Source organism: Macrotis lagotis, chromosome 2 (assembly GCF_037893015.1).
Source record: "Macrotis lagotis isolate mMagLag1 chromosome 2, bilby.v1.9.chrom.fasta, whole genome shotgun sequence".
Lineage (NCBI taxonomy): Eukaryota > Metazoa > Chordata > Mammalia > Peramelemorphia > Peramelidae > Macrotis > Macrotis lagotis.
In genome coordinates, this window is record NC_133659.1 from 274,346,606 (window position 1) to 274,490,784 (window position 144,179).

Genomic DNA, 144,179 nt, shown 5'->3' on the forward strand with positions numbered 1-144,179 from the left:
CTTTTCAATAGTTTCAGATAAATACTGCTTATTATTCTAAGGAAAAATCCATTTATTCCTACACTTTCTAGTGGTGTTTTTTTTTTCATTTTTTTTCAAGGCAAATGGGGTTAAGTGGCTTGCCCAAAGCCACACAGCTAGGTAATTACTAAGTGCCTAAGGTTGGATTTGAACTCAGGTAATCCTGACTCCATGGCCGGTGCTCTATCCACTGTGCCACCTACTAGTGTTTTTAGTAGGAATGAGTGCTGTATTTTGTCAAAAGCTTTTTTCAGCATCCATTATATAATCACATCATTTCTGATAGGTTTGTTATTGATAAAATTATACTAATCATTTTCCTAATATTGAACCAACCCTGCAGTCCTGGGATAAATCCCACTTGATCACAATGTATTATCCTAGTGGTACCTTGTAATCGTTTTGCTAAGATTTTATTTAAGATGAGGTATCCCCTGGTTATAATTATTATCTCATCTGGTTCTCACAGTAACCTGGGAAGTCCAGTTTCCTCAATTTTTACAGAGGCACAGAAAGTTTACAATGACTTGCTCATGGATCTAGTACAGTTAATAACTCGGGTCTTCCTGACTCTAGGCCCCATGACACTGGCACTTGGGGAAAAGAAAACTTGTGAACCGGCACTTTCCCACTCTTTTACCTCTATCCTGCATCACTAATACTCTCTGGGGATTTCATCTGCCCTTTCCTCTGATTTTTAAATTCTCAGACACATATACACACACTACCCAGCTGGTCTCTACCCCTTTGGAGGGTCTAAATAAAGGGTCTATGTTCAGGTTCATTATCAGTCCTTGAATAGGAACTCATCTTTATGCTTTAATTTCCCTCCCCACCCCCAACAAGGAAGAGACAGCCTAGCAGAGGTATGTGATGGCTCTTCAGGAAGCAGAGGACTTGGGGGACTAATCACAGTTTTCTCCATTTGACTGGTAAATTGAAGGTTCTGTCAGTTACTGGCAGTTAAAGATACGGGGGAGGGATCTATCTTAAGAGATGATAGACGAATCAATGAGAAGGTGACACAAGTGAGAAAGAGGTATTCTGGGACAATATAGATAAAATGTCTATCAATTTAGATATGCGTTTACAAAGGGAGAGATGGAGAATGAGTTAGTCTCAACTGCTTTGGAATGAGCACACCTAGGAGTTTTCCACAAATCCCCTCAGTAATTCAGTCATGGGAAATACCATGCTATGTGAAGGGAAAGAGGTTCCTGGAAGTCTGAAAACCTAGCCTAGAAGCTCCAGCTCTGTCAAGTACTAACCCTATGTACCAGCCAAAGTCATTTCACCACTGGGTCAGAGTTTATGGCTCTGCAAAAGAACATTAATATATGTAACTTCCTATTTTTAAGGTTGTTGTGAAGAAAATGCTTTGTAAACTGAAAAGGCGTAGATAAATGTAGTCTTTTATAATGATAAATATTCTTTTTTCCTCACGGAGAGAGACAAAGTAGCAGGCCTCCCCAAACACAAAAGCTAAAAGTAGCGTGTGGAGTAGAAGCCAAACCACCTCAAGCTCATTCTTGAAGGCAGGCAGCTATATTTTTCTGTGAGAGATGATGCCACACATCAATAGGTTAAATTGAAAACTGCATTCCTCTGATAGAAGGGGAGCCCTTAGATCAGACACTGAGGAAGGAAACTTTTCATAAATTACATCTTCAGAAAAAAACCCAAAAGAGTCAAAGGACCTGGCACCTAATTAAGAACAAGATGGCAGAATATTTAATTAGCCTTACAAGGATCATAAGGGACAAAAATATTTACCCATCTCCTTCAGTCAGACACCTAGGGGTAGGCAGACAGGTAATCCCACCTCTCAACAACAGACACCCTTTGCCTACTTCTTTCTCCAAAATGTGGGGGAACTCTACCCACACAAGGTTCTTGGGGTTTGCAGAGTTTTTTTCCTCCCCCTCCCCAGATAAGTGGTTTCTTTTCTGTCATTTTCCATGTGTGTACAATTGGGATGTATGAAAGAAAAGCTTCCAGATCCTTTTCTTCAGCAAAAATAGCAGTCACTTGTTAAAGGGCAAACTGGAGTTTATCTTTCTTTGCCACAATACTATGAATGTAAATTCTTACCCTCATTTGACAGATATGGAAACTGAGATTCTGAGGGCTGACCCTTGGTTCCAAAGATGATAATCTAGCATCAAAACCTCTCAGATCTGATTGTTTCTTATTACTTGGGTTGCCTCTCCTGTTAGGGAACATGGAATCATCTAAGCTATGTTAAACTTCAGATCTTTGATATTGAAGGAGCCTTCAGGGGACTTTGGGATTGGGGGCAGATTGGAATGTCTGAATAGAGTTGGTGCCCATGCCTCAAACCTCCTTCATACAGACTACTAAGATCAGTCATGCTATAGAATCAGGTTCAGTTTAACTCTTCTTTCAAGGTTTGTGTACAGGTTGGAACAGAAGTTAGTAGACCATCATGCTGGTTCTCAGATTGAACTCTTGAACTCTCCATATGCTGGTTCTCAAATTGAACTCTCCATAGGGGTTTTAATGTTAGTGCTCATCCTAATGGACCAAGAATTGGATTCTGGATTTAGAAGACAAAGTCATTCCAGCCCTGGCTCTGGGGACAGTCATATCCATATCTTTAAATGTTCCCAGTTACATTTTAGCAAAATATGAATTACATTTTCCATCCCATCAAATAGGAAAGAGACAATCTTGCCTTTCCCCAACCTCCTGAGTAAGGAGGAAGAAGGAGATGAATGAGATCTTCAAGATAGGCAAGGTACTTTAAGCTCTTGGAAGAAAACACAGAAAGTACAGAATTAAATCAGCTTATCTAATAGAGTGATGAAGTGAGAAAAAAGTTCACATCTGTTATCTGACCATCATCAGATACAATCCTGTGACCTTTAATCTTTTATCAACAGAATTCCCTGTCTTCTAGCCCACAACCATCCACCCATCTTCACACAAAGCTAAAGACATAAGGAATTCCTAATCTCCCTTACAGTTGGTTATCAATCACAATGGAAATAGGGCCCATAAAGAAAAGAAATTGAGGCAATGAAGGAGAGAAAATCAGTTTACATTCCAGACAGTATTACTTGAGAGTTCATACTCTAGAAAAAGGTAGGGTTTATTCCCATTGGCACCAGTTTCTAACTCTAGCTTGCATTCATGTGTTAAGAACAGAGGTTATATTCCTCCCTTGCTTCAAAACAAAAAGAACATAGAGACACACAAGCAGGAAAGTGTCAGTCTATACCTGAAGCTTTTCTTTACTGCAACCACCTTGCTTTTCTTTACTGCACCCAGCTTGGAAATTCTATAAAACAACTTCCCTCATACTCTCAGCAAGATGCCATCCCTGAGTTCCAATACCTTCCGGATCACTCAAGAAGGACATGTGTAGAGAGGAGAGTAGAATAGGGAAGGAAAAATATTGTGAGAAAACTCTGTGTCCCAGTCTGACCAAGAGTCCATAGTGGACTTGTCCCCTAGTACTTAGGTAGCTAGTGGAAATCAAGGCTCAGAAAGATTTGCAGGCCAGATATTGAATTGTAGAAGCTTCTTTTTAGGCATTCTGGGCAGCAGAGTGCTATCACTCTCTCAACTCACACAGAGAATGATGGTCTGAGAGTGTATACAGCTGCCTCACTGGTTAGGCCTCTAATTCAATTAGGTAACTACCAAAAGAGTAATAATTTTCAGCCCTAGACTCAAAGGAAGTCGCAAACAAGCATTATTATCTGGGAAGAGAGGGAGGAGGATCCATTTTTCACCTGGCAAGGCTGCCATTAATCAGCTTCAACAATAGCATTGTGGGAGAAGTAGCCTCTCAGCTCCCATTTCTGCCACCACTCCACCTGTTTGGAAAAATACCTCATCTTGGGGCAAATAGGTGGCATAGTGGGTAGAGTATCAGCCCTGGAATCAGGAGGACCTGAGTTCAAATAGAGACTTAGACACTTGATAATCACCTAGCTGTGTGACCTTGGGCAAGTCACTTAACCCCATTGCCTTGCAAAAACAAACAAAAAAGAAAATATCTCACCCTCTTCCATCTAAACAAGAACAGACTGAAAACACCTGAAACACAGCATTTTTCACATCTATGCTCACATACTACATCCTATGAAGAAAGTAAGATACTCTTATCCTCTTTACAAAGAAGATACTAAAAGCCTTAAAGTTCAAAGATCTTGACAAGTTTACTTGCATAAGAATAAACATAAGGAGTCAGGACTCTCGACAATCCCCCATCTCCTGCCACCAATTCTGCCACCACTCTAATGTTGTTCTTACTGTGCAGGTTTCCTACCCTCAGTCTGATAAAATCTCAGTCTAGGAATATGCAGATACCTCCTCCTTTTAGTAAAGATGTCCAATAATTATTAAACAAATTCAATTTAAAAACAAGACAGTGATTCAAGGGCTTTGAATCTGAAATTACTGTCCTCAAGGACCTTACAATCTTTCTTAAGATATTAAAGCTTTTCTGCTACTACTAGGCAAAGAAGGCAAGACATGTTTTTTCTTATAACCCCCCCACAGGCATGCAAAAATACCTAGCTTCATCTAAAATTAGAAGGCCATTTAGTGAAAACTTCATTTTCCAAAGGAAAGTGAGTCTTCCTCAGGTTAAGTGATTTACCCAGGGTCATACAGGTAGAAAGAGAAGGACGGTCAGAATACATCTCTTCCCATTCCAGGGCCTGGGCTCTCTCCAGGATAGCACTATGCTTCCTCAACATTTCCAGTGTTAGGTCTATTACCATATACCAGAAATAAGGGACCACTGTATTTCATAGAACTTGGAGCTAGACAGGACATCAGAGGTCATCTAGCCCATCCCTCTCAATTTACAAATGAGGACACTGGAGACAAGAGCAGGGAGTGATCTGTCCAAACTTATACAACTAATAAAAACTAACAAAAAGATAGGATTGAAACTTGGTTCTTGGCAGTCCAGCTCCAGTGTTATTAATATTAAAACCCTCTGCTATTTGAAGCAATCAAAATATTCAACAGTTCACAATCCTGGCCTAGACCAATTGAGTCCCTCCATTGTTTTAGGGGCTAAACCTTTTTCTTCATCTAAAGGACTCTCCCAGACTAGAGAAGGACAAAGGTAACTTCACAATTTGGTGCATAGGCCTGTTTTCCTCCCTCAGACCCCTTTTCCTATTTCTCTCCCTAATGTTTCCAAGTCCACTTTTGAAATCAGCAAAAGGTCCATTGATGACCACTATCTCCACCCACCACATATATCTGTTGTGGCTTGCTTCCTTGGGACCCACAGTGGTGACCTCCCTCCCAGAGGGGAGCTGAGAATAAGGAGTCAAGCCACTACTGCCTTATGCTTGCCAGCTCAATTTTATTACTGCTTAGCTATTACATATATACTCTTAGGTCTTCCAAGGTAGAACAAAGAATACTGAGGGAATGGAGGTGCAAGCGTTGTATACAAGCAGTGTCTTGCATTACAGTATAGGGGGGGTATGTTAGGTAAGAGATGAAAAGGCACAGCTGTGTCTAGTGCCCTTGGTCAGTGGGGCAGAATGTCCAGATCCCAAGGACTCTGGCTCCCAAAGACTCTGGCTCACCTTATCTCTCAGGGCTGCTTGTCAGCTCCTGAGATTGTTCAGGTGGTGGTTTTACTTGGAGATGATTTGTGTCATGGCTGTTAGAATAGCCTGTGTACCCACATATCCCCCTTGTTTTTCATTTAGGCCCAGGGGCCCTGGATAGTTGAGAAATAGTGATAAACATAATAAACAATGAAACATACAGGGGCTTTTTTACACGGGGTCCAGGGGATCTTTGGGGACCAGAAGTGGGGGTAGTGTCCAGTGTCAGGGAGAAAAGGGCAGGGGGGGTGTGGAGTTTGATCCTCATAGCAGAGGAGTCAAAGGCGAAAAGGTCCCCTTGGAATGAACAGGTTAGTGGGACCCAGTATGGATATGCAAAGGACCAACATAATTGGAAACTTTAAGAGTCCTGGGATATGGTGTGGCTGCTTGTTCTTCCGGTGAGAGTGTGGAGAGATCCACAGTTCAATTAGTGGCAAAGAGAGCAAGGAAAAGAGATGCACCATAAATGAATCTGGGGGTGGGGATAAGTACACACTGAGGGGTGACCCATGCTTTGGGGTAACAGTAACAAGTGAAGAGACAAGTGTCCTCTAGGTTTAAAGTCCATCACTCTTTTTGCCAAGGTAAAGAGCTCATCCTGAGTGCTGCAGGGAGGTTGGGGGGATCGTCTTTTCCCCCTCAGTCCTCTGAGTCTCAGGTTTCATCTACTGTTGTTTAGAGACATTCTTTGCATTCCTTTGGTCAGGGCTGCTACAGAGCTAGGTGATCTGGGGGCTGCTGCTGCTGCTTGTCAGATCAGATGGTCCGGAATCTACAGCAGGGCAGTGCAATCTGTGGGAAAAACACAAGCAAACCCTCTCCCTTGCGTTAGGATGGGGGAGGAAGGGAAGTGGGCAAGGACCAAGGCTAGGGCTTGCAATTCTGCCCATTGCACAGACTGGGTGTGAGGGTTACTGGGAGTGAATAAATCCATTACTTGTAGATTACATAGCACAGGTGCTTTCTGTGTCTGTAAAAGCTACATAAACCTGTGGAATGGGTCAGGGGGAGGGAAATGAGAGGAGGAGCAGAAGGGGAAGTGCTGAAAACCCCTTGAGGAGAGGGGAAGATGGGTAATGATTACCAATAGACCCAGAAAAAAATCTCTCATCTGACAGGCATCCGTGAAGTCGTTAGCTGCTGCTGAGGGGGCAGGGGGAGCATCTTGATGTTACGGGGGAGGCTGGATCCAGCCGTCTTCCCGAAGCAACTCAGGGTGAAAATGAGGAGGCTTTAGGGGGGTGGTTTGTATGGCAGAGGATCCTGGGAGGGCTTAGGAGGAGGAGCCGGGTGGATTTCACATCAGTTTGAGTGCCCTCATCGCAGACCTCAGTGAGCTGGCATGGGCTCTCTGCTCTGGCGTTTTCTGCATCTTGAGGCTTTTCCTCTCGCCCTGAAAGGTAGGCATGTATTGCAGTGACAACAGGATAGAAGGGCAGCGGGGGAGAAAAGTTGCCATGGACCTCAACTCTGCTGGCAAGTGTCAAAACACGCCCCCAAACATGAGGATCCAGGATTTGGCCAGCTTCAATCCAGGGGGCCAAAACAAAAACCGCCTGGAGTGTTGTCTTACTTTCTTTTTCAGAGAATTTCAGATGACGGAAACTTAGGAGTTGTATAAGAACCTGTACTTGCATATTTTGGGAAGAAGGGGGAAGATTCCCCATTAGATTAAGGGGCTACACGGGGCTCTAATAGCTGTGGGGCCGCAGGGGCTGGGGATCATCAAGAGACTGGTCTGAATGGGGCACTTACCTTGGCCAGCAAGGAGGAGTGCGAGTCTGAAGCGTCCTTCAGAGGGGGATCCCGAATTTGGACACTATTTGTTGAGGCTTGCTTCCTTGAGGCCCACAGTGGCAACCTCCCTCCTAGAGGGGAACTGAGAATAAGGAGTCAAGACACTACTGCCTTATGCCTCCAGCTGAATTTTATTACTGCTTAGCTATTACATATATACTGTTAGGTCTTCCTGGGTAGAAAAAAGAATAATGAGGGAATGGGGGTGTAAGCATTGTATAGTGAGTGCATTGTCTTACATTACAGGATAGGGGGGTATGTTAGGGAGGAGATGATAAGGCACAGCCGTATCTAGTGCCCTTGGTCAGTGGGGAGGAATGTCCAGCTCCCAAGGACTTTGGCTCCCAAGGACTCCAGCTCACCTTATCTCTCAGGGCGGCTTGCCAGCTCCTGAGATTTTCCAGGAGGTGGTTTTACTTGGAGATGATTTGTGTCATGGCTGTTAGAATAGCCTGTGTACCCACATATATCCACCTCACTTTCCCTACCAGAAGGTTATTAAATCTGATTAAGATCAGAGGTGGAAATGTGAATGGATAGTTAGGGCTCCAGGCTGATATAGTGCTGCAGATAAACCTTCCTGGAATAAAAAACATTTATTTACCACCTCTGGCCTCCCAGCAGTAGACACTTTGGGGGTGGGAGGGGAGTTGGTACCAGAGAGAGCAGTGAAACCACAGTCTTTCCTACCCGTTGTCCCCCTTCATTCAACCTGGAACCCCTGTAGGAGCAAGTTGGATATATCCCTGAAAAGCTCCAGGTCATCAGATAACCTGATGATCTGTCTAGATACCAGTTATCATTGCCATATTGAGCACCAAGAAGGAAGGAAGAAAAGGCAGGGAAGGTAATAAGCCCAAGCCAGAGAGATGTATGTTTTCTTTTGGGCTGCCCCATCCCCATTTCTTTGTCTTATTTGTGCCCTTTGTAGAGCTCTGCCCTCGAACAGATATGACCCCTCATGCTTATCTCCAGACACTTTTACCAATTAGTTTGGGCAGGAAAAAGAAAGACCAAAGAAAAACTTGTGGAGATGTTGAAGGACATACTTAGTCCCCTAGAATATTCTAATGACCAGGGTCTTCTTGCTCTTTCTGCAATTCCAGAAAATGTAGGGCTTTTTCCTACATCAGAGGGAACCTCCCTTCACAATCTATGTAAGTTGTTTAGGAATGATTGGCTTGGATATATAAACTTTATTCATTCTCAAATGAGCCACCCACCACTGATCTCATCCTAGAAGATTCCATGGAAAAGGAGAACAAGATCTCTTTCTCTTGACATTTAACACGGTAGCTTGGGAAATTGCAACTTAGATTGTCTCTATCAAGTTGTATCCCTACTGGTATTTCCTAAGCTGTTACTCGGAGATTCTAGAGGTTCATTCTTCTTGACATTTTTATACTTGTAAAAAGACCACCTTCCTGAGGATAGGAAGTTTATATCCTCACTTTCTGGTCTTGTCTCATTACTTCCAACTTAAATTGCCGCCTAACTCTGAAATGACTTCTTCTGTTCTTATGTCTGCTCTGCTTTGGTACTGGAAAAGTAGAGTTCAAAATCTGCTCCTTACTACAGCAGCAGTGACATCACTTCCTTTAATCCTTTGCCTACCTGTGTGGGATCCTAGGAAGATAATATCTGATAACTTCATCTCTGCGATTGGTTTTCCTATAATTTAAAAAATTGTCCCTGAAGGGTAGAATGGGGGAAGAAGAATGAAAAAGGTAGGGATAAGCTCTTCCTTCTCTAAAAGATGATGAATGATTGTACAAAGCAGTCCATGTCCTTCCTAGGCTACTTTCAAATCTTGGAGGTACATAGGAAAGCCTTGGGACCAAAAGCAAGAACTCAGCCATAAGGAGTTATTATTGTGGATAATTGGCTTTTCCCAGATCCAATAGGGATAGTTCCCTTCTCCCCCCATTTTGCAGAATAAATGCCAAATCTTAGATGTTGCCGAACCCATGGATCCAATGACCATCTCTGACGATTCGCAAATCTACCAACCAGTCTAACCTCTCAGTTACCTTTAGTTTCACATCTCCACTTAGCTATTGGACATCTCAAAATGGATCTCACATAGATATCTTAAGCTATGTCCAAAATTGAACTCAAAAGCTTTCTCCCTAAATTTTCCTATTATTGTTGAGGGTACCACCATCATACCAGTCAGCCAGTCTCCTCAACTCCTCATTCACTTTGATCCTCCTCCTATTCCACTCTTTTGCAAGGCCTGCTGATAGGATCTTCATAGGATGTCTGCTGTCTCTCTTTTTCCACTGATACTGCCAGCACCCTGGTGAAAATTGAAATTATCTCAAGACTGGACTTATTAAAAAAAACCTGACATTTGCTCTCTAAAGTCTCTGCAGTCCATTCAACATTCAAAATGATCTTGAAAGGACAAATCTGACCAAGTCACCCATTACTTCTCTCTCAACAAGGAAAGGAAAAGGTCTTTCATTCTTTGGATAAAGGGGAATATCTATTGTCTACTGGTGAGACTTTCTCTGCTATACAAGCAACCCAAAAGGTTGTTTCTGCTTGAGACCTGACAGGTACCTAGAGGGCACAAGACCCCATTCATGCTTCCATATTATGTAATCTCAAACCATTAAGTCTTCATATGGTATGTTCAGGTTGGATTTATTTTAGTGTTACTGAAAGAATTCCTGACTTGCGAACAGAGAACATTTGTTTGAATTCTGACTCTGCCACTTACCAGAAATGTGACCTCATGCAAGTCACTTAGCTTTCTTGCTTTGCCCAGGTATTTTGAAATCTGTTTCTCCAATCCAGTTAAAGCTTAGTGTCACCAGCAAGCATATCAAGATCTTGCAGGTGTAGTCACTCTGGATGGCGATGCCATGGACAAAGAGGATCTGGGTATTTGGGTGCAATGACATCTTGGCCAGGGACTGTCTTGTAGTGAGTGTCCCCTATGTAGACCTGCAGCACTGTTGTGAGGTTCAAGGTCAGTGTGCCTTTCTTTTCTAAGCAAATGGCGGATTCATTTCCATTTCCCCTACTTCCACAGGCATCCAGATGATGCATGACATTATTATCCTTCATCATTTTCTGCCTGAAAAAAAGAATAGAGAGGTTTGGCAGTAACTTCTCCAAAACAGCACACTTCCAATTCAAAATCTATGCTTTCTTCTCCTATTCACTAATCACTTTCTCTGAATAACAAAAAATCCAAGATGAATTTTGTGGGTTCGGTACAATATCAAAATTTATGGAGGATATTGAAATGATGACCAAATGGGAAAGAGGTCCCTCTCTATTATGGATGCTGATTTTTTTAAAACTTTTTTGTTTTTACAAGGCAATGGCGTTAAGTGACTCACCCAAGGCCACACAGTTGGTAATAATTAAGTGTCTGAGGCTGGATTTGAACTGTTACTCCTGACTCCAAGGATGGTGCTCCTTCCACTGCATAACCTAGCCGAACCATATGGATGTTATATTTCAACAAATGTTCTGAGGCAAAGTGAGGTGTCCCTGTTCTCTCTCCTGAGGGAACATGGCCAGCTCCCAACCTGCTCCATGGTGCTATAACCTTCCATTCACCCTCAGTGTTCTACAGGAAGGAAAGATGATGACCCTTCTTCAACTTGACAGAATGGGAAAATGAGATGGTGACAGCCAAAAAGTTATTTACTATACTCCTCACTCCACCATCAGAGTCATCACTTCCTTTAACGCATTTCACTCTTAACCAGGAATACACTTAGGTGTGCTCTCATAAAGGTATTGTGTGGAAGAGTTCAGAAAAATTATGTCAAAATACTTGGGTTCCCTCTACCACAGGACCTGTTAAGCTAGACATATGGAGATATTTCAGTTGATCCATAACTTTAGATTAGGGGAAAATGACACCTTTATTTCACTATATGCACTTGCTTTCCTTTGGAATAATCTGCATTTTATAATTTAAAAATTTTATTATGGCAAGAGATTCAAAGTCTTCATTAGACTGCCAAAGAGGTCAATGACACTAAAAAGGACAGGATTCCCTGGTTTAGTTTGTTTTTAAAACCCTTTTGTCAGACTAATCTTACTTAGTTTTTTCTGTACCCTGATTGGGTGGAGGGTGTGGTTTTGGTTGGAGAAGGGTACAGTAGAAGGACTCTTATCTATTGAGCTGATGAAGTTGGGAAAGGCCTAGTGAAGTTGAGTGACATGAATGTGGCCCCACACCACTTTGGCATTGAAAGAATAAGGAGAAAGTTGTCAACTGCACAAAGGGCTAGGATAAAACTGCATGGGAGTTTTGTTAGAGGGAGGACCTTATGAAATGGACTATGGGATGGCCTACTTTTTGAGGGGAATCTCTGAGGCCCCCTTGCTGTATGTTCAAAAAGTCCCATTTGGATTCTTGAAAACTGTGCTCATTGATTTTCATGTTGAACTGAAGGTGTAGACTTTGCAGAATTTTTCCTCAGGCAACTTTTAGCTTATTGTCTGGTAGTCACATTTCAGATCTTTGAACAAGCTAAGTCGGTCTTTTTGGCCACCTACCCAGGAATCCCTACTTCTTATTCTGGAGGCTTAAAAAGAAATAGTATAAAGGCTAAATGAAAAGTCCTAAATAAGGCAAGAGGGGACAAAAGGAAGACAAATGCACCTAGAATTACTCTGACTTTCCTTACAGCCCAGCTGGCTAGTCCTTTCCTGAATGTATGACTTTTTGTTTGTTTCAAGGACAGTGAAAGATTTGGAGAAAGAAGAATAATGGCCTGTTCCCCTAGACATATTTTCCAGCCTGTTCTGGAGAAGGGCTTTCATTCTTTGGATAAAGGCAAATATATCTTGTCTGCTAGTGAGACTTTCTTGGCCCCAAAAGGTTAATTATGTTTGAGACTTGTTACATATGTCTAGGGCACAATACTCTTACTTATACTTCCATATTAACTAATTTCACATTATAAGTCTTAATATGGTATGTTGATTGTCAATTTTTGTAGTGCTGCTGAACGAATTCTTGACTTGTGAACAGAGAACCTGTGTTTGAATTTGGACTCTGCCACTTTCTACTAATGTGACAACAGGTAAGCCACTTAAGCATTCCTTCTTTGCCCAGGGATTTCAAAATTCCCTTTGCCTATACAGTTAAATCTTAGCATCAAGGGAGACCACCGGATGTGTAGCCACTGTGGATTGTAATGCCACTGTCAAGGAGGATCATGTTATTGAATGCAATGTCATCTGGGCTAGTGACTTTCTTGTAGTGATTGTCCTCTATTTAGATCTGCAGCACAGATGTGCAGTTCAAGGTCAGTATGCCTTTCTAGTCTGAGCACATGGCCTTCACATTCTCCATAGTTTCCCAGATAGCCAGGTGACGTATGAGATTATTATCCTTCATCATTTTCTGATTGTAGAAAAGAATAGAGAGAATTGGCAGGAACTTCTCCAAATCAGAGTATTTCCAATTTAAACAATATCCTCTCCTCTTCCATATATCTCTTTCTCTGAATTAAAAATAATTAAAAAGCCAAGATGAATTTTGTGTCTTTGCTACAAAATCAAAATCTTTGGAGCATATTGAAATGATGAGAATTGTATTTCAACAAATGTTCTGAGGCAAAGTGAGGAGGCCATGTTCTCTCTTCTGAATGGTTTCTACCTTTCAAACCCTTGTGTCTATCAAATCTTACTTTCTTTTTCCTGTACCCTAATGGGGTAGAGGGTATGGTTTTGAGTGGAGAAGGGAAGAGTAGGACAACTCTCTCCATTAATTAAGCAGATGACTTTAGGTAGGGCCTAGTGAGATTCAGTGACTTGAATGCTGTTGCAAAACACTTTTGGCTTGGAGACAATGTGGGGAAATTCTTCAGCTGCCCAAAGGGCTAGGATAAAAATGCATGGAAGATTTACTTGAAGAAGGGCCTTGTGAAATCATTTCAGTTGTTTCAACTCTAAAGGACTTCATCTGGGGTCTTCTTGGCAAAGGTACTGGAGAAGTTTGTCATTTCCTTCTCCAACTCATTTTAGAGATGGGAAAAAACCGTGGCAAACAGGCTCAAATGACTTGCCCAGGGTTACAGTTAGTGTCCAAGGACAGATTTGAACTCACACAAATGAGTCTTAAGGACAAATGGTCTGGCATTCTATCTACTGCTCCTAGCAGACCATCTACCAAGAAGTAAGGAAGTTTATGGTATGTCCTGGGGGCAGGATTATCCCCATAAACAAACTCATGTATCCCTCAAGTAAGGTATGTACAAATATTCATCTATTGTGTATTCAAACATATTCTTCATCTTTTCTTGTTCTTCAGGAGTCCCCTTTTGCCTTCTTCCAGAGTGTCTAAGACTTATTTGTTCCCCAGACTCCCAGCTGCAATACTGATGGCGTTTTCATGTCGCCTGGGAAGAAACTACTTTTTAATTAAGAATCACTGTGGGAGAGAGGGAGCTCCGGCCCTGCGCTCAAAGACCGCCGCCGGGCCGCCGGGCCCCGGGGGGCCGCCCTGCCGCGGCTGCTGCTGGCCGCCGCGCTGCTCTGCGCTCCGGCCGCCTCCGTGACAGGAAGCAACATTTGGACAACCATAGATGTTTCCGACCATAAAACACTCCTGACCTATAAACTGAATCAAAATTCAACACAAATTCAGGGTCATCGTTGGCTGAAGGGTGACAAGGTGTTGCAAGAGGATTCGTCGAGTAGTCCAGAAACACGGTATGAGGTTATGTCACATGACAAAACCGGGGAATATCAGTGCGTCTTTCTTCCAGAAGTTGTTGGAAAGGCTGACGTCCAAGTCAAAGGCCCCCCAAAGACTGTGGCGAGCAAGAAGTCCGAACATGGGAATGAGGGAGATACGATAGTTCTGACGTGTAAGAGTACCTCATATCCTCCTGTCGATCACTGGATTTGGTCCAAACTATCTGAACCTGGAAGTTATAGGAAAATTTTAAATGGTAGTGAAGGGAGGATCATCATAATTGAGACCCCTGAAAAAACAGAGCTGCACGTTCAAGCTGCGGATTTGAAGAAGGATCGTGGAAAGTACATGTGCAATGGCACTAATTCTGAGGGCTCTGATTCTGCTGTAATCACCCTGAAAGTCCGTAGCCACCTGGCTGCGCTCTGGCCCTTCCTAGGCATCGTGGCAGAGGTGCTGATCCTTTTCACTGTCATTTTCATCTGTGAGAAGAAGAGAAATCCTGGAGAAATCCCAGAAGCTGAACTCCCAGGGGATGAGGAATGGTGGGTCTACCCCACTGAAAAGCAGCTTCTCTCAAAATGAAAAAGATAGACAAAATGTTCATCAGAGAAATGCCAAGTGTGCAAAGAAGGTGACTTCTGATGAAGCTCTCACCTGGATGGATATGTGTGTGTGTGTGTGTGTGTGTGTGTGTGTGTGTGTGTGTGTCTGTGTGTCTGTCTCTGTATTTCTTTACAATGTAGCATGGAGTAAATTCCTAATATACCTTGCAAAATCCAAATTGTCTCCACTCAATTATAGCAAACTAAATTGTAAATTCAAGTACTTTTTAAAATTGTTGGAGGGTGGTTTTTTAATGTTTTTTTTGATTTTTTTTGATTGCTTTTGTTTTCTTTATATGTAATTTTTTGTCCCTTGGCCACCAGTCAGTCTGATCTCTGGCCTCAGTCCCTGGGGATGTGGGGTAATAGATTTCATGATCTGTGTGCCTGTCCTTGTCTGTATTTCTGTACCCTTGTTCTGGGCAGTGTGTCACAAAATTGGGGAGAGTGTTTTCTTGGCAGGATAAGAGCTTTCTTTTTTTAGAGGCCAGTTACCCATAATGGAGAAGATTCCATAGCAGCTGGCCCTATATTCTAAAAGGGGAGAGTGTGTACTATTATGTTGTCTGGGAGAGAGTCCAGTGGGTCAAAGATAATCTTCTGCCCAATTAATCCAATGAAGTGGCTTTAAAAAATCAGTCCTGTCCACTGCCTGTCCGAAGTGAAAGTCACAAGTATTCCTTGCTCCTTGTCTTTCTTAGCTGTTCCAAATGACCTTTTCCTGTGTGACATGATCAATCCTCTGTGGTTAAGAACAAGAGGCAGGCAAGCAGCTACAAAGACCCCTCTCATGTTCCCTGAATGTTCTCACTGGCAGTGTGCCCACACCCTGCGGGGTCACCCACACCCCCGGCTTAACAGATAGGGGCGTCTTCACGTTCATCGCATGTTCCAAGGCTTCACGGCCTTTCCTTCCAAAATACCACCTTCCAGCTAGACCAGGGAAGAAACAGAATCTGAAATCCAACAAAGGTGATTGTGGTGATGACCAGCTACACAGACTTATTAGTATCATTGTCATCTCATTAGCTCAGTGGAGCCAAGCAGTAGGTAGGTGACAGGACTGTTCTGTTTGTGTAGACTAGATGTGCGTATAATGTGCACAGAAGTGGCAGCAGAGAAAACCTATTCCATTTGAAATGATGGCTCCTCATCCCTCTGTGCCCCAGGAACTGGGGGACATCAGTACATGGGAGGTCTGTGCTGGTTGCCGGTGGTCCCTTGTATTTTGAGAAAACCTGTCTGTTAGCATTTGATCAATAAAGACATTTTCCATTTTCAAAAAAAAACTGTCCCAAAACTCTACAAATATTATCTCATTTGAATTTTGCAATAATTCTGAGAAGGAGGTGCTATTACTATGCTCATTCATAGTAGGGGAAACTGAGACCACAGAGGTTAAATAAGTTCTCAGGGGCATACAAAGTTTCTGAGGTGGAATTGACCTTCCAGTTTCAGTACCCTATTCACAGTTTAAAAAAGGTTTTCACAAGACAACACTGACTTAAATTAATAATTAAACAATATATATGAATATTTTTGCATCTCTTGATATTTAAAGAAAAAATTTTAAGTAGAAAAGGGAGAAAAGTGAAACCTTTTATTATGGAAACTATGAAGGGAACTTTAAAAAAATTGAGATGTTAATTCAAGTTACACTAATTTTCTCTTTTTTAATCCAGGTTTATTAAGGTAGGAGTTTTCAGTCAAAAAAAGGACAGAGAGCGTCAGGGTGGATAGAGAGAGAGTCTTGGGAAGGAGTTGACAGAAAGAGGAGAAAAGGTTTTGAAAGATCGTTGATAGACATTTGTGAAACTGCTTAAGCAGAAAACCGAGTGAATAGTGAAAGAAATCAGAAAGGAAGGAAACAAAGTAACATAAAAGATTCATATTAAGGGAAAAAAGGGGGAAAGAGAAAGATTCAGCCATTCAGCCAGTTGAGTGGCACCATGGTGGGGAAGGAAATTTGGTTGCTGTGAATTTTAGGAAAGGATATAAATGTAAGAGTAAAGGGGAGAGGGGAGAAGAATCTGTGACAGCTTTCAATATGCGCTAATATGCAGCTGGTATTTGTGAAACCAGTGTTCATGACTCTGGTAATGTCTCCCTTATGGAAAAAGTACAGTTGATTTTGAAACTAGTGATTGAAAATCTAGCTGACACACTACTGAAATTTCATTGGCAAGGATTCTCTTCTTTAAATGAACACATTTAAAAGTATCTAAATCTTGGAAAGGGATTAGCATTGGTGGTAGGATTTTTATTTTCTTTAGTTTCATTTAACATTTGTATTTTAAACCATTTGTTGCTTACACCCATTTCCATTAATCTTGACTATATTTAAGTGACTTTTTTAATAATCACATAAATAAGACATGATTGATAAGACTCCATTAAAATCTTGACATTTGCCAGGTCCTATATTCTCATGGAAATTAGAATCAGGTTTTAAAAACCATATACATGTGATGGGAAAAGGTTATTAATCTGAAAATCAGAGAATATCTATTACAAGTAAATCACTGAGGATAGTCAGCCAAGCATGAAACAGCTCTGGCTTCAGCCATTTCAGTGAGCCTCAACTGCAATAACCTATGGGGCTGATTTCATTTAAGTAATCAACTTTGACTCTATAAACAAAAGTCCAGTATAATGATGTGGACCTATGTCCAAAAGCAACATGCCTGTGCTTATACTTCTTGGCATTTAGGACAACAAAAAATATTAAGAAAAACTCAGAATACAGCCTATTACTTTTGATTTTGAAAACTAGTGAATGAAAGCTATTGTAAATGATATGAATGTGGGGCCAGTTTACAACAGGACAGTTTCATTGTTTGTAATGATACAAAAATTATTTGTTTATTTTCACTAATTAAGAAACTATACAAAATTCAGTTTGCAGAAGTGAAAAATGCATTTTGAACCATCAAATTTCCAATCAGGATTCCATATATTTTCAATATTTACATAAATTAGCTTCTCCTTTAAAAAGTACATTGGGAATTCAGCTTCCACTGGTAAGATTTCTGAGACTCATGTTTGCAGTTCCTATTGTATATATTGTTTCATAAACTAAATAGAGGCTGCATAATATGACAGATAAAAAATATCCCAGGAAGCTTGCAAGACTACAGATTTCAAGTCATATCTCTGAGACAGACTAGTTGCGTGATCCTAGGCAAGTCACTGAACCTCTCATTGATCTAAGCAATTTTCTAGATTCTAAGGTGCAGAAAAGATACTGACCTGCAGTGGTAGAGGGAGTTCCCTATAACAATGAAAGCACATATCCAATCCATATTCCATGAGAAGCTTTAACAGCCACATATAACTGGATGGCTATATTAGGTATGCTGAAAAATTAATAAAGCTGATTCCATAAAATACTCATGAAAAAACCGGTCTCTCTACATAACAGGCATAATTCATACCTGTTGTTACACTGTCCTTACAACTTATGGAAATTGTGTTCTAAATCTTTATTTTAAATTGAAAATACTGATGAGTAACCTGTTTTCAAGAATTTAGGATTTTTGAGGGGTAGGGGAGTTCTTATTACATTCATTTATAGAAAAATCAATAGAATAGATGTGACCTTTTTAATATGTCATTTGAGAGGGTTGTAAAAAACTTAGAGCAAACTGTAGGAGGGGATGCAGTCTTCTTTCATCTTATGCTAGATGCAATAGATTGGTCTATTGTTTCCAATAGTTTGGTTTGAGAGAGGAAGTATTGTTCCAAAAATGAAACATTCCTACCCATTGACTGTAGGTATTTTCACTAGATGTCTCCCTATGCATGGAATTCTTTCCTCTCTCCTCTTCATTTCATGCTCTATCTGGCTTAAGTATAAAATAAAATCCTGCCTTCCACAATAAGGTTTTCCCAATCCCCTTTAATGTAGATGTCTCCCTCTGATGATTGTCTCAAGTTAATTCAGTAGGTAGAATCTTGTCTGTGCTTAGCTGTTTCCTGTTATTCCCCCTTTGTATTCCCAGCTCTTAGCCTGGTGGTAGTTACATAGTAGATCCTTAATAAATATCTGTTTCCCACACACAAAACTCCATCTCATGACAGTCTTCACTGGCTGCCCCAATGACTAGAGTGCCATCCCTCCTCACTTCCATTTCCAGGCTTCTTTCTGGTCTCTGCTAAAATCTCATTTATCACAAGAAGCCTTTCTCGGTTTCCCTTCAAACTAGTGCTTTCCCCATGAAATTATTCCCAATCTATCTTTTTTTATTAAAGATATTATTTGACTTTTACAATTTCCCCCCCAATCTTACTTACCTCCCCCACCCCCAGTTCCCAATCTATCTTGCATGTAACTATATATATATATATAATTTTATATAAATATGGTTTTAAGTAATGTTAACTACAATATTTGTCTCCTCTCATATATATCATACTTTAACATATATGTTAATACTCTAAAACGCTCATTTCAGTTCCTCAAGCTCCTTACTTCATGAGATCTGTTTATAAGTTAAAGATGGTTAGATATGAAATCCTGACTGGAAATTTGATGGTTCAAAGTGCATGTTTTACTTGTACAAACTAAATTTTGCATATTATCTTAATTGGCGAAAATAGACAACATAATAAATGAAAGATAATGGAAATGAAATGAATAGGTGGTAAATATACAATGGGACAGTTTATTGTTTCTAATAACACAAATAATTATTTGCATATTTTCAGAACTAAGAGTTTACACAATAATATGACCAGAAAGGGCAATACTGGAAGGGATGTGGGAAATCTGGGACACTACTACATTATTGATGAAGCTGTGAACTCATCTAACCTTTCTGAAGAGCAATTTCAGATTATGCCCAAAGGGCAACAAAAAAGTGCATATGACCCAGCGATACCCAACAATACCACTACTGGTCTGTACTCTGAAGAGATGATCAAAAATGGTAAAAACATCACTTGTAAAAAATATTTATAGCAGCCCTGTTTGTGGTCGCAAAAAAAACTGGAAATTAAGTGAAAGTCCTTCAATTGGGGAATGGCTTAACAAAATGTGGCGCATGTATGTCACGGAACATTACTGTTCTATTAGAAACCAGGAGGGATGGGAATTCAGGGAAGCCTGGAAAGATCTGCATGAACTGATGCTGAGTGAGATGAGCAGAACCAGAAAAACACTGTATACCCTAACAGCAACATGGGGGTGATGATCAACCCTGAAGGACTTGTTCATTGCTTCAGTGCAACAATCAGGGACAATTCGGAGCTATTTGCAATGGAGGATAACATCTGTAACCAGAGAAAGAATTATGGACTTTGGAGAAAGACAAAAGACTATTGCAGTCAAACTAGAAAAAAAGTTATATTATTATGTAATTTTACTATCTCATACTTTGTTTTTCTTCCTTAAAAGATATTATTTCTCTGTCATCACATTCAACTGAGACCAAAGTATAACACTGAACAAATGTAACCACTGTATAAACATTAACAGAATGCCTTCTGTGGGGAGAGGGAAGCAAGAATGAGGGGAAAATTGTAAAAATCAAAATAAATAAAATCTTTAATAAAAGAAAAGAAAAAGAAAGTTTAACTGCAAGCTTGCAGGACCACAGAGTTCAAGTTATGCCTCTGAGACATACGAGTTGTGTGACCGTAGGCATGTCATTGAACCTCTCACTGATCTAAGCAATTTTCTAGATTCTAAGTTGCAGAGAAGATACTGACCTGCAGGATTAAGGGAGTTCCCTATGTAAATAAATCCACATATCCAATCCATATTCGATGCGAAGCTCTAATATCCACATATACCTGGATGGTTATATTAGGCATGCTGAAAAATTAATAAGGCTGATCCTATAAACTACACAGTCTCATTCCATTATAGGCTTATGCCTGTTTTTATATTGTTTTTATAGCTTATGGCAATTGCATTCTAAATCTTTATTTTTAAATTGAAAATACTGATGAGTTACCTGTTTTCAAGAATTTAGGATTTTTGAGGGGCAAGGGAATTCTTATAAGAATTATTTAAAGAAAATTCAAAAGAATAGATGAGACCTTAAACTGTAGGACATGCATGTTCTAGAAATATCTGAGTATTTTGCCCTGTACCAGATACAACAGATTGGCCTAATGTTTCCAACAGTTTGGTTTGAGAGCAAGTGCTGTTCCAAAATGGAAACATTCATATCTTCTGACTGTAGGCATTTTCACCAGATATCCCGCTGCTCCCCAATCCCACCCCCATCCCCATGCATGGTATTCTTTCCTCTCTCTTCTTCATTTCTTGCCCTATCTGGCTTACTCAAGTCCAAGATAAACCCTGCCTTCTACAAAGAGATTTTCCCAATCCCCTTTAATGTGGATGTCTCCCTCAGCTGATTATTTCCAGTTTATCTAGCATGTACTATCTTGTTTGTGCTTAGCCATTTCCTGTCATTTCCCCTTTTACAATGTGATATCCTTGAGAAGGAGGACTATCTTGACATTCTTTGTATCCCCAGAGTTACGTAAGTAGATCCTTAATAAATATCTATTTCTTACACATAAATTCCATGTCCTGACATTCTACACTGGCTGCCTCCATGCCTAGAATGCTGTTCCTCCTCAGTTCTACCTCCTGGCTTCCGTGTAGTCTCTGCTAAAGTCTCACCTATCTCATCTATATTTCCCTTCAAACTATTGTCTGTCCTCTGAGATTATTCCCAATTTATTTTGCACGATCTTGTTTATACATAGTTTGTAACCAATGTTATCCTATGATCTTTCTCTCCTCTCATATGTATCATACTTCAACATATATGTCAACACTGTCACTTCACAGTTCCTTAGCTTCCTCTTCATAAGATCTACTTACAAAGATGGTTACACCTTTAATTACCTACAAATGCACTGAGTATATTTACTAATTCTAAATTTCTCTTATTTGATCCAAATTGATCTTCTTCCTCAGCTTTGAAAACCCACTGTTTTTATCCGCACCATGACCTCTAATCAGAGACGATCTCTACTGTGCTAGCTACGCTTTCTGCCTGTCCCCATTTTGATTCTTGGTAAACTAAGTGACATGTTCATTCAACTCTACATCATATTGCCGCCCCCCCCCATCACATTGCCAATGGTCTCCTGTCAGGTCTTAGCCTTGAACCACTCCTATCATCTGCTGCCTTGGCTTGTATACACATGCTGCTAAATAAAGGTGGAAAAAATCAGACAACTGTGCTTATAAGGTACACCAGACATCTATATTACATCACCTCAACTAAGCTCTTCCTGAGGCAATTCAGTGCTTTTATATTTAATTTCCCTAAACAATTCATTATCCCAATTTCCATGACAGCTCTTTTGAACCTTTTCATTACTCCTCAACCTTTCATGGTTCACTATACAGTTTTTCAGTTAAAAAGCTTGCCACCAAATGAGGCTATTACCTGAGACCACCTTCTACCCCATCCTTGTTCTCAAAGATCATCCAATGCCTTCTGCCACCATCTCCTTCAACCATCTCAAAAAGGTGGCCTTTCTTCCAGTCAATGAAAATGCTCTTATGTGTCCAAGTAATACTCTTATTTCTTATATCCTCCACCAAATTGCTCCATCTATCCTTTCTGTTTTCACTTTCCTTCAGTCTTTCCTGCCTAGTGGGTGCTTCCTTCCTAGTCTACAAACATGCCCATATTTTGTCTCCATTCTCAAAAAAACTTTACTGGATCCACCTGTCTGCATTATCATCGCACATCTCTCCTTTATCTTGGACCTAAATACCAGAGAGGACCCTTGACAACAGATATCTCCCGTCATTTCCTTTGACACTCTACAGTCCATATTCTCCAAAGACACTAATGGTTTCTTCACTGCCAGATCTCACGGTCTTTTCTCAGTTCTCATCTTCCTTGACTTCCTTGACTGTGAAACTGCGGGGAGAAACAGTTCCGTCCAGGAGAGTGCGGCAGCCCGAGCCCGGCCAGGGAGGAGGGACGAACTGCGCATGCGTCGGTCTGGCCCGCCGGGCATGCGCTCAGGGCCTCTCACTGACCCTTGTGACCCCGTAAAGCGCGCCCCCGCCCCCACCGCCACTCCTGTCTCCGGGCACGCTCCGGGCTCCTGCGGCCCCGAGGGCTCTGCGCGCAGGCGCGGACACCCCAGAGGGAGGCCCCGGGCCGTGGGGGAGGGCGTGGGGTGCGGGCCAGGGCTCCGGAAGCCCCGGGCCCAGCGCGGCCTCATGCCTCCATATTACCTTGTTTCAGACTATGAGGCTTCACACGGGATGTTCATGTTCAGCTTGTTGCGGGGCCGCGGGAACAGTTCCTGACTTGTGCGGAGAGAACCTGCCTTTGAACTCTGACTCGGCCACTTTGTAGCAGTGTGAGCACCAGCAGCTCACTTGGGCTTTTCTGCTTTGGCCAGGGATTTCGACATTCCCTTTGTCTGGACAGGTAAACCCTAGCTTCGGTGGGGGAGCATTGGAGGTGCAGCCACAGTGGCTGGTGATGCCATTGACAAGGAGTTTATTGGGTGCAAAGACATCGGGGCTAATGACTGTCTTCTAGTGAGTGCCCCGTACGGAGACCTGCAGCCCTGTCCGGAGGTTCGAGGTCAGTGTGGCTTTCTTGTCTGAGCAGTTGGCCTTTGCCTTCCCCATAGTTTCCCAGCACCCCTAGACATATTTTCCAGCCAATTCTGGAGAAGGGCTTTCATTCTCTGGATAAAGGGGAATATCTCTTGTCTGCTAGTGAGACTTTCTCTGCCTCCAAAGGCTGTTTCTGTTTGAGACTTCTTATATATATCTATCTAGGGCACAATAACCCATCCATGCTTCCATATTACCTAATTTCAAACTATTAGTCTTCATATGGTATGTTCATGTTCAATTTGTTGTAGTGTTACTGAAAGAATTCCTGACTTGGTAACAGAGAAACTGTTTGAATTCTGGCTCTGCCACTTTCTAGAAATGTGACCTCAGTCAAGTCACTTAAGCTTTCATACTTTTCCCAGGAAGACGAAATTCCCTACACCTATAGGGTCAAAACCTAGATTCAGGGGAGAGCATTGCAGATGTAGCCACTGTGGATGGTGATGCCACTGTCAAGGAGGATCATGTTTTTCGTTGCAATGACATCTGGGCTAGTGACTTTCTTGTAGGGATTGTCCCTTATTTAGATCTGAAGCAGTGTCATTCAGTTCAAGGTCAGTGTGCCTTTCTAGTCTGAGCACATGGCTTTCCCATTCTCCATAGTTTCCCAGATAGCCAGGTGACACATTGACGCATGAGATTATTATCCTTCATCATTTTCTGATTGTAGAAAAGAATAGAGAGAATTGGCAGGAACTTCTCCAAATCAGAGTATTTCAACTTTAAACTGTATCCTCCTCCTCATCCATTTATCAATCTCTTTCACTGAATTTAAAAAAAATAAAAAATCCATGATGACCAATGATGAATATGAATGAATGAATGAATCTTTGTGTTGTTTGTAATCTTATTTTAAAAATTGTAGTGAAATTTATTCTTGTTGCAATTATTTTATTTCTTCTCTTTCATGAAATAGAAATAAGACAACAAGGTGATACAAAACAAACTATTATCAAGTTTTGAAATCCTTAGTTTCTGCCCTGGAAAGGCACAAAAGATGAAATTCCTTAAGAAAAATGGTTCGTGCCTGAGGTGTCACCTTCTAGCTGGCGGCATTGCTTTCACTCCTTAAGGGTTAGTGAAACTTATAAGGCAGAGACTCTACTGAGAACCCAGGCCTCTTTTCAGTAGGAGTTCACTTGGGTCTGTGGAAGAATCATTCAATCCAAAGAAAAGAATTGACAAAAGCAAAACAACCAACTTGCATTGATTTTGTTCACAGGCATGTCATTGTTTGTTATAGTCAGATTGACTGAGGATGACAAATACATCCAAAATTGAAGAACACAAATGACAACTTTTAGATTTGAAAACCACCAAAGTGAATACCTCCAAAATCTCAGTTGTTTTGGAAGCAATTGTTTTTCTTTCCTTTTGCTTCCAAACATGATTATTCTGAATTCTGTCTTGCAAAGTTCTGGCACTCAGTTCCTTAGAAAGTTGTCTTTGAATGTCATTTCGCTCTTCTTCTACCTGGAAGCAACAATTTCATAAAATTTTTCATCATTTTTTCTTAGAAAGTCAGTAAAAACATTTCCTTTTAAAGTAGAATGTAGAATCTATGAAAATTGCAAGGAAAATTGCTGAGCAAAAAAAAAAATCTAACAAAAATAGGCTATTGAAAACAAAAGATGGGGCAGGTAGGTGGCACACTGGATAAAGCACTGGCCCTGGAGTCAGGAGTACCTGAGCTCACATATGGCCTCAGACACTTAATAATTACTTAGCTGTGTGGCTTTAAGCAAGCCAGTTAACCACGATTGCCTTACTAAAACAACAACAACAAAAAAAAAAAAAAAAGAAAAGGCAACAGGGATAGAATTCTGAGTTCTAAAGAAACCTTCAATATTCAATTAAATCCATATCCACTATTATCTACCTGACTCTTACTAAACTTTACCCAACCTTAGCTTGAAGTTTTCACAGATCAAGGAAGTCACTGTCTCTCTAGGCAACTCCTTCTATTTATGGATCATTCTATTAGTAAATTCTTCCTAATATTAACCCTAAAAATATATGCTTTTGCATGTTCTAACCTTTTCTTTTAATTGTGTCCTAAAGGATGAAGAAGTGGCAAGCTTAATCTTTCTTCCTCATGACTGCCTCCATCAAAACCTTGAAGACAATTAGTATGGCCCTCTTTTTGATCTCAAAGATAAACTTTTCCAGTTCTTTTTACTGATCCTCCTATGTCATGAATTCGAGTCCATTCCTCATCCTGCTTACTAGATGCTGTAATCTGTGGTAGCCACAAATGAACAAAATAGTAAAGATGAGATCTGATATGGTCAGAGTACAGAGGCATATTTTACCTCCGCATTGGAAGCAATGCTTATCTTAATGCAACGCAAAATTAAATTAGCTTTTTGGTTGCCAAATAACTGACTCAAATTAAGCTTACAATTCATGAAAACTCCCACATCTTTTCAGATAAAGTGTTATATTTCCCCCAACTTATATTTGTGAAACTAGGTTTTTGTACCTAAGCATAAGTCTTTATATTCATTCTTACTGATTATCATTCAATAGTAGATTCAGAACAGTTATCTGGCCTAACAAGACATTACCTTTCTTCCATTTAGAATGGTTTAGATGATTTTAATTGTATACACATGGACTAAAGATGCTGGAGAACAATAAACTTTTCTGAAAGACTGATGTGTGGTATGGTGGAATATAAGGCACAGGAAAGGGGTTTGAATCTCAATGTCATTGGCCAAGAGAAACTGCAAGTAAGAAAACCTCCTCTACTAATGAAGGTTGTCACCTTTTCTGGAACCTAAAATCATGGAGAATTGCTTAGAGCTGGGATGTCAAATATCCACCCACCCACCCAAGTGCTGAGTTTTCTGGACACCTTTTGGGAGTTTGACTCCTCTGGTCTAGGGTCAGGTGAAATTACTTGCCTAACATCTCACAGTCAAGATGTCTCAGAGGAAACACTTAAACCAAAATCTTCCTGGATATGAGTTCTATATACTACACTATAATGATTTGTCTTCTGTGAAACATATTTTGAAAAGTATTAGCCTCCTTCATGACTTTTTCATGGCTATTTACATTCCAAATTTACATTCCAATACTAAGAAAAGAATTTTTTTCTTTAAGAATGAATATTTATGAATTATTGAACCTAAATTTCTTACACTATACTTAAATATTATAGCACTTTTTTTAAGATTAAAAGGCTTTACAGTATTTGCCTCTCCACACTCAGGAAATATCGACTTTTAAATTCCAATTTACCTGTTTCAGATAACTTTTTACTGTTCTCCGTTCTAGATTAAGGGTTCTAAAAGAGAGAGAGTTCAAGTTGCTGTTTTAGCTCCATTTCTTTATTATATTGTTGTTCTTTGCTTTTTGATTGTTTCCTTATTTTTTCAAACAGCATTTCTGCAATTAGTCTTTTTTTCCTCTTGTTTCAGTGTAAACCTAGAATGAATTTCTTGTTTTAAAATCATAGCTCAGTAGAAATCAGGATTATAATGCCATTTAAGTATATTAATCTGAATTCTAAAGGAAAAGGACATTAATTTGGGGGACCAATCAATGTAAGGAATTCACTGTCAATAAATTACCTCTGGTAATGCAGATTGGTGCTTATTCTCCAATTTTAAACCTTAGATGGTCACCTGAGGTCCCCACTCTCTAATTTTGAGCCTTAGATGTTACCTGAGGCCCTGAGGAGTTGAGTAAGTTAGCACAGTCAGCATGTACCTAAAATGAGACATGAACCTACTTCTCCAAGGAGGACATTCAAAGACTTTGAACTTCTAGCCAAAATGTATCATATTTAGACATAAAGGGCAATGCTATAACCCCATTAGGAGATAAGGAATAGTTTATCTGTCACATCTATAGAGTGGGGAAGAGTTTATGACCAAGCAAGAGAGAACAGTATGAAATGCAAAATGGATAAAGTTGAGTACATTAAATTAGAAATTTTTTGCATAAATAAAACCAATGCAATCACAATTGGGATGAATGAAAACAGCTGGGAAGCAAATTTCACAGCTAGTTTTCTGATAAAGATCTCCTTTCTAAAATATTTAAAAACTGAGTCAAATTTGTAAGAATACAAGTCATTTTGCAATTGATAAATGGTCAAAGGATATGTTGAATACAGGCAATTTTTAAAAAAAAATTAGAGTTATACCAGGACATATATAAAAAAAGGATTTAATTCATTATTGATTAGAGAAATGCAAATTACAACAACTTTGAGGTATCTCTTCACAATTATCTGATGGGCTAAAATGATCTATGTTGGAGGGGACACCAATGTGTTGTTGGAGGAATTGTTCACTGCTTCAACCAAACTGGAGAACAACCTGGAAATATGTCTAAAGGAAAATAAAACTGTGCATACCCTTTTGAACCAGCAACACCATTAGGAAGTTTGTTTTCAAAAGAGATCATAAAAACGGAAAAAGAAACACATGTAAAACATATTTATAGCAGCTCTCTTTTGTAGTAGCAAAGAATTGGAAACTGAGGGGATGCACAGCAACTTGGGAATGGCTGAACAAATTGTGGTATATGAATATGATGGAGTCCTATGGTTCTGTAAGAAATTTTAAGATGGTGAACTTCAAAAAGCCTGAAAAGATTAACAGAAATTGATGCTGAGTGAATTGAGAACTATGAGAGCTCTGTAGACATTGAAAGTAATATGAACTTTTTTTCCTCTCAGCAATTCAATGAGAAAGGATCATTGTAAAAGACTTGTAATCAAAGATGCCATCCATCTCCAGAGGAAAAAGCTATGGAGGTTGAATACAGATAATAGTGTACTATATTCACTTTCTAAAGCTTGTTTTGTTTTTATTTCTTTCTCATGTTTTTTGTTTCCCTTCAGTTCTTTCATCATACAACTAATATGAAAATATGTTAAGCATGATTGAACATGTATAACCTATACCAGATTACTTGCGATTGTAGGGAGGGATGAGTGGAAGGAGAGTGGAAGAAAAATGTTGAAGTCAAAAGGTTACAAACAGATAAATGTTAAAAAAAATTAAGTTTGCATGCAATTGAAAAAAAAACAACACTCAAAAAAGTTTATAAATAGATTTCTTTCAGTGCCTTCGAGTTTTGTATTCAGTGGATAGAAATTCCATAAATTGAATACATATATCCACTTAATTCCCTCCTCTACTGACCTCCTTTGCTTTAAATTGTTTATTGAACTGTACTACAGAAGATCAAGAGGAAATAATTTTCAAAATTCCTGATTTTTATTACATATGAATGACCCTGGTAAAAAGTTTAGAGAGGGATGTTGATAAAATTCCTTTATCAAATTATAAAATTTTCTATATTTTCTTCATCCTTTTCTCATTACAACTTATTATTGATTTGCCATGCTTCATTTTTTAAAAAATTATTAAAATATTATAAAATAATTGTTATACTTTTGAAAATTCACTAAAAATGAATAAAACTTTAAAATGTTCAAGAGGAAATGTTGCAGTGAACTGAAAATTTGGTTTTCAAAATTCTTTTTTACCTTTGCCAGTACTTATCAGTATTTAAAGATCTACAATAGTCTATGGGTCTGCCTACAAGTCTGCTTTCACCATCTTCCTTAGGATTTGAAGAAAACATTTCTGATGCAGACTATTTATCTTATTTGGAGGTGCCTGAACCACTGAGGAGTCAGCGGTCCTGTCCATACTAGTCATGCTCAAGGAGCCAGTTTTCTGAATTAACAATTACAATTTAAAGAGATTTACATGAAAAAATTATTAAGACCAAGATTCATTAGACTTTGACTCATTTTTTTCAGTACTTTTTTTCAGTACATATTTTTCAGTACTTTTCAAGAATAAAGTAATGAGACAATGTTATCATAAACATTTAAGAATAAGAAAGTGAAATAATTAAAGCTAAAGAAGTATTAACTTTTAAATAATGTTGCATTTGAATCATACAAAATGATTTTACTTTTGTAAATATAAAGGATAGTTTCCATAGGTTTAGAAAGTGACATAGGACTCATTCTCAAATGCTCCCATAAGAAAATCAAGAGATAATCTGAATGTTTTTTAAAACTATTTTTGTATATAGTATATCTCCCAATAAGCCAAACACTGTTTATAAACAATCATTTATTAAGTGATTCTGATGTACCATATACTGGACCAAGTACTGAGGATATAAAAGCAAAAACACCAGTCCCTGACCTTAAGGTGTTTACTTTCTAAAAGAGGAAAAATCCAAATAAAGATGTACACGCAAGTTCTATACAGATTATCTGGAAGCAATGTCACAGATAAAGGTACTTGTTGTTAGGGGGACTGAGAAAAGACAAACAGTTATTTTAGGAAAACTTGGAAAGATTTACATGAGGCAAAGTCAAGTGAGCAGAACCAGGAGAACATTGTCCACAGTAACAGCTAAACTATGAAGTGGTCAACTATCAATAACTTAGCTCTTCTCTGCAATACAATGATTCAAAACAATTCTAAAAAAATTATGATGTAAAATGCTATCCATCTCCAAAGAAAGAACCAACTGATGGAGTTTCAATGCAGATCAAAATAGACTATTTTCACTTTATTTTTTTCATGAACTTTTCCTTTTGGTTTATTTTGTTCTCTCACAACAGAACTAATATAGCAATATGTTTTACAGGATTGCATATGTATTACCTATATCAAATTGCTTACTGCTTTAGGGATAGGGGAAGTATAGGGGGAGGGTGAAACTTTGATACTCAATGTTTTCAATATGAATGTTGAAAATTATTTTTTATATAAGTAGAAAAAATAATATTTAAAAAATGAAGATTAGCAAGGAGGCTAGCACTGGATTGTAGATGAGGGGAGAGGTGTAAAGTGTGACAAACATGAAAAGGCATGAAGAACAGGTTATAAGGACTTATGAATGCCAAAGAGAAGTTTTTATATTTGATCTTGGAGGTGATAGAGAACACTACAGATTAATGAGCAGAAGGAATGACCAGGTAGGATTTATGCTTTAGGAAAATCACTTTCATAGCTATTGAAGTGAAGAATAGATTGGTGTGTGGAAGTTCTTGAGTCAGAGAAAGCAATTGAAATGCCAGTGCCATAATGTAAGCAAAAGGGGATGAATTACACTGGTGGTTTTAAGACAGAAATGGACATCTCTGAGAGATACTATGAAGGTTAGAAAATTTATTACCAGATTGACTATGAGGAGTGAAAAGGAGTTAATGATGTTATCATGATTGTATATCTGGGTAAATGTGAAGAAGGTGGTGTCGTCGACATTAATAGGGATATTCAGAAGGAAGAACTTGCTGAGAAATGCTTACTGAATGAAAGATAACCTTCTAGTCTTCAAAAAGTACATCATGTAATAGTGAGTACTCTTTGGAAATTGTTCTATACAAGAGAAAAAATAACATGTTGATCTCTTATGATATTTTAAAGATGTCATTTTCCCCCTGCACAACCTCAAATCCTCTGTCACAATGCTTCAATGTAAGAGAAATGCTTTCAAGTCTTTATTCAAATTCATCAGTTTCATACCTGAGATTACAGAGTTCTCTATCCCATTCGTCTTTTTGATTCTCTGATAATTCTTCTTATATTTTTATAATGTTAATTTCTAAATTCTTAATTGTTCCTCTGAGTAGTGTACAACAGTCTTTCTTAATTTCTGCTGTTTGATCATATTTGAGAACTATATCCTCAAGTTTCAAAAGGCTAATGAGATCGGTATAGAGAAAAACACAAGTAAATAAAAATATTAGTATTTTAAAATGTGTAGGATAGTAGCAATATTCTCAGAATTCAGAAACACTGGCACTGATAAAAGAGTATCCATACATAAAGCCAAAAGTTATACACAAAAATATTATTTTTTTAATAAATTTGTGTTGAATTTGAAAATAATTTATCTCTTTTTGTCAATGTGTACAATTAAAATAATCTCAGCTACATATTTTTAAATACTTTTATCATTTTTTTCCAATTTTCATATAAAAAGTTTTCAACATTCTCCCTTTTACAAGCTTTTATGTTCCACATTTTTCTACCACCCTCCCTTCTTTCTTCCCTTCCCAAGGCAGAAAACAAACTGCTATGGGGTGTACATGAACAATCATGTTTAATTTATGTTATCCTGTGAAATAAGAATTAGAACTAAGCGGGGGGGAATCATACGGAAAAGAAAAAATACATTAAAAAGTAGACTAGTATGCTTTGTTCTGTTCAGAATTCAAAGTGTTCTTTTCTGGTTATGGATGGCATTTTCCATAAATAATCTCCCATAATTGTCTTTGAAGTGCTGAGAGGAGTTTAATCCCTCATAGTTGATTATTTCACAATGATGTTGTTAGTGTTTACAATGCACTTTTGATTCTGTCCACTTCGCTTAGTATCAGTTCAGTCAGGTTTTTTCAGGCCATTCTGAAGACCAATCACACATGATTTTACAGAACAATATTTCACAGTGTTCATATGCCATAGCTTGTTCAGTCATTCCCAAATAATGGACATCCTTTCAATTTTCAATTCTTTGCCACTACAAAAAGAGTTGCTATAAATATTTTTGTAAAAGTTAGACTTTTTCCCTTTTGATGATTTCTTTGGGATAAAGACCTGGTAGGAATTTTGCTGGATCAAAAAGTATGTAAAGTTTCATTTTGCCCTTTGGGAAATGCTCTCCACAATACCTGGGACCAGTTCACAGCTACATCAACAATACATTAGTGTTCCAGTTTTCCCACAACCCCTCCAATATTGATCATTTTTATTTTTTGCCTTCTTAACCAATCTGATATTTGTGATATGGTACCTCAGAGTTGTTTTAATTTTAATGTCTAATCAATAAGGATTTGGAGCATTTTTTTTTCATAAGAGTATATTAGTTTTAATTTCATCAACTGAAAACTGCCTATTTATATCTTTTGACCATTTATCAATTAGGGAATGACTTGCATTCTCATAAATTTGACTCTGTTCCCTCTATATATTTTAGGAAGGAGTCCTTTAATTAGAAACCCTCAGTGTAAAAAATTTTCCCCCATTTTTGTACATTCTTTCTAATCTTAGCTTTCTAATCTTTCTAATCTTGCATTTATTTGTACAAAAATTTTAATTCCATGTAGTGGAAACTAGTCATTTTGTAATTTATTATGCTCTCTATCACTGGTTTGGTCATAAACTTCTCCCCATTCTCCTGACTGGCTTATGGTATCACCATTTATGTTTAAATTCTCTACCCATTTTAAATTTATCTTGGTACAGGATGTAATTAGGTTTTATCACATTACTTTCCAGTTTTCCCAGCAGTTTTTGTCAAATAGTAAGTTCTTATTCAGAAGCTAGAATCTTTAGGTTTATTAAATAATCTAATACTGTAATCATTTTCTATTGCTTTATTTTTCCTAATATGTTCCACTGATCCACGGCTCTATTTCCTAACCAGTAACAGCCTATTTTTATGACTACAACTTGATAACACAGTTTTAGATCTGGTATGAATAGGCTACCTTCCTTTACAATTTTTTTTTCTAATTGCATACATACTATTGACCTTTTGCTCTTGCGGATGAATTTTCTTACTATTTTTTTCTAGCTCTATAAAAGTATGTTTTGGTAGTTTAATCATATGGTACTGAATAACTAGTTTAATTTAGGCAGAATTGTCAGTTTTATTACATTAACTCAGTCAACTCATGAGTAATTAACTTTTCTTATAATTGTTTAGGTCTGACTTTGTGTGAAAAGTGTTTTAAAACTGTGTTCATATAATTGCTAGTTTGTCTTGGATGGTAGATATCCAAGTATTATGTTATCTGCAATTACTTTAAATGGAATTTTTCCTTGATCTCTTGTTTTCGGGCTTTTTGATAATATATGGAAATACTGATGATTTATGTGATTTTATTTTAGCAACTTTGCTAAAATTGCTAATTGTTTCAATAAGTTGTTTTTAATTGATTTTCTAGGGTTCTCTAAGTATATCACTATATTTTCTGCAAATGGGAATTTTGTTTCCTCATTGCCTATTTAAATTCCTTAAATTTCTTTTTCTTGCTTTACTGTTAAAGTTATCATTTTTAATGTAATGGGCATATTTGTTTCATAGTTTGTCCCTATTATATATAATGTTTGCTGATGTAAAAACACTGATACTGCTTATCATTTTAAGGAAAACTCCATTTATTCCTAGAATCAGTAGTCTTTTTAATAGGAATGAGTGCTATATTACTTCAAAGTCTTTTTTACCATCTATTGAGATAATTATATGATTTCTGTTATTTTTGTTATTAACATGATCAATTTTGCATTTTGATTTTCTAATATTAAACCATTCCTGCACACCTGGTATAAATCCCACCTGATCATAGGGCATTATTTTAGTAATAATGTTTTCTAATCCCTTTGCTAAAATTTTATTTAAAATTTTTACATTGATGACTTAAAGGTGGCCAAGATGGCAGTGCTTTTCCCAGAAGGTCTGGTATATGATATTCAGAAGGGCAAAGGGCCTTGAATTATGTAAGTATTAATTACCCTGAAAAATTCAGCATATTTTGTCATGTGAAAAAGATGGATTATCAATGAAATACAGGAATTTCAACATTTTCTGATAAAAAGACCAAAACTTAACAGAAAATTCAGTCTCCAAATACAAGACTCAAGAGATGTGTAAAAAAGGTGAACAAAAAAAGAGGGAAAATGCTAATCACACTGTATACATCTCCTTTAAAAATTATATTTCTCTTAGGATAGTTAGAGGACATTAAAGGGCATACCCACTATTACATGATGCACTTTTTGAAAACTAGATAGTTATCTTTCAATCAAGAAGTATTTATCAGCAATTCTCCTTTCTGAATATCCCTGTTGATGTCAAGGACACCACCTTCCTCACATTCACCCAGATATACAACCATGAGAACATCATTAACTCCTTTTCACTCCTCAGAATCAATCTGGTAATAAATTTTCTAACCTTCATAGCATCTTTCAGAGGTTTCCATTTCTGTCTCAAAACCACTGGTATAATTCATCCTCTTTTACTTATATTATGACACTAGCCATTCAATTGCTTTCTCTCACTCAAGACCTTCCACACACCAATCTATTCTTCACTTCAATAGCTTTCAAAGTGATTTACCTAAAGCATAAATGCTACCTGGTCATTCCTTCTGCTCATTAATCTGTAGTGTTCTCTTATCATCTCCAAGATCAAATATGAACACTTCTCTTTGGCATCCCAAAGTCCTTATAACCTGGTTCCTCCTGCCTTTTCAGTTTTCTCATGCTTTACCCCACTCCCCTCATCTACCATCTAGTCATACTGGCCTCCTTGTTAATCTTTCTTTTTAAATATTATTTTTCTAATTATACAAAGAGACAATTTTTAACGTTCATGTTTAAAAGATAGAGTATCAAATTTTTGCCCTGTAACAGTTGAAGAGATTGTTCTTAAAGGATATATGATAAAAATGAGACATGAAGCAATTTGATTAGATGGGTGGGATATTCCCTATAGAGAGAGAAGGGAGAGGACATAGAGGGTCTAAACATAAAGAAATCATGAAGTGACCTTATTTTACTAAATATTTTAGTTAAGGATGTTTGTGGTACAATAGGGATAGAGGATGGGAGTGTACTTAAAAAGTTTGAATCTAAACAGATCACGAAATGATCTTACTTTATTTCATACTTTGTTAACAAGGGTTATAATGTTAAAGTTAGAGTACTAGAGTGAGCCCAATATTTTAGTTAAGGAGGAGTGCAGTACTATGGTTAGAGTACTAAAGGGACAGAAGGAGAGATATACCCAGTACTTTTGTCTAAGAGGGTAGAAGTATTAAGGCTGGAAAGTTTGGGGACAGGAGGAGAGATTGAATCAGATATTTTGGTTAGGGTGGTTGTAGGGCTATGGTTGGCGTACTATATATAGACACCAGGAGAGAGTGTACTTAGAGGGACTGGAAATGAAAAGATCATAAAGCAACTTTGCTTTACTTGATGTTTTGACTACAACTGAAAGAAATGTCAGGAGTGGGCTACAAACAGTTCATGAAATTATTTGTCTTTGTATGATGCTTTGGCTCATGAGAACTGTGTATCCATGGAGGGTACTTGAAAAATGAGGGTGGTATAAGTTGATCATAATCTGGTGTGATTTATGACTCTTGAGAAGTGTATCCCTAATGGGACAGAAGAGGTGATTGTACTTAATGACTAAGGCAATGCTGCTTATTAGTCAACCAATCAATCAAGCAAGCAATCAAACTTTCGGAAAAATCAAGACCGATAAAAAGTAGTATATTTTGCTAAAACGGTGAGTAGGTATAAGATGGTGTTAAAACAATAAAAACATGAAAAGAAGGACTCAAGTAGGAGAAAGCTAGGCATTAAAAGAAAAATAACAGCAATTAAAGATATGGAGACACATTATACTAAAGGGAGGGTATGAACACTGAATAAATTTTTCTCTCCAAGATTTGGCCCAATGAGGGAATAACATACATTCCCAATTGGATTTAAAAATCTATCCTATCCTTCAGGGAAGTAGGGGGGAGGGGAATAAAGGGTGAGAAAGGATGATAAAAGGGGAGACAAAACTAAAAATAAAAGCAAAGTTAAAGTTAATATTTAAAAGAAAAGTTTAAGGGGAAAGGGAGTAAAACATTGGAGAGGAGGACTAAGAGGAAAGGAAAGAGAAAGATAGCAAGGAAGGAAATACAGAATTAGTAATCTTAACTGTAAATGTGAGTGGGATGAACTCTTCCCAAAAATGAAGGAGATAACAGAATTAAAAAACAGAATCTTACAATATGTTGTTTACAAGAAACACATTTAAAGCAGAGACATACACATGGAGTAAAGAAAAAGTCTGGAGCAAAATACATTATGCTTTAGCTGAAGTCAAAACAATAGAGAGTAATGATTCTGATCTGAGACAAAGCAAAAATAAAATTAAATATTATTAAAAGATATAAGGAAGGAAACCACATCTTCTTAAAAGACACTATAGGCAATGAATTTATCTCATTAAACATATATGAACCAAGTGGAAGAGTCTTCCAATCCTTATAGGAGAAGCTAAATGAATTACAGAGAGATGTAGACAGCAAAACTAAAATAGTGGAAGACCTTCAACCTGCCTCTTTCAGAATTAGATAAATATGACCAATAAAATCAACAAGAAGTTAAAAAGTTGAATAAAATCTTAGAAAACTTAGTTTTGATAGACCTATGGAAAAAACTGAACAAGGACAGAAAAGAATGTAGCATTTTCTCTGCAATACAAAAACCTTACAGAAAGTCAGAAATAAAAATGCATGTTTTTCAGAACATGAGGCTATAGGAAATACATAACAACCATGGAAAGATAAACCAAATTTAATTGGAAAATAAATAACCAGGGACAGCTAGGTGATGCAGTGGATAGAGCACCAGCCCTGGAGTCAGGAGGACTTTAGTACAAATCTTGCCTCAGACAATGAATAATTGCCTAGCTGTGTGACCTTGGGCAAGACACTTAACCCCACTGCCTTAAATAAATAAAATAAAAAAATAAATAACCTGATTTTAAGGAATGCATGGATCAAACAAATGACAGAAATAATCTACCATTCTATCCAAGAAAATAGCAACAATGAGACATCATACCAAAATTTATTGATTCAGTCAAAGAAGTTTTTAGGAAATTTTTTTTTGCTCAGAATGGTTATTTGAATCAAATAAAAAGTGAAGATCAATGAATTGGAAATATGACTGAAAGCTAGGAAAAAACATTAAAAAATCCCCAATTATATAACAAAATCAGATATTTTGAAAATCAAAGGAGAAATAAATAAAATGCCAATAAATTTGACTACCTGAATGAAACTTTTTTTTTACTTTTTTGCAAGGCATTGGGGTTAAGTGTCTTGCCAGAGGCCACACAGCTAGGTAATTAATAAGTATCTGAGGCTGGATTTGAACTCAGGGACTCCTGACTCCAGGGCAGGTGCTCTATCCACTGTGCCACCTAGATGCCCTGACTACCTGAATGAAATGGGTATTTACAAAAATAAGAACTACCCAGATTAACACAGGAGGAAATAAATACTTAAATAATCCCATTTCTGAAAAAGAAATTGAAGAAATCATCAATAAACTCCCAAAGGAAAGAATCTCTAGAATCATATGAATTTGCAACTGAATTCTACAAAGTATTTAAGGATTAATTCCAATTTCAATTGAATTATACATAAAAATATAAGGAGTTCTGCCAAATTCCTTTTATGACACCAATATGAAACTGATATCTAATCCAGGAAGAATCAAATTAGACAAAGAATATTATAGACCAATCTCCCTAATGGACATTGATGCAAAAATCTTAGAATTTTAGCAAAAAAGATTTCAATGAGTTATTTTTAGAATAATAGACTATGATCAGGTAGGATTTATACAAGGTGGAAAAGGATGGTTCAATATTAGGAAAATATTCATCATAATTGAACATATCAGCAAAACCAACAGAAATCATAGAATTATCGTGAGATATTAAAAAAAGTCTTTGAAAAATGCAATACCTATTAAAACACTAGAGAATATAGGAATAAATTCAGTTTTCCACAAAATAATAACAATTGATCTAAAAATCATCCACAAACATTATATGTAATGGGAATAAATTATGAGCATTTCCAGTAAGATCAAGGATGAAACTAAGATGCCCATTATCACCACCGCTATTCAATATAGTATTAGAAATGCTAGTTTTAGTAATAAGAGAAGAAAAAGAAACTGAAGGAATTAGAATTGGTAATGAGGAAGCAAAACTTTTACTCTTTGTAGACAATAGGATGGTATCTTTAGGGAACCCTAGAAAATCAACTAAATCACTACTTGAAATGATTTACAACTTTAGCATGATAGCAGGATATAAAATAAACCCACACCAATCATCGTGAACAAATGAACAAAAAAAGCCCAAGTGTAAGAGATGGAGAAATACCATTTAAAATAATTGTAGACAACATAAAATACTTGAGAAATCTACATCCCAAGACAGAACCTCAGAAACTGTATGAACACAATTACAAAGTACTTCTCATACAAATGATGTCAGATTGAAAGAATTAGAAATACATCAATTGTTCCTCGATAGACTGAACCAATATAATAAAACAACAATTCTATCCAAATTAAATTACTTATTCAGTACCATATTAATCAACTATCAAAAAACTATTTTATAGAGCTAGAAAAAAAGAACAACAAAAGTTCAAGAATATCAAGGAAATTGATTTAAAATATTGCAAAGGGAAGTGGACCTAGCTGTACAGATCTAAAACTATATTATAAAGCAACAGTCATCAAAACTACTTGCTAAGAAATAGCATAATAGATCAGTGGAATCAAAAAGGTACAAAAGAAACAGCAGTAAATGACTATAGTAATCTATTGTTTGACAAAGCTAAAGACATTAGTTTCTGTGATAAATCACTATTTGACAAAAACTAATGGGAAAACTGGAAAATAATATAGCAAAAACTAGTCATAGAACCACATCTCATATAAGATTTAGGTATAAGGGTGATACCATAGATCAATTAAGAGATCAAGCAATACTTTATCTGTCAGATCTTTGGAAATAGGAGAAATGTATTGCATTATAAAATGAAAAATGAATGATTTCTACCATATTAAATTTAAAAGTTTTTGTATTAATAAAACCAAAGAAGCCAAGATTAGAAGGAAAACAGAAAGCTGGGAATCAATTGTCACAGCTAGTAGTTCTGATAGCTGTCTCATTTCTAAAATATAAAGATAATAGAATCTAATTTATAAGGTTACAAGTCATTCTTGAATTGAAAAATGGTTAAAGGAAATGAATAGGAAGTTTTCAAATGAAGAAATAAAAAGTTATATATAGTCATAATGAAAAAATGTTCTAAATCATTATTGATTAAAGAAATGCAAATTAAGACAAATATCACATCTAGAAGATTGACTAAGATGACAAAAAGTGAAAATGATAAATGTCGGAGTCAATGTAATGATTGGGACATAAATGCATTGTTGGTGGAGTTGTGAACTAATCCAATCTTCTGAAGAGCAATCTGGAACTATGCTCAAAGAGAAATAAAATTGATCATACCCTTTGATTCAGCAATGCCAAACTAATTCAAAAACATTTATAAAAGGTGGGAGAAGTCCCACATGTTCAAAAAATATTTATAGCAGCTCTTTTTGTAGTGGCAAAGAATTTGAAATTGGAGAGATGTCCATCATTTGGGAAATGGCTAAATATGTTATGATATATGAATATTATTGGGTTTTATTTTTCCATAAGGATCAATGAATGATTGAACGTTAGAAAGCATGGGAAAAGTTACAAGAGCCAATGCTAAGTTAAGGGAGAAGAGCCGAGGGAACATTGACCACCTTAATAACAACATTGTGATTTGATCAGTTATGATGGTTGCAGCTCCTCTTAGCAGTTCAGGGCTCTAGAACAACCCTGGACAATTCCATCCAGAGAAAAAACAAAAAGCAAAAGGAAACCCCTGCCCAAACACCACAGAATCTGAATGGGCAATATGTTCACTTTAAAATTTCTCTTATGTTTTTCCTTCCTTCACATGGTTTTCTTTCTTTTTCCTTCATTCCTCATTCACAAAATGACTAATATGTAAATATGTTAAATACAAAACTACACGTACAACTTTTACCCAAACTGTCCATGACTGAGGGGAATAAGAAGTCAGGGTGGTGGAAAAAAAAAGCGTAACTTTTAAATATGGAGAATGGATGAATGTTGAAAAACATAAAGAGCCAAGATGGTGGAGTGGAAGCAGGAATTCCCAGAAGCTTTTCCCTGGACCACTCCAATTGCCTCAAAATTAAGAGACTAATCAAATACTAGAGTGGTAGAAGACACAGTAAGTCTGAGTACACTTTTCCAATTGGGTTGGAAAGGGCCAGAGTGCAGTCTGGGTCCCAGTGCTGAAACGGATCCTGGGGGGCACCTGGGTCCATGACATCAGGGATGGTTTCCAGATCTCTCAACCCAGGGATCACCAAGGACAACATGAAAGATCAGCAGGAAAACTGCCACACTGGGTAACTGCAGAGGCGCCCAGCAGCTACTTCCAAAGCACTCAGTCTATAGATCATAAGGGGGTCCACAGAGACATCAAGAAGTCTCTCTGTTGTCCTTGGGACAGGACTCTGTTGCTTTGCCCATCTTCAGATCTAGTTTGCAGTCTGGGCTTAATTATGAGGGACTGAATGATGTTAAACTGCTTGTATTCCTACATAGGTAGATGATACAATAAACTCATATGAACCCTCTCAGTTATTAGTGCAATTGGTAGGAAAATATGTAGACAAGACACAGGAGGGAACTGAATATGCAAGTATATTATAAAGATGGAGTTAATGAACGAGAAAGAAATGTACTGAAAGAAAGGGAAAAGAGAGGTAGAATGAGCTAAGTTATTTCATGTAAAAGAGGTAAGATAAAAGCTTTTGGCAGTTTTGTGGAATAACCATTACACATATTATTTTTCAAATGAGGAAATAGACTAAGAGAAGTTATATCACTTGTCCTGGACTATACAGTTAACTAAGAGCCCAAGGGCAGACTCAAACACAGAACTTTTTAATTCTACTATGTCACCTTATTATCTAGAAACTGAATGATGGCTTCATTTTATTTATGGGGGAAAAGGAAGTAAAATTCAGCAAATTAGTTTTCAGGCACACACTATTAACATATATAACTAGGTGACTATTTGTAAAAGTATTCATTTTTCAGATTAAATACTCCTATATGTCATAATGTAAAAAAAGGGAGTCCTATCTGTTCACTGATACATGCATTTTCAAAATCAATTTATATTCTGGGATTTTTTAAAATTGCCTCATTCTTTTCATTCAATGTTTCTTTTGCAGGCCTAAAAGACAAATAATTCTTTTTAGTGTTAAATATACAAATTACACATAAAAGTTTTCACTATAATTATTTGATGAATATATATATATATATATATATATATGTGCATATATATAATGATTTGAAAATCATTTGCTTTTTCATGTTTCAAGCCAATTACCTAAAATACAGAATATTTAATCTCAAAGCCATAATTTATAATAAATGTTCATCTTTGTCTCTTGAAAAGTTTTCAAATGAAACAAGAAAACTTTCTTAGCCTCTTAAACCTGAATTTCTTCCCATAAATTGAAAAACAACCTTGAGGGATTACTTTCACATCAGCCAAAAATCTTAACTTATGATTTAATATCAATGATTTATTTTTCCAATTGTTATTGGCATATGAGTCAAATTTCCTGATGTTAAGATGCTAAAATTAAAAATTTTGGTAGAATGCTGTATTATTGTTATGAGCTGAGTCATCAAGAAATATAAAATTATATGCATTATGTTTGACTACATTTAAAGTTTTCAAAGATATTATATATGGCAACTAATATGATCATACATGTCTTCTAATTAATATATGGTAAGCTTTAAGATGTCAAGGACTGCCCTATTCATTTTACTATCTTTCTTAGGGCTTGACATAAAGCACTTCATATTGCTTGTTATTGCTTTCTAAACTAGTTTAACAGTATGTTATGTGGAGCTTTGTTGTCTTCCGGCCAAGATGGCGGAGAGAAGACAGGCACCGTTCTAGAGACCCCTGATCTCTTCCCCATCTATCACATGAAACAAACCTCTTAGAGGAAGTCTGACTCATGGAACCCAGAGAGAAAAGCCAGGAGAAAGAGCATCTACCTCAGGATTAGTCTCCTGCTGCAGCTTTGGTAGAATTCAGGTGGGTGAGTATCAGCCTCAGATCAGCCAGAGTAACAGCTGAGTTGGAACCGGGAGTCTGAGGGCCAGAGAGCAGGACCTGCTGGATCAGCAGTGGGGCTGGATGAAAGGGGCTTGGGTCCGTGGAGAAGCAGAGGCGCTGGTGTTGGTGCTGTCCCCCTGGAGTTTGCAGAAGGGGCTGCAGGGAGAGGTCTGGTGCAGGAGAGTTGCGGACACCATCTCTGGGCTCCTTTGGTCTGAGAAACTCTGAGCCCACGCCTCCATTGCACTGAGGCCTCCTCCAAAACAAACAATGGCAAACTACTTCTGCCTCAGGCCCAGGTGTGTGAGCAAAAGAACCAGCCCAGCTGAGGAATGACCTCAGACCAGGGTAAAGCCCACCATTGATTGAAGGCAAAAGAATTCAATAGTTCCAACTCCTCCCTTTGGGCAATGGGAGAAGGTCTCTCAACCCAGGTCACAGACACTCCAGAGAGGGCAACCAGCACCCCCTACTGGCCAGCCAGGGAAACTGCACTCAGTAAAGACTTTAGCAATCCCAAGCCCAGGTGAATCACCCCCCCCCCAACTCAAGGTCTTAGCATAATGAAGAAGGGTCAGCGGAAAGGTGGATCCATAGAAAAATTCCTGGAAGGGAAAGACCCCAACTCAGAGGGACCTGGAACCTCTGAGGAGAATACAATCTGGTCTCCAGCACAGAAAGACTTCCTCGAAGAAATAAGGAAGGAGCTTAAAAATTTTGGAGAGACAACTAATACCTTGCAACAAGAAAACAAAACCTTAGAAAGTACAATTGGACAAACACAAAAGGAGAATAAATCTCTCAAATCATCAATTGGACAATTACAAAATGAGAACAATCTCTCAGATCCTCAAATAAGCAAATGCAAAACGAAATTAATTCTCTCAAAACCTCAATTGATCAAATGTAAAGCTCTTTCAAAAGTAGAATTGACCAATTGGAAAAGGTGTTGCAAATGGTTAATGAAGAAAACTCCTCCCCCCAAAAAAGAATGGAGTCTACAGAAACTAATGACTCCAAGAGACAGCAAGAGTTGGTTAAACAAAATCAAAAAATAGAAAAAATAGAAGCAAATGTAAAATACCTCATCAACAAAACCACTGACCTTGAGAATAGATCGAGAAGGGGCAACCTGAAAATTATAGGACTTCCTGAGAACATTGAAGAGAAAAAAAGCCTGGACTTAATATTACAGGATCTAGTGACAGAAAACTGCCCTGATATCATGGAATCAGAGGGCAAAATAGTTATTGAAAGAGTACATCAATCCCTACCAGAAAAAGATCCTAAAATGAAAACACCAAGGAATGTTGTGGCCAAACTGCTGAACTATCAGATAAAAGAGAAAATCCTGCAAGCAACCAGAAAGAAAAAATTTAAATATCAAGGAGCACCGTAAGGATCACGCAGGACCTGGCTGCATCAACTTTAAGGGATCAAAGGGCCTGGAACGAAATATTTTGAAGAGCACAAGAGCTTGGAATGCATCCAAGAATCTACTTTCCTGCAAAGCTGAGCCTTCTCTTCCAGGGAAAAAGATGGACATTTAACGAAATGGAAGAATTCCAAAAATTTCTGATGAAAAGACCAGAGCTAAACAGAAAATTTGGACATCAAACATGAGGTTCAAGAGACACATGAAAAGGTAAAAAAGGGGAGGGGGGCAGTAAAAGAACAAAAAATGCAATAAATATAACTCTAACAGAGAGAATACACCTAACCAGAAATGATGGACATTCATGACCTATCCATGAGACTACTATCTAATGGGATGTAACTGGCTTTAACCCCATTTGGGAGATAGACTCTAATAACCCTCAGGAATTTAGACTCTATTCAATAGAATATACAGAACTAGAAGGGTCAGACACTCAGAATTTTTTTTGACTTAGAATGATCTTAAAAAAAGACACTACCGTCCTAAAAAGGGGGACAGGAAAGAGACGGGAGGAGGGAGGGGATTGAATGGGGGTAAATCTCATTACAATTAGAGGTACAAAAAACCTATGGTAATAGTGGGGAAGAAGGGAGCAGAAGAGAAACACCTGAATCTTCTTCTCATCAGACTTGGCTAAAGTCAACCTACACATACTCAGTTAACTTATAAAACATCTAACCTTTCAAGTATTAAAAGGGGAAAAGAGGAGGGGGGATGGAGAAAGGGAAGGGGAGTGGGGGAAATAAGGGGAAATAATAAAAGGAGGGGAAGGGGAAAGGGGAAAGGGGAAAGAAAGGGGAGGGTGTGATATAGGAGGGCAAGCACACTGAAGGGGGTGGTTTTCAGAAACAAAAGACTGGGGAATATGGATAAAAGGGGGGGAAGGGGGAAAATGCTAACAGAGGGAAGATAGCACAGAGGGCAATAAAGAATTAGTTATCATAACCTTAAGTGTGAATGGGATGAACTCTCCCTTAAAATGTAAGCAAATAGCAGAGTGGATTAAAAACCAGAGTCCTACAATATGCTGCTTACAAGAAACTCATTTGAAGCAGAGAGATACATATAGAATAAAGGTAAAAGGTTGGAGCAAAATATATTTTGCTTCAGCTGAAGTAAAAAAAGCAGGGGTAGCAATCCTTATCTCAGACAAAGCAGCAGCAAAAATAGATAGCATTAAAAGAGATAAGGAAGGAAACTATATCCTCCTAAAAGGTACCATAGACAATAAAGTCATTTCAATATTGAATATATATATATACACCCACTGGGACAGCATCCAAACTCTTAGAAGCTGAAAGAATTACAGGAAGACATAGATAGCAAAACTCTACTAGTGGGAGACCTCAACCTCCCGCTATCAGATCTAGATAAATTGAATCATAAAACAAACAAGAAAGAAATTAGGGAGGTAAATAGATTGTTAGAAAAATTAGATAGGGTAGACTTATGGAGGAAACTGAATGGGGAATAGGAAGGAATATACCTTTTTCTCTGCAGTACATGGAACTTATACAAAAATTGGCCATGTACTAGGACATAAAAACCTAATGATCAACTGCAGAAAGGCAGAAATAGTGAATACATCTTTCTCAGATCACAATGCAATAAAAGTCATATGCCATACTGGGCCAAGGCGATATAGACCCAGAGCAAATTGGAAACTGAATAACCTCATTTTAAAAAATGAGTGGACCAAAAACCAAATTCCATTTTATCCTAGAAAATTATAATAATGAAACAACATGCCAAAACCTATGGGATTCATTCAAAGCAACCCTCAGGGGATATGTTATAGCTCTAAATGCTTATATGAATGAATTGGAGAAAGAGGAAATCAATGAACTAAACATGCAACTAAAAAAATTAGAGAAAGAACATATCAAAAATCCCCAAATACCAAATAGAAATTCTAAAAATTAAAGGAGAAATTAATAAAATTGAAAGCAAAAAAACTATTGAACTCATAAATAAAACCAAAAGCTGGTATCATGAAAAAACCTATAAAACTGATAAAACTCTGGTCAATTTGATTAAAAAAAGAAAGAAGAAAACCAAATAGCTAGTATCATAAATGAAAAAGGTGAACTCACCACCAATGAGGAGGAAATTAAAGTAATAATTCAAAATTATTTTGCCCAACTCTATGCCAATAAATATGATAATCTAAGTGAAATGGATGAATATTTACAAGAATATAAGTTGCCCAGGTTAAATGAAGAAGAGATTAAATACCTAAACAACCCTATCTCAGAAAAAGAAATTCAACAAGCCATTACTGAACTCCCTAAACAAAAATCTCCAGGGCCTGATGGATTCACAAGTGAATTCTACCAAACATTTAAGGAACAATTGGTTCCAATCCTATATAAACTCTTTGGAAAAATAGGGAAAGATGGAACTCTGCCTAACTCTTTCTATGAAACCAATATGGTACTGTTACCTAAACCAGGAAGAGTTAAAATACAGAAAGAAAATTATAGACCTATCTCCCTCATGAATATAGATGCAAAAATCCTAAATAAAATCTTAGCAAAATGATTACAACAAGTCATCACTAAGATAATACATTATGATCAAGTAGGATTTATTCCAGGAATGCAGGGTTGGTTCAATATTAGGAAAACTGTTAGTATACTCAATTATATCAACAAAAAAACCTATCAGAAATCATATGATCATATCAATAGATGCTGAAAAAGCTTTTGACAAAATACAGCATCCATTCCTATTAAAAACACTAGAGAGTGTAGAAATAAATGGACTGTTCCTTAAAATAATTAGCAGTATCTATCTAAAACCATCAACAAGCATTATACTCAATGGGGAGAGGCTAGAGGCATTCCCAGTAAGATCATGGGTGAAACAAGGGTGCCCATTATCACCACTACTATTCAATATTGTATTAGAAATGTTAGCATCAGCAATTAGAGAAGATAAAGAAATTAAAGGAATTAGAATTGGGAAGGAAGAGACAAAACTCTCACTCTTTTCAGATGACATGATGTTCTACCTAGAAAATCCCAAGAAATCATCTAAAAACTACTGGAAACAATTAGCAATTTTAGCAGAGTTGCAGGTTATAAAATAAACCCTCACAAATCCTCAACTTTTCTATATATGTCTAGCAAGATACAACAGGAAGAGCTAGAAAGAGAAATCCCATTCAAAGTAACCTCAGACAATATAAAATGTTTGGGAGTCTATTTGCCAAGACAGACTCAGAATCTTTTTGAAAACAATTATAAAACACTTCTCACACAAATCAAATTAGATTTAAATAACTGGGCAAATAACACCTGCTCATGGATAGGTAGAGCTAATACATTAAAAATGACAATTCTACCAAAACTAAACTACCTGTTTAGTGCCCTACCAAAACAAATTCCAAAAAATTACTTTAACGAGTTAGAAAAAAATTGTAAGTAAATTCATATGGAGAAATAAAAAGTCAAGAATTGCCAAGAGCTTAATGAAAAAAAGTGCAAAAGAAGGTGGCTTAGCCCTACCCGATCTAAAATTATATTATAAAGCATCAGTCATGAAAGCTGTTTGGTATTGGCTAAGAAACAGAGTGGTGGACCAGTGCGATAGACTAGGTGTAAAAGCAGGAGATGATTATGGTAATCTGCTGTTTGATAAACCCAAAGTGTATGGCCATTGGGGTAAAAACTCCCTCTTTGATAAAAATTGCTGGGAAAATTGGAAGTTAGTATGGAAGAAACTTAGATTAGACCAACACCTCACACCCTTTAGCAAGATAAGATCCAAATGGTTACAGGACATAGACATAAAAAACAATACTATAAGCAAATTAGAAGATCAAGGACTAGTCTACCTGTCAGATCTATGGAAAGGGAGCAGTTTATGTCTAAGGAAGTGTTGGAGAACACCACCAAAAACCAATTAGATGATTTCGATTACATTAAATTAAAAAGCTTTTGCCCAGATAAAATCACTGTAACCAAGTGTAGTAAATTGGGAAACAATCTTTACAACTAGTGATTCTGACAAAGGACTCATTTCTAAAATATACAGAGAACTGAGACATATTTTTAAAACAAAAAGCCATTCCCCAATTGACAAATGTTCAAAGGATATGCAAAGGCAATTTACAGATGAGGAGATCAAAGTAATCCATAGCCATATGAAAAAATGTTCTAAATCATTAATTATTAGAGAAATGCAAATTAAAGCTTCTCTGAGGTACCACCTCACACCTCTCAGATTGGCCAGTATGACCAGGAAGGATAATGATCATTGTTGGAAGGGATGTGGGAAATCTGGGACACTATTACACTGTTGGTGGAGCTGTGAACTTATCCAACCCTTCTGGAGAGCTATTTGGAACTATGCCCAAAGGGCAACAAAAATGTGCATACCCTTTGACCCAGCAATACCACTATTGGGTCTATACCCTGAAGAGATGAGGAAAAAGGGTAAAAACATTACTTGTACAGAAATATTTATAGCAGCCCTGTTTCTGGTGGCAAAGAATTGGAAATCCAGTAAATTTCCTTCAATTGGGGAATGGCTTAGCAAACTGTGGTATATGTATGTCATGGAACACTATTGTTCTATTAAAAACCAGGAGGGATAGGATTTCAGGGAAACCTGGAGGGATTTGCATGAACTGATGCTGAGTGAGATGAGCAGAAACAGAAAAACACTGTACACCCTAACAGCAACATGGGGGCGATGTTCAACCTTGAAGGACTAGCTCATTCCATCAGTGCAACAATCGGGAACAATTTTGGGCTGTCTGCAAAGGAGAGTACCATCTGTATCCAGATAAGAAGCTGTGGAGTTTGAACAAAGTGCAAGGACTATTCCCTTTAATTTAGAAAAAAAAACCGATAGCTTATTGTCTGATCTTGTTACCTCTTAGACTTCTCTTCTCTTGAAGGATATGATTTCTCTCTCATCACACCCAATTTGGAACAAGGTACAACATGGAAACAAAGTAAAGACTGACAGAGTGCTTTCTGTGGGGGGGGGGAGAGAAGCAAGATTGGGGGAAAAATGTAAAACTCAAATAATATCTTTAATAAAAATAAATTAAAAGACAGTATATTATATGAATATATTATGGAAGAAATATGGTGTGGCATGGACATTATTCTGACAGGATGATGAGTCATTTTCCCCCTCTAGTGAAAGTATGTATGTTAATGAGACCATACATAGATCCTTTGCAGTACTAGATTTCAAACTTAAATGTCATTTAACAGTATAACAAAATTCAGAGACAAATTCTATTAACAAAAGTTTGACTCTTTACAGGTATATTTTAAAAATAAGATCCACTTACATCAGTGACTTAGAGAATATCCTATAAATTAGAGGTAGAAAATGTAGGTAAAAGTAATAAATTCTGAGAGTAGGTGATGAAAATAGTTTCTACTGATTCTCAGGGGCATAATCAACTATTACATTCACCCAATTGTAAGTTAAACAGAGAATACTGTATGTGTAGTCATATCCTCACACTTGTCTCTATAGTTTTTGCCTAGTAGTTCCTTAAGTATAATCTGTCTCAGAAAACATTATTGTAAGAATAAAAATTGTTGATTACTCTATACAGAATAGAGATACTATTTATTGAATGAATAAGTATAGTTCACATTTCTGTAGCATTTCACAAAGAACTTTCCTTATCACAATCTTGTTAATAATGCAAATATTCTCCCCATTTTACAAATGTGTGATATTATCCCAGTTCTCACTGTTGATGTTGACAGTGTGGTATGATATAGAGGAGACTAAATCTGGACCCAGAAAATGCAAATTCAAACCCTGCCTCTGCTTCTTTTTGCTTGTGTGACTTCCGGCAAACCACTAATCTTGTCTGAGTACATTTTCCTCAAGTCTAAAATAAGGAGACTGGACTAATGATAGTTAATGTGTCTTCTAGTACTAAATATATTCTATGAAAGATGTAGAATGTAAATTTAAACCTTATTCTTCTGATTTCAAGTTTGATTTTCTTTCCACTAGTGCTTAGATATAGTGAAAACCATATTCCTATTAACTACTGTCTATGCAGCTGTGTTCTGATACCATAATAAGTAAAGTGGAGTGCAGTATCACTGAGACTATTCTAATGCAGGAGAAAACAAGTTTCAAAGGTCAAATAAAGGAAAGTTGTGTAATTATGTATGCAAATGTAAAGCTGGACCTCCCAACTCTACCATCATAGAAGGTTTTTCTTGCATGTGAAATACAGTGACCTGAAGTGAAAGTACTATTGTGCCTATGTCTATTTAGAAAGAATAGTCAACTCTTAGAAAAAAGAGTAACAGGACATTAGTCTTCTAGAACCACAAAAAAATACACACTGCTAATATTTTTCCATGAGAAAATACAGTCATATTTTAATGTTCTTCATCAAGATCTGCTTCGTTTACACTGCTCTATCAGAACTATGGAATTAAGATACCAGCTAAGGCATGCATGCTTTCAAAAGATGATGTAATACTAGGATCCTATTTATTTATTAATTTGAAGGGGGGTTTTTGCATCTTTCATATGCATGGCAGACTCATTGTAGGAAAACCATCCATGGAAGGAATTGTTCTTAAATTGTTCTTTATTAAAAACTAAGGAAACAATGGGGAATTTAAGTGAAAAAAAAAACCGGGAAATTATTTTTCCATCTTTATTACTACTTGTTCCTTGTTGCTTCCAAATTTACCATCCTTAACTAAGATTTTGATCATTTAATTCCCCAGATCAGAACTTTTAATGGATACCCTCTTTTGTAATGCATCAACTATGAACTGCCCGTCTGTGAAGTCCCTTAATATTAATCCAATAATGCAATGTCTATTCTAATCATATTTATATCTTCTCTAATCTTATCTCCAAATCTTCCTATTAACATGTTTTCTTAACCTAAAATATTCCCCCTTCCCTGCCTCTACTTAGGGTAAATGACAAAAACTGTACAAAACCTAATAGTTGTCACTAGTCATTTTGTGTGTGAATATTTGGGAATCAGAGAGAAGCCAAGCTTGTTATAAGCCAACAGTGCCAGGAACAAATAATGATATGCTGATTGTAAGATGCAAAGATTCCAGAAGTAGCGAGGTGATAGTTTTCTGATATCCCTTGAGCATAGCATATTTGAAGAGCTGTGTTTACTTTTGAGAGACATATTTTAAGAAAGATATTTAGAACTCAGAATGTGTCCAGAGAAGAGAAATTAGGATAGTTTAAGGATGAAGACTGTGTCAAATAAAAAGCAATTGAAAAAAAATAAAAATTTAAAAAAATTAAAAAAATAAAAAAAGCAATAGAAGCCATTGCAAATGATTATTCTACAGAGGAGAGGAAGAGTTGGAGAAATAGGGAGTGGTATATACACAAATACATGTATGTGTGTGTGTGTGTGTGTGTGTGTGTGTGTATTCAAATATATGAAATGCTATAACGTTTAATTGGCTCTCAAAGGTAGGACTAGGAACAGATCATTTAGCATCAATACAAGCAAAACAACAAAACATCTCAACAATTAGACTTATTTGGAATTAGCATATTATATTGGGGAAGAGGGTGGTTTGTGTGTGTATGAGTTTGTTTGCACATAAACAAGTGAGCAATTAACAATAACAAAGGTGTGAAAGTTATTCTTCCATTCAAGATATAATGGATCTCACAAGCTGCCTATTGCTCTATTCACATAGGCTTTAGGTACCTTTACCTTCCCATTCAGTTAAAGCATCTGGAATATTTTTAATTGATATTTTATTTTTCCAAATACATGTTATGAAAGGATTTTCAAAATACATTATTATGCTTTTGTATATTTTTGAGTTTCAAAATTTCCTTCCACCCTCCCTTCTCACCTCCCTCCCCTCAGCATTATATTGTTCATAGACATTTGTGTTAAACATGTTTACAGATTAGTCATTTTTGTTATGAGGAATTGGGATTAAAGGAAAGAAATACATGAGATATTATTTAAACAGTGAATGTGGTGTTCATCAGATTCTGATGATTTTGTGTTGTTTTGTTTTGTTTTTCTTCCTCTGGATGGGGATATTATTGTCTATAGCCAGTCTGATAAAGTTGTCCTAGTTCTCTGCTGCATCCTTCAGGGTTGTTCATCTCACAGTGTTGCTATTATTGTATACACTGATTTCTTGGTTCTGCTCCCTTTGCTCAGCATCAGATCCTATAACTCATCCCTTGTTTCTCTAGAGTCTGATCATTTATGATTTCTTATAGAACAAGAGTATTCAATAATATTCATATATGATAACTGGTTTAACCATTCTCCAGTTGATGGGCATCTACATCTGGCATATTTTGTGATACTTCTTGATATCAATTTATTTCAACTATTCTTATTTACAGATTTCACAGAATTTGATTAGAATGTACCCTTGCTTCTATTAGCTTTTAGTCAAAACTTTTCAAAAGAATAGACATTTCTCTGGTGCATTAGAATTATTTCTTTTTCCCAGTGCTAAACACAAACCCCAATGAGATGTTTTTACTTACTGACAGGAAAGATCCTGGAGACACCAAAATATTCTTAGCAGTATTTTTGTAGTAGCAAATAACTTAAGAATATAATAGTTGCCCATTGACTGGAAAATGGTTAAACAACTTGTGCTCTGTTTATGGAATGGAACATTAATTACTCTGTGTGTGTGTGTGTGTGTGTGTGTGTGTGTGTGTGTGTGTGTGTGTGTGTGTGTGTGTAGAAATCATGACTATAGAGAAGCATGAAAATATTTATATAAATTAAGGCAAAATGAGGCACCTGGGTGGTGTAGTGGATAGAGCACTGGCCCTGAAGTCAGAAGAAGTTGTGTTCAAATGCGGCTTCAGATATTTATTACCTCGCTGTGTGACCTTGGGCAAGTAACTTAACCCCATTGCCTTGCCAAAAACTAACTAAATAAATAAATGCAAAATGAAGGAAAAGCAAAACAACAATATGAATCCTAATTATAATATGTAAATATTAAGGACAATAAAACAACTGAAACTGAATACTGTGAAATTATAATGACTAAGTTTGGTCAAGATGAGATGGTACCCTCTTCTTCCTTTTATGTATGGTGGAAGACTATCAGTGTGAGCACTGTATGCAATATTCTTGTCATGTTTCATTGTGCTGAACTCTATTTTTTTTATTTTTTGTTTAAGGGATATTTGATTGGGAAATGAATCTGATGCAAAAAAAATAGATTGTAACAAAAAAGATAGCTTCATTTTCCTTTTTTCATAGCCAAGGCATTCTTTCTCTCAAGTGCTTATGGTTTTACTGTCCACCATAAATGATTCTTAATATGACTAATCAGGGAAAAGTAGACAACTTTCTATGAGCCACTGAGGTCACAATGAAGGAGTACCAGCACTGAGTGAGGGAAAGATGCTCTTTTCTATGCCTACCAAATGTTATGCCTATGTAAATACTTTTCTTGAACATAATCTTTACCATTGAAATTAATCATTTGACAATATGATAAATTAAGGCTAATTTTAACTTAAATGTTAACACATTAAGGGAAGTAAATCCATATTTGCTATGGTTCAGATGCAGATGCTTATGATTTCAAACTTTAGAGGTCTATATTGCTGCTAGGTTATCCTCTATCATCTTATGGTCCCATGATGTTTTTTTGGGTGAAGCTGCAGGAAGCAGTTATCTGCTTGTGTTCTTCCTCAGCCCATCCATAGGACTCCTAGAGCACCTGATAGAGCAAATGCTATCTAGGGCTTTCTGTCTCTACCTTTATGCCAATTCCTGTTTTCTCTTCTCCCCCATCCTGTAAGGACACTAAACCTTTCTTTTGATAGCTCCATTCCTGTAGGGTAGAACCAGAATTCTCTTCCACTTGGACCCTCGCTCTGCCCCTACCCCCCCCACCACATGGTGGTTAGAAAGTAAGTGGTTCTTTTTTATGTTTTGTATATCCTCAATTTAAAATGTAAACTTCTTGAAAGCTTAGGCTGTCTTTTTTTATCTGTATAATGTTAAGCATTTAAATTCATTCATCCTTTCTTCTATCAGTTCTAATGGTGGAGGACTTTGGTAATAGTATATTTTAAGGTCTCAATAGGACTTTTATTTTATCCATGGCAAACTATCTTGCTTTGCTCCTTGCCACTCTTAAATGTTATTCTTTTAGACTAACAAAAGACTACTACCTTCCTTTTCCAATAGATGCTGATGTGATAGTCCTAGGGAAAAAAAAAGAACATATTGAAAAACAAAAGAGAAATACATATTCATGTAGTTTTAATTTCTTCTTGGAAAAAAATAAAACTGAGTTTGATGCAGGGTGAATCTGAATTCAGTTTTTTATTGTAAAGTGAACTTACCATTAACTTGAATATTGGCTTATATTCCAGTTAAATATTTTGACAATCTTACCCTTTTAAAAGATGGTGCACAGGTACTGAACTTTCCTTAGAACAAATAACACTCATTATTGGAATTTATTCCCCAGAGATTTTATTTTCCTTATCTTTACCATGCTCTTTGCTCTCCACAGAAATCAGCTCATGAACTTTACCCACTGTTTTAATTGCAGCTATTGTATCACCATCTTTTTCCTCCATTGTTAATATTTCATTGTGTTGATGCTTTTTCTTTACTTCTTCAACCTAAAAAGAAAGATTGCTTAATATATTATAATTACCACCTTATTATATATATATATATATATATATATATATATATATATATATATTATTTGAATGTTTCTGTTTATTTAGGATCAAGTACTGGATCTGTGATTTAACAAGGATTCTTAGAGAAAACTCCTTCTACCAATGCTGATCTGCATGTTTTCAGAAACTTCTGGCTCAGACTCTAGAAGTCTGAGATAGCAGATGACTTGCCTATACATGTCAGAGGCAGGACCTTCAACTAGGTGTGCTTGGCTCACTAACCATGATGCTATGTTGCCTCTCATGATCCTACATTTATTATCAAATATATAACTTTTTTGAAAACAAAAATTTTAAATAAATTTTTGATAAATAGTTTGGAAGAAAAATTTGCTCAACTTTCAGTATGATAGCTCCATTCCCATCTCATGTTTTTTCTACCTTTTTTTCATGTTCTTCTCTCATTCCTCCTCTTTAACAAGCAGAGAGAGGAAAAGAGACAGAAGGACACTCACATTCAGACTCCTTTTTTTGCATTTGATCCTATAACAAACAGAAATATGAAGCTGAGGACTGAAATAATGACTTTTTCTTCTTTCCTACCATACATCAAGCATTTCCCATCCCAATTTTCATTCCTTATTATAAAGTTTAGGGAATAGAAAAAAATGAAAGTAATTATTGAAATATTAGACCAACACTTATGACAATATAGGAAATAGAGCACAGAGGGATTCAGGCACTGTAACTGTTACCTTCTAGAAAACTGATGTTGTACACTGTGTACATTCACAGAAACATAATATTTTTCGATTGGAAAAAAGACTTAGTCTAATGCTTTCACTTTATAAATGAGGACTCTGAAGCACAGAAACGTGATGCAACTTGGCCAAAATCATACTGTAAAACCAGTAGCAGAATCCATTACATTGGGTGGAAATCCTCACATTCTATGCAGAAGATACTTTCAGAGAAGTTGGATTATTTTGTATTTTAAAACATTTGAGTGGTGGCCACATGGCACAATGGATAGAGCACCAGCCCCGGAGCCAGGACTACCTGAGTTCAAATCCGGTCTCAGACACTTAATAATGACCTAGTTGTGTGGCCTTGGGCAAGCCACTTAACCCCATTGCCTTACAAAAACTAAAAGGAAAAAAAAATATTTGAGAGCTAACACAGATCTTGGAGTCAAAACCTACAGGTTTAAAATCCAACTTGACCCTTGCCTGAAGTCATTTAAATTTTATAAGCTTCAGTTTCCTTATCTGTAAATATGAGTCACACCTACTTTATAGGAATAGTAATGTTTATAAATTATTTTTGTAATCTGATAGCTCTGTCAAAAGCAAAGTATTATTACTGGGGGGTTTTTTTGGACAGAATTTGTGATTTCCTTGTGATAGGTAACTCCAAATGAAGAACCTCCCTCTACAAATGTAGATCTGTCCCTGCTTCTAGTCTTTGTTGATCTGGTAAGGTCAACAAACTTGTCCAGTTAATATATGTTAGAAGAAACAAAGTCAAACTGAATGAGTTTGACTCTTTAGTCACTATCCTCTGCTATTGTGAAAGCATAACTATAATGCAGACACATGAATGTATAGATAAGCCAAGTGGCCCTCAACATGTGATTTAAAATCCTTGATCCTAAACTTTCCTTATCCATAAGATAATGGGACTTACTTGGGTAATTGACAACGACTCTGCCAAAAAATAAGATTCAATGACTAAATTACCTGTGCTAGTTTGATAGTAATGAAAGATAATTCATTGTTTAACTAAATCAAAGTCAGAGATTTGACATTTTCCATCCTTTGTTGATATTTTATAATTCTCTCTATGTACTAAAATGTCAAATATCTGTAGCAAATAAAATATTTTAAAATGAATAACTTCAAGAAGAGCATTAAACTTGTAGGTTTAAATGCTATGTTTGAAAGTCTAACTTATGTACCAATACTCTATTGATAACTTTTAAAAAATTGAATTAACAAAAATTTGTTTCATTTGAAATGAAAAAATAAAGGCTAATAATTTTATTGTCTGTATAATCAGAAAGATTATAGAAAGTTATATATTTCCTAATGTTATCTTATATTTTCACTATTTTAAGGTAGAACATTACAACTTGGCTAAGAACATTAAAAAAATATCCATAGAAAGCAAAATTAATTGAAATGTAAACTATTACATGGTTCATTACATTTCTTTTAGGCTTGTGCACTAATTATAATTAGATTTATCCTTGTTCTAATCCATTATTCCAATTATCCTGTCTGCTTTAGAAAATTTCTTATTACATGCCGAATATTTTGGAATCTGATGGAGTAATTTAGATGACCAAAATAAGGCTTATAAAATGGCTTTCTGGATATTTTCTTTAATTTTATTTTAAATAAACTATTTAAAAATAACAAATATTTAAAGGCAGAATCAGAAAGTCAATCAAGCAAGATGATTGATGAAGAGGAAAAATAGATTGTAGAGTGTAAGGAAATGAATCTCTTTATTGAGGTTTTGCTTTTTCTTTCTCCAAAGCCAGGAACTCTACTTGCAATACTCAACTTATTTTTAAATTTTTGCTCAAATCTTTAATTCTTTGTCCAGGTGCATTTTTATATTTTGTCACTGTATGAAAGGGAGTGTCTCCAATGACTCAGCTCATCTGTAGAGTTACTGGCAAATTGATCACAATTCTGGAATAAGTTTTCTTTTAGTTTTGTTTTCTCCTTAAAATTTGTTTCAGTAGTAAGTATAGACATTTTTCTTGGATGATTGGTTTCATATCATCAAAGAAAGTAAGCTGGAAGCCAAAATGGTTTCATAGATCATTGGATTGTATCAAACATCCTAAATCTGCCTACAAATTTCTAGAATTTCTGTTTAGACTTCTTGCTATTTGCATACCAAATGTTCCATCTTCCTTCATTTCATTTATAGCTATTTTAGAGGGGGTTTTTTTTTTGTTTTCTCCATCACAAGCAGCACTCTCTTCATTTAAATTGTAAGTATATTCAATTTCTGGCTTATTTTCATTCCTATAATATAGGTTGCTACTTCTTGAGCATAGATTAGAAGATGATTGAAGAATATTTTCTTAGAAAGTGAACTTTGAATTTACTCAAATGCCATTTTCCAGACTATATTCCCTTAATTTAAGAAAATGACTGATGTCCTAATTTGATAAAGTCTCATATTTTTCTTTCAATATCACTTAAGTTATTTGCCAAATAATGGAATGCTTCCTGTAATTGCATTGCTTCCTTTTGAAAGCCATCTTGTAGTTTCTCCTCTTGTAGTTTCTCCATAGACTGATTGGCAATTTTATCTTTTTCAGAAATTTCACCAACTACTGCTTTAAATCATTTGTAATGAATTTAAAATTCTTTTTGACTTTCATTTTCTCCTCTTCAACCCATATTTTATCATAGCTTTTCCCCCCCAATTTGGATCTGCATCTAAAAGCATGTTTTGACTATTAAATTCCTTTTTGTCTTCTGGTCCTTGAGACATTATTTTTGGGTACCAATGTGAAAAACTAAATGACTTAACTTGTGACATAGGTCCTGTTTTTGAGGCTGATTCTAAAGTAATTTTATTCTTGGGTAATGAAATATGACAAGGAAAACATTAAACAACAAACAAACAATAGTTAACAAACACTAGTTAAGCTTAGACTCTTACCTAAACCCAAATCACTTTGTTTCAAAGGAATAGTAAAAAATTTTTAAATTTTCCTAAATGATAGAACAAATAACATTTCAAAATATATTTTATCCAAATTGTTCTGGATTAGGGTAAATTTGCTATTATGCCTTTGCCTAACTATAGTACTAATAATTAGTTTACATGGAATGAACCACACTATAAATAACTCTACACATGGGTGTTCTTGAATAAATTTTATAAAAATATTTACATGACAGAATCACATTCTATCATTTACAACTGACCCCAATAAATTTTTTGCTATTCTGTCTTTGAGAAGTCTTTCTCGGGTCTTGGTGACCCCAATTATAGGGTATGCGGTAAAGATACTAGAATGTTTTGCTATTACCTTGTCTTGCTCATTTTAATAGATGAGAAAACTGAGACAAACAGGAGTTAAGTGACTGGACCAAGGTTATCCAATTAAAAATTGCCCAAAATAGGATTTGAAATCATGAATATGAATTGTCCTGACTCCAAAACTGGTACTCTATACGCTCTTCCATTTAACTATCCATATCAGATTAAACTAATATAAATTATCTCTGTTTTCCCTGAAAACTAGAAAATTTTAAAGTTATAATTTAAATGAGATGACATTTCATTCAGCTTTTTCACCATATTCCAAATTCATAGAACTACCAAATTTCTAAGTTTGAATGAAGCTACTTCATTTTATTTGGACAGAAATCTCATCTACAATAGCTCTAGCAAATTGACAGTCATCTTCTACCTGGAGACACAAAGTTTTAGTGCACATACGAACTTCTAAAGCAATTATGTTCTTTATTGCTCTATTAATTAATGATAGAGACATCATTCTTTTCTTTGATGAACACAAATGAAGTGATACAATCATTTTATGTAATAGGTTACAAAAATTTATTATAACCTAGATCATAACTAATTTATTGCATATCTTGACTACTCCGTGAGCTGAAACCTATGTATTCTAAGAAAATATTCAGTTAAATGTCTTGTTGATGACAGTGTTACTATTTGGAAAATAATCAGATTAAAGTTCTATTATAAATTAATGGGGATAAGTTATAAATCAGTAATTTTTTGATTTTTAGGAAATAACATTGGAATGGTGATTTCAATAGATGTTTATAAAGCAATGACATAGTAAATGAAGCTGTGTAGGACAGGCAAAGTATATGATTGAAGGTCCTTTGCTGAGTTGGAACCTGATATTAGAAAGATTCTGTAACAGAGTAAGAGACTGTGTGATATGATGCATCTTTCATTCCCTTTTTGGCTCATGCTTTTACTAGATACGTCAACTAAGAAAAATATGATAAAAAGACACTAAGAATAAATTCTATCCTATATAGAAAACATGTGAAACATCGTCTAAAGTCTGTTCAGAAAAAAAACAACATTGCTGAAAGACTCCAAGATGAGGTATCCTGATACTATACTCACTGAACTCAAATTATATGATTAAGGTTGGCATTTCAAAGACACTGAAACAAATTTGTATATTGGACTGAAGAATCTTTGTCTTAAGTCTTTGAGTTAAATATAGTTTACCAAGGACTAGCCTTGTGTCTAGAAAAAGGTGCATATTGTTGATTCCTGGTAAATAATAGCCTGAATTATCAAAGTAATAGTTTGTATGTATTTCCAAAAGAGATTCTAAGGGGAATAATTAAGAATTGATATGAGTTCATTAAAACAAGTTAAGTCAGACACCATATATGTTTCCTTTTCCTTTTGGGGGGGTTGACATTGGCAGTAGATGAGAGAATAGATTACTAAATTCAAGGAATGCTAAAGACACAATGTGTCTGGATTTCAACCAGTATTTGAAAAAGTTTCTCACCAAATTATTGTGGACTAGATAAAAAATGTGAACTGTGTTACTGTAAAACAGGTAGATTTGGAGTACTTACATTGGGAAGACCTAAGAAACACACACTCAGTCTGAAGGGCAATTTTTTCTAAGTCTTGTTCTGTTCAACATTTTAAATTGACAGTCTGAATGAAGTGATAGAATGTTTATTATCAGATCTGGAGATGGCATGGAATTGGAAGAGGCTACTAATGAATTAAACCACAGAACTAAGATTTCAAAGGATATTGATTAATTAGAACAATGGATTGGTGCCAACAAGATATAATTTAAAATAGGAACAATGTAAAATCCTCGACTTGGATTAAAAAAACACAGCTGCATATTTATACAAAATGGAATCATAAAAGAAAATGTTAGTGGCTCTTAAGGCTCATAATCTCATAAGGCTCATAATGATGAAACTATAAAAAGGACTAATATGATCTTTTCAGCAAAAGGAGTGCAACATCTTTACAGAGAGATAAAAATCTTCTCTGTCCTGTCAGATCACATTTATAATATTATGCTTAGATAGGAAATTTAAAAACTGCAGTGCCTTCAGTAAGATGGCAGTAAGGCTAATATTAAGTTAGGCTACATATATCTAAAAAAAGGAGTAAATCAAGTTCTCAACTCCAGATATCTTGGAGTAACTTCAGTAAATCTCTACCTAACCTGGGTAAATGAATATAGTCTAGCATAGTTAGGAGAGCTGGAAAGTCATTGAGAGGCTATTAACCATAGCATAAACCAGGTCAAGGCTCAACAAGCAACAATGAATCAGGCCAGCAGAGAGGTTATCATCCCCAGCTAAGAAGATAAGTTTCAGCCCTGAGAATGCTGGTGTAGCAAATGAGACTGAGTTAGGTTAGGAAAATAATAAGCCAAGGTCAGATTCAGATCCTAGCAAAAAACAGTTGGAACTTTATTCCCTGTACAATAGGTGTAGACTCTTCAGCTCAGCTGACTGTGCAAATGAGCAAAAAAAAAAACCCAAAACTAAATTGCTAACCATAGATAGCTACAATTTTAATAGGAACAATAAAAATATCATCTCAAAACAGGAAAGTGGTGACAAAATGTTCATATCTGAAGCCTCAGAGTAGTTTATGAATTTGCTTTAAATCTAAAGAGATCTCTTAGAAGAGCTCAACAAAGGAATTTAAAAACCCAAGAAGAGAGGAAGAAAAATGGAGTAAAGAAATGAGAATCATAGAGGATAATTATTAAACATGGACTGAAGAAATCAACTCCTTTGCAAGTAAATTTGACCAAATTTTAAAAAAGGAAACTACTCCTATAAAAGTAAAAATGGTTGGGGTACAGTGGATGGAGCACTGGCCCTGGAGTCAGAAATCCCTGAGTTCAAACCTGGCCTCAGACATTAAATATTGCCTAGCTATGTGACATTGGGCACTGTTACCCTGCAAAAAAAATAATTAAAAAAAAGTGAAAAAGATCAAGTAGAAAAGTAATATAACTCAGCAAAAAAGTAAAATTGACCTACTGGAAAAGAAAAACAATTCATTTACAAGTCAAATTAACCAACTAGAAAAGTAAACACTAACTAAAGAAAATAAAACCTAAAAATTAGAATTGGAAGAGTGGAAATAGATGCTTCTAGGAGACACCCAGATTTCATAAACCAAAAACAAAAGCCTGAAAAAAACAGGAGGAAAAATATCATCTTAGGAAAATAAAGGATTTGGAAAATAGATCCAGGAGTGATAATTTACTAACTATGAGTCTATCTGAAAGTCTGGATAAGAAAAAGAGCCTGGAAAATATCTTTCAGGAAATTATCAGGTGAAACTGTCATAATACCCTGGAACAAGAAGACAGAATAGCCCTTGGACCAATCATAGATCCTCTCCAGAAAAAGATCTTAGAATTAAAAACTCAAGGAATATTGTAGCCAAATTTCAGAATTCTCAGCCAAAGAATAAATTACTGCAAGCAATAAAAACAACAATTTAAATATCAAAGAAAACAGTCAGAATTATGCAGGACTTAGCATTATTAAATAATCAGAGGTCCTTGAATATGATATACTGCTGGGAAAAGCATCTTGAATCATACCAAGAGTCAACTACCCTGTAAAATTTAGTGTGTTCTTTTGGAGGAAAATATGGATTTTCATTGAAACAGGACTTAGGTGATAAAAAATAATAGGAATGAATAGAAAATTCAATCCCTAAATAAAAGATTCAAAGAGATATGTGAAAGGTCAATAGAAAGGGGAAAGTTTTTTAGTCAGTAACTTGAAACTGTGCACATTCCTACATGAGTAAACACTATTTAGAATAGTTTTGAATTATATTTCTTTTAGGATAATTATAAGATAAATAGTTAAGACTGAGGGTATAGGTATATATTGATCATGAAAGTGATGATGCCTTAGCTGATATTTCAGCTCATGATAGTTGAATATAGTTGGACAGAGGGTACTTAAGAATATCTAGATATAAATTGATCATAAAATGATTTTGGTTACAAGATACTTTAGCTTATGAGTACTGTAATCATATTGTGACAGTGGGAGGGAGAATACATTGAGGCTGTGGCTATAAATGGAGCATGAAGTGATTTTACTTTACATGATACTTTAGTTCATGAGCATTTTGTTTCTAAATTGGAAAGAGGGAGTGGTATAAGTTGACTATAATTTAATAACCTTGAGGGTAATTGAGAATTGTATTTCTAATGGGATAATGGAGTATATTTGAACAGGGGTTGTGGATATGAAGTATCTATGAGATAATGATGCTCATAAAACAATCAATAAATCAATCAACCCTTAATAATTGTGCTTCTGTCAGGACAAATAAAAAGAGTATACCTTGACAGAGGTTGTGGATACAAGACCAGTTTAAAACAACTGAAACATGAAAAGGATGATTATACTAGAAGAAGGTGGCATTAGAGGCCAAATATCACCAATGAAGAGGCACAAATACCTACTAAAAGAGAGGGAAAGAAGGGAGGGAGTAAGTACTAAATAAATCTTACTCTTAACACATTTGGCCCAAAGAGGGAATAACATACATTTCTAATTGGGTTCAAAAATGTATCCTACCCTAAAGATAAGTGGTGGAAGAGGGAAAGAAGAAATTCTTAAAAGGGTGGGGGAATAAAAGAAGATGGCAAAAAGGGTAAAGGTAAATAAAAAGTTAAAAATAAAAGTAAATCAGGAAAGGAAGAAAGAAAGGGAAAAGGGTTGATAGAAAAAAATACTCATGGAGAAGCAGCAGTCAGAAGCAGAACCTTGGTGATGAGGGATAAGGGGGAAGGAAAGAGAAAAGTAAAAAGAGGGGTAAGATCTTATATCAACATGGAGTAATCTTAATTATAAATATGATTGGGATAAACACATAAAATGGAAGTAAATGCTTAATAAAAGCATCCATTTTATACTTTACATACATGTGGTAGTCACATTTCACCAGTTGAAACTGGTGAAGTGACACCTTGGTTAAGAGTACTGGGTCTTCATTCAGGAAGACATCTTCCTGAGTTCAAAGGGCTGAGTTTTTTGTTAGTTAATTTATTTAATTTCCCCACTATATGCAACCATAGATTAAAATAATCGTTTCTTTTGCAAAATTTTTCAATTAATATTTTATTTTCCAATTATATATACAATAGTAGTTTCTACCTATCATTTTTGTAAGGTTTGGAATTTTACAATTTTTGCCCTACCCTCGCATCCTTCCCATAGAAGGCAGTCTGATAATCTTTACGTTGTTTTCATACTATATATTGATCGAAATTGAATGTGTTGAGAGTGAAATCATATCCTTGATGAGAAAATACAATATTAGAGAGAGCAAAATTATGTAGTACATAAGATACTTTAAAAAAAATTGTAAGTAATAGAAAGTAATAGACTTTGGTCTTTGTTCAAACTCCATAGTTCTTTCTCTGGATACAGATGGTATTCTCTGTCACAGGTACTCTAAAATTGTCCCTGATTATTGCATTGATGGAATGAGCAAGTCCATGTTGCTGTTAGGATGTACAGTATTCTTCTGGTTTTACTCATCTCTTTCAACATCAGTTCATGCATGTTTTTCCAGGCTTCTCCAAAATCCCATCCCTCTTGGTTTCCATTAGAACAATTGTGTTCCATAACATTCCATAACATTCCATAACAGCTTGTTCAGATTTTCCCCAATTGATAGACATTCACTCAATCTTTATTTCTTTGCCACCATAAACAGGAATGCTATAAATATTTTTGTATAAGTGATACTTTTACCTGTTTTCATGATCTCCTCAGGGTAAGGACCCAGTAGTGGTATGGCTAGATCAAAGGGTATGCACATTTTTTTTGTCCTTTGAAAATTATTTCAGATTGCTCTCCAGAAAGGTTGGATGAGTTCACAGTTCCACTAACAAAGTATTAGTGTCCCAGATTTCCCACATCCCTGCCAACGTTGAACATTGTCCTTTCTGGTCATATTGACCAATCTGATAAGTGCGAGGTGGTACCTCAAAGCTGCTTTAATTTGTATTTCTCTAATCAGTAATGCATTAGAGCAATTTTTCATATGACTATGGATAGTTTTGATTTCCCCATCTGTAAATTGTCTTTGCATATCCTTTGACCATTTGTCAGTTGGGGAATGGCTTTTTTTTTATGAATTTCACTCAGTTCTCTAAATAGTTTTGAAATGAATCCTTTGTCAGAAATACTACTTGTAAAAACTTTTCCCAGTTTACTACATTTTTTTGATCTTGGTTACAGTTGTTTTGTTTGTGCAAAAGCTTTTTAATTTAATGCAATAAAAATTATCTATTGTTTTTAATGATGTTCTCCATTTCGTCCTAGGTCATAAACTACTTCCGTTTCCATAGATCTGATAGGTAAATTATTCTTTGATATATATCCTTTTGTGTCTAAATTGTCTTTTGTGTCTAAATTCTGTACTCATTTTGATCTTATCTTGGTGTAGGGTGTGAGATGTTGGTCTAATCCAAGTTGCTGCCATACTAACTTCCAATTTTCCCAACAGTTGTTATCAAAGAGAGAGTTCTTATCCCAGAAGCTGAACTCTTTGGGTTTATCAAACAGCAGATTCAGACACTTAACAGTTTTGTGACCCTGACAAGAAAATTAATCTTGTTGACCTGAATTTCCTCATCTATAAAATGTGCTGCAGCAGGAATGAGCAAACATGCTGGTATCTTTGCCAGGGAAACTCCAATTTCAGTATGTGCCTGAAAGACTCAACCATATTTCACCAGAGGGGAAAAAAGTGTTATTTGCTCCATGTCACTACTGAGAAAGACAAAATTAATTGGATTCTGGCTAAAAGTAAAATGAAGAAGTTTTCTATTTATTGACTATAGACAAGGAAGGTAGAGTCAAGATGGTAGTGTGAAGGCAGGAATTCCCAAAAATTCCTCCTCAAAAAGCTCCAAGCACCACAAAGTTATGATTTCAACCAAAGTTTAGAGAGACACAGAAAGACTGAGTGAAAGTATCTCCCAGTCCAAGAGAACTTGGCAGATCATAGGAAAGGTCAGTTCCATCAAATTGGGGGTTGGAAAGAGCTGCGACACAGTTTGACCCCAACCAAATGGAACCGAAGTAGAACAAATCAGCTCTGGCCTCCCAGGAACAGCACTCTGTGCCTAGATCACTGGTCATTCCTGGGTTCATGGCAGTGGGACTGCTTTCCATACCCCTTGATTTGGGGATCATCAGGGACAATTTGGAGGGTCAGCTAGAAAACTCTACTGCACCAGAGTGAGTGTACATCCCAGGCCAGAGATGGCCTCAGGGTAGCCAGAGGATCCTAAAAAGCCACTCAGCTGCTTCTTTCAAAGAGCTCATCCCACAGAAGGTAAGGGGGAGGGGAGAGACTGCAGAGATCTCTTTGCTATCCGTGGGAAAAGATTCTGCTTATTTGTCCAAACTCAGATCCAGATCACAATATGGGGCCTCATACTGACTTAGAGGAACAGAGACCCTTCCTCACAATGCCAGGGCAGAAGGAATTGCCCATGGTCATCTACAGATGAGAGCACAGGCCAGGGGAGAAGTCAAAACCTCTCATGAGTCCTTGAAGGAATTGAGGTGGGGGAGTGTCCCCCTCCAAAGCTTTGGAAGTACAGAAAATTAGTCATAGCCTAAGGAAATGAGCAAATAACAGAAAAAGAACCAGACCATAGAAAATTTCTTTGGTCCCATGGAGGATAAAAACACCCTCAGAAGATTACAAAGTCAAAGCTTCTGTATCCAAAGTCTCCAAGAGAAATAGGAATTGATCTCAAGCAAAGAGAGAGCTCAAAAAAGATTTTAAAAAGCAAGTAAGGGGCTTTGCAGATGCCGCTGCTGGGAGTCCTCGTGCCCGCTCTGCCCACTGGATGCCGACTCCCCGCTGCTACCACCAGCAGCCCAGGCATCCGTGGCCATGGCCAACCCCAGCGTGTACTTCGACATCGCCATCAACAACGAGCCCCTGGGCCAGATTACCTTCGAGCTCTTTGCAGACAAGTTTCCAAAGACAGCAGAAAATTTCCATGCTCTGAGCACTGGAGAGAAGGGATTTGGTTACAAGGGATCCTGTTTCCACAGAATCATTCCTGGGTTCATGTGCCAGGGTGGTGACTTCACACACCATAATGGCACTGGCGGCAAGTCCATCTATGGGGAGAAATTTGCTGATGAGAACTTCATCCTGAAGCATACTGGTCCTGGTATCTTGTCCATGGCAAATGCTGGAACCAACACAAATGGCTCCCAGTTTTTCATCTGTACTGCTAAGACTGATTGGTTGGATGGCAAGCATGTTGTCTTTGGCCAAGTGAAAGAAGGCATGAACATTGTGGAAGCCATGGAGTGTTTTGGTTCTTGGGATGTCAAGACCAGCAAGAAGATCACCATTGCTGACTGTGGACAACTCTCATAAGTTTTTTGTTTTGTTTTCTGTCTTAACCACCAAACCATTCCTCTGTAGCTGGAGAGAGCACCTCAATTCAATCTGCTCTTATACCCTGTAATCCTTGTGCTCTCACTTGCTGCAATTCTCTTGGGATTTCATTTCCTTTTTCCTTCCACAAGTCTGGCTAGAAACAACAGACTTAAGCTTATGATTATGAAATAAAAGCTAAACTACAAAAAAAAAGCAAGTAAGGGAGGGAGAGGAAAAATTGGGAAGAGAAATTACAGTGATGAAGTAAAATCATAAAAACTAAGTCAGCCGTTTGATGATGGAGATAAAAAAAACTGAAGAAAATAACATGTTAAAAACCAGTATAGGTTAAAGGGAAAAAGTTGCCCAAAAGGCAAATGAGAAGAACTATGCCTTAAAAAGCAGAATTGGCCAGTTGGAAAAGGAGACAAAAAAGGCTCTCTGAAGAAAACAACTTCTTCAAATATAGACTGGAGCGAAACTAAGCTGTTGACTTTGTGAGAAATCAAGAAATAATAAAAACCAAAAGAATAAAAAACTAGAAGAAAATTTGAAATATCTAGCTGGAAAAAAAAACTGATGTGGAAAACAGATCCAGGAAAGTTTATTTAAAAATTATTGGGCTACCTGAAAGTCATGACCAGGAAAAGAGCCTAGACTTCAATTTTCAAGAAATAAGCCAGCAAAATTGCCTTAAGATCCTAGAAGCAGAGGGTAAAATAGAAATTGAGAGAATCCACTGATCACATCCTGAAAGAGATCCCCTCCAAAATCCTCCTAGGAATATTATAGCCAAATTCCATAGCTCTAAAGTCAAAGAGAAAATACTACAAGCAGTTAGAAAGAAACAAACAAATCAACCGCTCTGGCTCTACAGTCAGCATTACACAGGATTTGAAAATATCTACATTAAAGCTCTTTTAGGACTTGGAATATTATGAAAGGTTGGAAGGCAAAAGACCCAGCAAAACTGAACATCCACTTTCAGGAGAAAAGATGGACATTCAATGAAATAGGGAACTTTCAGACTTTCCTGTTGAAATGACCAAAACTGAACAGAAATATTGCTCTCCCAGTATAGGACTTAAGTGAAGCATAGAGAGGGTGGACCAGAAGTGCTAATTATGAAGTATTTAATGATGTTGAACTGCATATATTCCTGCATGGGAAGAAGATATTGATAACTCATATAAACCTTCTTTATTTGAACAATTGAAAGAAGCATATATTGACAAGGTATGGGAGGGAGCTGAATATAATGATATAAAATATAAGATAGAGTAATTGGGTGATAAAGAAAAGTACTGGGAAAAAGGGAAAGGAGAGGTAGAATGGGCCAAGAGATTTCACATAAAAGAGTCAAGATAAAGCATTTGCAATGGAGTGGAAGGTGAAGAGTGAATTAGTGAGCCTTCATTCTCATCAAAAATGGCTCTGAGAGGAAATAACAAACACACTCAATAGGGTAAAGAAGTCTATCCTACCCTAGAAGAAAAATGGAGGGGAAAGGGATGGGAGAAAGCAGATGGGGGAGGGAGGGAGGGGAAGTGTAGGAGATAGAAGAGAGGGAAGATCAAGGGAGAGGGTACAGGATACTTTTGAGGAGGGACACATAAAAAGGAGAAAGAGAAGAGAATAAATGGTAGTGGGGCTGAATGGAATGGAGGCTAATACAGTTACCAATAGCAAATGTGGGGGGGGGATGGCTAGGTGGCACAGTGGATAAAGCACCGGCCCTGGAGTCAGGAGTACCTGGGTTCAAATCCGGACTCAGACACTTAATAATTACCTAGATGTGTGGCCTTGGGCAAGCCACTTAACCCCATTTGCCTTGCAAAAACCTAAAAAAAATCCAAAAAATCCAATAGCAACTGTGGGAAAAAATTGAAGCCTGATGACTTTTATGACAAAAGAATGCAACATTTTCCATAGACAGAATGATGGTATCTGAACATTAACTGAATTTTTTCCCTCTCTTTTTCTCTCACTTCATTTCTTTTGAGGTTTCTCTATCTTTTGTCTACTTTCACAACAAGATTACTGAAATAATGTGAAAATAAATTAATAAATTTGAAAATAAAACAATGGACAGAATGGGGGAGTGACTCCTTTCTGCCTTTGCCCCTGTCCCAGGTGCTGAAGGAAAAGTTTTTCCCAAGATTAGCAGAGGCCCAGGGACCAAAGTCGAGAGCTTGGGAAGAGAGGTTTAACTTTGTGGAGTGGAGGGACATTCTCTTCTCTTCCTTACACCCCGTTTCCTATCCCCCACCCCCCAGCTTACCGGTTCATTTTCTTCAGGTCCTTCCTGTGCAGCTCCTCCCCCAGCAGCAGTCTCCTCACTGTGTCCCGGGTCCATGCAGCAGGGTGGAGTTGCCCCACACTTTGTCTCTTCTTTTACAACCAACCTTGCCCTGGTCGCTAGTGAACTTTCTGCAAGATGTCCGAGGGCCCAGGCCGGGAGATCCCTGTCAGGCTCTTCATCCAGCGTGGTCACTGCCGAAAGGCCCCTCAGCCTGGTCCAGGCTCCTACAGCGGCTGCAGGAGAGGAATGGACTTTCAAACCCCCGGAAACCGGGTTTAAGCACTGTGAGGGTGAGGTCACAGCAATTATAAGCAGTTCCATCCTAGGAGATCCTTGCAGCCTTGGCAATGAGAGAGCGGGGTGTGAAATGCGCATGCATTTGTCTGACCTGCAGACTAGGTGCTGGATCCCACAGGTAGAGTTCTGTTGTGAAGATGAATAAAACATATAGACCCCAAACCTCAGGTTCTTCTTCTAACTAGACGGGATCCCAAGGCTCTTCCAGCCTCTGATGGTTCTATGAAACCTACAGGAGCCCAAGACTGATGATGAGTCCCATGGGGGCCAATGACTCCCCTGGCCAATGGGTTCTCTCTTCTGACTCCTTCTCCTTGATTGCCTTTTGGAGAGGTAGGAAGGGTTTAGAAATTTATCCTACTCTTTAGGGAAGTAGAAGGAGAAAGGGGAAAGAAAAGAGAAGAAGGGAGCATTAAAACGAAGGGGGAAAAGTAAAAGTATAAAAAAAGGAATAAAAGCAGAAAGTGAAGGGAAAAGAGAGTTGGGTTGAGAAAAAGAGGGCAGATTAAAAAAAAAATAGAGTTGTCAAAAACAAACCACTAGTGAGGAGGAATAAGAGGAGACAGAAAAGTACAAATCGGGGGAAATAGGATGGAGAGAAATACAGTGATAATAAATATCACTGTGAATGTGAATGCAACAAGCTCACAAAAAATGAAAGCAGATAACAGAGTGGATTAAAAATCAAAATGCCATAAATTATTGCTTCCTAGAAACACATTTAAAGCAGAAATACACACAGGCTAAAGACTAAATGCTAGAGCAGAATATATTATGCTTCAGCTGAAGTAAAAAAACAAAACAACAATATTTCAAAGCAAAGCCAGAAATAACTCAGATTAAAAGAAATAAGGAAGAAATCTACATCTTCATAAAAGATATCCTACGCAAGGAAGTGATATGCATATTAAATATACATGCATCAAGTGATATGGCATCCACATTTTAGAGGAAAAGCTCAGCGATTAGAGGAACAAACAAAGCTATATTAGCTGGGGGCAGCTAGGTGGTGCAGTGGATAGAGCACTGGCCCTGGAGACAGGATGACCTATGTTCAAATCTGGCCTCAAACACTTAACAATTGCCTAGTTGGGTGACCTTGGGAAAGTCACTTACCCCATTGCCTTGAAAAAAACAAAATAATAAAACTTTTAAAAAACTTTATTACTGGGAGACTTCAAACTACCTCTTACAGAATTATATAATTCTTAACATAAAATAAGAAGGAAGGTGAGGAAGTGAATAGAATTTTAAAAATTGTTATAGATGACAGATCTTTGAAGATTGACAGAATGGAAAATAAAATACTTAAACAATCCCATTTCAACAAAAGAAATTGAAGAAGCCATCAGGGAATTCCCTAAGAAAACGTCTCCAGGACCAGATCAGATGGATATACAAATGAATTCTACTAAACTTTTAAAGAATAATTAACTTTAATTCTCTAAAACTTTTTGAAACAGTAGGTGGAGTCCTGCCAAATTCCTCTTTTGATATCAACATGATGCTTATACCTAAATCAGGGACAGCCAAAACAGAGAAAGAAAATTATAGACCAAACTCCCAAAAGAATATTGATGCAACAATTTTAAATAAAATTTTAGCAAAGAGATTACAGCAAGTTGTCACTAGGATTATACACAGTAATCAGGTAGAATTTATATCAGATATGTTGGGATGGTTCAATATCACTAAAAAATTAACAGAAATCATTTGATTATCTCAATAGAGGCTGAAAAAACCTTTGACAAAATACTGCACCCAGTCCTATTAAAATCACCAGAGAGTTTAGGAATAAATGGAATTTTCCCTAAAATGATGAACATAGTCTATGTAAAACTATCAGCAAGCATTATATATAATAGGGACAAACAAGGCTTTCACAAAAAGATCCAGGTAAAACAAGATTACCTATTATCAACACTATTATTCATTATTTTATTAGTAATGTTACCTTTAGAAATAAGAAAAGACAAATAAATTGAAGGAATTAGATTAGACATTGAGAAAATTTACAAATTTACACTCACTCTTTGCAGATGATATGATGGTATACTTAAAGAACCCTATAACATCAACTATAAATTATTTGAAACAAATTTAATAAGGTTCTGGGATATAAAATAAACTCACACAAATTATAAATAATATAAAGTGTTCTGACTCCTTCCTAATTTTCCAGCATAATTTTACACTTTATCCCCATATACTCTGTAATCTGCTTCCATTAGCTTCTGTTCTCCCTTGAACAAGACATTCCATCTCTTGATTCTGGGAATTTTCACTGATTGTCCCCCACATCTTTTTTGGTTGCTTGTTAACTTTTTCTTTTTTGGTTTTGTCAATACACTGGGGTTAAATGACTTGCCCAAGGTCACATAGCTCAGCAATTTTTATGTGTCTGGTGCCAGATTTGAACTCAGGGCCTCCTGACTCCAGGGCAGGTGCTCTATCCACTGTGCCATAGCTGCCCCTTTCTTTTTTTAATTTTTTCATCCATATGCACATGTATGTTCTTAAGTTATAAAATTTCCTTCCACCCTCCCTTCCAAATCCCCTCCCCTCCCCTCACAGGAAAACAGTCAGGTTAGCATTGGACATACACATTTTTGATAAACATGTTTACATATTAGTCATTTTTAGTATGAGGAATTAGGATTAAGGGAAAGAGATACTTAAGTGATAATTTTTATAAAGTGTTCATCAGATTCTGAAGGGTTGTTTTTTCTTTTTCTTTTTTGTTTTTCTTCCTCTGGATGAGAATAAAATAGCTGGTCCATAGCTGATCTAATGTTCCCCACATCTTGAATGTTCTCCATGCTCATATCTACCTTCTGGCTTCCTTTAATCTGGAAGATAAAATCCCATTTCTACAGGATGATTTTTCTTGATCCCTCTGAAAACTTTTGTCTTCTCTTAATTATCTCTGATTTATTCTGTATGTAGCTTGTTTGTATGTACATATTTGCAAGTTGTGTCCCACTAAGACTGAGTTTCTTGAGAACAGAGATTATCTTTTGCCCAGAACTTTACATAATGCTAGGTCTTTAGGCAGTACTTAATAAATGCTCATTTCCTGACTGGATAAGACATTGTCAGGAAGTTGAGAGTTCTCAGGTCACTAGGTGTTGTGGTGAAGAAACTGTCAGACCTAGAGTCAGGAAAATTCATCTTCCGTCATTCACATCTGACCTCAGACACTTACTAGCTTTGTCAGCAAGGATAAATCAGTTTACCTTGTTTGTAAGTTGAGATGGAAAAGGAAATTGGCATACCAACACAATATCTTTGTCAAGAAAATCTTAAGGGGGTGGGGGTAGGGCTACCAAGAGTCAGATATGAACAAAATGACTGAGTAACAAAAATGAGTTCTCAATAAATGAAGACCTTGAAGCAGAAGCTGTATGACCATTTCTCAGGAATACTGTAGAAGGTAAAGGAATGTATTCAAGTACTGATCTAAGTTCCCTTCCCATTCTGAGATCTGTAATACCTTCATCTTCTAGCTCATATCTCTTCATTGTGATCTTAAAATACTATGAAGCACTTTGTCAAATGCATTGCCTACATTCCTGAACTCTACTTATATGGTATTTATTTTGGAATAAAAGCAAATGAGCCCAACAATTAATTAATCAGTATAACTAACTCTTAACGAATCTATGATTACTCCTAGTCATTATTATCTATTTTTCTGATTTCTCTCAAAATCATCATATCAATTATATGTCCCAGAATTTAGGGAAGAGATTACAATGTATAAGAAGACTAGTCAGGGAAATAGAGGACAATGAATGGATTGAATACCAAACAGAGTACAATCAACATTTAAAAAAGATATATAAATATATGAAAAGTAAGTCAGTCAATTGGGTAACAAGATACCAGATCTTAAGGGAAAAAACGCCTTCTGAAAATTAGAATTTTTCAGGAGTAGAATGCCTTTATACAATATCAAGAACTAATAAAAACAGAAAAAGTAGAAAGTAATTTGAAACATTTCAATAAAAAGAACTAAGAACAACTTGAAGAGAAACAGCATAGAATTGTCAGGCAACGTAAAATTTATGATAAAAATGGATACAATATTAAAAGAAATTATTATGGAAAATTGCTCTGAAATAGAACAACACAAAAAAGTAGAAAGAACAAAACTACCACCTAAAAGAGATCTAGGAAGAAGACTAATAATAATGTCAAGACCAAGTTCCAAAGCTCCCAAGTTAAGAACATATATATATATATATATATATATATATATATATATATATATATATATATATCAAACAAGAAGAATATAAGCAAAACTAAAGGAACTTTAAAAAAAATACCACTTCAGCTCAGGCAGGTGAGGCATTTCCCTGGAAAAATAGCATTGTGATGGTGAGTACATTGACAGAGAGAACTTTAAGACTATGACACTGCTTATAGCTGAGGGAAATGTGACTTCAGAGAAAGAAGCAAGGCTCTTTACTATTTAAATAAATATTTTGTTTTTCCAATCATATACAATAGTACTTTTTACCAATCATTTGTTCACAAGGTTTTGAATTTTGCAGTTTTTCCCCTCTTCCTTCTTTTGCTCACCTCCCCCAAATAGATGCTAATATGATAGTCCTTACATTGTTTCCATGATATGCATAGACATGTTGAGAGAAAAAAATATACTTAAGGAAGACAGAAAATATGGGGGAGAGCAAAATTATGTAATATTTAAGACAACTTTTTTAAAAATTGAAGATAATAATATATAGTCTTTGTTCAAACTCCACAGTTCTTACTCTGTATACTCATGATATTCTCCATCACAGATCCCTCAAAATTGTCCCTGATTATTGTATTGATGGAGTGATCAAATCCATCAAGGTTGATCACCACAACATGTTGTTAGGGTCTACAATGTTCTTCTGGGTTTGCTCATCTCACTCAACACCAATTCATGCAAGTCTTTCCAAGTTTCTCTGAAAACCCATCCCTCCTGATATCTAATAAAACAATAGAGTTCCAATGCTGAGTGAGATGAGCAGAACCAGAAAAACACTGTATACCCTGACAGCAAAATGGGAGCGATTATCAAACTTGATGGAATCACTCATTCAATCAGTGCAACAATCAGGGAAAATTTGGGGCTGTCTGTGATGAAGAATACCTTCTGTATCCAGAGAAAGAACTGTGGAGTTTGAACAAAGACCAAGGACTATTACCTTTAGTTTAGAAAGAAACTGTTATCTTATTGTCTGATCTTGCTATCTCTTATACTCTATGTTTCTTCCTTAAGGATATGATTTCTCTCTCATCATTCAATTTGGATCAGTGTATACCATAGAAACAATGTAAAGATTGGCAAATTGCCTTCAATTGGGGGGTGTGGGGAGGGAAGTAAGATTAGAGGAAAAATTGTAAAACTCAAAATAAATAAAATCTTTATAATTCAAAACCAAAAAAAAAAAACCAATCGAGTGCCATCACATACATATACTGCAATTTCTTTAACCATTCCCCAATTAATGGACATCCCCTCAATTTCCAATTCCTTGCCACTACAAACAGAACTACTATAAATATTCATGTGGGGTTTTTACCCTTTTTCATGATCTCTTCAGGATATAGACCCAATAGTTGAATTGTTGGATCAAAGAGTAGGGACATTTTTATTACCTTGGGCATAGTAACAAATTGCACTCCAGAAAGGTTGGATCAGTAATGCATTAGTGTCCCAGATGAGAAGCAAGGAATGTTAATAAAACCCCACATGTAGCATGTATATTCCCAGCTCCTTATCCCAATTCCTACTTGCCAAAATCAAGGACCAAAACTGTACTTTCCTGATGAGGTGGGGTTGCATTCTTGATATTGTTGTCAGTACAAACTCTATTCTAGTGGGTTATTCCACAGCTGTCAATCTCTAGGAGGAATAATTTGTTCCCTATTATCACTGATACCATTGATTAGTTATTTTTTATTTGAATTGCATTTGGAATTTTCTTTGCAGAAATACAAGAGTGATTTGCTATTTCTTTCTCCAGCTCATTTTCTATATAGGAAACAAAGGCAAAAAAATGTTTATTAACATAAAGTTATTAAGAGTCTGAATTCAAATTTAAACTGACTCTGTCTACTGCACCATTTAGTTTCCAGCTATTGATTAATTTTCTACTCTCATTTTAACCACTTGATATTTTGAAATATAACTGATTGCTAGATAAAATCAGTTAATTTTTGCAATGTGATATCTAGTAAAAAATTATAGCAAAAAATGAGGACTATTGAAAAAAATAGAGAAAAGAAAGGATTTTGAACTTTTGAGGGACTGACTTTTTTGTTGTATGCTTATTAATGTTTGGGTTTTTTTGTAAACTCAAGGCTTTGCATAGTTTCTGGCAGCACTTAGTTTATACTTAACAAATATTTATTGACTTATATAGATCCTCCTTTCTACTGTTGTTGTATGCCATACTATGAGGATTTTCCATTTGCTTTGAGGTTATTGGATTGAACAGTAAAGAGTGAGCATTCAGCATCTAGGATTTGTGTGCACTATGTGTTCATAAAGACTATTATCTTGAAATTTTTTAAAAAATGTTATTTTATGTAATTCTGCTATATCCCATACTTTATATTTCTTCCTTAAGGATATGATTTCTCTCTCATCACATTCAACTTAGATCAATGCATTTTATGGGAATGATGTAAAGAATGGGAAACAGTCTTCTGTGGGGGGTTGAGGGAGGGAAGCAAGATTAGATGAAACATTCTAAAATTCAACAAAAATAAAATGTTTCTAAAAAAAAAAAGTCAGACCTAAAGCTGATAAATGATATAAATTCTACTTTAAGCTTAATAAACTTTGCATTTGTAATGATGTAATATAACTTCATCAACTGTGGTAAACATGGACATACTTTAAGTCAGGATTTGTGGACTTGTCTAAGAATTATGCCAAAGGTATTTTTATATGGAATTTGGGATTTCATTTGGTTATTGGGATTTCTTAATGTGAAGCAGTAGGGGAAATATCTGAGAGGAAAATACCTGAGTTTTGCCAGAATCTAGGAATATTTCTGAAATTAGTGTATGGACAGGACAGAAGACACCCCAGTTGCTTTACAAATAAAAATAAATCCTACATTGATTTTATAACTTTTAAAAATTGAATTTCTCTTTTTTCTTGTGAAATATCATTCTTTTTCTCTGCAATTTCTAGTGAGAGATGATTGAGGAGCCCCTATAGGATGGCTCCCTGAGCATTTCTTAAAATAGGAGGACAGCAGCAGCTTCCATAGCAAGACTCAGCCTGGCAGAGGTGGGCAGTGCTCAGAATGCAGGAGTCATAAAACTGGCAAAAGCCTGAACCTGAGAGAATGGGACATTAGCAGCACTCAGACCACATCACTGGGGTTATCAGATGCCAGAAGTGACAGGTCCTAGGATTAGTCATTGCCTGGAACAGGGGTCACTGCTTAACTTCCATCAGGACCTCTACTTCCCATAGCCCAGACCAAACTGGCCACAGTAGTGCCAAGCACAGTGAGATAGTAATTAAATCCTGGAAAAGAGAGGAAGTGCCAGGCTCCAGTTGTGGCAGGGATGGAGAGAATGATAGGCAAAGAGAATATGGAAATTAATTGGAAACCAAATTTTGCAAATCATCTCTCTTCATCACTCTGCTAAAACACTGTCTTGACCTCCAGTCTAACCTTGATCATGTTCTCATTAGTAAGGCAAACTAGATTACTCAGGTTCTGAAACAACATCTGAGACCACCCAACTCCGAAGTTACCATCTCTTCCCATGGACACTCAGGGGTTATCTAAGAAGATTTCAGGCAAGGTTCATGCTTGAAGCTATTGCTCTTCTTGCTTCTGGACTTCAGCTTAACCTGGTAGCTGACAGGCCAAGATTAATTGGTAATCCATGTGACTTTTCTTTAATAACTTCTTAAATTCTGTATCACTTTCTTTTATGTTATAATTTTTTTTTCTTTTTTCAAGGCAATGGGGTTAAGTGGCTTGCCCAAGGCCACACAGCTAGGTAATTAAGTGTCTGAGGTCACATTTGAACCCAGGTACTCCTGACTCCAAGGCCGGTGCTCTATTCACTGCACCACCTAGCCACCCCTATAACTTTTTTTAAAAAACAAATTTCTGTTTTCTTTTTACACCTGCATTCCTGTGTTAGGGAGGGATTCATCATCACAGAATACTGAACTCGAGACAACAGCAAGGTCTATTGCAGAGTTTGGTCAGATACTATGGGAGAGAAGCAGGACTATTTCTGAGCATTGGGAGACTCCATCATTGCTCTACTAACACAGAGGGAGAGATTTCAGGTGGAAGAAGGAAGGAAGGAAGGAAGGAAGGAAGGAAGGAAGGAAGGAAGGAAGGAGCATTCATTTCATACTCATATTTGCCAGTCACTGTGCTAAGTTATTCACAAATAATATCTCATTTAATCCTTCCATGACCCTCAGAGGTAACTGCTATTTTTATCCTCATTTTTATATTTAGGAAAACTAAGTTGAGGAAACTGAGGCAGAAAGAGATTAAATGACTTGCCCAGGGTCAAAAAGATATTTCTTTCTTCCTTAGGCCCTGAACTCTATCTACCTGACCACCTAGTGCCCATGACCTTGAGGGATTTTACAAAGCAGTCATAATGCAAGAAGAAAGGACTTGATATAGATTCAGGAAATGGACAGTTGAGACCCTCATGTCAGTTGAAAGTTATGAGGATTCCCAGGAATGGCCCCCATGGCAGCATACTTGTGGAGCCCAGGGGAAAGGGTATTGCCTTAGAAATTCCAAAGGGAAGCCCAGTGATGTCCTTTGCTTGCTGTAATCTGTCACTAAAGGAACCTCTCAAGTTGCTACCATTACTGTATCAGTTAGACAAATCTTTCCTAGGAAGGGTTTAGCAGATGAAGGACTGGCTACTGATGTGTAGCTTGCTTTCTGATAATGGTATGGAAGGGTAGTGGTAGGACTATTGATTCAACCTACCCTGAATGATAGGCTGTTTGCTTTCAGCTGAGGTGTCTAAAAGAATAAAGATATAATTTAAAAAATTTTTAAAGAAAGTTCATCTTTCACCACCAATGGGGATGCCAAAGAAAGGGAGATCCTGCCTAGTGAGCTCTGAACCACTGTGTTACTAGTATTGCTGGCTCTTTAGTAGCAAATTTGACCTTAGAAACGCCAGAGAGTATTGACCTCTTATCTCCCTTCCTTCTAGCTTTCTAAATGTTTAAACCAAAAATTATATTCCTTTCTATCCCCATTCAATTTCCTCCATGGGTCTTTCATACCTAGGTTTTCTAACAATCTACCAATCCATTTACCCACTTAATTTCCTTCTTGTTTATTTTATGATGAGATTCATCTAAATCTGAGAGTGGGAGGTTGAGGTCTCCCACTAATAGAGTTTTGCTGTCTATGTCTTCCTGTAACTCCGTCAATTTCTCTTCTATGAATTTGGATGCTATACCATTGGGTGTATACATATTTGGTATTGAAATTACTTTTTTGTCGGTGGTATCTTTTACCAGTATATAGTTTCCTTCCTTATCTCTTTTAACACTATCTATTTTTGCAACTACTTTGTCTGAGATAAGGATTTCTACCCTTGATTTTTTTTCACTTCAGGTGAATCAAGGTATATTTTGCTCCAGCCTTTTACCTTTGCTCTATATGTATCTCTCTGCTTCAAATGAGTTTGTTGTAAGCAGCACATGGTAGAATTCTAGTATTTAATCCACTCTGTTTGCTTACATTTTAAGGGAGAGTTCATCCCATTCACATTCAAAGCTATAATTACTAACTCTTTATTGCCCTTCATGTTATCTTCCCTCGATTTGTATTCCCCACCCCCTTTTTCCCCCATAATCCATATTCCTCACCTTCGATGTGTTTGCCTTCCTATATCCAACCCCCTCCACTTTTCTCCCCTTTCCCTTTGCCCCTCATTCCTTCCCTTCCTTCTGTTGGTTCCCCTTTTCCTCCCCCCTCCACTTCCCCCCTTTTAATACTTTAAAGGTAAGAAAAGTTTCTTAATTTAACTGAGTATATGTTTGTTAATTTTAAATCAAATCTGATGAGAGTAAGATCCAGAAAATTCTCACCTTCTTTCTTCTTTCCCTCTAATGCAATAGGTTCTTTGTACCTCTTAATGTAATGAGATTTACCCCATTCAGTCTCCTCCAACCTCCCATCTCTTTACTGTCCTTTTTAAGGAGGAATTGTTTTTAAATCCTTCTATCTGAGTCACAGAAAAGTCATGAGCATCCATAATTTCTAGCTAATTATGTTCTCTAATAGAATTACAATTATTGAGAATTATTAGAGTCTTTGTCTCGGGTAGGGATATTGTCAGTTTCATCTTATTGGATAAGTGTCCATCACTTCTGGCTAAATATATTCTCTCTAATAGAGTTATATTTCTCAAGAGTTTTTAAATCCTTTCTCCCAGGGAGGGATATAACCAGTTTCATCTTATTGGAAAGCAAGTTTTTTCTTTTTTGTTATGCCCCCTTTCTGTTTATCTTTTCATATGTCTCTTGCATCTCCTGTTTGACATCCAAATTTTCTATTAAGCTCTAGTCTTTTCATCAGGAAAATTTAGAAGTCTCCTATTTCATTAAATGTTCCATCTTTTGCCTTATAAGAGATGGCTCAGTTTTGCTGGATAATGAATTCTTGGCTCTATTCCAAGTTCCTTTGCTTTTTGGAATATTGAATCCCAGGCCCTTTGATCCCTTTAATGTTGATGCACGCCTGTGTAATCCTTACTGTGGCTCCTTGGTATGTAAATTGTTTCTTTCTGGATGCTTACAGGATTTTCTCTTTTATCTGATAGTTCTGGAATTTGGCCACATATTCCTTGGTGTTTCCATTTTGTGATCCCTTTCCAGAGAGGTGTTTTCTTTCAATAACTATTTTACCCTCTGGTTCCATGATATCAAGGCAGTTTTTCCATCACTACTAAATCCTATAATATTAAGTCCAAGCTTTTTTCTCCTTAATGTATTCAGGAAGACCAATAATTCCTAGGTTATTTCTCCTTGATCTATTCTGGAGATCTGTGGTTTTATTGATGTTAAATTTTCTTCTCTTTTTTTTGATTTTTTTGGTTTTATTTAACAGACTCTTGTTGCCTCATGAAGTCATTGGTTTCCACAGACTCCATTATTTTTTAGAGAAGAATTTTCTTCATTTACCTTTTGCAACTCTTTTTCCAATTGGTCAGTTCTATTTTTGAAAGAGTTTTCCATTTTACCAATTGAGATTTTGAGAGAATCATTTTCTTTTTTGCATTTGTCTAATTGTGTTCTCCAAGGATTTATTTTCTTCTTACAAGGTGTTAATTTTCTCTCCCAGATTTTCCAATTGATTTTAAACTCCTTCTTGATTTCTTCAAGGAAGTCTTTCTGCTGGAGATCAAATCATATTCTCCTCAGAGGTTCTAGAGTTAGTTCTAGAGCTAGGATCTTTTCCTTCTAGTAATTTTTCTATGGACCATCCTTTTCACTGGCCTTTCTTCATTTCTCTAAGAACTTGTGTTGGGAGAGGGACTGGTCCACAGAGGTTTGGTGTTGAGATCCCTAGAGGCTGGGTTTAATAACTCCAAGTGGGTCGGCCAATAGGAGGTGCTTGTTGCTTTCTCTGGAGTGTCTGTGACCTCGATTTGAGGCCCTCTCCCTTGGTCTAGAAAGGGTGGTTGAAGCTGCTGAATATTTTTATCTTTGAACAATGGTGGCTATGACCTGGGGCAAGGTAATTACTCTCTTTATTCACAACTGAGGGAGCTCTGCTTCTCACACCTGAGCCTGGGGTGGGGGGGGTGGGGGGGGGGAGGTGGGCAGTAATTGTGTTTGTTCTGGGAAGAGGTCTCAGCTGAAATGAAGTTATGGATTCTGACTTTCTATAGACCAGAGGAGCCCAGGGGTCAATGTCTACAACTCTACCACACCAGAACTTGCCCTGGGCTTGGTAACAGCTAATTGGAAATAGCTAAGTAGAGAAGGGAAAATTCAGCAAAAGGGAGCACTGATGACCTTCATGCTGCTATTGATGCTAGCTGTATCCATGAAGAATATACTTTTGCCCCAAGGGGATTTATTGGGTACTAAACCATCTGTGGACATTAAACAACTAGTAACTAGTACAAATGTACTCTGTGTCATTTACCCTCATGATCTGAAAACAGTAACTTATGTAAATTGTAATTGTTGAATTTTTTGTATTAGGGGCTACTCATTTAATAAACGTTTCTAAAATACTTTATGTGGCAGTCTAAGTGCTGGGTATGCAAAGAAAGGCAATAAGAAAACCCTGCTCCCACTATATTGAAAGAGAAAACATGATAACATATAAACAAGCTTGTACAGGATATATAAGAAAACTGCCAGAGTGAGGGTGAAGTTCAATGCAGCTCATGCCTCAGCACATACCTGGCCCTGAAAAATGGAAGCAGACCTGCAGAGCTACCCAGCAGGGAGCCACCTAGATGTTATTTCCAGAAACTCAGCCCACAGAGGGTAAGGGGGTGGGTGGAGACTGTTGAGGTCTCTCTTTGCTATCCCGGGATTGGACTCAGTTGCTTTGGTCATGCTCATACCCTGGTCAAAGTCTGGGTCCCCTATTGCCATAGAGGAGCAGGGACCTTCCTCAAAGCCCCATGGCAGAGGGGAGTGCTTAAGGTCATCCACAGACCAGAGCACAGGCCAGGAACTTAGAGAAAATGTTAATACCAAGTCATAGACTAGTGAAACAGGAAAAAAAAAGAATCTGACCATAAATAATTACTTTGGTCCAGTGGAGGATCAAAACACACACTCAGTAGATATCTAAGTCAAAGCTCCTGTATCCAAAGACTCCAAGAAAAATTTGAATGGTCTCAGGATATGTGGGAACACAGGCTATTCTAACGGACTGCCACCTGGACAGTCTCAGGAGCCAGCATGCCGCCCTGAGAGATAAGGTGTGCCGGAGTCCTTGGGAGCTAGACATTCTGCCCCACAGACTGAAGGCACTAGAAACAGCTGTGTTTTATCACCTCCCCCTTAACATAACCCCTTATCCTGTAATGCAAGACACTGCACATACACCCCCGCTTGTATCCCCCCAATTACCTCATTATTTTTTGTTCTACCCCAGAAGACCTTAATAGCTAAGCAGTAATAAAATTGAGCTGGAGGTATAAGGCATTAGTGGCTTGACTCCTTAATCTCAGCTCCCCTCTGGTAGGGAGGTCGCCACTGTGGGCCCCAAGGAAGCAAGACACAATAAGGATATGGAAGAAATCAAAAAATATTTTCAAAATCAAGTAAGGGAGGTAGAATAAAAACTGGGAAGAGGTGCAAGAAAATAATAAAACCAAGTCAGCAGTTTGGTGAAGGAGACCCCAAAAAATGCTGAAGAAAGCAAGATGTTAAAAACCTGTCTAGGTCAAATGGGAAAAAAAATCCATGGGGTCAATGTGGAGAAGAGAAAAGAATGCTTTAAAAAGCAGAATTGACCAGATGGAAAAGGAGATAAGAAAGCTCTTTGAAGAAAAAACTCCTTCAAATATAGAATGGAGCTAAGGGAAGGTGATAACTTTGTGAGAAATCAAGAAACAATAAAAAAAAGGAAAAGAATGAAAACTAGAAGAGAATGTAAAATATCACATTGGAAAAACAACTGACCTGGAAAACAGATTCAGAAGAGACAATTTTAAAATTATTGGGTCACCTGAAAGTTATGACCAGAAAAGAGCCTAGACTTCACATTTTAAAAATTTCCCCAGGAATTTCCGTGATATCCTAGGACCAGAGGGTAAAATAAAAATTGACAGAATCCAGCAATCTCCTCCAGAAAGAAATCCAAAAAAAACTCCCCGAAAAATTATAGTCAAATTAAAGAACCCCCACATCAATAAGAAAATATTACAAGCAGTCAGAGAGAGACAATTCAAATATCATGGCCCTACAGTCAGGATTACATAGGATTTAGCAGCATCACATTAAGGTCTCATAAGACTTGGAATACGATATTCCAGAAAACAAAAGAGCTTGGATTACAATTGAGAATCAGCTATCCCTCAAAACTGAACATTGTCTTTTAGGAGAAAAGACAGATATTCAATGAAATAGAGCAATTTCAAACTTTTTGTTGAAATGACCAGAGCTGAACAGAAAGTTTGATCTCTAAGTACATGACTCAGGCAAATCATGGAGTGGGTGAATGGGAAGAACAAATTATGAGGAATTTAATGTTGTTGAACTTGTATTTATGCATGGGAAGATGATACTGATAATTCATTTGAACCTTTTCACTTATTAGAGCAATTAGATGGAGTATTTTTTATAGACAAGGCACAGAAGAAAACTGAATATGAAGGTATAGTAGCAAGTTGTAGTCAATGGATAAAAAAAGAATGTACTAAAAGAAAGGGAAAGGAGGGGTAAAATGGGCTAAGATATTTCAAGTAAAAGAGTCAAGACAAAACATTTGCAATGCAGTGGAAGGGGGAAGATAAGGGGGAATGAGTGACCCTTATTTTTATTGGAAATGACTCAGAGAGGAAACAATATACATATTCAACAAGGTAAAAAAATCTATCTTGCCCAAAAGGATAAAAGAGAGGAAGTGAATGGGAGAAAGGGGACAGGGTGAGAGTAGGGGAGATGTAGTTGATACAGGAGAGGAGAGGAAAGATTGTGGAAAAAGGTAGTCAGTTACAAGACACATTTTTTTTGCAAGGTGGTAGGGATGGGTGGGGTCACACAGCTAGATGGTTGCTGAGTCTCTGGGGCCTGATTTGAACTCAGGTCCTCCTGACTCCAGGACTAGTGTTCTGTCCACTGAGCCACTTGGCTGGCCCACAACACACTTCTGAGGAGGGACAAAGTGAAAGGAGAAAGAACATAGAATAAATGGGAGTCGGGAGGAATAGATGAATGGAAATACAGTTAGCATTAGCAATTCTGTGAAAAAAATATTGAAGCAATTTCTCTAATGGACTTATGATAAACAATGCAATCCATCCCAGAGACAGAACTGATTGTATCTTAACACAGACTGAAGAAATTTTTTTCTTTTTCTCTCACTTTATTTTTCATGGGGTTTTTCTATCTTTGTGGGGGTAGGGGGATTATGTTTCCTTTTACAACAAGACTGTTGTAGTATTGTGTGAATAAATAAGTTTTTTTAAAGAAAGATAAAGGGGATATCCTTCAGGTAAAAAATAGATATTCTTCAACATAAAAAGGATGGGTGATGAAAATACATGAATTGCATAGAAAAGACTAGTAAGTCAATGACTGGAATAAATTCATATATTTTTGTCTCTAACTATACACAAATATGATGCACATCTTATATATACATGTGAAAATTTAAGCATATGTATATTTATGGATATATATAGACAGATAGATAATATATACATATATATATAAAATACATGTGGCAAATGCTGTGTGATATATAACAAAAAATTACTAAAAATGGAATAGATATCTCTAACCTTCTTTTCCCTCGTGCTTCTCCAAAGGAACTTTTATTCCTTCTAAGAGGGGAAGTAGGAAATTGGGGCCAGAAGGTTTGGCTACTCTGCTTTACTCAGAGAGAGGTGGTACTGGGCTAGAATGATATGTGTCTCCACCCTTAAATATTATTTATCTAAGAGACATGATTTTCAGGTTCAATCTAACAGGGACTCTCCTGTTCAGGTAATTTTCTTGGCAAAAGATATTAGAGTGGTTTGTGATTTGTTTCTCCAGTGAATTAAGACACATTTAGTTTGGGTGACTTGACCAGAGTCACACAGCTATTTAGTGTCTGAATTCAAATTTGAACTCAGGTCTTCCTCCAGATCCATCACTCAATCCACTGGGATACTTTTGATATTTCATTTGGAAAATAGCTTCAGAGTTATAAACAACTGAACTTTGTAGATACAGTCTAACTTTCTCACAAGTTTATTATGCCTGTTGTTGCAATAAGGAAGGAGAAGAAAATATCCCTGATCAATTTATTTCCCTTCTTCCTATTCCATTTTATGTAATGTCAGAAAATAACATAGAGAACAAAGTATTGAGGTATTTTTTAAAAATAAAAAAAGAAATGCTTCCTGACTGACTACCCCCATTAGAAAAGGTATGGGAATTCAACAAACCACAAGTTACATAAGTTAATTGTCTTCAGGTATGACCTTTAGAGATAGAGTTCATTTGTACCTGCTCCAAGCCGTTCAATGCCCACAGACAGTTTAGTCTACTATCAATCTACCTTGGGGTAATAATAGCTTCCTCATGGAATGCAGCCAGCACCAACACAAGCAGGAAGGCCACCAGTGCTCACTTTCTCTGAATTTCTCCTTCTCCACTTAGTTGATTCTCATCTACTATTATCAGTAGTTCAGATTCAAAGTAGCAATGAAATGGGCATTTGTACTCCACTCAAAGAAGAATTAAAATAAATTTACATGATCATATAGAAGAAATTATCCTTAAAAGGAATATTGCTTTGATTCCACTGACTTACAGTTTCCCTGCCTCTTTGTGTATTATGGTAGTATGTTGGTTAAGATAGAAAGTTATCCATTGTTCTTCTTCCTTTGAGAATGACTTTTGTTTTAGACTACGAAGAAGCTAGAAAAAAGGAGCTAAGTGGTCAAACCTTCTTGCATACGACTTGTCCAGAGACAAACTTGCTAATTAGGAGCCATAAACACTACTAATCTTACAAAGATTCATTTTTTCAATTGGTATTTTATTCTATTTTTCCAATTACATGTTATATACAAGTTTTTCAACATTCATCCACATGCATATGCATATTTGTAAGTTACATAATTTCCTTCCCACCCTCTCTTCCCACTCGCCTCCCCTGGACAGTCTAGCAAATATTGTACATACACATGTGTGTGTAACATGTTTATAATTCATTCATCTTCTATATGGAAAATTAGGATTAATTGAAAAGAAAGAAAGTCATGAGATAAGAACAAAAAATGAAAAATTCTTAAAAATTGAATGTAACATTCATTCAGATGCTATAGGTTATTTTTGTTTTGTTTTGTTTTTGTTTTTCTTCCTCTGAATATAGACAGCATTGTCCACAGCAGGTCTTCCAGGGATATCCTAGCTCTCCAAACTGCTGAGAGGAGATGCATCCATCAAGGTTGATCAACTCACAATGTTGTTGTTAACATGTAAATGTTTTCTCAGTTCTGCTCCCTTTGCTCAGCATCAGTTCCTGCAATTAGTTTCATGCCATTCATGGTTTCTTAAAGAACACTAATACTCCATAAAATTCATATATCATAACTTATTCAGCCATTCCTCAATTGATGGGCATCTCTTCAATTTCCAGTTCTTTGCCACTACAAAAAAAGAACTGTTATGACTATTTTGGAACATGTAAGATTTTCCCATTTTTTATGATTTCTGTTGAATTTAGGCCTAGTATTGATATTGCTGGGTTAAAGATTATAAGTTTTATTCTTCTTTGGGCATGTTGCAAATTGCTTTCCAGAATGGTTGGGTCCATTCACAACTCCACTAACAAAGAATTAGTGTCCCAGTTTTCCCACATCCCCTCCTACATTGATCATTTTCCTTTTTTGTCATATTAGCCAATCTGATAGGTAGAAGGTTATTTTTTTAATTTTCATTTTTCTAATAATAATTATTTAGAACATTTTTAAATAACTATAGATAGCTTTAATTTCTTCATCTAAAAACTGCCTGTAAACACCCTTTGACCATTTATCAGTTGGGGAAAGACATTCTTATAAATTTCATTCAATTCTCTAAATATTTTATCAGAAATACTAGTTGTAAAAAAAAACCTTTCCCAACTTGCTGTATTCCTTTTAATCTTGGTTACCTTTGTAATGGCTTTAAATATATCTTATTATTTTGATTGGTAGGGCACTAAACAAGTAGATTAATTTTGGTAGAATTGCCATTTTGTTATATTTGTTCAGCCTATCCACGAGAAGTTGATATTTGCCCAGCTATTTAAATCTGATTTTATTTGTGTGAGAAGTTTTTTATATTTTTTTCAAAAAGCTTCTGAGTCGGTCTTGACAGGGAGACTCTAAGGTATTTTATATTGTCTGAAGTTACTTTGAATGGGATTTGAAAAGGGTAAAAACATCACCTGTACAAAAATATTCATAGCAGCTCTGTTTATGGTGGCAAAGAATTGGAAACTGAGTGAATGTCCAACAATCAGGGAATGGCTTAATAAACTGTGGTATATGTATGTGCTGGAACACTGTTGTTCAATTAGAAACCAGGAGGAATGGGAATTCAGGGAAGCATGGAAGGATTTATATGAACTGATGTTGAGCAAGATGAGCAGAACCAGAAGAACATTGTGCACTGTAACAACAACATGAGAGTGATTATCAACCTTAATGGACTTGCTCATACCAACAGGGCAACAGGTAGGCACAACTTGGGGATATCTGAGATCGAGAATGTCATCTGTATCCTGACAAAGAATTGTGGAGTTTGAACCAATGACTATTATCTTTAATTTTTTTTAAAAAATGTTATCTTATTATGCAATTCTGCTATATCTCATACTTTATGCTTCTTCCTTAAGCATATGATTTCTCTCTCATCACATTTAACTTAGATCAATGTATACCATGGAAACAATGTAAAGACTAACAAACTGCTTTGTGTAGAGGATGGAGGGAGGGAAGCAAGATTAGGGGAAAAATTGCAAAATTCAAAATAAATGAAATCTTTCAAAAATAAAAAATGGATCTTGTTTAATGTTTTAAGGAAAACTCCATTTCTTCCTATATGCTCTAGTGGTTTTAATTGGAATGGGTAATTTACTTTGGTTAAAAATAATTGTCAACCTCTATTGAGATCATCATATGATTTTGTTAGCTTTGTTATTTATATAGTCAATGATGCTGATTATTTTCCTAATATTGAAGCATCCCTTAATTGCCGATATAAATCATACCTGATTATAGTGTATTACTTGCGACAATCTTGGTTAATATTTTATTTAAAATTCGTATATCACTATCCATTAGGGAAATTGGTCTATAATTTTTTGTCTGTTTTAGCTCCTTTTGGTATGTATCAGCATCATAGTGGTATCTTAGAGGAATTTGGCAAAACTCCTTTTCAGATGTTTTTTCAAATAGTTTATATAGAATGGGTATTAATTGTTCTTTAAATGTTTGGTAGAATTTACTTGTAATTCCATTTGAAGGTGGATATTTTTTCTTGGGGATTTCACTGCTGGGTTATTCAATTTCTCTTTCTGAAGTGGGTTTATTTATGTATTTAATTTCCTGCTCTATTAATATGGAAAATTTTTATTTTTGCAAATATTCATCCACTTCACTTAGATTATTAAATTGATTTGCCTACAGTTGAGCAAAATAGCTCTGAATTATTACTTTAATTTCTTTCCCTTTGGTGAATTCATCCCCTTTTATTTTTGATACTGGTAATTTGCTTTTTATCTCACTCTTTTTAAAATCAAATTAACCAAAGATCTACTTTATTGCTTTTTTCATAAAACTAAGTCTTACTTTTATTTATTTGTTCAGAAGATTTCTTTCTTTGGATTTTATTAATGTCTCCTTTCATTTTCAGGGTTTCTAATTTGGCAATTAACTGAGAATTTTTATTTTGTTCCTTTTCTAACCTTTTAAAGCTGCATTTCCAATTCATTAATCTCTTTTTGTATTTTATTCATGTAAACATTTAGATATATAAAATTTCTCACAATAACTGCTTTGATTGTATAGCACAAGTTTTGGTATGTTGTCACATTATTGTCATTCCCTTGAATGAAATTATTATTTCTATGACTTCTTTGATCCACTTATTCTTAAAAATTAGGGTTTTTTTTGTTTCCAACTAATATTTAGTCTATCTTTCAATGACTATTTATTACATGTGATTTTTTTGCATCATGATCTGAAAATGATGCATTTAATATTTCTGAGATTTTTATGCCCTAAATACATGGTCAATTTTTATGTAAGTGCTATGCATCACAGAAAAAAAGGCATATTCTTTCTATCCCACTTCAATTTTCTCCAGAGGTCTATCACATCTAATTTTTCTAAAATTATATTCTCTTCCTTAACTACCTTCTCCTTTATTTTGTTTTTATATTTATCTAATTCAGAAAGAGGGAGGTTGAAGTCCCTTACTTGTATAGTTTTGCCATCTATATTTTCCAGTAGCTCATTTAGCTTCTCCTCTAAGAAGTTGGATCCCATACCATGTGGTGATTATATTTTTAGTTATGAAATTACTTCATTGTCTATGGTATTTTTAGGAAGATGTAATTTCCATCCTAATCCTTTTTAATTAGATCTATTTTTGCTTTTCTCTTGTCTGAAATAAGAATTGCTTCCCCTTTGCATTTTTTATCAATTCCCTTGATATTCTTGATCTTTTGTTTGTCCAGATGAATAGTGTTACTGGTTTTTTAGCTCCAGAAAAGTTTTCTGATATTTTCATTGGTATGGTACCGAATAAGAAATTTAATTTGAGTAGAATTGGTATAATCATATACTTTCTGTTGGTTTTGTTATTGATTTTTTCAATTATTTTTGTGCTTTTCTAATATTGAACCATCCCCAGGTGTGAATACTACCTGATCATGGTGTATTATCCTAGTAATATCTTATTTTAATCTCCTTGAAAATTTTTTTATTTAAGAATTTTTGCATCAATGTTATTAGGAAGGTTGGTCTATAATTTTCTTTGGTTGTTTCAGCTCTTCCTGTTTTAGGTATCAGTATCAGATTGGTATCATAAAAGGAATTTGGCAGAACTCCAACTATTTTTTAAATAGTTTATGAGGTCTTTTGATTATCCCAATAGATACTAAAAAGTCTTTGACAAAATATCACATCATTCTGATTAAAAGCACTAGAGAATATAGGAATAAATGAAGTTTTCCTTAAAATAGTAAACGGTATCTATCAAAAATCATCAGCAGTCATTTTATGTAATGAGGATAAACTAGGAGCTTTTCCAATAAGATCAGGAGTAAAACATTATCACCACTACTATTTAATATAGTATTAGACATGTTAGCTTTAGCAATTAAAGAAGAAAGGAATTAGAATATGCCATGAGGAACCAAATCTTTCACTACTTGTGAATGATATGATGATATATATACAGAGAACCCTAGAAAATCAATTTAAAAACTACTTGAAACAATTGACAACTTCAGCAGAGTAGGAAGATGTAAAATAAACCCACTTACATCATCAGCATTTCTATATATGAAAAAAAGCCCAAGGGCAAGAAATAGAAAGAGAAATTCCATTTAAAATAACTGTAGACAACGTAAAATATTTGGAAAACTACCTCCCAAGAAAAACGAAGAAACCATATGAACAATTACAAAATACTTTTCACACAAGTAAATTCAGATTTAAACAACTGGAAAATTATCAATTGTTCTTGGTAAGGTTGAGTTAATATAACAAAAGTAACAATTCTATCCAAATTAAATTATTTATTCAGTGCCATGCCAATCAAATACCAAAAACCTATTTTACCAAGATAGAAAAAAAATAGTAATAAAATTCATCTGGAGTAACAAAAGGTCAAGAATATCTAGGGAATTGATGAAAAAAAATCAAAGGAAGGTAGCCAAGCTGAACCAGACATAAAACTATACTATAAAATGGCAGTCATCAAAACTATCTGGTAATGATTAAGAAATAAAGGAATGGAGCAGAGGATTAGAATAGGGGTAAAAGGTATTGCAGTAAATGACTAAAGTAATCTATTCTTTGACAATTCCAAAGACATTAGTTTCTGGAACTCAATGTTCAACAAAAACTGCTGGGAAAACTAGAAAATAGTATGCCATAGACGCATATAGTAGACATAGACTCATATCTCACAACTCACACCAAAATGAGGTCAAAATGGGTACAGGATTTAGACATCAAGGGAGTTATCATAGATCAATTAAAAGATCAAGAAATGTTCTGTTAGCTCTGCAGAAAGGAGAGGAAACTTTGACCAAACAACAAACATAATACATTATAAAATGCAAAATCCATGTTTTTGACTATATAAATTTAAAAAAGGTTTTGCACTAATAAAACTAATGCAGTGTAGGTTAAAAGAAAAACAGAAAGCTGGGAAACAATTTTCACAATTACAGGTTCTGATAAAGGTCTCATTTCTAATACATATATATATATATATATATATATATATATATGAAATAGAAACAAATTTCTAATATTACAAGTTATTCCTCAATTGAAAATGGATCGAAGGATATGAACAGGTAGTTTTCAAGTGAATAAGTTAAAACTATATGTAATCATGTAAAAAATGCTCAAATCATTGTTGATTAGAGCAAATTAAAACAGCTTCACACCTATCACATTGACTAAGCTGGCAAAAAGAAAAAATGGTCAATATGTAAGAAAATTGGTACATTAATGCATTGTTGGTGGAGTTGTCAAGAAATCCAGCCATTCTTGAGAGCAATATGGAACTATGCACAAGGAGCAATACCAATACTATTCCTATAACCTAAAGAAATCATAAAGTATGGGGAAAACCCTACATGTTCCATAATATTCATAGCAGCTCTTTTTGTAGTGACAAAGAATTGGAAATTGAGGGGATACCCAACAATTGGGGAATGGCTGAATGAGTAATTGAATACTATTATTCTATAAAAAAAACATGATTGGTCAAACTCTAGAAAAGTATGGAATGAATTACTAGAATTAATGTTGAGCAAAGGGAGCAGAACCAAGACAACATTGTATGCATTAATATCGACATTGTGATTTGATCAACCATGATGGAAGCAACTCCTCTCAGCAATTCAGAGATCTAGGACAACCTAGAGATCTTGTTATGACAATGCCATCCATGTCCAGAGGGAATAAAATAAAATGCAAAATCACCCCCACTGAATCTGAATGAATATATGTTCACCTTAAAAAAATAACTTCTTATGTTTTTCCTTCCAATCCCAAGATTTTCTTTCTTTTCCCTTAGCCCCTAATTCCACAAACACAAAATAACTAATATGTAAACATAATAATCATAAATGCACATGCACAACTTTTACCAGACTGTTCACTAGGTGGGTTAGGAAGGGATGGTGGTAGAAAAAATGTGTAACTTGCAGGAGATGAAGGTTGATAATCTTTCATAACATATAATTGAAAAATATTAATCAGAAAAAACCTTTTTTTTACTTCAGTTGAAGCATAATATATTTTGCCCCCAGTCTTTTACCTTTACTCAGTGTTTCTCTCTCTGCTTCAAATGTGTTTCTTGAAAACAAGTTTTGAATCCAATGTTATCTGTCAAAATGTTATCAGAGTTCATCCCACTCACATTCACAATTTGTTACTGGATTTCAAAAACTTCTACCAGTCTGAAAATTCCATGATTCTTAGTGTTGAGGCAACCAATAAATTAATCCACTATGTTCTAACCAAACGAGAATATTCAGCATTGCTTGTTCCCCCCCCCCCAATGGCTATCATTTCTGTATTTTTTTTTATCATGGTGTGCCCTTGTGCTCCTCATGTCTCTCACCACTCACCATTTTTTACCACACAAATATCCCTAGCCCTCCTCTCTTAAACTTTTCAAGTTCTATCCAAGCGAAAGTGATTTCTTTCTTTAAATTTCATCTACTTTTTGTTACTGTCTGTTTTTATATCTCATACATTTTGCCTTGTGTCATAACTAATGGAATGCTTGTCTTTTTTTCTACCTGATTACAAGTTTCTTGAAGCTAGACTTTATCTTAAACACCAAAAATAATGCCTTTTGTTACTAAAATGTATTTTATTAACTGTATCTATCAAATGTGTTATACAAAGTGGAAGAAATCTATTTAAGCTGTATTAATATTACCTGGAGGCACATTCCTCTACCACAATCAGTTCTGTTTATTTTAGTAGATAACACAATCATTCCAATTACACAAACTTTTAACCTAGTAGTGATTTGACTTCTCATTCCATCTCATTGATAACATCTAATCAGTTGCCAGATTGTCTGTTTTTCACCTCTCATGTATTTTTCCTCTTTTATTCTGATAATTCCATCATCCTGTTGTAGGTTCTTATCATCACACAACCTGATTATAACAACAACCTTTTGATTGGTCTCCCTCCCTTAAGTTTTTTTGAAGTTCCTCCACTCAGTCCTCCCTTCAACTGTCAAGATGTTCCCAAAACCCAAATCTTACCGTGTTACCTGCTATCCAATCGAAGATTCCAATGCTTCCAAATTTATCTCCAGAATAATATTCAGAATCCTCTATGGGGTTATCAAAGCCTTTTACAAGTTATACTAAACCGACTTTGTCATTCTTCTTGTGTCTTATACTTCTTTCTGTACTCTACCATCCTCTGATACTGGTTTTCTAACTATACCTTTTATATGACTCCATATTCTCAACTGCATAGCATGTTCTATGCCTCCATGTCAGGAAATTTCTCCCTTCTTATTCATGCCACCTGGCTTCTATGACATGTTTGAAGTCACAGCAAAAATCCTTCTTTCTGAATAAGGTATCCTAAATTCCATGTCTGATCTCTAAGTCACAACAATTTAGTTCATATTATAATTCCCATAATATTATCTGACATTTAATTATCTTTTTTCATAGCTCATTCAATTCACTACCAAAAGGAAAAGATTTTTCCCAAGCCATATAGTAGAAAAGGGAGTTAAAAAAAAACAACAGTCCTGAAAGTTATAAAATTCTATCATTTAGGAATAAAAGAAGTAATATGTTAAAGAATTTTCAGAATTTATATTTCTTATTTTCCTTCTCTGCCTCCCCATTTTTATTACTGTTTTTATGGAAGAATTTGGTTTAGTTGATGCAGATGACACTGATGGTACTTTCATTTTCCCCTTCTTTACATATATGAAAAAAAGTGAATTTGTAAAAATCATACTTAAGAGAATGTTTTAGTTTTATGTTTAACACCCTATTTTATGTTTAACACCCTATTTTTATGCTTAACACCCTATTTCATATTGGATTTTTATAATTTTTGGTTTTTTCTATAATCACAAAAAGGAGCATAAGACAATTAACATATATATTCTCTCAATTAAGTATCTATTATGTATCACATGCATATCAATGCCTACTGTTTGATTCTAACATGTGCAGATAAAAATATAACTTCTTGTCTTAAGGTGCTTCCTGATTTTGATGTGATACAGCATACAAAAAGTTATATGTTTCCAGCTCAAGAATATAGAAGGCAAGGGAGAGAGATAAAAGTGCTCTAGGACAATTGATGAGGGATGAGAATATAATTAAATAGGTGTGATGCCCCTGAACTGAGACACAGTGTACCAGAGAAGGTTTTTTAGAGCAGGAGAATGACTTTCTTAAGTGATTTAAGAAGATTACAGACAACTTTGAGTAGAAAGCACAAGAGAAAGTAGAAATCAAAAATAAAGAGACCTGTTTGCAATTTTTTTCAATGATATTAGTAAAAGTTGATGATGTCTTGAAGTAGAAAGGTGGATTTGGGAATGAAGGAAAGCGAGAGGATGATAGATGTTGTGAAGGAAGAATCAACAGAACTTTACAACTTTTTGGATATATAATATATATATATATATATATATATATATATATAATTTGAATAAAAGAGAGATGTCAAACATATACACCAAGATGACTAAGATGATGACCTGTATTTAACAGAAATCAGAATTATTCATTTTGAGGACACTGAAGGTAGAGTAGAGGAGGAAAGGAAATGATGTATGGGTATGTTCATGTTGGCTTTGAAGGTCTGGAAGGAATATACAGGCTGAGGCGTTCCAGTCCTAAAATGTGCCATACAAAATAAAGCAGAAAATTCAGGTGAGATCTGACTAAGGTAGAGATCAGGCCAACTAACATCTCTCTCCCTCTGTATATTATATCTATTTTAATAATTAATATTTATAACATTGAATTAGTCATTGAGATGATGAAAAATTTTCCTTTTTTAAAATAAATTTCAAAATTGAAACATTTCTACATCATTTCTTAGATTGTTCTAAATATGTTCTTATATGAATGGATCATGAAATTTTAAGATGAATTAATTGACAGATACAAGAAACAGGCATGTCAGTAGCAATATGTTTATGGAAAGAAATGAAGATAATTAATGTATTAATGTGCATCAAAATGGATATATTCAAAAAATTTGATTATAGTCCTTTACTTCTGAGCTAAGAATATGAAATAAATATTTTTATATCTATTTTACTTTTCCTGTTTATAAAATGTATATATTGGCTGATTTCATAAATTTTATAACTACCTAAGAAATCAATCACACTATGAAGATTTGTAGAATAATTGAGTTAATCTCATTGCTTGGATTAGAGAGTCAACTTGATATTTATCCACCTGTGGAACTTGATTATTCATCTCTTACATTTCCTTTGTCAAAATATATTGTTTTCATCTGATCTGATCGAAGTATTTTTAGTCACCTTATAATCAATTAAATGTTTATTAGTTGATTGATTAATTGATTGATAAGCAGCATTGCCTCATGATCATCAAGTACCCTCCCCTCTTTTGTCTCATTAGAAATACACTTCACGTGCTCGCTTTGGCAGCACATATACTAAAATTGGAACGATACAGAGAAGATGAGCATGGCCCCTGTGCAAGGATGACACGCAAATTTGCGAAGCGTTCCATATTTTTATTAATGTCCCACCCCAGATTGCTCTACCCATGTACCAGCAGCTTCTAAAGGAACTCATGGAGGCTCATCAGGCCAATCAACCTTGTGGGAGGTGCCACTACTACCTCATGATCAGCAAGACATCCCAAGAGGTTGCAAAGAATTCCAGACATCGAGGGAAAGTGCCCCAGAAAGAAGAGCTGATGTTTGCCAATGCAGAGGAGGAATTTTTCTATGAGAAAGCACTTCTGAAATTCAGCTTCTCGGTGCAAGAAGAGAGCGACCTGGCCCTGGGAGGCCGGTGGTCATTTGATGACTTACCTATGAAACCCTTGCACACAGTGATGCTAATTCCAGCCAGCAAGATGAGTGCAGTCATGGAGATGCTGAAGGAGCACCTCTCCATCTAACCCAGGCAGTGGCTCATTTGGAGAAGGCTTGGGGAGAGACTTATCAGAGACGGATGGTTCAAGTCACCATGGCCTTAGCAGGATTTTTTTCCCCATTTGGTCCAATGTCCCTTGGACTTGTGAATCATGCATTAAAAGCTCGTTACTTCAAAAGAAAACGGAACACACACGTGGGTTAGGAATTTAAAAACCAAGCAACTCTTTATTATGGTTGCTTTCATGATGTACAAAATGTTTTATTTGTACAAAATTATCCGGGCTGGCAATTTGTCCTGTTAAATCTCTGTACATCTTCTGTGGACGAACCAATACACTGATTTTATTGGTTGGGGAATGGACTCCCGTACCCCAAAACCCATGTCTTTCTGATGATGTCATTCATGAGGACATTACACTGTTTATTGCATGTAGATATATTTCAGTGTGGACTGAATAATAGAATGAAGACTTGAAAGTCACTGAATCACACGTCTTGGTTCAGCAGGAGCTTCACATAGTTTATCTTTGCTTGTCTTCTGTTCCTTTTTTATCGTTGAATTAGGTGAGAAGTGATTAATTACTTGCTGTAGAATATCCTTACTTTCACTAGGAGGCAGATTACTAAAGTAATATGGGGGTGCCAACTGCATAAATCTGGTGGAACAAAGAACAAGATACAGCTATTTAAAATGATAGAAAATGTAAAACCAATGATATTAAAATTGTTATAAAAAATTTTAATAAAAATCCCGTTCATCAACCCAGATAAAGAAAGCCCTACCTTAGTGGGATAGTGACTTTGAAAATAACTATTTGAATGCAAAGTCTTCACAAATGGTATTGGGTACGTAACCTTGAAAAATAGTTTTTTTGTATACAGTTGCAACATGGAAACAAAATTCATTGTCCTGCAGGGGGAGCCATGTTCAATCAATAAAATGTTTCTATTTTCTTAAGACAAAAAAAAAAAGAAATACACTTCACAAGAATCATAAATTATGTCAAATATAATCACTTTATAACTTTTCCCCTATTCAAGTAACCTCCATGGACACACAAACTTCATGAGTCCAAGCATCATGAAAAGACACATCATCTCATGAACAACTTGTCCCCCGCCCCAGTATACACCCTCCATTTGTAGCCAAAGTTTCATGAAAAACACTTCTTCTATTCATAGTATTTACATGTCCAGTTCATCTAAGTATATTCCCTTCCTCTGTCTCTAAAGCCCCTATAGCTCTCCTCAATCAAAGTATCAGGTAAGCTCTCTCCCTCTGTCCATTCAGCACAACCATGGAACTAAAACCCTCTTTAACTAAAGTATGAATTAAGATAAGATCACTTCCTAATTATGTCCATCCCTTTTAAGGATATTCTTATTCACTGCCCATATTATACTATAAACTTCTAAGTATCTGGTAAAGTCACTTCTTATTTAATTATGTATAGAACCTCTAAGTACTCTAAGTACTGGGGCACCCTTGAAGGTCTCCCTTAAGAATTTTAACAATGATTGTAGGGCATGGGAGATACTGACACAGGACCACCCAGTATTGGGTGCCCTCATCAGAGAATATATTCTCTGAGTAAAGCAGAATTAAAATAGCTCAAGGGAAAGTGAGATATGCAAGTTTAACTTAAACAACCCAGGTTTTCATCTGGACTAATTGTGCCTGACCTGTGGCATTCTGAGCTTGTATTAGTCTTATCAGCCACTGTTGGATGCACTGTTAATTTGTCTCAAACATAATAATGTCATTTTACTCCTCTTCAGTAAGGAAGGATGAGAACCAACAATACCCATAATCCTCCAAGTACAATCTCTTCAACTATTTTCAACCCTTTAACTGTCCTAAGATAAATACAATTCTCTTGAGTTACAAGTGCTATTTTCCTTTGTGCTGTTGTATACAATTTAATATTCTTGACTAACATTTGTTTTTTTCCCCCTTCCTTTTTACCTTTTTTATGCATGTATTGAGTCTTGTATTTGAAGATTGAATTCCCTGTTCAATTCTGGTCTTTTATCAGGAAATTTTGGAAATGCTTTATTTCATTGAAATAGAAACGCTCTATTCCATCTTTTCCCTTGACTGACTATGCTGAATTTTGCAGAGTAATAAATTCTTGGTTGTAATCCATGGTCCTTTGTACTCTGAATTATTATATTCCAGACTCTTGGATCTTTTAATGTTTAAGTTGATAAGTCCTATGTAATTCTGATTGGGCTTTCTTTGTATTTAAATTGCTTCTTTTTGATTCCTTGCAGTATTTTTCTCCTTTATTTAAGAACTCTGACTTATGATAGTCTTTGGAGCTTTTTCCTGTCTCTTTCTGGCGATGTTCTGTGTCTTCTTTCAAAGGCTATTATTTTGTCTTCTTGATCTGGTATATTTGGACAGTTTTCCCAGATAATTTCCTGAAAGATATTTTTCAGATTCTTATTTTGATCCAGGCTTTGTAATAGACCAACAAAAAACAAGGGCTTATTGCTTCAAGAAATTTGTTGACTATGAAGGGATACAACATACAAACACATAACTATGTTCCAATGTCTGCAGGGAAAAAGGCAAGGGAAAGGATTATAAAATGCTGTAAAAGTTAGGAAGAAGGAAAAGTTAGGGAGAAGAGAGCATGAAAATAAGTAATAGTTGTGGAAGGAATGTTTCATAGGAGTGAAAAGATAAAGTTTTTTAAAAAGATAATAAATTTAAAGAACTGAGGACAATGGAAGTAGAGAAGTGGACTAAAGTACATGATCTATTCAGGTTACTCATATTGAATTTGAAGCTGTAGGAGGGACATGCATGTTGAGAATTCCAGTCCTAATTTGTGGTGTCCAAAACAAAACCCAATATTTAGTTCATTAATCTCTTAGGCAGCATTAGGAAAAATCTAGCAACATTTCTTTCATTTTTTTCAGCCTGTTCTCTTTTACTTGGATTGTCAGGTCTTACTCCCTCATGGAAAGATATCTGCTCATGTAGTCTCTAAGAAATTATTACTAATATCCTTGAAGAAAGACTTTTCTTTTGTGATAACCTTTAAAAAAATAACATATACTTACTTTACTTTTCAAATTATTTAGGATTAGAAAGTAGAACTTGTGCAGAGATCAGTCAAATTATTATCTCTCTTTCAACAGTATATCTCTTTGAATGAAAAATAAAAGTGTTCTAACACTTATAGCTGATATATTTTGTCTCAATTTGAGCATATAATCCAACAAAATCCAACATTATCCTAAACCTTTATCTATTCATTCTTCTCTATCTTGTGTGTGTTCTTGTTTTTATCATTTTGTCCACGAAAATAAGATGAGGCAATTTATCAAATGCTTTTCTGAAGTTTTTGTACTATATAAAGACAAATAATCCCTTTGTAATTCAATCTAGTAACCTCATAAAAATGATATTCTGGTATGGATTGAGAGTGGATGAGATCACAAGGAAAGCCTATCAAAAGAGATTATCTCTATTCACACAAAAGTATTCAACCATATCTGAGGCTTTGTAAAGTCAATAAAGGATAAAGACTAAGATAGATTTAGCAATTATAATACCATTGATAACCTTGCAATAAATTATCATTAATGTTAGGTCCAAAGGCAGATAAATTGGTTTGAGAAGTGAAAATGACTAGAAATTAAACAATGAAAATGAGGGGAAATATTGGACAATAATTTGAGAAGATGTCATGATTAAGTGAAGGATGGGTGAAGATACCCTCCTTTTTAAGGGTCCAGAAAATAAGACGTTTATTTTATATTCCGGTGTTTATCCTTTTCATGAATCATTATCCTTTACTTATAGTCTTGTCATATTTAAAAGGGACTACTTAAACTCTGTAAACTGTCATCTTCATGCTAAATTTGTAATGAATAGCAAAAGCTAACATACTAAATCTTCAAGAAGTTAGATTATTCTGAAAAAAACTACCTTGCAATCAAATTAAAATACATCAAATTTGTGGGGAAATGATTTTTTTAGGTTTTTGCAAGGCAAATGGGGTTAAGTGGCTTTCCCAAGGACACACAGCTAAGAAATTATTAAGTGTCTGAGGCCAGATTTGAACTCAGGTACTCCTGATGTAAGGGACAGCCCTCTATCCACTATCCACTGCACCACCTAGCCACCCGAAAATGATGCTTCAAAAACAAATGGCAGTTCTTTCTATTAAAATACAGTCACTGAACGAATCCTAATTGTCTCAAAGCCAAGAAGACATGGTCTCATCTTTGACGTATACCAGCTAAGTGACCCTGAGCAAGTCATTTAGTTCCCTAGGCAATTCTCTAAGACTCAAAGTGACAGAGAAGGTATTAGAGTTTCTTCATCTGAGAGTACTCTTCAAATAAATTGCAGGTTAAACATCACATGTTCAGGTTCAACTTTCTAATCCTAAATATTTTGAAAAGTCAAGTGTTATCACAAAAGCCTCCCCTTTCAACACTTACTTTACTAATTCTTCCTGAAGTAACTCTCTTAGTCCTTTTTCTAAAAGAGGGTGGGGGGAAAACATTCTAGCACCACAGAATCACAGAGAACTGGGAAGAGAAGGAAAATAAACAGGGAAGAGGGGGCCCTTTTCATAAGGGTAGAATAACAGGGTGAGTACTTTGGCCTCAGTCAATTTAACACCACAATCCATTCCTTTTTAATCAAAATTAAAATCCCTCTTTTAATTGCTCAAGAGACAATCATCCAATGTAGCACAGGCAGAAAGCAGGTTCAAGGGAAGAGCCAGGGAGTGTTAGATGAATACTGCCTAAAAATCCAAAATAACAAAATGAGGCTACCCAAGGAACTCTTTAGGGGAACTCACTAACTCCCTCTTTCCCTTGTTTAACAAGTAAATAGACAATCTAAACACATAAAGACAGATGAGGCACAAACACAGATCACACAAAATGCAACAGAATTTCCAAACTGACAATTTCAAAACACAGGGCAAGGGCAAATTGCTGACATCTCAGGAATGCCAAGAGGGGAGATTTCAGACTCTCAGCTGGCAATCTTTCCCTCCCAAAGGCAGACCAAATGTGTTCCTTCTCCTATATCTTTATTTCCCCATGCAAGGCAACAATACTTAATCATTTTCTTCTCACTTTTGCCTTTATATTTTAGTCTCATTTACCTGATTTACCGAAGGTGTAGGGTTAGGACAAGGCCCTTCTAATTTTAAATATTGACAGAGACCTCTCAGGATCAAGTGCATTTAGATCCAAGTCTTTTACGCACAAACTGGAAGGGGTCACCCCCAACCTTCAGTCACCCAAATGGACCATCCAGGAATCTAGTGCCTTCAGATTTGAAGGTCTAGACTTACCCCTCTTTTTGGAGTTTTGTTCACAAAAATTGCTGACTGCTTTTTGTCCTCACTGACCAGTCAGGTTCTTGCTGCGGATTTACTCTTCTCTTCCTACCCAGTCTCTCTGCTTTGGGTCGCTTGCATAGATGGGAAACCAAGACTCCCAGAAAATGGTAAACTGTTGAATTTGGGCAGCGGCACCTTTTTGCCAAGTCCTGAGAGGTCGAGGTCCCCAATGGACATGAAATCCCAAAAGAACCCCCAAAAGTATGAAGAGAAAGTTAATTTGTTTCTTCAGGAATGGGCCCCAGTCGTTAGAGAGAGACTGAGGCAAAAGCAAAAGGCACAAGAATCACATTTATTGTTACTCAATCTCCCTCCCCCCCCACTGACTCACCCTCATTAATGTGGAATGTGGTCTTCATAATCTAAGAAAAATAGCATATAATTCAAATTGTAACCAGATTATCCCTTCAGCACCAGGAATTGAATGGACATCTGGACTTCAACAGATAAGATGGGGTCAGTTGACTCTTTACCAATACCCCATAAGTTGCTTTTTCCAGGGAGGAGGGGCACAGAGTTCAACCATTTTCTAATCTATAATATTATACTGAAGAAATCTCAGATTTTATCCCACTCACTGCCAATCCATTAACTACTCTTGTAACTCGGTGGATTATGACCAGGGACACACCACTGGACTAGCACATCTTCTTACACTTTAAGGTAACGCTTTCTTTTTGCTCTTCTTGGAAATATGGATTTTAATCCCACTTTCCCACCCAACAACTAAACAAGAATGTTTCCTCAGCTTCCACTTAAAGACCTCAAAGGAGAGGAAACCCTTTCCTTCTTGAGGCTGTGGATTTTAGGAAGCAATGGTAGAAAGAAGTCTAGGTAGTCAAGGTAGAAGTCAAGGTTTACTACTTCAAACTCAGGAGAAACTGTCCTCTCTAACTGCCAGGGTTTCTAGGCACTGTGAAAAGAAATATGACTTCCTCCTTCTTTCTGGCCTCCCTTCCTCCTGCCCCACACTTGTGCCACTATTCATTTTTTTTTACCATGTGACCTTGAATACATCTCATCCTTTTCTGCATCCTGACTGACAAAGGCAGATGCTGAACCTGGAACTGCACATCCTTATATTGAAATGGAGGTGCCAGAATGTTGGAAAGGTCCCTTGAATCTTCCAAATGAGGCACTAAGACAGCATCTGACTTTTTTATCTACTCCTGGATTTGGAATGCACTTTGCCAAGGGGCAGCTAGATGACACAGTGGATAGAGCCCTGGCCCTGACTTCAGGAAGACCTGAGTTCAAAACTCACTTTAACCCCAAACAATTGTTTCCCAAGAAACACAATATATACTTTGCTAAGTTTAGAGTTTTCTTTATAGATCTTAAGATCTGGTTTTTCCCTATCTTTCCAAATAAGACTGAATTCAAACCATCTCAGGGAAAAGATGTTGTGTCCTTCCTTATTAAGGTAATCTAACTCAAGCAGCTAGAAGTCTGATGATACCTTTGCTAGCAGCACCTTTGCTAGGGACCTAGTTGAGGGTTATCCTTGCAGCATCTTCTTGGAAGATAGAAAGAGGGGGGCAGGGGGTAGAGTGAACTTTCCCTCATGGATGGGGATGGGCACTTTGGACTGAGCTCCAGCTTCTCCTTCCTCTTTCTGGGTCCCAAACAGGAAGACACAGATTTTCCATTAATGCTTTTAGTCTTCTTCCAACCCCTCAGGAACCTGGATAAGGGCTGTGGAATCATCAGCATTGGGTAAGGGATAACTTCATAACACATTCTTTATGTCTCTCCCAACCCATGTGCTCAGCCTGACTCTCCAGTGGCATTTCTGATTCAGACCTAAGGCTCTTTTTCCAAAGTTCTTGGGAGTAAGATTTTCCTTCTCTCCATCCTTCTAGGTTATTTCAGGGGAAGTAACCTTTCCTTGTGGAAAAAGAACTTGTAAAACTCCCTTTATTCTCTCTAGCATATTGTGTTTGTTTTGCGTGTTGTGTGTGTGTGTGTGTGTGTGTGTGTGTGTGTGAAATTATAGCTGTGAAAATCAAGGACTGAAAACCTTCTCTAGGTCAGGAAGAATTAAAATGGAAAGTCCAAAGTGTGGGACTAGCCAAGCTCCTAGTCCCATATGGGTCCCCTCTCTATTTCATATGTTAGAGAGTAAGGATTCTCAGGTCGACAATGGGTTCCAGCTTTCCCCTCTCTCTGCTACTCACTGGGCCTGCTGGAAACTGGAAAATCCATTTCAGTTCTTTAAGATAGAAGCTCTACGTGACATATGGTAGAAATGATAGCGCAGGAGTTCAGATGGATTGAGATCATCCTCTATCTTGTCTTAGGTTTTTCATGGTGACTTTTGCCTCATTGCTTCTTCTAAAGTATGCCACAGGAATCTTTTGGGCTCTTAGTTTTTCTACTTCAACAGTGAAGGAATTAGATTGGATGATCTATTAAATCCCTAGCAGAACTCTGTTTTTTTCCTTATCCCCCCCCCATCTTTGGTCTGCTAGGGAAACAGTAGGACTTTCATTAAGTTCCTTCTGGGACCACTCTCCAGGTAGTTAGGTTCTCTTTGCTATCTTATGGCTTACATCCACAACCAAGACCAGTTCAGGTGGCCCTCTCTCTCTCTCTCTCTCTTGTTCTCCCTTCAGACAGTGGATGACCCTTCTTCTGGGGCAATGGTGATACCCCTAGAGTACCTCCACGAGCCTGACATTCTGGTTATCCTTGGGGATTTCCCTTTATCCTGAGAGGCCTGCTGCATATCAAGGAGCATCTTGACTCACCAGAAGGTCTCCAAATCCCAGAATCAACTTAGTAGTGCCATGCCATTTTAGGGTCCCCGGGGAGAGATCCAACTGGTTCTTCCCCCTGGCAATACTATCTCTGCTGAGAGCATTATTTTCCCAGGCTCATGTCTTCTTTTCCTACTGAGAATTGAATCTCTCAGGTTGTGGGAGACAGGGAGCCTGCTGGGAAACATTCAAGCTTCTTGTCCTGAGTCAATAAAGAATGTATGACAGTAGCTAGCATTTCTATTGAGTTGTTTTAAGAATAAAATGTGCTTATGTCTGCAAACTTTAAAGACATGCTGGCTTTATAGACATGTTGGCTATTATATTATTATTAACTTTTCTCACTACTCCTTGTACTAGCTTTTCAATGTCATAGAACCAAATTATATTTATGATAATTAATATAACAACAATAATGAAAACCAGTATTTAAGTACTTCAGCTATATTATTTAATTTGATCCTCACAACTCTGTGAGGGAAGTTCTATTATTAACCACATTTTACAGCTGAAGAAACTGAGACAGATAATTTAAGTTACTTGCCCAGGGTGACACAGCTCAATACAATCTCCCTTTATGGAGAGGTTCAAGGTTCTTCTTCCTTAATTTATGTGCTGTTTCAGTTCTACACCCTGAAGACCAAGCATCGTCTAACAAAAAAAGTATTCTCAAATCCCAAATTTCTCCTATCGCAGCCTTGTCTCTCTTCAGAGTTCCACCTCAAGTCCAATTGTATATCTCTCCAAGTTTATTTGTTTTTTAATCAGTAGATGTTTTTGACAAAGTCTATCTCAAAGTTCCATTTCAAGTTGTAGCAGGAAGTGTTTTTGTCAAATTGAAGATCATTTCCTTTAATTATCTTCTTAGTAGGAAATGATCAGGTACTCTTCCAACTATATCTTAAACAAACAAACCTTAGAGGTACTAGTCAAGTAGAGACTTTCATCATCATCATCATCATCATCAAGTCATATTTTCTTTTAGAGGCTCTCTAATGACTACTGGCCACAGTTGCTTGGACTTAAGCCCACACAGCTGTTTCCTCCTTGAGTTGTCTAGGAGACCTGTGTTGCTATGCCCTCTATACAGTCTTTCATGCCAAATGCATAACTAATTTATTGTAGCATATAAACCTACTGATAAACTCCAACTGGCATTAATTGCCATGTTAAATTCTGATATCCCTTCCCCCCCTTCATCTTAGCAGTGGGGCTGTCAATGTCCAGAAGAGTATTTCTGTCTTTGGCTACCCAGCCTCAGAAAATTGCCTGAATGCTACTAACTCCAAACAAACCCCTTCTTCCTTCCTTTGCTCTTTTTGTCCACCTTCTGCCTAAATAATCCCAGTGATTCAAGGTGGCAGGGGGGAGTCACTGGGAGGAGAGAAAAGAGAGAATTAAAACCTGAGATCCCAGAATATCTAATGTCTTCTGGTGCTTTGGAAATCTAGTGGAAGGAACCCTAGGAAGAGAATCAGGATGTATACCCCTTGCTCCTTGTGACTATTTAGTGTCCCTATAAGGGTTGTAAGGGAGAACATGTGAGGGGATGCAGTCAAATGGTAATTGAAGAGTTTGGGGACTGTGACTTCATTTATTAAGTACCTTCAACCAATGCAGATCAGCACTTATCCAGTAACTTGTCCAAAAGAGTTCCCTGAGGGTACTGAATGTGAATATTTTGTTTAGTGTCACAGGGCCAGAATGGGACAGACCTAGGACTGGAGTGGAAGACTTTTGACTCTGAAAACAGTTTTCCATGATGCCATGGTATCTTCAGTTTTTGATGTTTTTTACAAAGTCTATCTCAGAGTTCTTAAGTTGTAGCAGGAAGTGTTTTGATCAAATTGAAGATCATTTCCTTTAATTATTTGACCAGTAGAGTGTCATTAGAGAGCCTCTGAAAGGAAGTGTGCCATGATGATGATGATGATGATGATGATGATGATGATGATGATGATGATGATGGTCTCAACTTGACTACTTCCTCTAAGGATTGTTTGTCTAAGGTAAAGGTGGAAGAGTAGCTGATCATTTCTACTAAGAAGATAATTAAAGGAAATGACCTTCAATTTGACCAAAACACTTCCTGCTACAACTTGAGAAAGAACTGCTAAAGAAATGCTAATGAAACTCTTAAGACATTATTAGATTTAGGTTGACAAGTAGGCCTTGGCTATTCTTGGCATCCTTGGCTGGGTGGAAATAGTCAATGAAGGATCTGACTTCTTGAAGAATCTTCCTTGGGGCCAAGGAAGGAGGGTAGTTAGGTTTGTTTGGGAAAGGTGGAACCTTTTGTCTTAAAATTGCTTCTAAGATCTTTATTTTTTTCTTTCATGACCTAGCCCCTTTCTTTTGTTCAGGATTGTCCAGGAACCCTGATGATCTGGACAGATACAAGAGGGTGTTTGGAAAAATCCTTATTCCCCCTAAAAAGCCCAAGACTTTAAGGAAGTTAGTATAGGAGGCTCTACAACATGCGACACTCATTATTCTGGAGGTTGCAGCAATCATCCCCCTAGGCCTGTCCTTCTACCAACCTCCTGAGGACAGCAATGAGTGTGCGTGTCTTAGAACTGGTCAAGATCCTAGTCCAATCCAAGCAGTAGGCAGTTAATATAGGTTATTGTTAAACTATTTCCTCTTAGATATTTTTTCTCCTGTCTACCCAGAATGATTAGTCAAAGAACAGGGCTACTTAATTTAGATTTAATTTGGACATTTTGTCCAGTACTCAATGAGCTCCATTTCTACCATAGTGACAAATAGACTATTGCAATTCCACAAAGCCCCCTACTCCTCCAAGTGCAGGCCCAAGGGCTGGGCATCATAGGAAGCTGCTCAATCTGTTGGGCAGAAGCATTCTGACCTCCTTAGACTCAGGTGGTTCTTTACAGGTGACTTGCTTGTCATTTCCACAGGCACAGGCATAGGAACTTTGGCATCTCAGATTCCTTTCAGATTATCATTGTGATGGTGCAGATGATGAGCAGATACCTAAAACTAGGTTTTCTCAGCAGTAGTGGTTCCTCTTCCTGGAAGTCTACCTACCTTCCTCCATCCTACCCCATCTCACCTGTCTCAGAGAGGGTTAGTGAAAGCATTAGCTCCACTTAACATACCCACAAGGGCCTTTGAAGTAATCTCTGTGCCCCCCCTCCCCCTTTTCCTTTCCTTATGAAATAGAATATAGCCAAGCTACAACTTCTTGAAAGGATGAGTTAGAGGCTGGCTGGGTTGAAGGGGCAGCTATCCTATTCTCAGTCACCATTGTGGTGCTGGTGGCAGCCTTCAATGATTGTAGCAAGGAGAAGCACTTCTGAGGTCTGAAGAGTCTCACTGAGCAAGAACAGAAGCTTGCTGTCATCCACAAAGGCCAGATCATCCAATTTCCTGTGATGGAGATCATGGTGGCAGATATCATACAAATAAAATATGGTGAGAATCCCATGATGTTGATACCCCTCCTAGTCTACCTACTTTGTAGATAAGTTTCTATTCTCCATAGCCAACACTAGTAAATTTTGTACCCCATTACAACTGAGGAAGCAGGGAGAGATCATAAGATACTGCAAGCATACTGCTTGGGGAGCTTGCCACAATTGAAGAGTTGGAGTAGGGGAGGGAAAGAGGGGATCAGAGTGGAGAACAACTTAACTTGAGATAAAGCAACAAGAGTGATGATGCCACCTTATGTCAGCTTTCTATTTTAATTATTAAAATTAAGTTTAATAATGAAAATTGTGTTCTTGTAATCTAAGTCCAAGGTTCAATTGTTTTAGTGGGACACTAGCACTATTCTCAGTCCTATATTAAATCCCTGACGCAAAATTCTCCCCCTAGCTATAGGTCACTTCACTTCGGTTGTAGTTTTGCTGTCTCCATTATCTATTTCTGTTATGCCTTTTCTGTTTCATTGCTTGATGGGCAAGATTGACTTGCTTGTCTAATGTCCTTCAGGGAACCTCTGTGGAAGAAATCTCCTAGAGGAGACCAGGACCACACCTTCTCACCTTCTCTCTTTGTTTCTTATGATTTGTCTCCATTTTCTCTGTCTCCTTCCTCCTTTTCTCCAGGTGACCTGTTGCCTGCAGATGGCATCCTGGTACAAGGGAACGATCTAAAAATTGATGAGAGTAACCTAACTAGGGAATCTGACCATGTCAAGAAGTCTATTCTAAAGGATCCCATGCTATTTTGAGGTGAAGCTCTGGTGTCACACAGATGGCCTTGTAATAATAGCTGGGAGCGAATGTTTACATAAGGTTTACATAAGGCTGTGAACCAGGCACCATGTTAAATTCTTTATAATTGTTCTCATTTTATCTTGACAACAACTACTTGGGGACGCAGGTGCTATTATGATCCCCATGTTACAAAGGAGGAACCTGAGCCAGATAGTGGCAAAATGACTTGTCAAGGGTCACATGGCTAGGAAGTATCCAAGAGTGGATTTGAACTTGTCTTACTGACTAGGGACTCCCTGAACTGCCTCAGGTCTCAGTAAAACCAGTCCTTTAAATGAGGTTTCTTTGATTCCATTCCAAAGGGTATTCGAAGGTGATTGTCATTTCTAATCCCTGTTGTCCTGACAACTACCCCTTTCTATAATATCCCTACCAAGTAGTATCTTAAAGAATCAATGGAAAAGGATTCTTTCTGAATGCAAAGTGCTTGAGTTCAGACCCAGCTTTTGCTATTTACTGCCCATGGGAACACTGGCAAGATACCTGATTTCCCTGTGTTTCAGATCCCTTCTTCATAAGATGAAAGGGATGAACTAGCTCTTTTCTGGGGTCCTTTTAATTCCAATCCTAAAATGAATTTGGGCACTTTCTGTAAAGCTTCCTGTGCAGTCCAAAGATGGACTTGAAAATAAGGGAAAGAATATTGAAGAAGATTGAGCTGTTCTATCCCAAGAAACAGATTTCCTTGCCCGCCCTGGCAGAAATGGCCCTTTTTCTGAGTTTGATATTGAATGTTCTGTGCTCTACAATCTGATGTGTTCTATTTCCAGGAGAGGACTCTGGTGTATTTCAATGATAGATTGTTACACAAAAGGAAAGGCTGAGGGTACAGAAATAATACTTTTTCTCACTCTTTCCAGGGACCCAGGTGATATAAGGATCTGACTGGGTGCTAGTGACTGTGGTAGGAGTGAATTCCCAAATGGTAATCATTTTCACCCTTTTGGGGGCATCAGAGAGTTCTGAGGATTCCAAACCCAGTAAGCCACCTCCTCTCGCCATCATGTACCCTGTTCTCCCCAAACCAGATATCCCAGGTTGTTCATCATTGTTCCTCCTTCGTCTTCCTTCCCATGAGTCTGATATTTGCTGAGCAATGGGAGGCATGTAGTGATAAAGACTTTTTGGTCCATCTTTCCTTTGCCAACTTGAGCTGAGGATATAACACCCTCTGCTCCCAATTTAGAGAAGCCAGAACCTAAGTTGCTTCTGGGATACTGAGAGACTGAGTTGTTCTATCACAAGAAACCAATTTCCTTGACTGCCCTGGCAGAAATGGGCTTTTTTCCTGAGTTTGATACTAAGTGTTCTAAGCTCTGCAATCTGATGTGCTCTATTTCCAGGAGAGGACAATACCCTCATCCCTGCAAGGATTGCATGTTCATGGCACCCTCCTCATTTCTCATGATCTCTCTCTGTTTTTTCCTGATCAGGATTACCCTCTCCATTTTTCTTCCTATGTGGGTTTAGGGAGAACCCCATTTTTGCACTTCTTTCCCCATATCTCTTGCTCTCTCTCTCTCCTTTCTGGTTTGGTTTTATCTTCTTAACATTTTTTGGTGGATATGTTTTCATTCCTCCTCTGTCCTTTCTATATTCTTATAACAGAAGTAACCTCTCCCAAAGGGAACAATGAACATGAGCATGAGTAAAGCCTTAAGAAAGAAAGGGATCTGGAAATAGTTCTATTGGAAGACAAGACAGTTCATAAAGATCTCTTCCTTACCAGTCCAGATGGCACTAAAAGTAAAGCTGTCATATTTGTTAGAGACCATAGCTGCTCAAAGGAAGTGATTATCATTATTTTTAGACTTATTATAAACATGTTTTAAATATATATGAAACAATTTCATTTCTGTATTATTTCTCTATAAATCTCTCTTATGCTTTTCCCATGGAATCCTCATACCAACTGTCCTGTAAAGGATTTGGTTCCAGGCTTCCTTCCATGTTTTCCTTCCTTCGTGGGGTACTAACCAAGCACTCTTAACCCCAACTTATATTGGAGGGATCTGGAGATGACAAGTTTTATGGTCCTTTTTGTTTGTTTGTTTGTTTTAATGATAATATGTATGTAGGAAGGGAGATAGGAGATACGCATTTCAAAACAAGAATCCAAATTCATGTTTGCCTCCTGCCTACTATCTCAACCATATTATGTGTTTCCGGAGTGCATCCATTCCAAACACTGACTTCGTGAAAGGATGATTTGAAATTTTCTCTTGCATCTGTGTTATAAACACACACATGCACACACACATACATATGTATATAAATATATATATATACATATACATATATATATATATATATGTATATGTATATATATATATAGTTAGAGTAATATGCAATGTAAATCCAATTCTGGATGCTGAACTAGGGATAGGAAACTGACAGTATGGAAAACATGCCCTGTCCTATGTCTTGCTCCAAAATATCTAATCAGAAAGCCATACAGATTCAATTCAAATGCTTAGCCCTCAGGTAGGATGGGCCAGGGTAAGTTCAGAAGATTGGTGGAGGTCTCAGAGCTGGTGTTAGCTGCCCAACAGCAACTTGTGTTTCAAGGCAACAGGTAGCTAGGCATCCTGGTTTCTTGGCTCTAACCTGCCATGTCATCAGTGTACCAGAGCCTCTATCTCATCTGCTATTTATCTGTGTTCCAGCTAAAACTGATGTTGATGTGCCTCTAGAAACCCAGTCCCTTCAGAAGCAGGAAGTCTTTTTGGAAGATGATTTAAGGAGCTGGGCACCCAACGAAAAGTCAGTACTACAGGGTAAACTGACCTGCTTGGCTGTTCAGATTGGGAAAGCTGGTGAGCAGGTCAAGCTATTTGGGTCAGCTTGGGGGAAAAGGTAAGAAAAGGGAAAAAAAGTTAGCTATCCCTCAAATCTCTCTTCTTCCACTCTCCCTATGCATACATGATTAGGGTAAACAAGGTGATGAGATCCTGGCTTTACCTCCAATTCCTTTTTAAATTGGCATCATTTTCCCCTGAGGTAGAATCTTCACCAATAAGGAAGAATCTGGAGTACGTCTGAGTCCTCAAATCCAAACCTGAGAACTAAAGAATTTGATCTCTGAATAAAAGTTAAAGTTCACAGAACTTCAGCCTGAAGAAAGCTGATGGAACCCCCAATAATTATCCAGCTTTGATTTCAATTTCTCACGTGATAGACAGTTCATCAAAGCAGCCCATTCGGGGTTGGTAGAGTTCTGTATGTTAGAAAATATTCCTCATATTGTGAGCTGAAGTCAGGGGGATTTAAGCTAACAGGGAAGTTTATAAAATATTGGTTTTATCTTGTCAGGACTTAGATCTAGCTTATAAATTCTTTGAAGATAAAGTTCACTCTTCAGTTAGAAAATACTAATGACATGATGAAGATCTGGACTTTTTGATCATTATGTGATCATGGATAGAGGGAGGTAAGAGCATTTGGAGCGAGATTTTTAAGGATATTCTTCTCAAATAAATTGTCTGCAATAGAAATACAGATAATACCAAGCAAAAGGTTTCTCTAGCTGGCCTTCCATCCTCTTGGTTGACTTTTGGCTATGGTCTCCCCATATATCAAAAAGTAAGATATTGGGGCGGCTAGGTGGCACAGTGGATAAAGCACCAGCCCTGACTCCAGAGTCAGGAGTACCTGGGTTCAAATCCCATCTCAGACACTTAATAATTACCTAGCTGTGTGGCCTTGGGCAAGCCACTTAATCCCATTTGCCTTGCAAAAACTAAAAAAAAAGTAAAATATTTCTCCTTCAAAGTCCTGACCCTATATTTATTACTTTTCCTCCCATTTTTTCTCTCTGCCTAAAATGAGCTTAGGTGGTACAGTGGATAGAACACTGGACTAGGAGTTAGGAACTAAGAATTCAAATTTAGCCTCCAACACTTCCTGGCTGACTGACCTTACAACTCAACATCCCAGGCTTGTTCTTATCAAATAAAATAATATATTTAGAGAGTTTTGAAAACCTGAAAGCACCATATGAATGCTAGCCATTGCTTTTTTGCTGTTTATTAACCTCAAAAGCAAAATTCAATACAGTTCTCTTCTATGACATTGAGTATGAAGAGGAAAGCTGACCCTAAGGAATAGTGAGAAGAATTAAATTTACCCTGAACATGCTGGTGGTGAAGAAATAACTTCCAGGCAAGAAAGGGAACAATGGGTGATGTCCAGAGCATTTGGCAAGCATCAGCCTTCTTTCTTCCTCTAATCATCTTTACAAGGGTCACTTCTTATGATGCCCCTGAACAGCAGTAACTTACTTCACTTGGTATAACCACTACCTTCCTTCTCTTTATCTTTTCCTCCTCCTATATATTTCCATAGGTCCCTGAAGCTATCCGCAAGTGCCAAGGGGCTGGCATCACTGTTCACATGGTGACAGGAAACAATATCAATACAGCCTGAGCTATTGCTATTAAGTGTAGTAGCATCCTGAGTCATAGTGACAAATACCTGTGTACAGAGGGCAAAGAGTTCAACTGAGTTATCCAAAATGAGAAAGGTGAGGTGGGTGCTGGGATTCTAGAGCATCTGGGGCTTGAGACTGAGTGCCAGAGTAATGAGGAAGCTGAATGAGCCTCTATAGAATGAGCCTACAGATTGCAGAAGACAATCACCTTAATTCTAAAATTGTTTTTGAAAGCCAGAGTATTCTGAATCAAGACTGGTTTCCCAGGGTGTACTAAAAGTCTTGGGTTCTGACCAGGATTGGCTTGAGTGCTCTGCAGTCAAGGAATTTGGAGGTGGAAGGCGTCTCCTTCATTCTTGACCAACCTACTGGGTTGGGGTTGTTCATTGTTGATAGGTGCAGCAGAAAGAGTTAGACAAGATAGGGCCCAGGCTTCAGGTGCTGGCTAGATTATCCCCTACTGACAAGCACATGCTTGTGGAAGGTGACACCAGGTTTTTGTCAGTTAAAGAGCAGCAGGTATGAGCTGCAGCAGGAAGTCAAACCTCTGTCTCAGGCACCATTTGGGGGCAGAGTCCTGTGTTAAGGGAAGAATCAGCAAGAAAAAGTCTCTTGAGTCTTTGGGAAGCTCAATACAGCTTAAGGAAGATTAATCTAGAATATCATGCTCCAGGGTCCCATTGGTTTTTCAGCCCTAAAGGATACCAAGGCAGTGTTGATTAGAATATAGTCACAGAAAAGCCCAAGACTCATAGGAAAGGAAAGTGAAAGAAAGGGAGAAGACAACCAAAAAGTGGGGACTGGGGTGAGACTCCAAAACAAGATTTGGTGCATGAGGTTGGCAGAATACTTGTGACTATTGCATTTAGCACATGTGTATTACGGACATCATTGACAGCACTGTGGGGAAGCAACAGCAGGGGCTGTTATTGTACCAACAATGGGCCAGCCTTGAAGAAAGCAGATATCAGCTTTGGCATTGTAACCAGTTCTCTCTTTGGTTCAAATTGCATTCTCTAAACTGTAACCCAAGACAGGTTTCTGGTGCCCTTGCCACTTCATATCTCCTCACCCCACCCTTTATGACCCTTCCCTAACTCACTCTCTCTCTCTCTCTGATATGTTGTGTTGTTAGGGAGAGGGGAGGATGTGGAGTGGAGGAAACTGGAAAGCAGTTAGGGAAGACTGCTTCCCAATGAAGCAAAAACAATCATTTTGATTTGTAATTTACCCAGGAGTAAATCCTACTACACATATGTGATGACACTGTACACGGGGTCATTCAACTCACACACATATATGAAACGTTGGATGCCCAGCCCTAGCTAGCTGTTATGGCAAATACCAAGTATCAGAGAGTCTCTGTTCTTCAGGTTGGGAAAATAAAGGCATATTGGTAAGAAGACTGCAAAGAATGCAAAGAATTAAGCCCCAAGTGAGTATAGGCAAGAAGTGGGGATTACTCTGGGTCAGGCAAGTGAGGAAATGATTTCCTGGATGAGGTCCTTCAGTGTCATGTCAGTGGAGATGTGGTAGGATGGGAGAGGGATAAATGATGAGATGTTTTTAAAAAGCATGGTCATGTGAGGGTATTTGGGAGTCTAGTCTACTTGAGTGGGAAGAGTGACAAGAATGAAAGGTTAGGTTACCAACTGGGGCCAAGTTAGAGAGGAGAGTGGAGAGTGGAAGATTTTTGCAAAGGGGAGTGACTGGAGGTAAGGAAGATAATGAAAAAGGTTATCAAAGCCTCTGATCAGGGAAGAAGTCATAAAATCCTGAACTAAGTTGATGGCTGCATGGGTATGGAGAAGGGGACATCTGTGGCAGAGAATGATAGCATTGTAGAAGGCTTAGGATCTGATTGTGGCCTTCACTGGGGACAATAATTTGTGGCAATAAATATTCATATTTCTACAAGAAACTTCATTCCAGGAGCATCTTTGTGCAGTGTCAGCTTTAGGAGTTACTTAAGGGAGGAAATTTTGATTTGTCATCATGGTGATGAAAAAGCTCCTATCTTGGCCATGGAATTACAGGAACATAGCAGAACCTTCATAGTTGAAATGATAGATAAACAAACTTTATGCCTTGCTCTCCTGCCCTCCCATGTCTAGTTCTCAGATTTATCTTTAACCTGATATTTTGTCTCAATTGAAGAGATTTCACTTCTCTCATTGTCCCCATCCCTACAGGTAATTGACTCAGTACCTACTTCAAGATTGCCTTTCTTGAAGACTGCTGGCCTTGCCATCACCAGTGAAGAAATCAGTCAGGGACACCTGGCTGAGGGAATGGAAGAATTTGACCATGGGGATATGGAACTGCGCCATGACCAGATTTTCTGGTTCCGGGATATGAATCGAATCCAGACTCAGGTAAAGTTCTGGGAATCAACCTCTCAGCACTGACTGAAAAAGATTTTTCTCCAAAGCAAAAACATTAGTGAGGGAGAGGAAGGAAGGTAGCATTGAAGATGAAACCTCCACATTCTCTATATTACTTTACCCCTAACCAGAAATGTAATGAAAAGTTGTTCATCGCTCAGAGCAAAAAAGGCCTCCAACCCTGTGCTCAGGACTTGAATATCTAAGATATAAGTTCATTTTCTACTGAGCAGATAAGGTGTCCCAGGGCTGGGACACTCAAAAATTGCTAACTTTTTTACCTGGAGGGTAGCCCTAAGGCTGGATGATGTTCATCCTCCTCCAGAAAAGAACTTTCAGAGAGTATCTGCATGATGACTAAATCCCCATCACATCCTTACTGAGTCTTCTTTTCTAAGCTTCTGGTGTTCTTTTCCCCCTACCATAACAGTATGGTGAGAAAAAGAACTGCCAAGGGAAATCTTGACCAAAGCCCAGCTCCATCCCCAGTCTTTCCCTTACTAACTTTAGTGAGATACGTGCTGGGCACAGGTAAGTAAAGACAGCTGCTTGCTTTTCATGACTAATTTTCTTTTGTAGGATCCAAACTTGCTCCCAGGAAAAGAAGAAAACAGTTTCTTTTGGCCCTCTATCCTTTTCCCTACCTTTATTGCAACTTCGATTCCTTCCCTCAGTTTGGCAGGGATATCATCTAGTTGTTATTTCCTATGTTCATTCAGCCAGTTCTGTAAGTTCGCAATGCCTATAAAGGGCATTAAAGTGGCCTCTCCTGAGGGACTATTTTACAAATCAGCTCATGAGACCCAAACAGTTAAATGATAGTTCAAGTAGAGTTATGGTTTAGAAATGTTACAGTCAGCCTTACCATTAGAACACAAAATTCTGAATTCAGAAACCTATTTGAAACAAACAACTTCCTAAAGAAGAATGACAAATTGACCAAAAGCAGTTAACCTCTTTGCTTTCTCAATTTCCCCTTTCCCTGGGGAAGTATTTTGGAGGGTAAAATGAATAAAACTGGCCCCTCTTCTAATCATTGGCCAGGTACAAGGACACAAATGACTTGAGTGCTTTCAATGCTATTCTACAGAGTATAATATACTAAAGTGTGGTATATGGATGTGTGGATGTTAGAGGGTAGTGCTTTCCCACTACACTGGTTTGTGGTCTTTATTGTTTATCCAACAATAGGACAACTTGTGGGCATAGGAGAGGATGTGGTTAATGGTATCAAATAGGAGACAATTGGGTCCTACCTATCACCAGGCTGCTGATGTGTGGTGCCAGAGGGACAGAAGAACTGATGGTGTTAATGCCCTCTGCCTCCAAGGAGCAAAGCAATTTGGAAATCAAATATTCTCCTTCCATAGGACCAGTGGAGTAGTTGTTCACCACCAGCACTACCTCTATCACCTGTTTTCCTTCCCCTTTCTCAGTCTAACCAAGTTATTCCAAGAACCTGCTGGCCAGGAGGATCTTTGGAGCTCTAGTCCAGCTGTGGCCACCACTATAGAATGGTCTGGCTCTTGTTTCTATTTGTACCTCCTTTGAAGGTCAAACCCCAAAAAAGGTTGACTGAGAGAAGAAAGCACTGTGCCAGGGATGGGCCCAATAATTGAAAGGCAGCAAAATATTGCAGTCTGCCCTCAGTTTGAATCCTAGGTTTCTTTAGTAGCCCTCATTTTCCTCTTCTGTAAAACTGAGGGATGAGATGATTCCCTAGTCAATGCTCCTAGGATCAATCTGTTGATGAGGGCTCTTTCCACCAGGACTCCCTGGCTGCCAATTAGAGATAAAACTATTTAGTTTTCCCCAGTTTCATGGATCTCTCACTGACAAAGCTATGAAAGTTTTGTTTTTGTTTGTCTATCCCAAGCATCAGAACTCAGGTGAACCTACCCCTATCTCTAAATGTTTTGTCTTAATTTTGAGCATTTGGATTACAATTCTATGTCCCCTCCCCCCTTCTCCTTGAAGGATAACTCTTTGTACCCCAAGATTTCTTTCAACTAAAGAGACAAGTAGACAAAAGAAGTCTACTGTGCCCTTAACACAGCTTAAAGAGAGTGAAAATGGACTTTAGTTTGGTTTTTGGACTTTATGGCAAGCCTGATTCTAAATGAAGTATAATAATCTTCAATGAGTTTTCCCTCCCTCCAACTCCCCTCACCTCCTTCCCTTTCACTCTTGTCTCTGACTGTGGAGCAAAGCTATCTCTTTCTCTGATTCTTTACAGATCCAGGTAGTTAACAAATTCCAGATGGCAGCTGGCTTTTATCCAGCAGCCACGAGGAGACAGAACAGCAAGAATCTGAGAGAAATAAATCCTGTTTCTACCCACATTCCTGGAGATATTTCTCCATGCAATTCTACTGCTTCATCTTCTGTAGGCAGTGAGTTACAGTTATTATAATGCATAAATTGCTAAAATGACCACAAGAGAGCCGGTAGCATCCACTTTAACCAACTTCAGTTCTCTCTTCCTTTTGGGTTTTTCCCTTGATCTTTTGACTTGAGAAAGAGAAGAAAAAGAAATTCCACCCAACCCCAAACCAACCAAACAATTTGAAATTTACTCCCTAAAGATACTCTAGGTGTCTGACAGGTTACCCTTGAGGACCTTGCCTACTTTTTATTGTCAAAGGTTTTTTGTGTTCTGGTTTCCATAGCAAAAGAAAGATGTAAAATACATACATACATATATATATATATATATATATATATATATATATATACACATATATATTATATGTATTATATAATATAGTTTTCTTTATCAGAAACTGATATTTTTGAGTCAGCCATATGTATTTTATTTTAAAAGATTAAAAATAAAGATGTCATGTGACCCAGTTAAAAGGTTTATGAAAACCAACTATTTGATGTAACATGATTGATTCTAAAGGCCAATAAAGGAAACAGGGTTAAGTGGCTTGCCCAAGGCCACACAGCTACATAATTATTAAGTGTCTGAGGTCAGATTTGAACTCAGGTACTCCTGACTCCAAGGACTGGTGCTCTATCCACTGAGCCACCTAGCTTCCCTGAATACTTTTTTTTTTATTTTTTTAATTTTTTTATTAAAGATATTATTTGAGTTTTACAATTTTCCCCAATCTTGCTCCCCAAATACTTTTTAATGTAAAATTGTTTTCTGTTTAGTTTCAGTGATATGACTAGCAACAGGTAAATGTGGCTTAAGTTATTCAAGTTATTCAAGAAAATTCTTTCCTCCCCACCTTCCCTCCAAAAGAAAATGGTGCTTTAGATTTGAAATGGGAAGTATAGGGAGGAAGAAGGTAGGGGAGAGTGAGGCCTCCATTTTAGATTCCTCTCTAGATAGATCATGAAGGATAAAAAGGGGGATTCATCTACTAATGGAAAGGGGAAACATTCAACAAGAATCACCTTGCTAGACAGGAGATGGATTTAAACTTCCATGTAGTCAAATTGCCAGTTCCTCTCAAGGTTTTCAGAAGTCAGGGACCTTTTGCTGACTTTTGTTTACTTTGAAGTAACTGGAAGATTGGAACCAAAGACATTACCATCTTTCCTAGCCATTTAAGGTTTATCTCTTTATAGAGTTTGCATCTTCTATAATCTTTTCCCTTCCTTTAACCCTGGTATTTATTAGTGCATAATACATTGGATTTTTTTAATATGAGGATTTGGATGTTTTTCCTCAGAAAGGTTTTTGTTCAAGGAAGAAAGTATCTACCCCAAGTGGGGAAAAACAAAAATTGGGTTTAGTCATGGTTGGCAGTCTTGGGGAACTGTTTAGACAGGACCCCCCCCTCTCCCAGACTCATCTAAGAACCCCTTGGGGAAGCCTGATGGAATCCTTTTAACTTTTTCAGTTTCTTCCTCAAACCCCAGAAGGGAAAATTTTACAGTAGAATTTCAATTCAATAAAACCTAGAAAAGGCCGTGGGGAATGGAGCTCACATGTGCCATTAGACCTTCTCAATAATTCTCATTTATTCTTCCTTGATCTTTTAGTTGAACTATTCCTGAATATCTTTGGTCCTCATCCCTACTTCTTATTGTGGACCATTCCACTGTTGTAAGAAGGATTACCTGAAGCCTTGCCCTTCAATTATTCCAAGCTTCTTTATCTTTCAAGAGACCAAAACCCTTTCCTTTTAGGTCAATACAATGCCTTTCTTAATTTTGCCCTTTGTCAACCCTACTATACTATTTCCCTTTCCTAGTCTAAGTTTCCCAAGAGGAAGATATATGATGACAAAATCAGATCATTCTTCCATGACTAAACTGGCCTTGTTGAGCATTTTCCATATCTATATATAGATGCACAGATGTGTGTGTGTGTGTATATATATATATATATATATATATATATATATATATATATATGTTTGTGTGTGTGTGTGTGTGTATGTGTGTGATATGTGCATAGGCCATACATAGGTGCCAATGAATCTAACTCTTAGGTCTTCCTTTTTCAAGCAGCATGCAAATTAGAAATTCTAAGCTTTATTTTTTCCCCTCAGTGACTTATATAGCAAGCACTGGTATTTTTGTATAAAAAGGAAAAAACAAAACAAAAGACTTAAGTGTTTGTGGTACGTGTGACCTAAAAAATAAAACAGTGGTTTCAAAAACAATATATACTCTGATGTGTGTGACCATATTCTGCAATTCTCCTTAACAGTACCTGCATTCTGATATTATTTAAGCTCTATGTACAATGTTTTGCATGTATTTATATGGTTCTTCGGAAAAAGAATTGGAATGAATTGTCAATCAAGATGAGAATATTGAAAGACAGAAGACATTTTAAAAAGTAGGAAAAAATAAAGGGATCATTTTATTTTATTTTTTGGAGGGAAAATAATGCTTTTTGCTGTTAAACAGACATCAATGTCCCAGTATACTGAAAATAAAAACACCATACCCACGTGTAACTGTAATGTCCTCCATGTTTCTACCATGACCCTAGTTGTCTCCTGAAGCTAAGAGGGACATACTTGCACAGCTTTTGGAATGACCCCTTCCCAGCAAATGAGTAACTCCAAATCTGCATGCCCTCAATACAAACCTTTCCTGTTTTGGTTTTCTCTATTGACTTCTCAACTTAATTTTTCTACATTGCTTTCAAAGTAAAGCAACATCTGCTGAGTGGCTCTCCCATGCTTGGGCCTTGGGAAAGTAGGGTGAGGAGGGACTGGCAATTGTTTAAAGTGGGTGGATTTGGAGGGAATGGGGGAAAAACCAAACTGACCAAGGGCAGGTGTTTTCTTAGGTCCCTTTTTTTGAGTAATAAGGAAAAGAAGCTGCCTCTTTTAGGATCCTTCTCTACTACTGGGTTTGAGGATTTCCACCTCTGCTTTTTCCTTCCCTTTTTCCTAGGGGTCCTGTTGGCCTACAGCTGTCAGCACTATTCATGATGATGGTAAGGCCTTTAGTTTCTCCAGAATGCCTTAGAGGAAACAGGGAAGGGAACTCAAAAGCTGCCTCTTCCCATGTGGACCACAGCCCAAGACAACAGGAAGGCTTTGAACCATTACTACTTCTCCTTATTAAATCTTATCCCTTTCTCTTGAGGTCCTTGGCAACCATGTGGTTGCTCATGAATAGACCTGTTCTTTTTGTCTCCTAGCCTTTTTTAGGGAACCCTGCTATGGGGGACAGACTCCATTCAGGTCCATATCTATTTCAAGATATGGAGAGATATCAAAGTGCAAAGTTGAATCAGGATCTTTAGATCAGCATTTCTTCAGTCAATAGGGTAAAAGATCCCCAAAAGCAAAGATCTTTCAGCTCTCAGTTCTACAGGAACCAGTTTATCCTTTGAAAGGTTTTTTTAGTTAAATAGGAAAGCCAGCCTGAGTTAAGGACTGTGGCTAGGACTTAAAACTTCCCTCTCTCCCCTCTCTATCCCCCCACCTCCCACCTCCATCCCAGAAACAATTGTATTCAGCAGATATGTGTGGGCCTGGTTGAAATTTAGTTCTCAGTAGTCAAACTCCATGTGGTTTTCTCACCTGTTTTTAGTTGCTTTCTCTATCTCATCATCCCCATACCCCAGATATCATTGCTTAGGGTTTTTAGACTGGTTTTGCTCTACTGTCACTTTTTTAACATGTTTACCCCTGCCCAAGCAATTCACTGCCTTACTCTGTGGCAAATCCAGAGAAAACTCACTGAATATATACCTACCTTGTCCTTAAGTCTATTGGTCATTGTTTCAATGCAAGAGAGAAGCCTACCATATCTTTTTTCATGCAAAGCATTTTTCCAATCCTATTAAAAACAAATTAAAATGTCACCATCTCTTTCTGTGGTGTCTTTGGAATCTAGTTCTGTAACAGTGAGCCTGTTTCTTTTCTGAGTCATGTGTGAGATGAAATTAGGTCATCCACAAAGTCTGTAGAAAGGAAGGGCTTTTGACTGATTAATGAGATTCTTTTAGATCTTGTTCTGATTCTTCTCTGAGACTCACTCTGTCCTTCCTCATTTCTCAAACTCCAGACAGAATTAATATAGGGTACTATATCTCTGAAGAGGGGAGGGGGATCTCTCCATCTTTCTTTTCTGAGAAGTCAAAATACCTGAACAATGTCTGTGAGTCCCTGATCTCTGAGTATTCCAAGAGTATGTGTCCCTTCTTTGGGAATTATCCTTGTCACTCTCTCCTCTGTGGTGTGTTCTCTATGTGTCCTCCATCCTATATTTTCTCATACCATTTCCTGGACAAACCAGTCCCAGCCTTCCAGGAACAGTCCAATGGGCACCTGGGTACCTGGGGGCACCTTGGATATGTTATGAGAAGGAATGTGAGGGGACATATCCTAAGTTTTCTGACTTCTACTTCAAGATACACAGTCAGGTTGTTCCCCTTAGAACTTTGGTAGAAAATGGTTGGTTCAGGCTATTGTTTTACAATTTGAGATAATATTAAAGTGATAATCCAGTCAACTCTGAATCTTTTGAGTTCTAAGTTCTTAGGGATTGGCTAGGTCAGATGAGAGGAAAGAAGGAAATTGAATCATCACAGAATGTTATGTCCCTATCCTCTCAGATTGAGGGTGAGGTAAGTATAGGTTTAATCACCAACCTACTCCAAGACTCTTACTTCTTAGAATCAGCCCAGATGGTAAGGAATAAATGTCTAGGTCAGATCCAAGTTGTACTTAATTTAGACATTTATTAAATGCCTACTGCATACTAGATATTATGTTACATCTAGGTATACAACTATCACTCGGCATGCATTTATTCAGTGTATCAGATTCTCCACTAGTCTTTGGAGATTTAAATACAAGGAATAAGCTCCATTCCAAAGAAAAAGAGGGTTGGAAAATGTTTTTAAGTATGACACAAACTAGACTGCAATAAGAGTTTGCAGCAAAGTGCTACAAGAAGCTCCGATAATTATTACAACTCACTTCTCTCATCTGGTTTTGTATTTTTGCTGAGAAAATCTCATGGACAATCTGTTCCAGAGGGTCACAAATAGTCTGACATGACTGAACAACAAAGATTGTTTTTATCAGGGGGTTGTTGGCCATGTTTTCATTTAATTGAGTTGTTTACTTAAACCATCAGCCTCTGAGTGATTCATCACACCATGCATGAGTGGGTCACCATATAAGTCTTTCATTTCCTTAAAGACTCAATTCAGAAGGTAGGTCTTTGACAAAATCCAATCTTAATCAACCTGGTAAGAAAACCAAAGGAATGAATTGACTTCCTCAGTCCCTAGGAGGGTGGGGGGTGGGGAGTGCTAGTGGCAGGGATGGAGAAGAAATCCAGTCAAGTCTCCATAGGGAATTTGAGAACCCAGAAAGTCAGGTCTCCTGGCCTCTAGGTTCAGCTCTCCCATAAACTTGCTGAAATTGAAGAATTGTCAAAAACATTTAAAATGCTATTCTGATATCTCCTGTGTCAAAATGGATGATTATCCTAACTTTTCTAGAGCAGAGATAAAGACAAATGAGATAGGGAAGGACCTTCAGCTGACCCAAAGGCTAGAATTTGGTGGTGGTTTCATTGCCTTCTCAGTAGCCTGTTTTTGCTAAATGTTCTAGTTAAGCAAGAAACTACAGGGAAGTCAATGAATAAACATTTATTATTACATTTATTTATAGTGAAAAAATTTTAGTAGACAATTCTTGCCTTCAAGAAACTAACAGTCTAATGTGGAATATGCAAACAAAATCTATACAAGATAAACATGAAATCATTAACAGAGGATGTCAGGCCCTGCTGATACTTACAACTCAGGAATCAAGTCATTTATCAAGTAGAATTCTGTAATACAAGTGCAACCCATTTTACACAACAAGTATGCTTTGTCATCCTAAAATCCCCATTTATATCCAGAAAGAAACTCAGTTTATCTAGTACAACCCCTTCATCTTAGAGATGAGGAAACTAAGGTCCAAGAATGCCATAGTTAGTAAGTACTTGGTATTATATTCCTGAAAACTATATACAAACCAAAACTTATAATGGAATCATGTTTTAGATGCATAAGCTGGCAAGCAATGGTGATTGTCTCTTACCCTTAATATGCTGTTTGTAAATCCAACTCCATTAATAAAATGAGTCTATGCTATCTTATTAAAGGAAGCTACATATCTTGTCTGAAATGATTGGGGAGAAGGGGAGAGGAAACAGCAAAATAATAGAAAACCTGGTCTAAATATAAAGAATGGGAAAATACAGTTAAAGTTCATTCTTTGTTTATCATCAGTCTCACAGGATAAAGAGAACAGAGACAATCTGTCAACATACATTTAATAGGCAGAATCTTTCTGAGTTCAAAAATGGCCTCAGATTCTTACTAGCTGTATAACCCTGAGCAAGTCACTCAACCCTGTTTGCCTCAGTTTTCTCATCTTTAAAATGAACTGGAGAAGGAAATGGAAAATCATTCCAGTATCTCAGTGAAGAAAGTCCCAAATGGGGTCATGAAGAGTTGAATATGACTGAAAAACAACAGATCACAACCACCCACATACAAATCATACATATACACTTAAGAAATTTTATCAAAAGAATAACTTAAAAACAAAGTAGATTGAGATTAATATCATTAAGTGTAGACATTCAATAAAATTTGATTTCACACAAAACAAGATCAAGATGTTCTGGGGAGATCCAGGACCAGGGAAGCTCAAAATTTCTAGAGAGTTACTGAGATCAAGGTGACATTTGGGTTAAAATACTCTCTAGTCACATAGAGTTCAGTTAAAACAATGGCAAATTAAAATCCTCATCAGTTTTAGGAAATTATCTGAGGCATAGAAAGTCTGGGGATTGACTCACCCATGGTTTTACATCTAATAAGTTTAAGAGATTGACTTTGAACATTCATTGAGTTTATTCTCTTCTTAATATGTGGCTTCTTGACTGCAAGTCTAATATGCTATTCACTATACTGTGTTGTAAAGTATAGTATACATAACAGATACATAATAAACATAATAAGTATTTGTTAAGTAAATATAGACACATATAACTTGTCTAGGTTCATATTCAATTGTTCTCAGTTAAGTGTAACCACACAATGTGACAAGTATTTATCATTATAATTGAGTGACTGTTCAGTCTTTCAGAAATATCAACCACTGGGTTGATGTTCCAGATGTATCTCAGAAAGTGGTGGTGCCAGTTTATTCATGACAATTAAAAAGAGAAACTTGGGAGTTAGAGGAAAAATAAATCCAGTCATTTGTATTTTTCGAATAAAAAGAGAAAGAGCCATATAGGAGAGAAGGTTTAAACATTTTTAATCACTCAAACCATACTAGGTGCTTTACAAAGATCCTATTTGATTCTCAGGACAACCTAGGAGATAAATGCTTTTATTTAACTCCATTTCACAGTTAATAATACAGAGGCAGATAGAAGTTAAATGACTTGTCCAGGATCATTTAGCTAATAAATTTATGAGGTCAAGATCTGAACTCAGGACTTCCTGATGCCAGGCTCAGTGCTGTAGCCACTCTGTCACTTAGTTATCTCTGAAAAGAGGAAGCAAAGGATTATAAGATCTCAACATTTAAAACTAGAAGGGATATTGAAGATTACCTAATTTCAAGGATAAGGTCTATTTAGTATATTAGCCTGTTTGCTAAATTAGTAAATTTTTTCCAATATTCTCTCTTCTATTATTTCCCCAGGAAATTATATAATCATAGTAAGTCACTTCACTATTCAGATTCTCAATTTCCTCCTTTTTTAAAATGAAAGCTTGAATCTTGGGCTCATTGAAAGGGGAGAAATGCACTTCCTGATGGTAGAAAAAGTTTTGAGGCATAGAGGCTGAGATGGAGGTGGAGGTGGAAAAAGTCACATTGTCATCAATTGTGTTTTGCTCCAGTTTTCATTTCTTTTTTAAAGATTATTCCTTATTGTTAAGAAATAAAATGTGTTCCCATCACATGGCAGAATAGAAAAAAAAGATGCTTGCATATGAAATTTCAAAGTTATTATATACAACTTATTATTCTTTTTAAATTTATAATAAAGTTATCATTTAACTTTTGAAAAAAAATTTTCTGCACTCCTCCACTTCACCCTAGAGATGGTTACTATTAGACACAAAGATGTACACATATATTAATTTATTCTATGCATCCAGTTTTTTCTCTGGATGCAAATAGTGTCTTCCTTCAAAGGTCCTTTGCATTTCATTTGAGTAATTATAATAGTTAAAATGTCTCTCAAAGTTGTTCTTAGAACAATATCCTTGTAGCTGTATCTTACTTTCTCTTGTTTCTACTCATTTCACTCTTCATTATTTTAGGTAAGTCCATCTACATTTTTCTAAAATTGTCAAGTCAATCATTTCTTATAGCAAAGTAAAATTCCATTATAATCATATTACCACAATTTGTTCAGTCACTACCCAATTGACAGGCATTCCTGCAATTTCTAGTTCTTTGTCACTACAAAGAGAGCTACTAAAAATATTTTAGAACATATAGGTTCCTTTCCTTTTTCCCTAATCATATTTGGAAATAGACCTAGTAGTGGTATTCCTGAGCAGTTTAATAATTCCTTGGCCTAATTCCAGATTGCTCCCCAAAACAGTTGGCTCAGTTCACAGTTCCACCAATAGTGAATTATTGTCCCAAATCATCCACATCCCTTCCAGCATTTGTTGTTCTGCCCTTCAGTCAGTCAATCTAATAGGTGTAAAATAAGTTTTCTATTTTGCATTTCAATTTGAATTTGTATTTCAATAATCAATAAGAGCATTTTTCACATGATCATAAATTGTTTTAATTTCTTCATTAGGAAACTATGTCCTTTGATTATCAATTGGAGAATAACTCATTCTTATTGCTTTGACAAAGTTCTTTATTTGAAATGAAAATCTCTACCTTTATCTGAGCATCTCTTGTTTATTCATAAATTATTTGCCTATCCATAAATCTAGTAGGTAAAATCTACCATGTTCTTCAAATTTTCTTGTAACATTTCTCTTTATATCGAAGTTATGTATCCATTTTTGACATTATCATGGTAAATGGCATGAGAAGCTTTCATTTCTATAGGAAGGATTCAGGGTGGGAGTGGTCTATTAGAAAGTAATTTTATCATTTAAAAAAAGGCAAAAATTATTTATTGGGGAAAATGAGGGAGTTAATCTAATTGATCCATAGAATATAAAGAGGGAAAAGGATCAGTTCTTTTTCAAAATGGCCCTTTTGTTGCTATATAGAAGGGTCAACTCTCTCCTGGCCCACTGGTGATATGGAGGGAGAAATATTTTCTCATTTCTTACAGTCATTCTTATAGAATGGGAGAACCTTCCTGACCATGTCACCAATCCTCTTTGGCACAGCTGAATCTTGCCATATCCCCTTCTTCCACTCGTCCCTTCCCCTGTCCAAGTCACACACACAGAGTCAGGTACCAAGAAACCAGCCAGGATCCTCTGCTCTGGTTCACACCTTTAATCAGTGGCTAGAGTGGAAAGAGCCAGGGTGCAGACCCATCTTTACATATTGTCTTTAGAATTATTCTAGCAATCTCATCCCCAAGTAGATTCCATGGGAAGTGTTCTTATCCCACTCTCCAATTCATTAAAACACCTGTGTGTATTTATAGTCACACATATGTACTCATATACATACAAAGAAAGAAAGAGAGGGTTGGGAGAGAGAGAGAAGGAAATAAGGGAGGGTGAACTAAAGACAGAGGTAGAATGGGATTCCAGAGTATTTGCTAGTATTGAAACCTGGGTGGGGCAGTGGGAGCAGATATCTTTAGAGACCAGAAGACAAAAATTATTTTCAATTATGAAACCAGGATGAAATCTTTTCACAATCATGACTCACAGTGCCTAGTATAAAAGAAATGACTAAGAATTTTTTTTACAGACTAGAAGTCTAGGAGATGAATTCATTGGGGTGGGAGGGGTACCAAGGAGGACAAAAAAAGAGATACTACTACAGTCCTGGAAATTCTACAACTGAAGTTAAAGTTTAAAGAAGAGATGAGCTAAGTATAGTTTTATCAAACAAATCATAATATTTTAAGTTATTACAGACCTTAGAAAGAGTATCCACAATTCTGAGACTTAGAGAAGATTGACCAGGGATCTTTCTGAACTTTGTGAGGTTGTGCTTTTTGCTATTTTTATCCTATGTGAGTTTCTGTGTGATTACTTGTAGTGAAATACTTGAAAGAAAGACAAGAGCAAAACAAGGAAAAATTTTCTCAAGCAAAGATGTGGGTAATCTAGTACCTAACCCTGTGTCTGAAATATAGTAAGCACTTAATAATATTTATTGACTGACTTGTCAGTGATGATGCTGATGATAAAAAATAGCCCATTAAAAGGAAATTTAAGGTTTAATAAATGCTTCCATTTGTTACGTTTAAAATATAGCATTAATGATTCCATTTTGTACTTTACCATTTTCTGAAGCTAAGTTTCTTGTAAGTCACCTGATTTTGGAGAAATCACAAGATTAATCCTCCTCCCAAAGGTTATCCAACTCAATGAATGGCACAAAACTAGCCCCTTTCTCTTTCATCTTGGGAGTCTCCAGATAACTTTTGCCAATGAGAAACTAGAGGTTTCAATATCTGTGTGTGTATGATGGGGAGAGGTTTGAGAGGGTGAGGATGCGGACAGGGGTCCTTAACTACAGAGGTTCTGATTTGTTTCTGTGCCTGGATACCTTCCTGAATAAATTGTTTAGAATCATCTCTTCTAACCCCCACATTTTATAGCTGAGGAAAGTGAGGCGTATCAGTGATGAAATAATTTGCCCAAGGGCACATAAATGACCAGGATTTTTTCTCCCCTGTCTGAATCTTGATTCTCTAGTTTCGGAAAGACAAGATAATAACACTTAGAAACCACAAAAAAAAAGCCCTCCAATTAACAAAGTTATAGAGCTTAGTAGTGGGGGGGATGAAACAGAAGGTGAAGTCACAGTAAAATCAACATAAATTCAACACCTTCTGGGTATAAAGCCCTGTAAATCAGGTATTCTTTAACTTCCTGTAATTGGAGTTTAAAACTCAACCACAGGTCATTTTCAACACCCATACAGATATTGAACCAGTGGTAGTAGTGCCGTCATTGGGCACTCAGGGTAGTAGTAGCTACAGTTCAGATTTCTATAAATCTTGAAGCACTTAACAATATGAGAATTGTTATTATTTTCACCTTATAGATGAGGACTCTGTGACTCAGAAAATTTTAAAGACCTTGACCAAGATTGTGCAGGCAACAAGTGTCAGAGCTAGAGCCTGGATCTCCCAGCTATGAACTCTTCCCTTTACATTCACCGGAGAAAGTAGCATCCACAGAATCTATAAAAGTAAATGTGACTGCTACTGAACTTGGTTCGTTCATCAGTAGGGTTCCTTTTAATTCCCACAATACCTGTTGGAGGGAGGAAGGAGCTGACTTAGGTATACAGAGGAAAAATAAGTATGAGGAAGTGGAAGAGGAGGAGGAGGAAAAGGAGGAAAAGGAGGAGGAGTTGCTTGTAAGTCACTTGATTTTGGAGAAGTCACAAGATAACTCCCCCTCCCAAAGGTTACCCAATTTAAGAAATGTCACAAAACTACCCCCTTTCTCTCACCCTGGTTTCTCCAGATACCCTACACCAAGGAGAAAGAGAAGGAAGAATGAAAAGTTAGCTATCAGCCTAAGGAAGAGCATCTTGTGATGCTTTTCAGGTAAAAAAAAAACCTGAATTTAGAGTCAGGACTCTGACCCTGTTTCCTCATGAGTAAAAAGTGTGTCAGATTAAGTAATCTCAAAGTTTCTATGATTATATTGAATTATCCCCTGCCTTCTAGAAAATACTAATTTCCCCCCGCCCCATATCCCCTTCTTCCACACCATTATTTCTACTAATGGTGTGAAATTTCTGCTAAATTCAGCAGTTTGAATTTGGATGAAGATTGGGAGAGAGGGAAGGAAAATATGCCCCGATAAACATATGACTCAATGAATATTCTCCTGTAATAAAGTACTTAATACATTCCAACCAAATCACTCTTACAATAAAGTCTAGGATGTAGATTGACTGATCACCCATTTATAACCTTGTTCCTTTGGGAAAAAGCGTTTCTTGCAACATTGGTCTACCAAAAATGTTGTTTTCATCAAGTCAATTAATGATACTAAATGGGGTAAATCTGTATTGGAGGAGGAAGAGGAAGTGAATGAAGAAGGGATAGTCAGAAAGTCTTAGGAGTCTAACTGCTGGAGGCTTAGCATTTGTCCACCCTGTTTTGGGGATATTTATGCCACTTTAGGTTTGAAGTAAAAAGGAAGAGGGGAGAAAGGGTAGAAACCAATGTCTTATTTTTTTTTTAGGTTTTTGCAAGGCAATGGGGTTAAGTGGCTTGCCGAAGGCCACACAACTAGCTAATTATTGAATGTTTGAGGCTGGATTTGAACTCAGGTACTCCTGACTCCAGGGCCTGTTCTCTATCCACTGTGCCACCTAGCCACCCCTTAAACCAATGACTTCAATTGCTAATAAACATATTAAATAGTTTATCTTGTGTGTATATGTGTATTATAAGTATTTAAAATCTGTGAGGCACTTGACTTAATTTCCTCAGATGAGGTAGATCAGTTGGTTTTTATCCTTCATTATCAAAGAAAACCAAAACACTATATTAGAAACAAGTTATATTGTGTCTAACTAGTCAGAATGCTCTAGTCCATGTGAACATCTTGTGCGGGTTCTCCAAACTTATGCATTTCATGTTTCCTTTGAGCTGCCTCAGTTCTGCCATATTTACAGAACACAGCACCCTTTCTAATAAAGGCGCATCATGTCTATCATATTGCACAATCCATTCCAAAGTTTTTAAGGGAAACCTTCAGAGTTTTTCTGATCCCCATGTGAATGCTTGCCCTGTGTGAATTCTTCATCAAATAGTCCTTTTGGCAAGTGTACATTTGGCATTCAAACAATATACCCAGTCCAATGTGGGCAGGCCATTGAGTTCTCAGTAGTAATATTTGAATGCCTGGAAGTTTAGCTTGAGAAAGGACCTCAGTGTCTGGTATCTTCTCCTACCAGGTGATTTTCAGAATCTTCCTAAAACAATTTAAATGGAAGTGATTCAGTTTCCTGACATGGTGCTGGTGGATTGTCCAGGTTTCAGAGGCACATGACAATGAGCTCAGCACAATGACTGCAGACCTTCAGTTTGGCAGTCAGTCTAATATCTCTTCCACATTTTCCTTCAGGAACACTGAGCTAGCTCTGGAAATGCATGTGCCAACTTCATCATACAACCAATGTGTACCTCCCTAGAAAGTTCATTACCAAGCTAAGAGAATTTATCCACGGAATTGAAAACATCTCTATTTGCTGAAATCAATGATTCCACACTGTAGAAAGTTAGCCCCAGGGAATGATATTCACATACCCTTGGTGATCTTCTTCATCAAAGATATGCATGGATTATTGTTCATTGTATGGATCTGTTGGCTCACCTGTGAACCCTGACCTAGGATAATCTGTGGCTCTGGGGTAGTTGTAAAAGGTTTCTTTGATAGAGAAGTATGCATATTTCTAAGAACAAACATTGTAAATTTACCCAGGAAATTATAAAACTGGGACTCCTTTAACCGGTCATTACTGAGATAAGTTTTTGCTATAAAAAGTCTAAATTTTCACTTCCCAACCTTTTGTGTTTGGATATGTTTGTCTACCCGACCTGACTTGGAAATTCATGTCCAGACACATGCCAGAGCTATTGCGGGCGATAGTTGGTGCCTGACCAGGGACTGATGGACAGACAGACAGACAGCAGGACAGCTGGATGGACAGCTGGATGGACAGCTGGACCTGGAGGGAAAGCAATCTTGAAAGGAAAGATAAAAGTCTGGACACCTGTGGGTCAAAAGAGTGCTCCTAAAGGGACAGCAGGCAATCAAGGTAAATAATTTTTTCATCAGCTCTAAAACAGCATTAAAATGGGACAGGGACAGACTAAGAATAGAGAACATTATTTGAAAGTGCTAAAGCAGATGGTTAAAGAAAGAGGCTTGTTAATGAAGTACAATATCAATGTTTGTGAAATTCCTGCATAGAAAGGGGTCCCTGACATCTTTCTGGGCCCTGAGAAACTCCTTAGAAATACAAATTTGGCTTTGGATCTGAAAAATAACCAGACAGGACCCAAATGCTTGACCCTGGGGGTCACAGATATTCCATAAATTTGCAATTTCAATATTTGTGTAATCCCCGTATGGAAGGAGTCCTTGACAACCTCCCGGGGCCCGAGAAATTCCTCAGAAATATAACTTTGGCTGGGTGCCTTTGGGTCTGAAAGTAGTCTGACAGGACCCAAGTACTTGACCCTGGGGGATCACAGATATACCATGATTTAGTCTAAGATTCACAAAGCACCTTTATTAGCCTAATTATCTTGCTGTATCTGTAAAATTCCAGCTTCCTCCCAGGACTGCCTCCCCTTCCCCAGATGCAGCTGGAACCATAAGATAGTAAGTTCCACTCCCTCAAACCTGTGGGAAGCCTGTGAATACATGACTCCCTCCATCTCAGAAAATATGTTCAAACATTGCACAAAGACCCTGACCCTTTCCCACCCCTATCTATATAGAACCCTATGTTTACATATGTTTGTAGTGATATGACAAGAAAATATATCTAACTGCTGTCTTTGCTTCTGTATCCTGCTTGCTCTCAGTACCCCCTCTCAAAACACTATTAAAACCTTATCCTTGAACACTCTGGTACTGTCTGATTTGGGGGACTATTCATCCCTAGGCAGTCCCTGGGAAATAAAGATCTCCAAACATCAAATTTTGGTCTCTATCTCACTCTTTGGGTTCAGCATTAATAACAACAAAACAATTAGAAGAATTTATTGAATGTGTACAAAAATGTTGTCCTTGGAGAGCAGACATCTTGTGGCTGCAGGGGAGGAGGCCAAGGCCTCAGCTCGAGGGAGGCCCTGGCCCCTCTGCACCTGTGTTTGGGTGGAGTGGGTAAGAGAAGAGCGATGCCCTCCCCCCACCCCTCCCTGTTGGCCAGACCCGCTGCCCACCAAGAGCTCTGCTTCGGGCGAGAAGAAGCACGCACCATGGTGCTGAAACGGATCAATAAGGAACTTAGCGATTTGGCCCGTCACCCTCCAGCACAGTGTTCTGCAGGTCCAGTTGGGGATGATATGTTTCATTGGCAAGCCACAATTATGGGACCTAATGACAGCCCATATCAAGGCGGTGTATTCTTTTTGACAATTCATTTCCCTACAGACTATCCCTTCAAACCACCTAAGGTTGCATTTACAACAAGAATTTATCATCCAAACATTAACAGTAATGGCAGCATTTGTCTCGATATTCTAAGATCACAGTGGTCTCCTGCTTTAACTATTTCTAAAGTTCTTTTATCCTTTGTTCACTGCTATGTGATCCAAACCCAGATGACCCCTTAGTGCCAGAGATTGCATGGATCTATAAAACAGACAAAGACAAGTACAACAGAATATCTCGAGAATGGACTCAGAAGTATGCCATGTGATGCTACCTTAAAGTCAGAATAACCTGCATTATAGTTGGAATAAACTTTAAATTACTGTTCCTTTTTTTATTTTCTTATCTGGCTGCTCCCCTATCAGACCTCACCTTTTTTAATTTTATTTTTTGTTTACCTCCCTCCATTCATGCACACGCTCATCTGAGAAGACTTAAGTTCTTCCAGCTTTGGACAATAACTGCTTTTAGAAACTGTAAAGTAGTTACAAGAGAACAATTGACCAAGATTCAGAATTAAAAAAAAAAAAGGAGCATGTGTATTATGTGGCCAATGTCTTCACTCTAACTTGGTTATGAGACTAAAACTATTCCTCACTACTCTAACAGATGCTTGAAGATACCATCTGAGGGGGAGGGAGATGGATGCTCAATTGTCATATCAAAGGAAGCAGCATTACTGTAGTAGCATCCATCTTGTTTAAGCCTTCCATTGTTAGAGATTTGAGGTGTCATGATATACTTTATGCTCATAACTGATATGGTTGGAGAATTGGTACTGAATTTATAGTATCAGCAGAACAGAAAACGTGATGTATTTTATGCATGTCAATAAAGGAATGACCTGTTCTTGTTCTACAGAGAATGGAAATTGGAAGTCAAACACCCCTTGTATTCCAAAATAGGGTCTTGAACTTTTTTGTAATTTTCATTTAAATTTTGTTAGGAGGCTTGGAGCTATTAGTTAATCTATCTTCCAATACACTGTTTAATATAGCACTGAATTAAATGATGCAAGTTGTCAATGGATGAGTGATCAACTAATAGCTCTGCTAGTAATTGATTTATTTTTCTTCAATAAAGTTGCATAAACCAAAAATAAAATGTTGTCCTCGGTTTCCAGAAGAAGGAGTATTAAGTATTGAAAAAATAGGAAATTGGAGAAACAGAGGAGTGAACATTTTAAAAAGGAAGGTCAGGAGACATTCTCTATAGGAGTCTTTTCATTGTGGAATATCTTAAAAATCTGCCTGACTCCACCTGGAAAGGTTCCTTTCGCTCAGAGTATATTAAAAGTTGATGTAGATGTTCAAACTATTCAGCAGGAAGATAAGAGTAAAAAAAGAGTGGTGGCTTTTACCTCCAGCACCACCTCCAGACCTGTGCCTGCATTGGGGTGGAAGAAGGGGTGTGGAGGCCAAGGGCATGGGGCCCTACCATCCCAGAAGAATCCTTTTCTTGGCTTTCACTTTAGGAAATTGTACCTGAGAGTCTCTGGGGTGCCGGGCCCCAGCCCCAAAAGCTGCTGCAGCCGCTGCTGCTCCCGGGCTTCTGGAGGTGGTGGTTCCCCAGCCAGCTCTACCTCCTCCTAACTCTAATAACCCACCTTCTCCTCCTTTATGGTCTAAAGAAGAAAATGTTACCAAAGATAAGGGGCATATGAATATTGTTCATTTAGCTGCTCAAAAAGCAATAGATAAGGGAGAGAAGATTCCATGGGATATAAAAGAGTCATTGTTTTCTTTTCTTGTACTTGAGAGAGACCTGATTCAAAGATGCCAGGGATTGTTTTGAGAGAATACAATAAATTGGATATTAGAACATTTAGAGAATTAAAATGAGCAACAAGCACGTATGGTAAAACCAGTCTCCATATGTTTCGAATATAATAGAAATACTAGGTAGACAAATATTAGCCCCAGAAGATTGGACCATGTTAGCAAAAACTACACCAGGAGATTACTTAATTTAGAAAACTAAATTTTTTGAGAATTGTACTGGTCAAGCTAAAAAAAAAATGAAGCAGCAGGGTTAAGAATAACATTTGAAATGCTCTCTAGGACTAGTCCATGGGCAGGAGTAAATAATCAAATTGGGCATAGTTTACAGGCACAGGAACAGGCATGGCAAAAATTGCCTGAAAAAGAAGGAGGCAATGGCTGTGCGAGAGATCAGACAGCTTGTTTGATCATGGCTTGCTTATCTAGATATTGAAGTTAACTGAGAGAGAGGGGAATTAAGAAAAAAAGCACTAGATAAGAGAGAGAGAATTTTTTCATGAAAACTTGATAAAATAAAATAAAATGTTAAATTTATTAAAAATGCTATTTAATTTCAAAAAGGCAAGATAATCAGGCTCATTTTAAAATATGTAATTTAATTATTACAAAAAATAATAGCATGATTGAGGATTTAAAAAAAAAGACTCCCCTCCTAGAAAAGATTTAGGGTTGTTGAAGTTAATTGGTTTATTCTAAGTTGATGGGGACAGGGGATAGTCCAATTAGACTGAGGGATTTTTGAGTGACTGCCTTCTCAAAAGTTATATTTATTTATGGTTAAAATCAAGAAGTGTTAGATATCAAAACCTTTGAATGGAAAAATGTATTGTGAAAAATGGAAGGTTCTCTGAATTTTTCTCTAGTTTCTTGAAAGATTTGTCACCTTTGGTGATGTTATCCTATTGTTTTTTGTCTTTGTGTAATGTTTAAAGGGACCCTCTAGTGTGAGAGCACTAGAGAGAGCACCGGTTTCCCTGGATTTTGGGGGTCTCTTTGGTTCTAAGTGTTCTGACTCCATTTATGTGTTTGCAGAGAGAAGCACTCAGCTATCTCTCAGGCCTGCTGTTCTCTGTGTTCTGACTGGCCAATCTTCTTTCTATTCTTTCTTTTCAAAATTAGATCTTTTTTTCCCAAAAACTCATGATTGGCACCAAAAAAAGGATATTTTTGTGAGAAACATGTTGTTTTTGGAGGAGAAGGGGATCTATTATTTTCTCTTATTTTCTAGTGTCTCTTTTCTGGTCTGATAGACTAATAGAATTTTATTTACTGATTTGGCAAATTATACTTATTAAGGGACCTAGGAGAAATTGAAATTGTCCTTAAAATTATTTTTTGGACTGGTGTTGATTAGCATGATAAATATATAATATATATATATATATATATATATATATATGTATATATATATATATATAAAATTGGGGGGGTGAACAAGGAATGATAAACAGTAAAGGTAAATAATTAGTGCATACTACTTTGATATCTCCAAATGTAAAGAATCTCCAATTCCTACAATATCATTTGTTGGTGAGGATAGAATGCTCTTTTAAGTTAGAGCATTGAGAAGTTATAATAGCAATGATACAGATAAGAAGGATTTGCAAACTTTTATATTTTCAAAAGGAAAATAATTTAAGGTAATTTTGAATATGAGTTTGGAACTTATAAGATTATTAAGAGATAAGAAAAATATTGTAATCATAAAAAGGGATTTTAGAAACATCTGGTCTGAAGAAATTTTTATGTATTACAGAATTTTAGGAGTAAAGGGAATATAAGTTAAATTTAAATATGTTATGTATAATTAGTAAACTTTAAAAACAGATTCAGGCAATTTTTTGAAAATTTAATATTGTGTTACAGTAACAAACAATGGGTGAATTGAAGTATCATCCATCACCTTTATAAAGATTTGTTATAAGAAAATTGGAGAATACCTTGCCAACAAGGTTATATTTCTCAAGGTCTTTTGACTCAGAGAGATTGTGAAAAGCTGTGCTCTTCCACCTAGTGTTTCTTAAAGGGTATATTTATATATAAGATCAAAGTAAAATATTTAATATCTATTATTTAAGAAGAAATTATATATGTATCCTGTAACCCTGGCATTGGTAAAAGTTTTACATTGAATTTTTTTGAAATAATTATATATACAAAACTACATTGAATTCTTTGAAATTTATATAAATATATATAAAACTAAATTAATAGAGAATCTTATTTTTTTAAAAAAATAGGAGAATATTTGAACAAGAGGAAAATAAGCTTATAAAACAGAGATGTGAAAGAAATTTATGTGTAATAGATATTTAGTTATAAGGTTACCTTTAAGAGAATGAGATGTCAGCATGGAAACATGTTTCATCTAAGTTAAGAAATTGATGTTTAATTTTAAAGAAGCAAAAATGGTAAACTTAGAAGAAGGTTGTATAAGAGATTGGGAAGCTTTAGCTTAACTGCAATTAGTTCCAATAATACTAAATAAATGTGAGAGGCTTTGAAAAATGATTAGGAGATTGAAAATTATGTAACCCATAGTTAGGTTACATAAATGAATACATACATTTACTGATGAGCAAGATGTTGAAAGGTTATATGATATAGTTTTATCAATATAAGCTATTTTACTGTAATGATGTCAAAGCCTGGAGTTAGTGATTGATTGCTCTATATAGGTAATGAGGGAAAATATCTGAAGTTATGACACTCTAGGTTTCCTGAAATTTTTAAACAATGTGATGGACCTTATTCCAGACCTGTAGGCCTAAGCATAATTACAATTAAAAAAATTTACAAATTTCCTTTTAATCAAAACAAAGGAAAGAATTATATGCCCAATTAATGGTATTAATAGAACAGTCACAAACCCTTAACATATAGTAAGTATAGTTATCATATGGTCAGATACATAGAAACAGCTTTTATTAAACATAGCACTGATGAAGAATTATATCAACTCTTAAGTTATAAAAGATAGATATAATCCTTCTTTATTGAATACATACATTCCCACACAGGATTGCCTGGGCCCATATATGAAGGCAATCATAGGGCTGATCAATTAACCCTTCTATGTCTTATAAGCTTAGTAGAAGAGCAAACTAGGCAGTCTCACAAAATAATTTCATTAGAATGCCTCTTTATTAAGGAAAGAATTTAAAATCACTAGAGAGCAAACAAGTCAGCAATGTATTCTATATTTTCCTACCCCTCCAAATTATTCTAAGAATCCTAGAAGCCAGGTTCCCAATGAATTATGACAGTTGGATGTGACTCATTATACATTTTTTTGGAAAAATGAAATTCATTCATGTTACTGTAGATACATTTGGTTCATGTGCAATGGCAACAACAGAAAGTTCAGAGGCTACACAAGGTGTGATTGATCATTTATTCCATTGTTTTGCTATTGCAGGGATACCAAAATCCATAAAAACAGATAATGACCCTGGATAATACTTCTATGACATTTAAACAATTCTTCCTAATATTACAATATAAAACATATTACAGGTACTCCCTATAACCCCACTGACCAAGCTTTAGTAGAAAGGAAATGTAAAGATTTTAAGAGATTTCTGGTAGTGCAAAAGAAGGGGGAATATATAGGAACAAAAGGGAAACAAAAGAGGAGAATAAATCTCACCTTATATGCTATTAAATTTTTTAACATTGAATGATAAACAATTAATACCTGCAAAAAGATTTTTTAATAAGGATATGCAACATGAAGATAAGGGCATTGTCATGTGGAAAGATCCTAAGACATCAACAATGAAAATGACTGGATCAATTATTAACTTGGGGACAAGGGTATGCTTCTGTTTTATCCACATCAGATCGTGCATACCAGATGAATCAAGTAATACAGAAAATGAATAACTTACACTTAAGAAATCAAAAAGGAAAAGATGAGAGGAGAATACATCATGGACTTATGGGACAATTTATGACTCATGAACAATTTGGGAACTCTAAAAGGAATTGAATATTAGACTTAAGTTCAAAACCTTCCATGGGTCTACACTGGGGACAGAGTATGGATGAAATTGTATTAATTGGGGAAGATGCAGATTATTGGGGATATAACAAAGTTCCTACTGGAGATATCAAAGAAGAGAAGTTGAGAAGAAAATTTAGGCATAATTTTTCTGGTTTAAATACTGTGACAACTATATGTTTTTGTAAAATGTGTATTGTTGAACCATGTATTAAATTAAGTAAAACTAATCATTCAATTCAACCTAAATATTTATAACATGGGAGCATTTGGGACCTTAGAAATATCAGGAATTCCATTTGTAGAAAATATTGAAGGAAGAAAGATATTTCCTACAGAATCTCCTTGTTTAAATTTACATGCTTAGGATTTCAAAATTGAATGTTTTCCACCCTGAATTGCCTGTCATATCCCAGATAGAAGAATTTATGATCATTCTGTTTTACTACAAGTGTGGAATTCTCCTGATAGGGTTGTTCCATGGGGTATTCCAGGCTATATTAAACCAATTATATACCCAGATATAGGGTTAGCTAATTCAGAGGTATGGAAGGCTATGGCAGGCTATAGATGAGATAAGGTATATACAATGGAATAAGATGTTGGACAAAATACCTTATGCAGAAAAGAAATTGTCTGTGACTGCATGCACAGTATCAGATATTGCCTTCATGATAGGATCTTTCAAAGATGTCAATATCAGAGAAAAAAAGGGGATGTAATGTTAATTAACTGTTACAATTGCACTATTCAAGCATGTATAAGTAAGGAAGTGGAGGATGATGATGCTGTTTTCATGATAAGACAATCAAAATTTGCTATAATACCCACCAAGGTAGAAGGCTGGTTATGTCTCCTGCTGATGAGTTCTTAGAAAAAACATTAAAGAGAATTAGTCAGAAGAGATGTATTAGTTATTGTGTTTGGGATATTAAGTATCATAGCAGCCATTGTAGCAGTCACTTTGGGGACAATTTCTGTACAAGTATGGAATAAGGAAAAAGTAGAAGCTAAATATATTCAAGAATTATCAGAAAATGCTCAGGAGAGAATTAATTAAGATCTTTATCATTTGATTAATGGACTACAAACCTCTGTAATGAACATAAGAGACAATTGCAATGTGATTATAGGTTTTCTGCTATTTGTATTACTCCTTTGAAATATAATACCTCGGGGCAGCTAGGTGGCGCAGTGGATAAAGCACGGCTCTGGAGTCAGGAGTACCTGGATTCAAATCTGGTCTCAAACACTTAATAATTACCTAGCTGTGTGGCCTTGGGCAAGCCATTTAACCCCATTTGTCTTGCAAAAAACCTAAAAAAAAATAATACCTCACTTATTCCATGGGATAATATGAAAGGTTATTTGAATGGAATATGGCATAATGATTCTATAACTATGGATATGAATCAGTTGCATAAAATTGTTAATAATATTGCATTGGCACCTAGAATGGAAATGGACTCAGGTATTGATAATTTGTTTAACTTTGTTAATAGGTTTCATCCTTTCCATTTTATGAACCTATTAGTGAGCATGCTTCCTGATATCTTTGCATTATTATTGATATTGTGTATTATGCCCATTTGTCTTAAACGTCTTTTGTCACTGGGATAAAACATAAATGTCCTGACACACCGCCTAAAGCTTCAACATACCTAATAAGGGGCAATCTTTAGAGGACCAGCCCCAGGGAGTGATATTCACATATCCTTGGTGATCTTCTTCATCAGAGATATGTATGGATTATTGCTCATTGTATGGATCCGTTGCCTCACTGGTGAACCCTGACCTAGAATAATCTGTGGCTCTGGGGTGGTTGTAAAAGGTTTCTTTGATAGAGAAGTATGCATACTTCTAAGAACAAATATTGTAAATTTACCCAGGAAATTGTAAAAGTGGGTCTCCTTTAACTGGTCATTCCTGAGATAAGTTTTTGTTATAAAAAGTCTGAGTTTCCAAAAATAAAGTTGGTAGATTTTCACTTCCCAACCTTTCATGTTTGGATATGTTTGTCTACTTGACCTGACTCTTGGAAATTCATGTCCAGACCCACACCTGAGCTATTGCGGGCGATATCACATATGACTGATGGAACACCTGTTTTCTTGATGTTAATTGTAATGCCAAGATTATCAACAAACATCAGAGAACTGATCCAACTTCAGAGACTGCATCGAGTGTACAATCATCTGCAAAAAGAAGATCATGTACTAACATTCCCTCACTGAAGGTGTTTGATAACATAGTTGAAAACATTATTCTATAAAGCCTGGGGGGTGGCTAGGTGGCACAGTGGATAGAACACTGGCCCTGGAGTCAGGACTACCTGAGTTCAAATCTGGCCTCAGACACTTAATAATTACCTAGCTATGTGGCCTTGGGCAAGCCACTTAACCCCATTGCCTTGCAAAAAACAAAAAAAAAATAATAATAATAAACAACCAAACCAAAAAAAAAAAAAGCCTGGGAGCAAGGATACAGGCTTGATTCATTGCAGACCAGGAAATCATGAGAGCATCATCCACTATCCAGAACCTGTCCACTAACTAGAACCCTGGCAAGCATACCATCATGAAATTGATGTGCAATACTGTTAAGCTTTCTTCCATAAGCTTTCACAACTGACAGTATCAAAGGTCTTGGTAGGCAATCTTACCTCCATTTTAACAGATAAAAAAAAAAACCTGAGACTCCAAAAAGAGAAATAACTTGCCCAGAGTCATTCAGCCAGGAAGTGTTACAAAGGGGAATCAAAGTAGGTCTGACTCCAAATCCAGGATCTTATCTACAATGCCTATAATCTAGTTGAGGATGATGCAACAATTAAAGGGATATTGTGCACAAATAGGAGAAGGGTGGAAAATATATTGTTAGAACTGCTAAGGAGAAAAAGTAATTAAACAGAAGAAGGTGAATGACTATTTGGTCAGATTAGAATGGAGGGAGCAGGCAGGTGGGAGGTAGGAAACATAGTAGTGGGAGGGGCAAGCCTCTGAAAAATTCACACCCACACACATAGACACCCCATCCCCCGGAAAACCTTGAAAAAACAAACCCACAACAGATATCTTGCTAAGTGAGGAGGATGCAGTGCAGTGAATATTCTTTCAATGTTTCATTTCCAATCCTCTTCCCATGTTCCCTTCTCCTTCATTGTATCCTCTCAGCTTAGGGCTCAGGCCTATGCTAAAGGAATCTCTCTCTCTTCTTTCATTAAGTCTCCTCCCTCCTGCTCCAGCAAGTCAGGGGTTTGAGGGGCTTTCCCTGGAGATGTGCTAGAACTCCAGATGAAAGACAGGTCAGAGGAAGAAGTCAACCAAGGAAGAGGCTATGAGCCAGAACTGGTCTATTGGGTGAATGGAATTCCCACCAATTCAAAAGTCACCTTCGCTTTCTGCTTCCTACTGGGTAAGATGGCTATATGGGGAGTAAAAAAATGGATGGGGTAGCTAGAATCAAGCATGTGGGAGTCATTGTCAAAATGGGACAGTGGGGGAGGTAGAAGGGAACTGAAATAGATAACAGATTGACTCCCTATGGAAGGAAGATATGTCATAATCGAGGGTTGAATTTATACATGGAAGATTTAATTAAATGTTCACAGTGAAGGAGGGACGACATCATGGTGAGTTGTTGTTTCCTCTTTGTGTTTATTTCCATGGGAAAGGAAAGAATGGGGAATGGATGAACAGAGACCATCAGGATCTTGCTCTAGGTAGCAACATGTCCAATGTCTCTGAATTTTATGAAATTTAATACCAGTTTCCAGCAATTCCACCCATCTCCCTCTCTACCCCAGGATCTTTCTGAATAAGGAAGAAGGGGAAAGTAAAGTGGATCTAAGCAAATGTATAAAATGCACTTAGCACTTTTTCTTAGAAGTTTTCAGATTATGGGGATGCTCTCCTAAGAAAATATAATGCCAAATTAGGATTAAGGACAGCTGGCTATGCACTACACCATATTGCTTATAGAATGACAGATAAAAATGACTGCTGGAGAACATAGGGGAACAGAGCAAGGAGGTTTTTAAGCTGGTTTAGGAAGAGAAAGGAAAGAGGCAGAGGCAAAAGTGATTATGTTAATCAGGAGATGAGGCAAGTGACCTTGGATCACTGCCAAGAACCAAATGAGGGAGATTTCATTCAAATCAGACAAACTGGCAAATTTTTTCTAACTTTCAGGCTTGTAGGGCAAGACACTCAAAGGGCAAAACTGAGTTAACCACCTAGAAGACTAAAAAGAACAGGAGAAATTCTTTACCCCTTGGCAATTACCAAGAAAATTGCAGTGTAGTTTTATAATAACTGGGAACAAGCTATTTAGATTCAGTATGATTAGATGCAAATAAGAGACAAACTGACTTTTGCTCTGGAGAATCAATACTTCAAAAGCTTTTATGAAGCAATTTACCAGGATATATATACATATATATATATATATATATATATATATATGTACATATATATATAAATGTAAAGAAAGGAGGGCATTATTTATGTAGGAAAGTAGATAGCCACAACAACCTGTGTGAGTTCTGCTGTCTTCTTAATTCCTGAGCAAAGAGAAGTCCACTGGGAGTTCACTGATCTCACTGTGTCTCAGAGATCCAGAAAGAATAATAGACCCTTCACATGCTTGGGGCCCAGAATGGTTCATTCCCCCTTCCCTATACAAAATGAACTGATTCCTCACTACAGAACAGTTGGTTAATGCTAAGTTCAGAGTAAGAACTGAAAACATTTGGTCTTCTGTCATTTTAAACACGGATCAGAGCTTCCTGTGCCCCTTGCTACCTCAGCATATTGGAACTGATACTTCCTGTGGCTAACTCTCTGTTTCCATTTGGGTAAAGACACCAGATACCTTCTAACAGCTTAGGGAGGTTCAATTTCTTAGCAGTGCTTCCTTTCTATCACTTGGTCATCTCCTCATTCAGTGCTTCACATACCACACTCTCTACCCACATGCCCACCCACAAAGAAAGGAAGATCATAGAATGTGCCCCAAACCACTTCTGGATCCAAAGGCAGTTTATGAGTGGATACACATAGGAATAATACAGCAA

General features: G+C 36.8%; 3 protein-coding genes, 2 long non-coding RNA genes, 1 other non-coding gene and 3 pseudogenes across 11 annotated transcripts in view; 7 read left to right on the top strand and 2 right to left on the bottom strand.

The window, feature by feature from the left end:
• Nucleotides 1-972: 972 nt before the first annotated feature.
• Nucleotides 973-13,925, top strand: LOC141514975 (uncharacterized). 5 transcript variants are annotated; one of them, XR_012476175.1, is made up of 4 exons: nt 987-1,060; nt 11,010-11,183; nt 12,401-12,484; nt 13,717-13,925. It is a non-coding gene; the product is annotated as an uncharacterized LOC141514975 (long non-coding RNA). The 5 variants fall into 5 exon arrangements; XR_012476174.1 differs by lacking the exon at nt 987-1,060 and adding an exon at nt 1,315-1,379; XR_012476176.1 differs by lacking the exon at nt 11,010-11,183 and having other exon boundaries at nt 973-1,060.
• LOC141514976 (uncharacterized) lies at nt 5,369-10,678 on the bottom strand. Its single transcript, XR_012476178.1, has 4 exons — nt 10,153-10,678; nt 9,597-9,726; nt 7,386-8,007; nt 5,369-7,023 (listed from the first exon to the last, which is right to left on the bottom strand). It is a non-coding gene; the product is annotated as an uncharacterized LOC141514976 (long non-coding RNA).
• Nucleotides 13,926-14,036: 111 nt separating the features above from the next.
• LOC141514974 (basigin pseudogene) lies at nt 14,037-14,742 on the top strand (annotated as a pseudogene).
• Nucleotides 14,743-54,035: 39,293 nt separating this feature from the next.
• On the bottom strand, nt 54,036-69,429 carry LOC141512229 (uncharacterized). Its single transcript, XM_074221053.1, has 2 exons — nt 68,962-69,429; nt 54,036-54,203 (listed from the first exon to the last, which is right to left on the bottom strand). The coding sequence occupies exons 1-2, from the start codon at nt 69,427-69,429 to the stop codon at nt 54,036-54,038; spliced, it is 636 nt and encodes a 211-aa protein (XP_074077154.1).
• Nucleotides 66,171-66,842, top strand: LOC141511697 (peptidyl-prolyl cis-trans isomerase A pseudogene; annotated as a pseudogene).
• Nucleotides 69,430-95,895: 26,466 nt separating the features above from the next.
• LOC141515626 (U6 spliceosomal RNA) lies at nt 95,896-96,002 on the top strand. Its single transcript, XR_012476388.1, has one exon. It is a non-coding gene; the product is annotated as a U6 spliceosomal RNA (small nuclear RNA).
• Nucleotides 96,003-96,008: 6 nt separating this feature from the next.
• On the top strand, nt 96,009-96,467 carry LOC141511698 (BRCA2 and CDKN1A-interacting protein-like). The gene has a single exon (XM_074220780.1). The coding sequence runs from the start codon at nt 96,033-96,035 to the stop codon at nt 96,390-96,392; it is 360 nt and encodes a 119-aa protein (XP_074076881.1). The 5' UTR covers nt 96,009-96,032; the 3' UTR covers nt 96,393-96,467.
• Nucleotides 96,468-133,130: 36,663 nt separating this feature from the next.
• On the top strand, nt 133,131-133,659 carry LOC141511699 (ubiquitin-conjugating enzyme E2 D3 pseudogene; annotated as a pseudogene).
• An 8,518-nt stretch (nt 133,660-142,177) lies between these two features.
• The window catches only part of LOC141514977 (lymphocyte transmembrane adapter 1-like), a 14,343-nt gene continuing 12,341 nt past the window's right edge, over nt 142,178-144,179 (top strand). For both annotated transcript variants that reach the window (XM_074226187.1, XM_074226188.1), the window contains exon 1: nt 142,178-142,519. The gene's annotated coding sequence lies outside the window, so the exon portion shown is untranslated. The remainder of the gene's footprint in view (nt 142,520-144,179) is intronic.

Bases quoted from the DNA above. Each gene is read 5' to 3' on its own strand.
- LOC141512229 (XM_074221053.1), bottom strand. From the start codon at position 69,429: ATGTTTTATTCATCTTCACAACAGAACTCTACCTGTGGGATCCAGCAC. The intron at 54,204-68,961 runs GTAAGCTGGGGG...CTTTCTTTTTAG, and splicing joins GACCTGAAGAAAATGAACCG to GTTGAAGAAGTAAAGAAAAA.
- LOC141511698 (XM_074220780.1), top strand. From the start codon at position 96,033: ATGTACCAGCAGCTTCTAAAGGAACTCATGGAGGCTCATCAGGCCAAT.